A 143228-nucleotide genomic window follows, 5' to 3' on the forward strand; every position below is an offset into this window, starting at 1 on the left:
GGTGTGGTAGACAGTGAGGAAGGGTGTCGTAGTTTGCAGGAAGACTTAGACAGGTTGCAAAGTTGGGCCGAGAGGTGGCGGATGGAGTTTAATGCGGAGAAGTGTGAGGTAATTCACTTTGGTAGGAATAACAGATGTGTTGAGTATAGGGCTAACGGGAGGACTTTGAATAGTGTGGAGGAGCAGAGGGATCTAGGTGTATGTGTGCATAGATCCCTGAAAGTTGGGAATCAAGTAGATAAGGTTGTTAAGAAGGCATATGGTGTCTTGGCGTTTATTGGTAGGGGGATTGAATTTAGGAGTCGTAGCGTTATGTTGCAACTGTACACAACTCTGGTGCGGCCGCACTTGGAGTACTGTGTGCAGTTCTGGTCCCCACATTACAGGAAGGATGTGGAGGCTTTGGAGAGGGTGCAGAGGAGGTTTACCAGGATGTTGCCTGGTATGGAGGGGAGATCCTATGAGGAGAGGCTGAGGGATTTGGGATTGTTTTCGCTGGAAAGGCGGCGGCTAAGAGGGGATCTTATTGAAACATATAAGATGATTAGAGGTTTAGATAGGGTGGATAGTGATAGCCTTTTTCCTCTGATGGAGAAATCCAGCACGAGGGGGCATGGCTTTAAATTGAGGGGGGGTAGTTATAGAACCGATGTCAGGGGTAGGTTCTTTACCCAGAGGGTGGTGAGGGATTGGAATGCCCTGCCAGCATCAGTAGTAAATGCGCCTAGTTTGGGGGCGTTTAAGAGATCCGTAGATAGGTTCATGGACGAAAAGAAATTGGTTTAGGTTGGAGGGTCACAGTTTTTTTTTTTTTAACTGGTCGGTGCAACATCGTGGGCCGAAGGGCCTGTTCTGCGCTGTAATGTTCTATGTTCTATGTTCTATGGCTGATCATCAAATTCAATAACAAAGGGTCATCTGGACTCGAAACGTCAGCTCTTTTCTCTCCTTACAGATGCTACCAGACCTGCTGAGATTTTCCAGCATTTTCTATTTTGGTTTCAGATTTCAGCATCCGCAGTAATTTGCTTTTATCAAATTCAATATCCTGATCCCCCCTTCCCCCCAAAGCCCTTGATCCCTTTAGCCCCAAGAGCTATATCTAATTTCTTTGTGAAATCACACAACATTTTGGCCTCAGCTACTTTCTGTGGTAGTGAATTCCACACATTCACCACCCTCTGGGTGAAGAAATTTCTTCTCCACTCAGTTCTGAAAGGTTTACCCCTTATCCTCAAACTATGACCCTTAGTCCTGTACTCCCCCACCACTGGGAACATTCTTTCTAAATCTACCGTCTAACCCTGTTCGAGTTTATAAGTTTATTTGAGATCCCCTCTCACTCTTCTAAACTCCAGTGAATATAATCCTAACCGACTTAGTCTCTTCCCATACAACAGTCCCGCTATCCCAGGAATCAGTCTGCTGATGCTTTGCTGCACTCCCTCTAGCAAGGACATTCTTCCTCAGATAAGGACACCAAAACTACACACAATACGCCAAGTGTGGCCTCACCAATGCCCCATACAATTGCAGTAAAAAATCCTTATCCCGATACTCAAATCCTCTCGCTGTTAAGGCCAACATCCCATTTGCCTTCTTTATATGTGTCAAGAAAATACGGGCTGTCAGAACCCGTCATTTCCCAGAACAAGTTTCTTTATATTGAGAGGAAGGCAAAAATACTGTGGATGCTGGTAATTCCGAAATAAAAACCAGTAAATGCTGCAAATAATCAGCAGGTCAGGCAGCAGCTGTAGAGAGAGAACCACAGGTAATGTTTCAAGTTGTGGATTTCCATTCGAACCCGATGAGATTAGACATGGGGAGGAAAAACAGAGCCACGCGGAGGAAAGGAAAATATCCAATGTAGGAGGAACAGGATGAGTCAAGGGGTTGACCCGGGGCAGTTTTGTTTCTAGCTTTTGGGAAGGAGGTGGAAATGGGATGTTTGGGTTTAGGGGACGATGGGGTCGGAGCCTGTGGAGGGAGCATCCCCGAGGAAGTGAGGTCAGTGACAGTCCTGGAAATAATGGTTTGCTGTTCGGCAGTGGGGCCCTCTGTTCAGGGAGGAAGCAACAGTGAGTTGGCGTTGAGGCTCTGTTAGGTAGAGGTTGGTACGTCAGACAAAAATAGCGCCATTCTTTTCGGTAGATTTGATAACAAAGTCAGGGTTAAATCTGAGAGCAGGGAGTGCAGCAAGGTCAGAGGAAGACAGAGGTTAGAGGGGAGCAGCGAAATTGAGAGAGTTAATGCCCGAATGAAAAGATCTAGAGAGGGTGGAGGCCAGAGAGAGAGGCATCCAGGGAGAGGGAGAATATTGAAGGTGTAAATAGGATCCATTAAGTTGGGGTGGGGTGTGGGTGTGTCTGTATGTGTATGGGGGGGGGGGGGGGGAGGGGTGAAAGGGTGTGGAGATTCCTGGTCAAAGAATTAGACTTGAAGGAGCAGCACTCCCTCAGTACTGACCTTCTGACAGTGCGGCACTCCCTCAGTACTGACCCTCTGACAGTGCGGCACTCCCTCAGTACTGACCCTCTGACAGTGCGGCACTCCCTCAGTACTGACCCTCTGACAGTGCAGCACTCCCTCAGTACTGACCCTCTGACATTGCGGCACTCCAGTACTGACCCTCTGACAGTGCGGCACTCCTCAGTACTGACCCTCTGACAATGTGACACCCCCACAAAACTGACCCTCTGACAATGCGGCATTCCCTCAGTATTGACCCTCTGACAGTGCGGCACTCCCTCAGTACTGACCCTCTGACAGTGCAGCACTCCCTCAGTATTGACCCTCTGACAGTGCGGCACTCCCTCAGCACTGACCCTCTGACAGTGCGGCACTCCCTCAGTACTGACCCTCTGACAGTGCGGCACTCCCTCAGTACTGACGCTCTGACAGTGCGGTACTCCCTCAGTACTGACCCTCTGACAGTGCGGCACTCCCTCAGTACTGACCCTCTGACCGTGCGGCACTCCCTCAGTACTGACCCTCTGACAGTGCAGCACTCCCTCAGTACTGACCCTCTGACAGTGCGGCACTCCCTCAGTACTGACCCTCTGACAGTGCAGTACTCCCTCAGTAGTGGCCCTCTGACAGTGTAACACTCCCTCAGTACTGACCCTTTGACAGTGCGGCACTCCCTCAGTACTGACCCTCTGACAGTGCGGCACTCCCTCAGTACTGACGCTCTGACAGTGCGGTACTCCCTCAGTACTGACCCTCTGACAGTGCGGCACTCCCTCAGTACTGACCCTCTGACAGTGCGGCACTCCCTCAGTACTGACCCTCTGACAGTGCGGCACTCCCTCAGTACGGACCCTCTGACAGTGCGGCACTCCCTCAGTACTGACCCTCTGACAGTGTGGCATTCCCTCAGCACTGACCCTCTGACAGTGCGGCACTCCCTCAGTACTGGCCCTCTGACAGTGCGGCACTCCCTCAGTACTGACCCTCTGACAGTGCGGCACTCCCTCAGTACTGACCCTCTGACAGTGCGGCACTCCCTCAGTACTGACCCTCTGACAGTGCAGCACTCCCTCAGTACTGACCCTCTGACAGTGCGACACTCCCTCAGCACTGACCCTCTGACAGTGCGGCACTCCCTCAGCACTGTCCCTCTGACAGTGCGGCACTCCCTCAGCACTGACCCTCTGACAGTGCGGCACTCCCTCAGTACTGACCCTCTGACAGTGCGGCACTCCCTCAGCACTGCCCCTCTGCCAGTGCGGCACTCCCTCAGTACTGACCCTCTGACAGTGCGGCACTCCCTCAGTACTGACCCTCTGACAGTGCAGCACTCCCTCAGTACTGGCCCTCTGACAGTGCAGCACTCCCTTTATACTTTCCTCCCTCAGCAATTGATCAATATTATTGCACTCAGTATTCGTGCCCCCATTGTGATGAAAGAGAAAGGAAAAGAAAGTCTCAATTTTTACAGTGTTATTGATGGAAAAAGACTTTATCCTCTCTATAATTAGTATACAGTGGAGAGCTTGTGGCTCAGTGAGTTGTGTCCCTGCCTCGGAGCCAGTAGCTCCGGATTCAAATCCCACTTCATGTGACCAAACAGGTTGAGTGTCAATGTGTAAATCCTTCCAACACACACCAACGGCAGACGGTTAGAGCGGGAGACATTCCTGGATGGAAAGAAAGTGGAGCCTCTGCCATCAATATCCAGACGTGTAAAAGTGTGCGTGGCCTCACCAACCCAGATGCTTTGAGGGGCCGGTTAGCTTCAATTGCTGGTGTGGGCCAGATTGGTGCCGATAGCATGGGGTTTGATCCCATTCTGGCTGGGATGGATTTGGGTCCTTCCTCCTTGACCTATGGTGGAGTTTGTGGCTTCATGGGTCAAATACAGTTTTGTTTATTGAGCTGAACAACTAGGATACGTGTAGTCTGCTGGTTTAACAATGCTGATTTTCCAGCTCCTGACTGCGAACAGGAGAAACTGGTTGTATCAAGGCAACACAACTGTAATTGTACAACAAGGGGTAATTGTTGGAACAATTCACTCCCTGTCCCAGTGCAGATTTATTACTGACTGCCTCACAGTGATGTTGAGCAATGCAATGGGGAATTGGGGGGGTGGGGGGTGGTGGGATGGGGGGGGGGGGCGGGGGGGGCTAGTTGTCAGACCCAGGGCTCTCCAGATATTGAGAGTCAGACCCTGGCTCCATCAGTCAGGTGGTTTTTGGAGTTTGAAGTAAGCCCGGCCATGAAGTCTGGGGTCATGTCCAGATCAGTGATCAGATTTTGGGGCAGTTGTGAGGAACCCTTTTTAAAAAATAAATTGAAGGAAATTATTCAGCTTCCTGACTTTTGTTTAATGTCTGCCAGATTATTTTGGGATTGGGAATATGCCATTCTTCAAGAAACCACAGGTCAACAGATAGATGTCCAGCAGGAAACATCTGGAGAGGGAAGAGATATCTGGGATATCTCAGTTAACAAAAAAACTGCTGTTACAAAAGTGAAAAGGGGGTCAAGATGGAAGGCAGAGTTCGTAGTCTGAAGTTGTTGAACTCAAAGTTGAGTCCGGAAAGTTGTAAAGTGCCTAATTGGAAGATGAGGAACTGTTCCTCCAGTTTGCGTTGAGCTTCATTGGAGCTTTGCAACAGGCCAAGGACCCCCTTTTTTTGATCCCATGTTTTGTCCCAAAACCCCCTGTCCCACAAGGCCATCTGTCACTTGTTTTTAAGTTTTGCTTTCACAGAGCGCTGACCTTTGACCTGCTATCATACCAACACGCCACTGTCAGCACTTTCTTTATTCTTCCATACTGTCATTGACACTGTTTGCCTTGTGCCCATAACATTTTTGTCAATCTCTCCGAGCTCCCACCTTCTACGTTGCTCCATCCCCCTCTTAAACAAAAACCATCACATTTCTCCCTCTCTTTAGCTCGGAAGGGTCTGTTCTGGGACCCTTGCTGTTTGTTATTTTCATAAATGACCTGGATGAGGAAGTGGAGGGATGGGTTGGTAAGTTTGCCGACGACACGAAGGTTGGTGGGGTTGTGGATAGTCTGGAGGGATGTCAGAAGTTACATAGGGACATAGATAGGATGCAAGACTGGGCAGATTAGTGGCAGATGGACTTCAACCCAGATAAATGTGTAGTGGTCCATTTTGGCAGGTCAAATGGGATGAAGGAGTACAATATAAAGGGAAAGACTCTTAGTACGGTAGAGGATCAGAAGGACCTTGGGGTCCGGGTCCATAGGACTCTAAAATCAGCCCCGCAGGTGGAGGAGGTGGTTAAGAAGGCTGTGCCTTTATCAATCGAGGGATTGAGTTTAGGAGTCCGGGGATAATGATGCAGCTATATAAGACCCTCGTCAGACCCCACTTGGAGTACTGTGCTCAGTTCTGGTCGCCTCATTACAGGAAGAATGTGGAAAAGATTGAAAGGGTGCAGAGGCAATTTACAAGGATGTTGCCTGGATTGAGTGGCATGCCTTATGAGGATAGGCTGAGGGAGCTCGGTCTTTTCTCCTTGGAGAGACATAGGATGAGAGGAGACCTAATAGAGGTGTATAAGATGTTGAGAGGCATAGATCGGGTGGACTCCCAGAGGCTTTTTCCCAGGGTGGAAATGGCTGCTACGAGGTTTAAGGTGCTGGGGTGTAGGTACAGGGGAAATGTTAGGGAGAAGTTTTTCACACAGAGGGTGGAGGGCGAGTGGAAACGGCTGCCGTCAGTGGTGGTGGAGGCAAACTCAATAGGGTCTTTTAAGAGACTCCTGGATGAGTACATGGGACTTAATAGGATGGAGGGTTATAGGTAGGCCTAAAAGGTATGGATATGTTCGGCACAACTTGTGGGGCCGAAGGGCCTGTTTTGTGCTGTAGTTTTCTATGTTTCTAAGAAGAATCAAGGGTCTGTTGTTGCCGGGAGAAAGACTCTTGCTTATTGGTTAACAAACACCTGACCTGAGAGAAACATTCCTTAAACATTTTTATTCTTTGAAGCTCTGTGGAGAATGTGCCGGTGTTTTAGAAGCAGGCTGCGAGAAGATGACTCTCTCTCTCTCCACCACCTTTGTGTTTCATCAGAAATATCTCATCAGAATAACTGATTTTATTTGCAAATCTGCAAAGTAGTGATAAGTAAGAGTCATCAAGGACAGTTTCACCAAAAATCCATTTGAAAAAATGTCCAGATCTATTGTGACCAGAATTCTGTCAGGTCAGCAGTGTCGAGATCCTTTCAGGTTTTATCCTTTGAAAAGAAATATTTCCATACTCCAGCCTCTGCAGGGCAGCGTGCTTGTTTTAACCTGTATTGTGTTTGCATGGGGGTGTATGTTTTTTTAAAAAAAGATAAATCATTCCACTTCTAATCTACAACTTGTATGTTAATCAGTTTTATAACTTATTTTCAAAGAAGTTTTTTCTTAATAAATCAATTTTTTTGAAGTCACTGAAAGAAGCCTGAGAGAGTATTTTTAGACTGGGAATAAGAGTATCAAGTAAACAATTGGTCATTTTGTTGGGTGAGTTGGACAATTAAACTTTTGTTATGATCTGCAGAGAAATGGGGTTAGAATTGACTGCGCACCCTCCCATCAGGGTCCACAACACTGGGGTTGCAACCTTGGTCGGGGTGCCTGGGGTCTGACTCAGGGGTGGATCAGGGATAAACGACATCTCTTACATGAATACAAGAGTCATCATTGTGTTGTGCTTGGTTGTCTGGACTGGCCCCTTACTGGTGATTCTCCTGTTGTGTGAACTGTGCTTGGTCCTTCCTTCCAGATTCACCTCCGAGGATGATCCAAGGTATGGAAAATTTATCACCAGCATCAATGGCCTCGCCAGTGACAAAATACAATGCACATACTGGATGTTCTACAGAGGAGACGAGTTGCTCAATGTTGGTAAGGAGCTCTTCAGGCTGTGAGGGACTGTGAAACTGAAGTCACCCAAAACAGCCAGAAAATGGAAGAGAAAGAGAAAGAAAGCAAGCAAAAAGAAACAAAAAACAGGAAAGTTAGATTTAAAGAATTAAACAAGTTCAATTTCTGTAACACCTTTCACAACCTCAGTTTATTCCATTGCGTTTCGCATCCAATGTATTATTCTTGCTTTTTGCCTTGTAGATTATGCACAGGTTTGGGGAGTCAGGAGGTTAGTTACTCACTGCAGAACTCCTAGAGTCTCACTTGTTCTTGTACAGTATTTAAATGGCTGGTCCAGTTCAGTTTCTGGCCAATGGTAACCCCAAAGATGTTGATGGTAGGGGATTCAGTGATATTAACATTGTTAAACACCAAGGGAGATGATTAGATTCTCTCTCTTGTTCAAGATGGTCTTTACCTGGCACTTGGGTGGTGATTTGATCTCTATCGATTCCCAATGGTACTTGCTGTAGAAAGGAACTGACGTTTAATGTACTGATGGGAGGACAGTGCTGAGATTACAGCTCTAATGGCTGGCAGATATGTTGCACAAGGAGAAGAGAGGGAATGGAGGCACAGAGAGATATAGGGCTCCATAAACTCGCTGTCATCATAGTTTTACTGAATTCTGACTGAAAGAAGGGCAGGACTGGCCACTCAATGTTCCCAGTTATGGGGTTTTCAGATGGGACAGAGAAGAGTTTAAAAATGCATGGGGGTGTCACAATATCAGTTTACAAAACTAAAGTGGTGCAGAGGGTGATACTACTCAACAATCATCAATTGAAGCCATACGTGTCAAATTGAGGGACAGAAAATTCACAATCACACTGCTGGGAGTGTGCTTCACACCCCAAAAACAGTCAGAGAGAGATAGAGAACAAATATGTCAGCAAATTGTTCATATGTCTAGGAAAAAGGACAGTCATAGTGGGGAATTTCAACGACCTAAATATTAACGGGGATAAAATCAGTCTTAAAGGTAGGGAGAACACAGAATATTTATAGTAGAGAGAATGTTATCCAGTACATAGCAAGGCCAACAGAAGGTGCAATTCTGGATTTAGTTTTAGGGAATGAGGCTGGGCAGTTGGTTGGGACTTCAGAGGGGGAGCACTTCGGTAGTAGTGAACAGCAACAGGAAAAGATCAAGATAGATCAAGGGCACGAGATCTCAATTGAGAGGAGGCCTATTTTACTAAGCTGAAATGTGAGTTGGCCAAATTGCACTGGAAACAGCCACATGGTGGTAGATCAGTGTTAGAGCAGTGAGGGCTCAGAACAACCAGGCACCACAAAGCCAAAAGCTACGATACGGAAATCTAGAGCTCCTTGGAAGTTGAGGACTATTTCCTCGGGTGGATGGAGCTATTACAAGGGGGCATAACTATAGGGTTCGTGGTGGGAGATACAGGACGGATATCAGAGGTAGGTTCTTTACGCAGAGAGTGGTTGGGGTGTGGAATGGACTGCCTGCAGTGATAGTGGAGTCAGACACTTTAGAAACATTTAAGCGGTTATTGGATAGGCACATGGAGCACACCAGGATGATAGGGAGTGGGATAGCTTGATCTTGGTTTCAGATAAAGCTCGGCACAACATCATGGGCCGAAGGGCCTGTTCTGTGCTGTACTGTTCTATGTTCTATGTTCTATGTTCTAATGCAAAAAAGGGAAGCTTAGGTCAGATACCGAGAGCTCAAAACTGCAGAAATATGAGAGAGGAGGATCTAAGGAGCAGGGATTAAATTTAAAAAGAAATTGGGAAAGTAAAGAGAGGGCATGAAAAGTTGCCAGCAAGCAACACTGAGGAAAATATCCCAAGATATTTTACAAATGCATAAAAAGGATAACAAAGGAAAGAGTAGGGTTGATTAGTTGACCAAAAAGGGAACCTGTGTATGTGTGGAGACATGGTTCTGAATTATCACTCTACACCCAACTTTCTGAAAGAGGGAGATGACACAGATGTTGAGTTTAAGAAGCTAAGAGGCTCCCCCTGTTCCCCATGTTTCTTGATTCCGTGAGACACCAGAAATCTGTCCGTCCCAATCCTTAAATGTATTCAACAATGGAGCACCCACAAACCTCTGGGGTAGAAAATTCCAAAGATTCACAACCCTTTGAGTGAAGAAATTTCTCCTCATCTCAGTCCCTAGTCCTGAGATTGTGCAGCGCCCCCGCTCCCCCCACCCCCCCTTTTACATTCCCCGACCAGCAGGAAACAATCCCTCAGCATAAAGCCCCTTCAGATTCTTGTATATTTCAATCAGATCCCCTTTCAATGTTCAAAACTCCAGAGAATATTGACCCAATTTACCCAGCCTCAGAACCATTGCCTCATCCCAGGGATCAGTCTGGTGACCCCTCACTGCATCCCCTCCAATACCCTTTTGTCAGTGTGGAGACCAAAAGTGCAAGCACTGTTCCAGATGTGGTCTTACCAAAACTTTGTACAGCCATATCAAGACTTCTTTATTCCTGTACTCCAATGAGGGGGTCGGTAACTCTGCATGTGATTAAATCACCAAACTCAGATGGACCATATTGGATGGTGTGGGGCACAGAAATAGGGAGGAGCATAGGGGCTGGCACAGGTCACAGAGACAAGGATGGGTGAGGACATGGATTTTATAGACATTGGTGTTTGCCAGGTAGGGAGTGCGATGATCTGGAAGAATCTGGAGATCTCATCGTGGCAAAGCACAAGAAAACAACCGACTGCAACTGACACATGGGAGGTTCCCCGGGATCTTGACATGCAATCCTTTCCTCATTTGTTTCTGATGCTTTGATTGGCTCAATTACATGGCAAAGTGGCTGAGGCCACTTTCTAAAGCAAAGCCTGCATTTCTATAGCACCTTTCCTTCCAGTAGAAATGGCTTCCTTTGTGTTTGTCTTAGCGGACAGGCAGAGCCTCGCTTTGACACTTTACCAGAACTGAATGCATTTCACCCTGATCCTGAACTTCATGAGGCCCCCTCTGAGTCAGCTCTCTGAGGGAGAGAAGGAGTTACAAACAGCATTGAGTTATGACCCTGGAGCAGCCAACTTATCTCAACTGAATGCAGTTTATTTAGATGAGTGGTGCCTAGCTACAGGCTCCATCTTCTCCCGGTAATGGGGTCTGAATCAGACAGTTCATAATCTTCATAGAATCATAGAACCTTTACAGAGCAGAAGGCGGCCATTTATCCCTCCCCCTCCTCCATTCCCCTCCTCCATTACCCCAGCTCCATTACCCCTGCTCCATTACCCCTGCTCCATTACCCCTGCTCCATTCCCCCTCCTTCAATTCATTCCTGTCCCACTCATTCTTCGCGCTCCTCCCTCGCGCCACAAATTCTAAACCGCTGGTCCCTGACCCGCATTCGCAGAGCGGGAACACTCTGTTCAGGGGAGGAGGAGCAGGCGCAGAGCGAGAAAACTCTGGTCAGGGAGGAGGAGCAGGCGCAGAACGGGAACAGTCTGGTCAGGAGAGGAGGAGCAGGCGCAGAGCGGGAACAGTCTGGTCAGGAGAGGAGGAGCAGGCGCAGAGCGGGAACAGTCTGGTCAGGAGAGGAGGAGCAGGCGCAGAGCGGGAACAGTCTGGTCAGGAGAGGAGGAGCAGGCGCAGAGCAGGAACAGTCTGGTCAGGAGAGGAGGAGCAGGCGCAGAGCGGGAACAGTCTGGTCAGGAGAGGAGGAGCAGGCGCAGAGCGGGAACAGTCTGGTCAGGAGAGGAGGAGCAGGCGCAGAGCGGGAACAGTCTGGTCAGGAGAGGAGGAGCAGGCGCAGAGCGGGAACAGTCTGGTCAGGAGAGGAGGAGCAGGTGCAGAGCAATGCAGGGTGCTGGGAGTGCTGATTTGTTGAATTAGCCCTGACGAAGAGTGGAACGCGCTGAAAACTTAATATTGTAAATTAAAGTGAAACCCTGAGTAATTTCGCTCTGTCGCAGCTGTGCTCCAGGTCAGTGGGTACGCGAGCGGAATGGGCGAGGCTGTGGCAGGCGAGGCAACGGTGAGGCGGGGCTGGGCTGTGGCGGGGCGGGGCTGTGGTGGGGCGGGGGTGCGGCGGGGCTGGGCTGTGGCGGGGCGGGGCTGTGGTGGGGCGGGGGTGCGGCGGGGCTGGGCTGTGGTGGGGCGGGGGTGCGGCGGGGCTGGGCTGTGGCGGGGCGGGGGTGCGGCGGGGCAGGGCTGTGGTGGGGCGGGGCTGCGACGGGGGTGCGGCGGGGCGGGGCTGAGCCGGGGCGGGGCTACGGCGGGGCTGAGGCGGGGCGGGGCTGAGGCGGGGCTACGGCGGGGCTGAGCCGGGGCGGGGCTACGGCGGGGCTGCGACAGGGCTACGGCAGGGCGGGGCTGTGGCGGGGCTACGGCGGGGCGGGGGTGAGGCGGGGCTACGGCAGGGCGGGGGTGAGGCGGGGCGGGGCTGCGACGGGGCTGAGGCAGGGCGGGGCTGGGGCGGGGCTGGGGCGGGGCTGCAGCGGGCGAGGGCTGGGGCGGGGCTGTGGCGGGGCTGCGGCGGGGCGGGGCTGAGGCAGGGCGGGGCTGTGGCGGGGCTACGGCGGGGCGGGGCTGTGGCGGGGCGGGGCTGTGGCGGGGCGGGGCGGGGCTGTGGCGGGGCTGCGGCGTGGCTGAGGCGGGGCTGCGGCGGGGCGGGGCTGTGGCGGGGCTGCGGCGTGGCTGAGGCGGGGCTGCGGCGGGGCTACGGCGGGGCGGGGCTGTGGCGGGGCGGGGCTGTGGCGGGGCGGGGCTGTGGCGGGGCTGAGGCAGGGCGGGGGTGAGGCGGGGCTGCGTCGGGGCGAGGGTGGATAGTGGGTGAGATGGTCAATGGACAAAGAGCACTAGAGCAATAGTTAGTGGGACTCTATAGTTATGGGTGCCGATAGGCGCTTCTGTGGACGTGAAAGAGACTCCAGGTGGTCTGTTGCCTCCCTGGTGTCAGAGTCCAGGATGTCTCTGAACGGACAGAAAGCATTCTGAAGGGAGAGGGTGAACAGCCAGAGGTCGTGGTACATATTGGTACTAACGGCATGGTTTGGAAGAGTGATGAGGTTCTGCAGCAGCAGTTTAGGGAGTTAGGTAGAAAGTTAAAAAGCAGGACCTCTCGGATTATAATCTCAGGATTATTCCCTGTGGCATGTGCCAGTGAGGCCAAGAATAGGAAGATAGTGCAGTTCAACACGTGGCTAAACAGCTGGTGTAGGAGGGAGGGTTTCAGATGTCTGGACCATTGGGTCTCTTTTCGGGCAGGTGGTGCCTATAGAAGAAGGACGGGCTGCATCTAAACAGGAAAAGCATAAATATTCTGGCCGGGAGGTTTGCTCGTGTCACACGGGAGGATTTAAACTAGTTTGGCAGGGGGTGGGAACCAAAGCAAAGGTGAATTAGCTGAAGGGGAACCAGAGAGTAGGGTCAGTAAGACTCAGAGAAAGAGCAGGCAGGGTGGGATTGCAAATCAGAGGGGGTCTGGGGGACTGAAGTGCATTTGTTTCAATGCGAGAAGTGTAACAGGTAAGGCAGATGAACTTAGAGTTTGGATTAGTACTAGGAACTATGATGTTGTTGCCATTACAGAGACTTGGTTAAGGGAAGGACAGGATTGGCAGCTTAACATTCCAGGATACAGATGTTTCAGGCGGGATAGAGGGGGATGTGAAAGGGGTGAGGGAGTTGCACTACTGGTTAAGGAGAATATCACAGCTGTACTGCAGGAGGACACCTTGGAGGGCTCATACAGCGAGGCAATACGGGTAGAGCTCAGGAATAGGAAGGGTGTAGTCCTAATGTTGGGGGTTTACTATCGGCCACCCAACTGCCAGCGGGAGATAGAGGAACAGATGTGAAGGCAGATTTTGGCAAGGTGTGAAAGCAACAGGGTTGTTGTGGTGGGAGATTTTAACTTGCCCTATATTGACTAGGACTCACTTAGTGCTAGGGGCGTGGATGGGGCTGCGTTTGCAAGGAGCATCCAGGAGGGCTTCTTGAAACAGTATGTAGATAGTCCAACTAGGGAAGGGGACATACTGGACCTGGTATTGGGGAATGAGCCCGGCCAGGTGGCCGATGTTTCAGTAGGGGAGCAGTTGGGGAACAGTGACCACAACTCAGTAAGCTTTAAGGTACTGATGGATAAAGATAAGTGTAATCCTCAAGTTAAAGTGCTAAACTGGGGGAAGGCTAATTACAACAATATTAGGCAGGAACTGAAGAATGTAGATTGGGGGCAGATGTTTGAGGGTAAATCAACATCTGGCATGTGGGAGGCTTTCAAGTGTAAGTTGATAGGGATTCAGGACCAGCACATTCCTGTAAAGATGAAGGATAAGTATGGCAAGTTTTGGGAACCTTGGATAATGAGAGATATTGTGAGCTTAGTCAAAGAGAAAAAGGAAGCATTTGTCAAAGCAAGGAGGCTGGGAACACACGAAGCAAGTGTGGAATACAAGGAAAGTAGAAAGAAACTTAAGCAAGGATTAAGGAGGGCTAAAAGGGGTCACGAAAACGCTGTGGCCAGCAGGATTAAGGAAAATCCCAAGGCTTTTTATACATATAGAAAGAGCAAGAGGGTAGCCAGGGAGAGGGTTGGCCCACTCAAGGACGGAGGAGGGAATCTATGTGTGGAGCCAGAGGAAATGGGTGAGGTATTAAATGAGTACTTTGCGTCAGTATTCACCAAAGAGAAGGACTTGGTGGATGATGAGTCTGGGAAAGGGTGTGTCGATAGTTTGAGTCATGCTGAGATCAAAAAGGAGGTGGTATTGGGGTTCTTGAGAAACATTAAGTTCGACAAGTCCCTAGGGCCTAATGGGATATACCCCAGAATACTGAGAGAGGCAAGGGAGGAAATTGCTGGGGCCTTGAGAGAAATCTTTGTATCCTCACTGGCTACAGGGAAGGTACAGTAAGAAGTCTCACAACACCAGGTTAAAGTCCAACAGGTTTATTTGGTAGCAAATACCATAAGCTTTCGGAGCGCTGCCCCTTCGTCAGATGGAGTGAAAATCTGTTCTCCAACAGTGCACAGAGACACAGAAATCAAGTTACAGAATACTAATTAGAATGCAAATCTCTACAGCCAGCCAGGTCTTAAAGGTACAGATAATGTGGGTGGAGGGAACATTAAACACAGGTTAAAGAGATTAGTATTGTCTCCAGACAGAACAGGGAAGGTCCCAGAGGATTGGAGAATAGCCAATGTTGTTCCTTTGTTTAAGAAGGGTGGCAAGAATAATCCAGGTAATTACAGGCCGGTGAGCCTTACATCAGTGATTAAGAAATTATTGGAGAGGATTCTTCGAGACAGGATTTATTCCCACTTGGAAATAAGTGGACGTATTTGCGAGAGGTAATATGGTTTTGTGAAGGGGAGGTCAAGTCTCACGAACTTGATCGAGTTTTTTGAGGATGATTGATGAAGGTAGGCAGTGGATGTTGTCTACATGGACTTCAGTAAGGCCTTTGACAAGGTCCCTCGTGGCAGACTGGTGCAGAAGGTGAAGTTGCATGGGATCAGAGGTGAGCTGGCAAGGTGGATACAAAACTGGCTCGGTCACAGAAGACAGACGGTAGCAGTGGAAGGTGCGTTTCTGAATGGAGGGCTGTGACAAGTGGCATTCCTCAGGGATCAGTGCTGGGATCTTTGCTGTTTGTAATATATATAAATGATTTGGAGGAAAATGTAACTGGATTGATTAGTAAGTTTGCGGATGACACAAAGGTTGATGGATTTGCGGATAGCGATGAGGACCATCAGAGGATACAGCACGATATAGACCAGTTGGAGACTTGGGCGGAGAGATGGCAGAATTTAATCTGGACAAATGTGAGGTAATGCATTTTGGAAGGTCGAATATAGATAGGAAATATACAGTAAATGGCAGAACCCTGAAGAGTATTGATAAGCAAAGGGATCTGGGTGTACAGGTACACAGGTCACTGAAAGTGGCAATACAGGTGGAGAAGGTAGTCAAGAAGACAAATGGCATGCTTGCCTTCATCGGCCGGGGCATTGAGTTTAAAAATTGGCAAGTCACGTTGCAGCTTTATAGAACCTTAGTTAGGCTGCACTTGGAATATAGTGTTCAATTCTGGTCGCCACACTACCAGAAGGATGTGGAGGCTTTGGAGAGGGTATAGAAAAGATTTACCAGGATGTTGCCTGTTTTGGAGGGCATTAGCTATGAGGAGAGGTTGGAGAAACTTGGTTTGTTCTCACTGGAACGACGGAGATTGAGGGGCGACCTGATAGAAGTCTACAAGATTATGAGAGGCATGGACAGAGTGGATAGTCAGAAGCTTTTTCCCAGGGTGGAAAAGTCAATTACTAGGGGGCACACGTTTCAGGTGCGAGGGGCAAGGTTTAAAGGAGATGTATGAGGCAGATGTTTTACACAGAAGGTGTTGGGTGCCTGGAACTTGTTGCCGGGGGAGGTAGTGGAAGCGGATATGGTAGTGACTTTTGGGCGGCACGGTAGCACAGTGGTTAGCACTGCTGCTTCACAGCTCCAGGGTCCTGGGTTCAATTCCCGGCTCGGGTCACTGTCTGTGTGGAGTTTGCACATTCTCCTCGTGTCTGCGTGGGTTTCCTCTGGGGGCTCCGGTTTCCTCCCACAGTCCAAAGATATGCGGGTTAGGTTGATTGGCCAGGTTAAAAATTGCCCCTTAGAGTCCTGGGATGCGTTAGTTAGAGGGATTAGCGGGTAAAATATGTGGGGGTAGGGCCTGGGTGGGATTGTGGTCGGTGCAGACTCGATGGGCCGAATGGCCTCCTTCTGCACTGTAGGGTTCCTATGATTTCTATGATTTTAAGGGGCGTCTTGGCAAATACATAAATAGGATGGATTAGAGGGATATGGTCCCCAGAAGGGTAGGGGGTTTTAGTTAAGTTGGGCAGCATGGTCGGTGCAGGCTTGGAGGGCCGAAGGACCTGTTCCTGTGCTGTATTTTCTTTGTTCTTTATCCTTTGTCCTTATGTGTGAAGTGGCGGGTAGCTGAGTTGGACGGGGGGGATGGAGGGGCAGTTGGGTGAAGTAGTGTGAGGGCGGAGGTTAGGTGTGGAGCTGACAGGTGTGCGAGAGGGCAGGTGTTACAAGGTCCCAGGAAGCAGGGAAACAGGGAGAGTGGGTGGAGGGGGGGCATGGTGTGGATGTGAGAGACTGAGAATGAGCTGGACATATGCACGCACACATATGCACCTACACAATACACAAACACACACACACACACACACACACACACACACACAGCCCCACCTATGCATGAATGCACACACACAAACACACATCAACATTCTCAGATACCCATCACACACATGCACTCAAACACACTCAGACCCACACACACATTGAAATAGACTCACATACACAAACACTGAAATACACATACACAGAGACCGCCCCCCCCCACACACACACGCACACAAACATACAACACACTCTCTCACACAAACATGATAACACAGGAACACAGACACGATAACACAGGAACACACACACTCACATACAAACGCACACACAGACAAAAAACTCACACAGACGCTCACACACACTCAAACACAGAGCATACACAAACACATACACACTCAGACGCAGTGACTCACAGAAACTCAACACAAGCACATACACACTCACAGACTCTCACACACAAACCTACAAACACATTCACAGACATTCACACACTCATGAACACACTCAGATACAAAGACACACACTCACAGACACTCAGATACACACTCACTCGCAGACGCATGCTTACACACACTAACACATAAGTATATTCACAGGCACACACATACAAATACACACACACACACACACTCAGATAGACACACACACACACACACACACAGATAGACACACACACACACACACACACACACAGATAGACACACACACACACACACACACAGACCCTCACATATTCTGGTAAATTTAATTCCTATACCTGAGACCTCTTGTTCTAGATTGCCCCATAAGCGGAAGTATTTGGTTTACCTTATCAATATATCTTAGTATTTTATATACCTCGATCAGGTCCCCTCTCACCCTTCGAAACTCAAGGAGTATGTTATGGTTGAGGTCAGAAACTCCAAAGTGTTTTATAGATCATGCCTAGATCATAAGGTTTGCATCTTGAATTTGGCTCGGATCCAGGCGAGCTCCATAAAATACTTTGGCGTTTCTGACCTCAACCATAACATAAAATACTAAACCTAAACGAGCCTGCTCCCTGGTTGGTTCCATAACCTATTGCTCTTAGAAACAATCCCTCACACACTCTGTGAAATCTCCCTTGAGGCTACCCTTGCCAATTTGATTAATCCAGTCAATATGCACGTTAATATCACCCATGATTACCGCTGTGTCCTGCTCAGAGAAGTCCCCATTGTGTCTTGGTTTATATAATGCCTCACTTTGACAGTATTACTCGGGGCTGTAAGTTACTCCGACCAAGAAGTTTTTTCCTTTGTTTTTTAAATCCACCTGGTTCGATTCAACATATTGGCTCTTGGTGCCAATGTCATTTCCTAATACAGCCTTGATGTCATCTTTTAACCAATAAGGCAACTCCACCTCCTGTTCCACCCTGTCTATCCTTCCGGAATACTGAGTACCCTCGGACATTCAACTCCCAGTCCTGGTCCTCTGTAACCATATTTCAGTAAATCATACCTATTTGTCTCTGTTTGTGCCGTCAACTCATTGACCTTAATCCGAATATTGCGTGCATTTAGGGACAGGGTTTTAAATATGTCCGACTGGTTTCTCTTTCTCTTGCAGGATTTTTTTTGGGCACTACATTTTCATACATGTTGACCTCCTTTATTCATCTCTGATAGTCGTTAGACTGACCCTTCCTGCTCATCCTATTAACCTCTGTCTCCTCACTGCAAGTCACATTCATGCCACACAAATGCCAGGCAATGACCATCACCAATAAGAGACACTCTAACCACCGCCCCTTGACATGCAATGGTGTAACCATCACTGAATCCCCCACTGTCAACATCCTTGGGGTTACCATTGACCAGAAACTCAACTGGACTCACCACATAAACACAGTGGCTACAAGGGCAGGTCAGAGGCTAGGAACACTGCAGTGAGTAACTCACCGCCTGACTGCCCAGAGCCTGTCCACCATCTACAAGGCACAAGTCAAGAGTGTGATGGAATACCCCCCACTTGCCTGGATGGGTGCGGCTCCAACAACACTCTGGAAGTTTGACGCCATCCAGGACAAAACGGTTGATTGGCACCACATCTACAAACATCCACTCCCTCCACCACCGATGCTCAGTAGCAGCAGTGTGTACTATCTACAAGATGCACTGCAGCAATTCACCAAAGATCCTTAGGCAGCACCTTCCAAACCCACGACCACTTCCATCTAGAAGGAGAAGGGCAGCAGAAGGGAACACCACCACCTGCAATTTTCCCTCCAAGCCACTCACCGTCTTGACTTGGAAATATATCGGCCATTCCTTCGCAGTCACTGAGTCAAAATCCTCGAACTCCCTTCCTAATGGCATTGTGGGTCAACCCACAGCATGTGGATTGCAGCGATTCAAGACGGTGGCTCACCACCATCTCCTCAAGGACATCTAGGGCTGGGCAATAAATGCTGGCCAGCGAGCTATGCCCATGTCTCACGAAAGAATTAAAAAAGCATGTTAATCTAGGGTTTGTAGGGGCTGAAGGAGGTTACAGAGGAAGGGAGGGGTGTAGAGACTGGAGGAGGTTACAGAGATAGAGGGGGTTGGAAGGGCTTGAGTTGGTGACAGAGATGGGGTTGTAGGGGCTGGAGGAGGTTATAGAGATAGGGAGGGTTGTAGGGGCTGGAGGAGGTTACAGAGATAGGGAGGGGGTAAGGGCTGGAGGAGGTTACAGAGATAGGGAGGGTTGCAGGGGCTGGAGGAGGTTACAGAGATAGGGAGGGTTGTAGGGGCTGGAGGAGGTTACAAAGATAGGGAAGGTTAAAGAGATAGGAAGGAAATGGGGATCAAGAAGACATTTGAGGAGAAAGATGAGAATTTAAAAATCGAGGCGTTACTGAACTGGGTGCCAGTGTCGGTCAGAGGTTGATGTTTGAATGGGACTCAGTGTGAATTAGGTTCGGGAGCTGCAGATTTGGGGGTGAGATGACCCGGGGTTGTGGATGGTGCTGTGTGAGTGGAGGTTTCCTTGTCTTGTCGAATTCTCTGTGATGTATTTACAGAATACAAACCTCAGGACAAATGGACAGCCTGCTCACTTCCTTATTAACGCTGGGCTCTGCTACCTCTCCGACCAAAGGACAAAGAAAATTACAGCACAGGAACAGGTCCTTCGGCCCTCCAAGCCTGCACTGACCATGCTGCCCGACTTAACTAAAACCCCCTACCCTTCCGGGGATCATATCCCTCTATTCCCATCCTATTCATGTATTTGTCAAGACGCCCCTTAAAAGTCACGATCGTATCTGCTTCCACTACCTCCCCCGGCAGCGAGTTCCAGGCACCCACCACCCTCTGTGTAAAAAATCTGCCTCGTACATCTCCTTTAAACCTCGCACCTTAAACCTGTGCCCCCTCGTAATTGACTCTTCCACCCTGGGAAAAAGCTTCTGACTATCCACTCTGTCCATGTCTCTCATAATCTTGTAGACTTCTATCAAGTCACCCCTCAACCTCTGTCATTCCAGTGAGAACAAACCAAGTTTCTTCAACCTCTCCTCATACTAATGCCCTCCATACCAGGCAACATCCTGGTAAATCTTTTCTGTACCCTCTCCAAAGCCTCCACATCCTTCTGGTAGTGTGGCGACTAGAATTGAACACTATATTCCAAGTGCAGCCTAACTAAGGTTCTATAAAGCTGCAACATGGCTTGCCAATTTTTAAATTCAATACCCCGGCCGATGAAGGCAAGCATGCCATTTGTCTTCTTGACTACCTTCCCCACCTGCGTTGCCACTTTCAGTGACCTGTGTACCTGTACACCCAGATCCCTTTGCCTATCAATACTCTTCAGGGTTCTGCCATTTTCTGAAAATTTCCTATTTGTATTAGACCTTCTCTGCTTGAAGCTCCAGTGAAAAGATCTGCACCCTGTAAAAACAAAGCTCCAAATGGGACCCCACTGCATGTGTGGAACTGCTTCCCAAAATGAAATAAAAATTTCCAAGTCCCACACCTGCAGACTCCAACAATGCACTAACTCGAGACTGTACCCAGAGCATCTGTAACCCCAGAATTCAATGGTGAAGCTGGGAGCATTACGCAAGACAGAAATATGTGGGGAATTTTGTAAGTTTGCAGCTTGTTGGGACATTGAAACTGTCACTAAGCTGTTGGGAGTTTCACAAGGCATAAACTCGTTTGAAATTAGTTAATCAACAAGATGTGGGCACATTGCAACAGATGTGGCAAAAGGTGTTCAAATCTCTCTCAGCGCTAAGGGACCTGTTCCTGAATTTAATTCGCAATCCACAGATTCAACTCCAAAATCCAGAGCAACACTCCTGGTGCTAGTACTGAGGGACAGCGGCACTGTCAGAGGGTCAGTACTGAGGGAGTGCCGCACTGTCAGAGGGTCAGTGCTGAGGGACAGCGGCACTGTCAGAGGGTCAGTACTGAGGGAGTGCCGCACTGTCAGAGGGTCAGTGCTGAGGGAGTGCCGCACTGTCAGAGGGTCAGTGCTGAGGGACTGCCACACTGTCGGAGGGTCAGTGCTGAGGGAGTGCCGCACTGTCATAGGGTCAGTGCTGAGGGAGTGCCGCACTGTCAGAGGGTCAGTGCTGAGGGAGTGCCGCACTGTCAGAGGGTCAGTGCTGAGGGAGTGCCACACTGTCAGAGGGTCAGTACTGAGGGAGTGCTGCACTGTCAGAGGGTCAGTACTGAGGGAATGCCGCACTGTCAGAGGGTCAGTACTGAGGGAGTGCTGCACTGTCAGAGGGTCAGTACTGAGGGAGTGCCGCACTGTCAGAGGGTCAGTGCTGAGGGAGTGCCACACTGTCAGAGGGTCAGTGCTGAGGGAGTGCCACACTGTCAGAGGGTCAGTGCTGAGGGAGTGCCGCACTGTCAGAGGGTCAGTGCTGAGGGAGTGCCACACTGTCAGAGGGTCAGTACTGAGGGAGTGCCGCACTGTCAGAGGGTCAGTACTGAGGGAGTGCCGCACTGTCAGAGGGTCAGTACTGAGGGAGTGCTGCACTGTCAGAGGGTCAGTACTGAGGGAATGCCGCACTGTCAGAGGGTCAGTACTGAGGGAATGCCGCACTGTCAGAGGGTCAGTACTGAGGGAGTGCCACACTGTCAGAGGGTCAGTACTGAGGGAGTGCTGCACTGTCAGAGGGTCAGTGCTGAGGGAGTGCTCCACTGTCAGAGGGTCAGTATTGAGGGAGTGCTGCACTGTCAGAGGGTCAGTACTGAGGGAGTGCTGCACTGTCAGAGGGTCAGTACTGAGGGAGTGCTGCACTGTCAGAGGGTCAGTACTGAGGGACTGCAGCACTGTCAGAGGGTCAGTACTGAGGGAGTGCTGCACTGTCAGAGGGTCAGTACTGAGGGAGTGCTGCACTGTCAGAGGGTCAGTGCTGAGGGAGTGCCGCACTGTCAGAGGGTCAGTACTGAGGGAGTGCCGCACTGTCAGAGGGTCAGTACTGAGGGTGTGCCGCACTGTCAGAGGGTCAGTACTGAGGGAGTGCCGCACTGTCAGAGGTCAGTGCTGAGGGAGTGCTGCACTGTCAGAGGGTCAGTACTGAGGGAGTGCCGCACTGTCAGAGGGTCAGTGCTGAGGGAGTGCTGCACTGTCAGAGGGTCAGTGCTGAGGGAGAGCCGCACTGTCAGAGGGTCAGTACTGAGGGAGTGCCGCACTGTCAGAGGGTCAGTACTGAGGGAGTGCTGCACTGTCAGAGGGTCAGTACTGAGGGAGTGCTGCACTGTCAGAGGGTCAGTACTGAGGGAGTGCCGCACTGTCAGAGGGTCAGTACTGAGGGAGTGCTGCACTGTCAGAGGGTCAGTGTTGAGGGAGAGCCGCATTATCTCAAATTCTACTGCAGTCCATCTGGTGTCGATAAAGCCACGGTGTGAGTGATTTAATGCAAATGTATATTTCCGAGCGCAGTCAAGAGTGAATGCTATTGCTGCGGCTCTGGAGTCACATGTCGGCCAGACTGGGTAAGGGTGGCAGATTTCCTTCCCTCAAGACTATTATTGAACCAGATGGGTTTTTAGCAGGTCATAGCTTCCACAGTAGCCATAATGGAGGCGAGGGACAGAACCTTCTCGGCTGGCTGGGGTGGAGATCTAAGAGGATGAGGGAACATAATCTGGTGTGAGGTCAAAATTCAGATTCCTGATAGCGGGATGAACTTTAGCGATTTGGTTCTTTCGATCGATGGACAAAGTTGGGAAGCTGTCGTGGAATCATTTGCATGTCATACATGCTCAATAAAAGGTCAGCTCACCAGGGTAAACTGCTTCCTCCAAATTAAGTTTCCCATCAGCGAGAAATTAGAACATTCATGTTAACCGTGTACAAGAGGTGACACAGGGCAAGGTTGCCTGGTATGGAGGGGCTTGGTTATGAGGAGAGATTGGGTAAACTGGGGTTGTTCTCCCTGGAAAGACGGAGGATGAGGGGAGACTTAATAGAGGTGTATAAAATTGTGAAAGGCATAGATAGGGTGAACGGTGGGAAGCTTTTCCCCAGGTCGGTGGTGACGTTCACGAGGGGTCATAGGTTCAAGGTGAAGGGGGGGGAGGTTTAACACAGATATCAGAAGGACATATTTTACACAGAGGATGGTGGGGGCTTGGAATGCGCTGCCAGGCAAAGTGGTGGAGGCGGACACACTGGGAATGTTTAAGACTTATCTAGATAGCCACATGAACGGAGTGGGAATGGAGGGATACAAAAGAATGGTCTAGTTTGGGCCAGGGAGCGGCACGGGCTTGGAGGGCCGAAGGGCCTGTTCCTGTGCTGTATTGTTCTTTGTTCTTTGATTAACGGTGAGTTACTGCTGCATTATCCTGGTCAGGGGGTGTCTGGAAATGTCGGTCCCTCCTCCCATCCCTGCAGGTTGTTTTGCAGGGTAACAAATTGAGGGAGGAAAGGAGTTTGGCTTACCGGGTTGCAGTGGTGCAGGACTGGGGCCAAGGCGTGGAAGGGTAATGCCTGGGGGTGGGGGGGGGGGGGGGTGGGGGGGTAGTGTCGGGTGGGGGGAGGGGGAGTAGTGTCTTGGGGGGGAAGGGGTAGTGTCCGGGGGGGGCGGGGGGGGGGGGGAGGGGGTGGTAGGAATAGTGTCCGGGGGGCGGGGGAAAGGCAGTGTCCGGGGAGGGGTAATATCCAAGGGGAGGGGGGGGAGGGGGGGTGGTAGTATCCGGGTGGTGGGGGAGGGGTGCTGTCTGCGGGGGGGCAGGGTTCAGGGGTAGTGTCCGGGAGGGGGGGGGGGCGGATAGATAATGTCCGGTGAGGGAGATCGTGTCCGGCGAGGGGGATCGTGTCCGGCGAGGGGGATCGTGTCCGGCGAGGGGGATCGTGTCCGGCGAGGGGGATCGTGTCCGGCGAGGGAGATCGTGTCCGGTAAGAGGGATGGTGTCCGGTGGGGATAGTGTCCGGTGGGGATAGTGTCCGGTGAGGGGGATAGTGTCCGGTGGGGATAGTGTCCGGTGGGGATAGTGTCCGGTGAGGGGGATAGTGTCCGGTGGGGATAGTGTCCGGAGGGGATAGTGTCCGGTGAGAGGGATAGTGTCCGGTGAGAGGGATAGTGTCCGGTGGGGATAGTGTCCGGAGGGGATAGTGTCCGGAGGGGATAGTGTCCGGTGGGGATAGTGTCCGGTGGGGATAGTGTCCGGTGAGGGGGATAGTGTCCGGTGGGGATAGTGTCCGGAGGGGATAGTGTCCGGTAAGGGGGATAGTGTCCGGTGGGGATAGTGTCCGGTGAGGGGGATAGTGTCCGGTGGGGATAGTGTCCGGAGGGGATAGTGTCCGGTGGGGATAGTGTCCGGTGAGGGGGATAGTGTCCGGTGAGGGGGATAGTGTCCGGTGAGGGGGATAGTGTCCGGAGGGGATAGTGTCCGGTGAGGGGGATAGTGTCCGGTGGGGATAGTGTCCGGTGGGGATAGTGTCCGGTGAGGGGGATAGTGTCCGGTGGGGATAGTGTCCGGAGGGGATAGTGTCCGGTAGGGATAGTGTCCGGTGAGGGGGATAGTGTCCGGTGAGGGGGATAGTGTCCGGTGAGGGGGATAGTGTCCGGTGAGGGGGATAGTGTCCGGTGAGGGGGATAGTGTCCGGTGAGGGGGATAGTGTCCGGTGAGGGGGATAGTGTCCGGTGAGGGGGATAGTGTCCGGTGAGGGGGATAGTGTCCGGTGAGGGGGATAGTGTCCGGTGAGGGGGATAGTGTCCGGTGAGGGGGATAGTGTCCGGTGAGGGGGATAGTGTCCGGTGAGGGGGATAGTGTCCGGTGGGGATAGTGTCCGGAGGGGATAGTGTCCGGTGGGGATAGTGTCCAGTGGGGATCGTGTCCGGTGAGAGGGATCGTGTCCGGTGAGAGGGATCGTGTCCGGTGAGAGGGATAGTGTCCGGTGAGAGGGATAGTGTCCGGTGAGAGGGATAGTGTCCGGTGAGAGGGATAGTGTCCGGTGAGGGGGATAGTGTCCGGTGGGGATAGTGTCCGGAGGGGATAGTGTCCGGAGGGGATAGTGTCCGGTGGGGATAGTGTCCGGTGGGGATAGTGTCCGGTGGGGATAGTGTCCGGTGAGGGGGATAGTGTCCGGTGGGGATAGTGTCCGGTGGGGATAGTGTCCGGTGGGGATAGTGTCCGGTGAGGGGGATAGTGTCCGGTGCGGATAGTGCCCGGTGAGGGGGATAGTGTCCGGTGAGGGGGATAGTGTCCGGTGAGGGGGATAGTGTCCGGTGAGGGGGATAGTGTCCGGTGAGGGGGATAGTGTCCGGTGGGGATAGTGTCCGGTGGGGATAGTGCCCGGTGAGGGGGATAGTGTCCGGTGGGGATAGTGTCCGGTGGGGATAGTGTCCGGTGGGGATAGTGTCCGGTGGGGATAGTGTCCAGTGAGAGGGATCGTGTCCGGTGGGGATCGTGTCCGGTGGGGATCGTGTCCGGTGGGGATAGTGTCCGGTGGGGATAGTGTCCGGTGGGGATAGTGTCCGGTGAGAGGGATAGTGTCCGGTGGGGATAGTGTCCGGAGGGGATAGTGTCCGGAGGGGATAGTGTCCGGAGGGGATAGTGTCCGGAGGGGATAGTGTCCGGAGGGGATAGTGTCCGGAGGGGATAGTGTCCGGTGGGGATAGTGTCCTGTGGGGATAGTGTCCGGTGAGAGGGATAGTGTCCGGTGGGGATAGTGTCCGGAGGGGATAGTGTCCGGAGGGGATAGTGTCCGGAGGGGATAGTGTCCGGTGAGGTGGATAGTGTCCGGTGAGGTGGATAGTGTCCGGTGAGGTGGATAGTGTCCGGTGAGGTGGATAGTGTCCGGTGAGGGGGATAGTGTCCGGTGAGGGGGATAGTGTCCGGTGAGGGGGATAGTGTCCGGTGAGGGGGATAGTGTCCGGTGAGGGGGATAGTGTCCGGTGAGGGGGATAGTGTCCGGTGAGGGGGATAGTGTCCGGTGAGGGGGATAGTGTCCGGTGAGGGGGATAGTGTCCGGTGAGGGGGATAGTGTCCGGTGAGGGGGATAGTGTCCGGTGAGGGGGATAGTGTCCGGTGAGAGGGATAGTGTCCGGTGAGGGGGATAGTGTCCGGTGAGGGGGATAGTGTCCGGTGAGGGGGATAGTGTCCGGTGAGAGGGATAGTGCAGTGTTGTCCTCTCAGAGAGAAGCAGACTAAGAGGAAATCTGATTGATATGTTCAAAGCCAGGAGCAGCTGGCTGGAGTGGATCGGGAGGAACTGGTCTCACTTGTAACAGCATCAGGAACGAGATGGCACAAATTCAAAGAATTTGCAAAAGGAGCGATCGGAGAAATGAGAAGTTATTTTTTCACACAGCGAGTGGTTGGGTTCTGGAACGTTCCGCCTGGCAGTGTGGTGGAGGCTGGCTCAATCGAGTGGGCATTAGATGATTATTTGAATAGAAACAATGCGCAGGGGTTACGGGGAAAAGCAGGGGAATGACACCAAGTCCTTTGGAGAACCAGTGGACACAAGATGGGCCTAATGGCCTCCTCCTGCACTGTAATAATTCTGTGATTCGGTGTCTGAGGGACACTTCTGTTAATCTATTTCATCTATAACTGATTTCAGCATTTTCTATAACTCGTTATGAAATATTCGGCATGTATTAAATGTATTTAATCTTATTCATGGCGTCATGGTTAATGAACAAGCTCGATTTCATCTTGCGGTCCACTGAGATGAAGGAGGGTCACTCATGGGGCCCACTCGCTAGCCTAGGCTGCCCATCACTGCCCCACAGCATTAGCTGGGGGCCCCTGATTTACAAATGCATTGACGGGACCTCTCAGCCAGAATCTTCCCCTAACCACCAGGTCACCACCTCCCTCCTTTCTCCGAATCCTGAGAGATGGCCACCAGGAATATTAAAAATCCATCCTTGGCCTCTGAAGAATGATGTCTTTCTCAATGCAGACCCCTCTCTGGGCTGCCGCATGTTTCGTATGTCACAATGCTGTGGGGAGTTTTGTAAACTTACCAAGTTATTGGGAGACTGTAACAGCCCCTCAGCTATAGGGAGTTTTGTAAATCGCAGCTGCATTTGCAACACGCCAACACTTCCCAATAAATAAAGCTGCAGCCTTGTGTCGGGACACTGTACATCTGCAGGATTGTCAGTGAATGTAACACACCACAAGACAATGAGAGTGTGTGTCTTCCTGTTGCTGCTCTTTGCTGGGGGCTCCTGGGGTGAGTTTGTCACTTTAAACACAGAGTTGTGTTTTTGTTCAGAGGCTGCAATGTGGAATTACAAAGTCAGTGCTTAGGGTGAGACCTCCCCTGAACTCCTGCTTATTTTTACTGTACCTGTTGGAACTAGTGTCTGCAAAGCTTCCATCACAGGCTCTTTATCACTCAGGATCATTTATTTAGTGCCTCTCTGGTTTGCTCTCTCTCTCTCATGCTCTCCCGCTAATGGTTTCTCATTCTCTCTCAGTCCTTAATTCACTGTCACTCTCACTCTCTTCCACTCACTCTGTGTATCACACTCACTCGCTCTTATGCTCCCTCCCCAAGTCACTCTGTGAGTCTCACACACTCTCACTCACCATCATTCTCACTCTCTCCCGCTGTTTATCACATGCTCTCACTCACTTGCTCTCACTCTGTGTCTCACACACTCACTCACACTCTCTCTCTCACTCAATCTTTCATTCCCTCTCTCACTCACTTTCTCACCCGCTGTCTCTCTCTCTCACACACACACACTCTCACTCAATCTCTCTCAACTTCTCTCACTTTCTCTTTCTCTCTCTTTCACCCCTTTCTCTCTCTCTCATTCTGTCACTCATTCTCTTTCACTCTCTCTCTCTGTCTCTCACTCACTCTCTCATCTCCTCATTCATTCACTCTCTCACACAAACTCTAACATCCCTTTCTCATACTTTCTCTCACTCTCACTTTCTCATCCCCTCACTCTCTCTTACCCTTTTTCTCAGTTGCACACTCTTTCACATTCACTCACTCATACTCTCACCCATTCTCCCTCACTTTCCCTGTCTCTCTCTCTCTCTCTCTCCTGAAAGCTCTGTATATTGTCCTAACTGTAGTGTTTGCATCTAGTATATCTTCCAGTTGTTAGCCAGTTATCTAGGTGAATGTTGGGAGTAAAAGGGGTGTTAGTTATGGCCCTCTGACACCCGACAAACTCTGGCCTTCCCCCTTTTCCCAATCCTTTGCTGTTTAAAGGAACAATGATCCTATTTTTGTCTATTATGCCTAAAAACTCCGCTGGGAGGACAGATGGATGTTGGGAATCAAACCTGTCTCCTTCAGCCATTTTCCTCAACCTTGCTGTTATGTGAGGGTTACAAACTCTGGCTAGAGGTGTTCCTGGAGGTTTGAATCACACAAAGATTGTATAAACTCATAAAAGCAATCAAAACATTTGAGAAGATGAAAAATTGATTTAAAATTGCTTAAGGACTTTGAACAAAAGCTTTCACATCAACCCAGCAAGGTTTGTGGAACTCATGTCTTGTGCTGCTAACCCTAAAGGGGACAAGGGACTGGTGTTTGTCCCCCGTCACTCCCCCTTGATGCTCCCATCGTTGCTGGCTGTGTTCTACAGACAGGGGAAAGACCCCCTCAATCTCAAACACTAACGGGTAAAGTCACGGTTTGAATCGAGGGTCAGCAAGCCTCAGACTTCCCGCTGCCTGGAAAATCCGGCCCAGATTTTAAAATTCGCGGGTTGTTTTTCTCTCGTGTGTTTTTGTCCGCACATGGTCTGGAGGACAACCTCCAAGTCCTGGAGACTCTGTGGCCTGGAGTGTTGGCAACACCATATCCCATGGAATTTCCTCATCTTCCCCCCGGACCATGGGACGAGGGGGGGAGGCCATCCCTCCCCTTGAGCCTGTTCCACCATTGGATGTGATCATAGCGGATCAGCGACCTGACTCCATGTACCTGCCTTCTCCCCATTTCCCTTAATCCCCTCTGACTAAAAAAAACCTCCCAATCTCAGACAGGAAATGGGCGGCACGGCGGCACAGTGGTTAGCACTGCTGCCTCACAGCGCCAGGGACCCGGGTTCGATTCCCGGCTTGGGTCACTGTCTGTGTGGAGTTAGCACGTTCTCCCCGTGTCTGCATGGGTTTCCTCCGGGTGCTCTGGTTTCCTCCCATAGTCCGAAAGACGTGCAGGTTAGGTGCATTGGCCATGCTGAATTCTCCCTCAGTGTATCCAAACAGACGCCGGAGTGTGGCAATTTTCACAGTAACTTCATTGCAGTGTTAATGTAAGCCTACTTGTGACACTAATAAATAAACTAAACTAAGAACCCAACAATTGATACAGCATCAACTGCCATTCGTGGAAGGAGTGCCCCACCGGCTTGTACCGTCCCTTCTGTGTTTACATGGGATTACACAGGATATACGGCCCAGAAACAGGCCATTCGGCCCATCTGCTCCCTGCCGGTGCCTATGCTCCACTTGAGCCTCCTCCCATCCTGTCACATCTAAGTCTATCGCGTAATTTGCTATTTCCATCTCCCTCATCTGTAGGTCCAGTTTCCCCGAAAGTAAATCACCTCTATTTACATCCCAACTTCACCCAGAAAAACCTGGCTCTGAATCTTCGACAAGACCCCTTGGACAATATTTGTCCCAATCGTTCCCATCAGTGCTTGATATCTGGGAAACTTCAATCAATTCACGACTCCCTCCCCATCTCCCCCTCACCCCCAATGTCTAGGGAATTGGAAGGAAATATTCTTGGGATGAGAGATTGATCTTACGAAGGCAGGTGGAGTAGGTTGGGCTGATACCCCATTGGAGTGCAAAAGAATGAGGGGTCATCTTAATGGAACAGATAAGACCCTGGAGGGGCTTTGCAGGGGTCGGTGCCAGGACGATGTCTCCACTAGTGGGAGTGATGAGAATCAGGGGACAAAGTTTCAGGATATGAGGTCTACCATTTCAGCCAGAGATGAAGAGAAATTCTTTTCCCTCAGAGGGTCACCAGCCTGTGGAATTCCCCTCTCCAGATAGAGCCTGGAGGAGAGGAATCGGGGTCATTGAATCTATTCAGGGCAGAGTTAGATGGATTTTTGATGGACAAGGATTATGGGGCGGGGCGGGGGGGGGGTGGTTATTGGTAAAGTTCAGTTGAAACCACAACCACATCAGCCATGATCTTATTGAATGACGGAGCTGGTTCGAGGGGCTGAACGGCCTCCTCTGACCCATAAGTCCTGCAGAATACACGAATGTTTGAGTAATCCCCCCTCCCCCCAGGGTGATGTGTCATCCATTATCCGTACAACACCCTTCTCTATAGTGGTGAAAGATGGGCTTTACCAGGTAACCTCTCTTTCTCTCTCTCTCTGTCTCTCTCTCTCTCCTCAGCTCTCATCTGCAAGCAGATCGGGGGGCGCATGAAGCAAATCGATGCCAGCAATGGTCAGGTGTTTGCGGTGGATTTCCATGGTAACGTGTTCACCAGGATGGGTGGACATTGGGCCAGAGTGCCGGGGAAACTCGGCCATGTCACCGTGGGTGCAGCTGGAGTCTGGGGGGTCGGTAGGGACCAGAAGCTGTACAAAATGGTTGAAGGATCCTGGGCTATATTGGCAGGTAAGCTATCCAACTCCTGTAAAACCACTGAGCTCATTAATATTTGACTTGCATATCCCCAAGGTCCTCCACATCATCCCTGATTGCCGTTCAAGAGATTGATCTGCATTATTGGAAACCTGTTCAAATGTTCCCAATTCTCGTTGCTTCTCTTTGTCGGAGCTTGCTGTGCGCAAATTGGGCTACTGCCTTTCCTACATTTCAACACTGGCTTCATTTCAACAGCATTTAATTGACTGTAAAATGTTTTGGGGTGTGTAAGGTGCTGCGTTAATGTTCTTGTCTTCCTTCCTTAAGCGATAACACATCACGGCATCACAGGACTTTGCCAAGTATAATCATTGTTATAATCACCATGGCCAAAATTCACAACTATCCTCCATTCACTGCTTTTGGCTGGAGACCCATCACCCCAGTGCAATCGGGAAGCTGTAGTTTCAGTTCTATTTGCTGTGGTTCAGATAAATTCTATTTAAATAGACCGTGCTGGCATTTTGCTGCCTAATGTGCTGTTTAAATAAATTCTCAATTCTATTGGAATGTCTTTATTCGTTCATGGGAGTCGCTAGCTGGGCCAGCATTTATAGCCCATCCCGGAGGGCATTTGAGAGTCAACCACATTGCTGTGGCTCTGGAGTCACATGTAGGCCAGACCAGGTCAGGACAGCAGATTTCCTTCCCTAAAGGGACATTAGTGAACCAGATGAGTTTTTTACAACAATTGACAATGGATTCATGGTCTTCATTAGATTTTTACTTCCAGATTTCTATTGAATTCAAATTTCATCATCTGCCCTGGTGGGATTTGAACCCTGGGTTTCTGAATTACTAGTCCAGCGACAATACCACTACCTCCCCATGTTGTTATAATGCACTATTTAAATAGACTGCAGACTATTTGTTGTCATGCACTGTTGAAATAGACAGGTTACTGCAATGCACTGTTTAAGTACACTTTGTGGTCATGTTTGCTGCGGTGTGCTATTTAAATAGACTCTGTAGACTGTTTGCTGTGCGCTGCTGTTTAAATAGACTCTGTAGACTGTTTGCTATGCGCTGCTGTTTCAATAGACTCTATAGACTGTTTGCTATGCGCTGCTGTTTAAATAGACTCTGTAGACTGTTTGCTGTGCTCTGCTGTTTAAATAGACTCTGTAGACTGTTTGCTGTGCTCTGCTGTTTAAATAGACTCTATAGACTGTTTGCTGTGCGCTGCTGTTTAAATAAACCTTGTAGACAGTTTGCTGTGCTCTGTTTAAATAGACTCTGTAGACTGTTTGCTGTGCGCTGCTGATTAAATAGACTCTGTAGACTGTTTGCTATGCTCTGCTGTTTAAATGGATACTGTAGACTGTTTGCTGTGCTCTGCTGTTTAAATAGACCCTGGAGACTTTTTCCTGAATTGCATTACTTAAATTGCCTCTTTAATCATCAAATAGATTCTGCTCTCTATAAAAATGGACTGTTTTCTGTGAATTCCACCCCCACCCTTAACTCACTGATGTGACATTGCAATGTCAATGGAATGTAATCTTCTTGTCCAAATGTGTCTCCCCACCGACAGGATTGCTGAAGCAGGTTGATGCTGGTGGCGATCAGATTATAGCCGGAGTTGACCGCGGCAACAATGTCTTTTGTTCCAACAAGCAAGCCGCAGTCACAGCAGCCAGCTATTCCACCCCAGCCTACAGGAGAATTCCTGGCAAGATGAAGTATTACTCGTGCGGACCCCGGACTTGCTGGGGGGTCCATGCGGTGGGCTACATCTACTGTCGCTTGCATATCCACCCAGTGAACTGCATTGGAACGCATTGGCTGGGGGTACCTGGTCGATTCCAGATGGTGGAGGTTGGAACAGATGGGACTGTCTTTGCAATAGATCGCGCCGGGGTGGTCTATCGCAGGTACGGCACTCGGGTCACACTGACGCCAGTTACACCATTCCAAAATAAACATGTAGTAAGAAATTTATTCCACAATTCATAGAATTATGGAAATGACAGAACTTTTGCAGGTTGGCTGAAGGCCATTCAGCCCATTGCATTGCCTCCTAGCCACCCAAACGAAACCCACTTTCCAGCACTTGGTCCGTACCCTTGTAGATTACAGCACTTCAACTTCATAGCCAAGTGCTCCTTAAATGTGAGGAAGGTTTCTGGCTCCACCTGACCTTTCAAGGAGTGAGGTCCAGATCCTCCAAGTATGCAGGTGAATCAGCAACTAACTCGGAGCTGAAATCTAAGTTGCCCTGGTCAGAGGCCCCTTAAACATGGGGAATAGGGCCATCCATCCATTCGATCAGGAACTCTCAAAATTTAGATTCTTCAATCAAATCTCCCCTCAGCCTAACTAATGAGGGAGCGCCGCACGGTAAGAGAGTCAGTATTGAGGGAGTGCCGCACTGTCAGTACTGAGGGAGTGCCGCACTGACAGAGAGTCAGTACTGAGGGAGTGTCGCACTGTCAGAGAGTCAGTACTGAGGGAGTGCCGCACTGTCAGAGAGTCAGTACTGAGGGAGTGCTGCACTGTCAGAGGGTCAGTACTGAGGGAGTGCCGCACTGTCAGAGAGTCAGTACTGAGGGAGTGCCGCACTGTCAGAGAGTCAGTACTGAGGGAGTGCCGCACTGTCAGCGGGTCAGTTCTGAGGGAGTGCCGCACTGTCAGAGGGTCAGTACTGAGGGAGTGCCGCACTGTCAGAGGGTCAGTACTGAGGCAGTGCCGCACTGTCAGAGAGTCAGTACTGAGGGAGTGCTGCACTGTCAGAGGGTCAGTACTGAGGGAGTGCCGCACTGTCAGAGAGTCAGTACTGAGGGAGTGCCGCACTGTCAGAGAGTCAGTACTGAGGGAGTGCCGCACTGTCAGAGGGTCAGTACTGAGGCAGTGCCGCACTGTCAGAGGGTCAGTACTGAGGGAGTGTCGCACTGTCAGAGAGTCAGTACAGAGGGAGTGCCGGGCTGTCAGAGAGCCAGTATTGAGGGAGTGCCGCACTGTCAGAGAGCCAGTACTGAGGGAGTGCCGCACTGTCAGCGGGTCAGTTCTGAGGGAGTGCCGCACTGTCAGAGGGTCAGTACTGAGGGAGTGCCGCACTGTCAGAGGGTCAGTACTGAGGGAGTGCCGCACTGTCAGAGGGTCAGTACTGAGGGAGTGCCGCACTGTCAGCGGGTCAGTACTGAGGGAGTGCCGCACTGTCAGCGGGTCAGTACTGAGGGAGTGCCGCACTGTCAGAGGGTCAGTACTGAGGGAGTGCCGCACTGTCAGAGGGTCAGAACTGAGTGAGTGCTGCACTGTCAGAGAGTCAGTGCTGAGGGACCTCTGCACTGTCAGAGGGTCAGTACTGAAGGACCGCAGCACTGGCAGAGGGTCAGTACAGAGGCAATGCCCCACAGTCAGAGGGTCAGTACTGAGAGAGTGCCGCACTGTCAGAGGGTCAGTACTGAGGGAGTGCTGCACTGTCACAGGGTCAGTACTGAGTGAGTGCCACACTGTCAGAGGGTCAGTACTGAGGGAGTGCCGCACTGTCAGAGGGTCAGTGCTGAGGGAGTGCCGCGCTGTCAGAGGGTCTGTACCGAGGGAGTGCCGCACTGTCAGAGGGTCAGTATTGAGGGAGTGCTGCACTGTCACAGGGTCAGTACTGAGGGAGTGCCGCACTGTCAGAGGGTCAGTACTGAGTGAGTGCTGCACTGTCAGAGAGTCAGTGCTGAGGGACCTCTGCACTGTCAGAGGGCCAGTACTGAGGGAGTGCCGCACTGTCAGAGGGTCAGTACTGAGGGAGTGCCGCACTGTCAGAGGGTCAGCACTGAGGGAGTGCCGCACTGTCAGAGGGTCAGTACTGAGGGAGTGCCGCACTGTCAGAGGGTCAGTACTGAGGGAGTGCAGCACTGTCAGAGGGTCAGTACTGAGGGAGTGCCGCACTGTGAGAGAGTCAGTGCTGAGGGTGCGCTGCACTGTCAGAGAGTCAGTACTGAGGGAGTGCCGCACTGTCAGAGGGTCAGTACTGAGGGAGTGCCGCACTGTCAGAGGGTCAGTACTGAGGGAGTGCTGCACTGTCAGAGGGTCAGTACTGAGGCAGTGCCGCACTGTCAGAGAGTCAGTACTGAGGGAGTGCCGCACTGTCAGAGAGTCAGTACTGAGGGAGTGCTGCACTGTCAGAGGGTCAGTACTGAGGGAGTGCCGCACTGTCAGAGAGTCAGTACTGAGGGAGTGCCGCACTGTCAGAGGGTCAGTACTGAGGGAGTGCTGCACTGTCAGAGGGTCAGTACTGAGGGAGTGCCGCACTGTCAGCGGGTCAGTTCTGAGGGAGTGCCGCACTGTCAGAGGGTCAGTACTGAGGGAGTGCCGCACTGTCAGAGGGTCAGTACTGAGGGAGTGCTGCACTGTCAGAGGGTCAGTACTGAGGGAGTGTCGCACTGTCAGAGAGTCAGTACAGAGGGAGTGCCGGGCTGTCAGAGAGCCAGTATTGAGGGAGTGCCGCACTGTCAGAGAGCCAGTACTGAGGGAGTGCCGCACTGTCAGCGGGTCAGTTCTGAGGGAGTGCCGCACTGTCAGAGGGTCAGTACTGAGGGAGTGCCGCACTGTCAGAGGGTCAGTACTGAGGGAGTGCCGCACTGTCAGAGGGTCAGTACTGAGGGAGTGCCGCACTGTCAGCGGGTCAGTACTGAGGGAGTGCCGCACTGTCAGCGGGTCAGTACTGAGGGAGTGCCGCACTGTCAGAGGGTCAGTACTGAGGGAGTGCCGCACTGTCAGAGGGTCAGTACTGAGTGAGTGCTGCACTGTCAGAGAGTCAGTGCTGAGGGACCTCTGCACTGTCAGAGGGTCAGTACTGAAGGACCGCAGCACTGGCAGAGGGTCAGTACAGAGGCAATGCCCCACAGTCAGAGGGTCAGTACTGAGAGAGTGCCGCACTGTCAGAGGGTCAGTACTGAGGGAGTGCTGCACTGTCACAGGGTCAGTACTGAGTGAGTGCCACACTGTCAGAGGGTCAGTACTGAGGGAGTGCCGCACTGTCAGAGGGTCAGTGCTGAGGGAGTGCCGCGCTGTCAGAGGGTCTGTACCGAGGGAGTGCCGCACTGTCAGAGGGTCAGTATTGAGGGAGTGCTGCACTGTCACAGGGTCAGTACTGAGGGAGTGCCGCACTGTCAGAGGGTCAGTACTGAGTGAGTGCTGCACTGTCAGAGAGTCAGTGCTGAGGGACCTCTGCACTGTCAGAGGGCCAGTACTGAGGGAGTGCCGCACTGTCAGAGGGTCAGTACTGAGGGAGTGCCGCACTGTCAGAGGGTCAGCACTGAGGGAGTGCCGCACTGTCAGAGGGTCAGTACTGAGGGAGTGCCGCACTGTCAGAGGGTCAGTACTGAGGGAGTGCAGCACTGTCAGAGGGTCAGTACTGAGGGAGTGCCGCACTGTGAGAGAGTCAGTGCTGAGGGTGCGCTGCACTGTCAGAGAGTCAGTACTGAAGGACCTCTGCACTGTCAGAGAGTCAGTACTGAGGCAGTGCCGCACTGTTAGAGGGTCAGTACTGAGGGAGTGCTGCACTGACACAGGGTCAGTACTGAGGGAGTGCCGCACTGTCAGAGAGTCAGTGCTGAGGGACCTCTGCACTGTCAGAGAGTCAGTACTGAGGCAGTGCCGCACTGTCAGGGGGTCAGTATTGAGGGAGTGGTGCACTGTCACAGGGTCAGTACTGAGGGAGTGCCGCACTGTCAGAGGGTCAGTACTGAGGGAGTGCCGCACTGTCAGAGAGTCAGTACTGAGGGAGTGCCGCACTGTCAGAGAGTCAGGACTGAGGGAGTGCCGCACTGTCAGAGGGTCAGTATTGAGGGAGTGCCGCACTGTCAGAGGGTCAGTACTGAGGGAGTGCTGCACTGGCAGAGAGTCAGTACTGAAGGACCTCTGCCCTGTCAGAGAGTCAGTACTGAGGGAGTGTCGCACTGTCAGAGAGTCAGTACAGAGGGAGTGTCGCACTGTCAGAGGGTCAGTACTGAGGGAGTGCCGCACTGTCAGAGGGTCAGTACAGAGGGAGTGCCGCACTGTCAGAGGGTCAGTACTGAGTGAGTGCTGCACTGTCAGAGAGTCAGTGCTGAGGGAGTGCCGCACTGTCAGAGGGTCAGTACTGAGGGACCTCTGCACTGTCAGAGGGTCAGTGCTGAGGGACCGCAGCACTGGCAGAGGGTCAGTACAGAGGCAATGCCCCACAGTCAGAGGGTCAGTACTGAGGGAGTGCTGCACTGTCACAGGGTCAGTACTGAGTGAGTGCCACACTGTCAGAGGGTCAGTACTGAGGGAGTGCCGCACTGTCAGAGGGTCAGTGCTGAGGGAGTGCCGCGCTGTCAGAGGGTCAGTACTGAGGGAGTGCCGCACTGTCAGAGAGCCAGTACTGAGGGAGTGCCGCACTGTCAGCGGGTCAGTTCTGAGGGAGTGCCGCACTGTCAGAGGGTCAGTACTGAGGGAGTGCCGCACTGTCAGAGGGTCAGTACTGAGGGAGTGCCGCACTGTCAGCGGGTCAGTACTGAGGGAGTGCCGCACTGTCAGCGGGTCAGTACTGAGGGAGTGCCGCACTGTCAGAGGGTCAGTACTGAGGGAGTGCTGCACTGTCAGAGAGTCAGTGTTGAGGGACCTCTGCACTGTCAGAGGGTCAATACTGAAGGACCGCAGCACTGGCAGAGGGTCAGTACAGAGGCAATGCCCCACAGTCAGAGGGTCAGTACTGAGAGAGTGCCGCACTGTCAGAGGGTCAGTACTGAGGGAGTGCTGCACTGTCACAGGGTCAGGACTGAGTGAGTGCCACACTGTCAGAGGGTCAGGACTGAGGGAGTGCCGCACTGTCAGAGGGTCAGTACTGAGGGAGTGCCGCGCTGTCAGAGGGCCAGTACTGAGGGAGTGCCGCACTGTCAGAGGGTCAGTACTGAGGGAGTGCCGCACTGTCAGAGGGTCAGCACTGAGGGAGTGCCGCACTGTCAGAGGGTCAGTACTGAGGGAGTGCCGCACTGTCAGAGGGTCAGTACTGAGGGAGTGCTGCACTGTCAGAGGGTCAGTACTGAGGGAGTGCAGCACTGTCAGAGGGTCAGTACTGAGGGAGTGCCGCACTGTCAGAGAGTCAGTGCTGAGGGTGCGCTGCACTGTCAGAGAGTCAGTACTGAGGGAGTGCCGCACTGTCAGAGGGTCAGTACTGAGGGAGTGCCGCACTGTCAGAGGGTCAGTACTGAGGGAGTGCTGCACTGTCGGAGAGTCAGTACTGAAGGACCTCTGCACTGTCAGAGAGTCAGTACTGAGGCAGTGCCGCACTGTTAGAGGGTCAGTACTGAGGGAGTGCTGCACTGACACAGGGTCAGTACTGAGGGAGTGCCGCACTGTCAGAGAGTCAGTGCTGAGGGACCTCTGCACTGTCAGAGAGTCAGTACTGAGGCAGTGCCGCACTGTCAGAGGGTCAGTATTGAGGGAGTGCTGCACTGTCACAGGGTCAGTACTGAGGGAGTGCCGCACTGTCAGAGGGTCAGTACTGAGTGAGTGCCGCACAGTCAGAGAGTCAGTACTGAGGGAGTGCCGCACTGTCAGAGAGTCAGTACTGAGGGAGTGCTGCACTGTCAGAGAGTCAGTACTGAGGGAGTGCCGCACTGTCAGAGGGTCAGTACTGAGGGAGTGCCGCACTGTCAGAGAGTCAGGACTGAGGGAGTGCCGCACTGTCAGAGGGTCAGTATTGAGGGAGTGCCGCACTGTCAGAGGGTCAGTACTGAGGGAGTGCTGCACTGGCAGAGAGTCAGTACTGAAGGACCTCTGCCCTGTCAGAGAGTCAGTACTGAGGGAGTGTCGCACTGTCAGAGAGTCAGTACAGAGGGAGTGTCGCACTGTCAGAGGGTCAGTACTGAGGGAGTGCCGCACTGTCAGAGGGTCAGTACAGAGGGAGTGCCGCACTGTCAGAGGGTCAGTACTCAGTGAGTGCTGCACTGTCAGAGAGTCAGTGCTGAGGGAGTGCCGCACTGTCAGAGGGTCAGTACCGAGGGACCTCTGCACTGTCAGAGGGTCAGTGCTGAGGGACCGCAGCACTGGCAGAGGGTCAGTACAGAGGCAATGCCCCACAGTCAGAGGGTCAGTACTGAGGGAGTGCTGCACTGTCACAGGGTCAGTACTGAGTGAGTGCCACACTGTCAGAGGGTCAGTACTGAGGGAGTGCCGCACTGTCAGAGGGTCAGTGCTGAGGGAGTGCCGCGCTGTCAGAGGGTCAGTACTGAGGGAGTGCTGCGCTGTCAGAGGGTCAGTACTGAGGGAGTGCCGCACTGTCAGAGGGTCAGTGCTGAGGGAGTGCCGCGCTGTCAGAGGGTCTGTACCGAGGGAGTGCCGCACTGTCAGAGGGTCAGTATTGAGGGAGTGCTGCACTGTCACAGGGTCAGTACTGAGGGAGTGCCGCACTGTCAGAGGGTCAGTATTGAGGGAGTGCTGCACTGTCACAGGGTCAGTACTGAGTGAGTGCTGCACTGTCAGAGAGTCAGTGCTGAGCGACCTCTGCACTGTCACAGGGTCAGTACTGAGTGAGTGCTGCACTGTCAGAGGGTCAGTACTGAGGGACCGCAGCACTGGCAGAGGGTCAGTACTGAGGGTGTGCCGCTCTGTCAGAGGGTCAGTACTGAGGGAGTGCCGCACTGTCAGAGGGTCAGTATTGAGGGAGTGCCGCACTGTCAGAGAGTCAGTGCAGAGGTGGGTCAGTACTGAGGCAGTGCCGCACTGTCAGAGGGTCAGTACTGAGGGAGTGCTGCACTGTCAGAGGGTCAGTACTGAGGGAGTGCTGCACTGACACAGGGTCAGTACTGAGGGAGTGCCACACTGTCAGAGGGTCAGTACTGAGTGAGTGATGCACTGTCAGAAAGTCAGTACTGAGGGAGTGCCGCACTGTCAGAGGGTCAGTACTGAGGGAGTGCCGCACTGTCAGAGGGTCAGTACTGAGGGAGTGCTGCACTGTCAGAGAGTCAGTACTGAGGGACCTCTGCACTGTCAGAGGGTCAGTACTGAGGGAGTGCAGCACTGTCAGAGGGTCAGGACTGAGGGAGTGCCGCACTGTCAGAGAGTCAGTGCTGAGGGTGCGCTGCACTGTCAGAGAGTCAGTACTGAGGGAGTGCCGCACTGTCAGAGGGTCAGTACTGAGGGAGTGCCGCACTGTCAGAGGGTCAGTACTGAGGGAGTGCTGCACTGTCGGAGAGTCAGTACTGAAGGACCTCTGCACTGTCAGAGAGTCAGTACTGAGGCAGTGCCGCACTGTCAGAGGGTCAGTACTGAGGGAGTGCTGCACTGACACAGGGTCAGTACTGAGGGAATGCCGCACTGTCAGAGGGTCAGTACTGAGGGAGTGCCGCACTGTCAGAGGGTCAGTACTGAGGGAGTGCCGCACTGTCAGAGGGTCAGTACTGAGGGAGGGCCGCACTGTCAGAGAGTCAGTACTGAGGGAGTGCCGCACTGTCAGAGAGTCAGTACTGAGGGAGTGCCGCACTGTCAGAGAGTCAGTACTGAGGGAGTGCCGCACTGTCAGAGGGTCAGTACTGAGGGAGTGCCGCACTGTCAGAGAGTCAGTACTGAGGGAGTGCCGCACTGTCAGAGAGCCAGTACTGAGGGAGTGCCGCACTGTCAGCGGGTCAGTACTGAGGGAGTGCCGCACTGTCAGAGGGTCAGTACTGAGGGAGTGCCGCACTGTCAGAGGGTCAGTACTGAGGGAGTGCCGCAGTGTCAGAGGGTCAGGACTGAGGGAGTGCCGCACTGTCAGAGGGTCAGTACTGAGGGTGTGCCGCACTGTCAGAGGTCAGTACTGAGGGAGTGCTGCACTGGCAGAGAGTCAGTACTGAGGGAGTGCCGCACTGTCAGAGGGTCAGTACAGAGTGAGTGCTGCACTGTCAGAGGGTCAGTACTGAGGGAGTGCCGCGCTGTCAGAGGGTCAGTACTGAGGGAGTGCTGCACTGTCAGAGGGTCAGGACTGAGGGAGTGCCGCACTGTCAGAGGGTCAGTGCTGAGGGAGTGCCGCGCTGTCAGAGGGTCCGTACCGAGGGAGTGCCGCACTGTCAGAGGGTCAGTATTGAGGGAGTGCTGCACTGTCACAGGGTCAGTACTGAGGGAGTACCGCACTGTCAGAGGGTCAGTATTGAGGGAGTGCTGCACTGTCACAGGGTCAGTACTGAGTGAGTGCTGCACTGTCAGAGAGTCAGTGCTGAGCGACCTCTGCACTGTCAGAGGGCCAGTACTGAGGGACCGCAGCACTGGCAGAGGGTCAGTACTGAGGGAGTGCCGCACTGTCAGAGGGTCAGTACTGAGGGAGTGCCGCACTGTCAGAGGGTCAGTACTGAGGGAGTGCCGCACTGTCAGAGGGTCAGTACTTAGGGAGTGCCGCACTGTCAGAGGGTCAGTACTGAGGGAGTGCCGCACTGTCAGAGAGTCAGTGCTGAGGGTGTGCTGCACTGTCAGAGAGTCAGTACTGAGGGAGTGCCGCACTGTCAGAGGGTCAGTACTGAGGGAGTGCCGCACTGTCAGAGGGACAGTACTGAGGGAGTGCTGCACTGTCAGAGGGTCAGTCCTGAGGGAGTGCCGCACTGTCAGAGGGTCAGTACTGAGGGAGTGCTGCACTGACACAGGGTCAGTACTGAGGGAGTGCCGCTCTGTCAGAGGGTCAGTACTGAGGGAGTGCCGCACTGTCAGAGGGTCAGTATTGAGGGAGTGCCGCACTGTCAGAGAGTCAGTGCTGAGGGACCTCTGCACTGTCAGAGGGTCAGTACTGAGGCAGTGCCGCACTGTCAGAGGGTCAGTACTGAGGGAGTGCTGCACTGTCAGAGGGTCAGTACTGAGGGAGTGCTACACTGACACAGGGTCAGTACTGAGGGAGTGCCGCACTGTCAGAGGGTCAGTACTGAGTGAGTGCTGCACTGTCAGAAAGTCAGTACTGAGGGAGTGCCGCACTGTCAGAGGGTCAGTACTGAGGGAGTGCCGCACTGTCAGAGGGTCAGTACTGAGGGAGTGCAGCACTGTCAGAGAGTCAGTACTGAGGGACCTCTGCACTGTCAGAGGGTCAGTACTGAGGCAGTGCCGCACTGTCAGAGGGTCAGTACTGAGGGAGTGCTGCACTGTCAGAGGGTCAGTACTGAGGGAGTGCTGCACTGACACAGGGTCAGTACTGAGGGAGTGCCGCACTGTCAGAGAGTCAGTGCTGAGTGACCTCTGCACTGTCAGAGGGTCAGTACTGAGGCAGCGCCGCACTGTCAGAGGGTCAGTACTGAGGGAGTGCCGCACTGTCAGAGGGTCAGTACTGAGGGAGTGCTGCACTGTCAGAGGGTCAGTACTGAGGGAGTGCCGCACTGTCAGAGGGTCTGTACTGAGGGAGTGCCGCACTGTCAGAGGGTCAGTACTGAGGGAGTGCCGCACTGTCAGAGAGTCAGTGCTGAGGGACCTCTGCACTGTCAGAGGGTCAGTACTGAGGGAGTGCTGCACTGTCAGAGGGTCAGTACTGAGGGAGTGCTGCACTGACACAGGGTCAGTACTGAGGGAGTGCTGCACTGACACAGGGTCAGTACTGAGGGAGTGCCGCACTGTCAGAGGGTCAGTACTGAGGGAGTGCCGCACTGTCAGAGGGTCAGTACTGAGGGAGTGCCGCACTGTCAGAGAGTCAGTGCTGAGGGACCTCTGCACTGTCAGAGGGTCAGTATTGAGGGAGTGCTGCACTGTCACAGGGTCAGTACTGAGGGAGTGCCGCACTGTCAGAGGGTCAGTACTGAGTGAGTGCTGCACTGGCAGAGAGTCAGTGCTGAGGGACCTCTGCACTGTCAGAGGGTCAGTACTGAGGGACCGCAGCACTGGCAGAGGGTCAGTGCTGAGGGAGTGCCGCACTGTCAGAGGGTCAGTACTGAGTGAGTGCTGCACTGTCAGAGAGTCAGTGCTGAGGGACCTCTGCACTGTCAGAGGGTCAGTACTGAGGGACCGCAGCACTGTCAGAGGGTCAGTACTGAGGGAGTGCCGCACTGTCAGAGGGTCAGTACTGAGGGAGTGCTGCACTGTCAGAGGGTCAGTACTGAGGGAGTGCCGCACTGTCAGAGGGTCTGTACTGAGGGAGTGCCGCACTGTCAGAGGGTCAGTACTGAGGGAGTGCCGCACTGTCAGAGAGTCAGTGCTGAGGGACCTCTGCACTGTCAGAGGGTCAGTACTGAGGGAGTGCTGCACTGTCAGAGGGTCAGTACTGAGGGAGTGCTGCACTGACACAGGGTCAGTACTGAGGGAGTGCTGCACTGACACAGGGTCAGTACTGAGGGAGTGCCGCACTGTCAGAGATTCAGTGCTGAGGGACCTCTGCACTGTCAGAGGGTCAGTATTGAGGGAGTGCTGCACTGTCACAGGGTCAGTACTGAGGGAGTGCCGCACTGTCAGAGGGTCAGTACTGAGTGAGTGCTGCACTGTCAGAGGGTCAGTACTGAGGGAGTGCCGCACTGTCAGAGGGTCAGTACTGAGGGAGTGCCGCACTGTCAGAGAGTCAGTGCTGAGGGACCTCTGCACTGTCAGAGGGTCAGTACTGAGGGACCGCAGCACTGGCAGAGGGTCAGTGCTGAGGGAGTGCCGCACTGTCAGAGGGTCAGTACTGAGTGAGTGCTGCACTGTCAGAGAGTCAGTGCTGAGGGACCTCTGCACTGTCAGAGGGTCAGTACTGAGGGACCGCAGCACTGTCAGAGGGTCAGTACAGAGGCAATGCCCCACAGTCAGAGGGTCAGTACTGAGGGAGTGCTGCACTGTCACAGGGTCAGTACTGAGTGAGTGCCACACTGTCAGAGGGTCAGTACTGAGGGAGTGCCGCACTGTCAGAGGGTCAGTGCTGAGGGAGTGCCGCACTGTCAGAGGGTCAGTACCGAGGGAGTGCCGCACTGTCCGAGGGTCAGTATTGTGGGAGTGCTGCACTGTCACAGGGTCAGTACTGAGGGAGTGCTGCACTGTCAGAGGGTCAGTACTGAGGCAATGCCCCACAGTCAGAGGGTCAGTACTGAGGGAGTGCCGCACTGTCACAGGGTCAGTACGGAGGGTGTGCTCCACTGTCAGAAGGTCAGTACTGAGGGAGTGCTGCACTGTCAGAGGGTCAGTACTGAGTGAGTGCCACACTGTCAGAGGGTCAGTACTGAGGGAGTGCCGCACTGTCAGAGGGTCAGTGCTGAGGGAGTGCTGCACTGTCAGAGGGTCAGTACCGAGGGAGTGCCACATTGTCAGAGGGTCAGTACCGAGGGAGTGCCGCACTGTCAGAGGGTCAGTACTGAGGGAGTGCCGCACTGTCAGAGGGTCAGGACTGAGGGAGGTTGACTAAGGAACCAGTGGATTTTTGTGATTCTAAACGACTTGTGCTGTCTTTATTCTGCAGAGTTGGGATCAGTGCGCGCAGACCCCAAGGGATAACATGGGCTCGCATTCATTTCGTGGGTCGAAGGTTCCGGCACGTGACCTCTGATCTGGGAACTCTGTGGCTGGTTGAGACCAATGGCAATCTAATTCGCTGCCACTAACACGGTGAGAGAGGCAGCAACATGGAGGATCAGCAGAAAATTACAGCCTTGTAAAGAGAGTTCTCTCCATCTGTAACTGCCTCTGTATCTGCTGGATTTTCAATTAAAATTTGCTTCTGATACAGTCCCAGTGAGACTCAGCGCAGCAATGGTCAAAATTCTATGATCATTTGAATGTCCTCGGAGTGTTTGGTGAGGACAGTATAGAGGGAGCTTTACTCTGTATCTAACCCCATACTGTACGTGTCCTGTGAGTATTTGATGTGGAGATGCCGGCGTTGGACTGGGGTAAGCACAGTAAGAAGTCTCACAACACCAGGTTAAAGTCCAACAGGTTTATTTGGTAGCCAATACCATAAGCTTTCGGAGCAATGCTCCTTCGTCAGATGGAGTGGTCTCTGTTCTCAAACAGGGCCTGAGCAGAAACTGATAGCCAAGTTCCGCACACATGAGGACGGTCTAAACCGGGATGTTGGATTTATGTCACATTATCAGTAACCCCCACAGCTTGCCTCCTGGACTTGCACAATCTCACAAGCTGTACTGTCTGGAGACAATACACATCTCTTTAACCTGTGTTAACCATTGTCTGTACATTTAAGACCTGGCTGGCTGTAGAGATTTGCATTCTAATCAGTATTCTGTAATTTGATTTCTGTGTCTGTGCCCTGTTTGAGAACAGAGACCACTCCATCTGACGAAGGAGCATTGCTCCGAAAGCTTATGGTATTTGCTACCAAATAAACCTATTGGACTTTAACCTGGTGTTGTGAGACGTCTTACTGTGTTTGATGGGGACAGTGTAGAGGGAGCTTTACTCTGTATCTAACCCCGTGTTGTTCCTGTCCTGGGAGTGTTTGATGGGGACAGTGTAGAGGGAGCTTTACTCTGTATCTAACCCCGCGTTTTACCTGTCCAGGAGTGTTTGATGGGGACAGTGTAGAGGGAACTTTACTCTGTATCTAACCCCGTGTTGTTCCTGTCCTGGGAGTGTTTGATGGGGACAGTGTAGAGGGAGCTTTACTCTGTATCTAACCCCGCGTTTTACCTGTCCAGGAGTGTTTGATGGGGACAGTGTAGAGGGAGCTTTACTCTGTATCTAACCCTGTGCTGTTCCTGCCCTGGGAGAGTTTGATGGGGACAGTATTGAGGAAGCTTTACTCTGTATCTAACCCCGTGTTCTACCTGTCCTGGGAGCGTTTGATGGGGACACTATTGAGGGAGCTTTACTCTATCTAACCCGAATAGAGGATTGAGTAAAATGGGGAATGTGTCATTTTCTTGCTGTAATTCACTCTGAATAGTATGAAAATGCCAAAAAACAAGATAATGAGAGCTTCTTGCAGATGTGCATGTTCAAGATGGTTGCTCGTGTTGAGGGATTGAAGAGAATGGACCTATATTTCCTGGAGTCCAGAAGAATGAGAGGTGATCTCATTGAAACGCATCAAATTCCACTCGTGTTTCATGGGGTCAGGGCTGGGTGGTTGTTTTTCCCTCTGATGTGAGAGTCCTGAAGTCAGGGTGATGATTGGCCACAGTCTCAGGGTAAGGGGCGGCCATTTTGGACTGAGCTGAGGAGAAACATCTTCACTCAGAGGGCGGTGAATCTTTGGAACTCTCGACTCCGGAAGGCTGTGGATGCTCCGTCGCTGAGACCAGACCAGACTGAGGTCGACAAGACTGAGGGTGGCATGGTGGCACAGTGGTTAGTACTGCTGCCTCACAGTGCTAACTGAAAACACAGAGAATAGTCCAAAAGTAACACACAGGGACCCGAGTTCGATTCCCGGCTTGGGTCACTGTGTGTGCGGAGTCTGCACATTCTCCCCGTGTCTGCGTGCGTTTCCTTTGGGTCCTCCCGTTTCCTCCCACAGTCCAAAGCTGTGCAGGTTAGGTGGATTTGCCAAGCTAAATTGACCCTTAGTGCCCAGCAGATGGGAAGGGTGGTTATGGGGATAGGACCTGAGTGGGATTGTTTTCGATGCAGACTCGATGGGTCGAATGGCCTGCTTCTGCACTGGAGCTGCTCTATGATAGCTTAATGGGCTGAGAGTCGAAGGAGAGGGAGGGAGTTGAGGCAGGAGGGCCAGCATCATCCTGTTGAATGGGGATGGGGTGAGGGGCCAAATGGCCTCCTGCTTCTGTATCTGATGTTCTTTTACGAACATGCCACACCTCCCCGCCACCCCTACTTCCAACTGAGATCAGGGAACTTGGTATAAATCGAGGTGTAACACAGCAACTCCGTAGACTATTCACTTTAATCCCACACTCCAGGCAGAAGGATACTGTCACTCGCTCACAATGGGTTCTGCACCCGCAATTTAGTAGCACTCTGAGTCCCGGAGCTGCTGTCGGTGCATGCCTAGTTGGTGGCAAAGGCAGGCTACAGGCCTTCATAAGAACACACAAAATAGGAGCTATTTGGCCCATGGGGTCTGCACCTCCCATTCAATTAGATCATAGTATTATAGCATCCCTAGAGTGCAGAAGGAGGCCATTCGGCCCATCGAGTCTGCACCGACAACAATCCCACCCAGGTCCTAACCCCATAACCCCACATATTTACCCCACTAATCTCTCTTATTCACACATCCAGGGACACTAAGGGAGAATTTAGCATGGCCAATGTACCGAACCGTCACATCTTTGGACTGTAGGAGGAAACCGGAGCACCCGGAGGAAACCCACGCAGACACGGGGAGAACGTGTCGACTCTGCACAGACAGTGACCCAACCTGGAATGGAACCCAGGTCCCTGCAGCTGTGAGGCAGCAGTGCCACCCCAATAATTGTCAGCACCCTCTGAAGCAAGCCGGCCAGTTTTATATTTAGAATCATAGAATCCCTACAGAAGAGAAGGCGGCCATTCGGCGCACTGAGCCTTCGCTGACTCTCTGAAAGAGCATATTATCCAGGCCTTATCTCCATAACCCTACATATTTACCCCCACTAACCTATACATCTTGGGACACCAAGGGGCAATTTAGCATGGCCAATCTAACAAACCTGCATATCTTTGGACTGTGGGAGGAAACCAGAGCATCCGGAGGAGACCCACACAGGCAGGGGCAAATGTACAAACACCACACTGACAGTGACCCAAGGCCAGAATTGAACCCAGGTCCCTGGTGCTGTGAGGCAGCAGTACTAACCATATTCACAGTCAAGAATATGAACACAGTTATAACTCTTTAAAACATCCCGTCGGGGAATTGAACCCTGGTCCTCCATGTGACATGCAGGGATACTAACCACTATACAACGAAGAACCGATAAGATCCTGGCTGCCCTGTTTGTGTTACGAATTCCTATCTACCTTCGATTCCCTTGTCCAACAAGAATCTATCAGCCTCTGCCTTCAAAATTTCACCTTCTGAAGTAGAGAGTTCCAAAGTCGCACAACCCCCTGAGAAAAAAATCCTCCTCATCTCTGCCCTAAAAGTGACACCCCTAATCTTAAAACATTGCCCCCTCCTCTTAGTTCTGGACTCACACACAAGAGGAAACATTCTTTCCACGTCCAACTTGTCAAGACCATTCAGGATCTTAAATACTTCAATCAAGTCGCCCCTTGCTGTTCTGAACTCCAGTGGAATCGTGCCCAGTCTGTCTAACCTTTCCTCCTAAGACAACCCACTCATTCCAGGTGTCAATCCAGTCTGCGTCGTCAGGACCGCCGCTGACACAATTAAATCCTTCCTTCAATACAGAGGTTTCAATCCTGACAATGGCTACTCTTCCCATTGCTCGGTGAGCATGGATTCTTTGTTTAAGTTTCACCTCTCAATTTCTGGAGCTCTCTGGACTTCAGGACTCTATTTCCATTGTGGAGTACAGTGTTAAACACAGCTGTGGGTGCTCTGCTGTTCTCTCCCTCACATTGGGCAGGAGCTTTTCCAGCTCACAGACATAGAACATAGAACAGTACAGCACAGAACAGGCCCTTTGGCCCACCATGTTGTGCCGAGCTTTATCTGAAACCAAGATCAAGCTATCTTACTCCCTATCATCCTGGTGTACTCCATGTGCCTATCCAATAACCGCTTAAATGCTCCTAAAGTGTCTGACTCCACTATCACTGCAGGTGGTCCATTCCACACCCCAACCACTCTCTGCGTAAAGAACCTACCTCTGATATCCTTCTGATATCTCCCACCATGAACCCTATAGTCATGCCCCCTTGTAATAGCTCCATCCACCCGAGGAAATAGTCTTTGAACATTCACTCTATCTATCCCCTTCATCATTTTATAAACCTCTATTAAGTCTTCCCTCAGCCTCCTCCACTCCAGAGAGAACAGCCCTAGCTCCCTCAACCTTTCCTCATAAGACCTACCCTCCAAACCAGGCAGCACCCTGGTAAATCTCCTCTGCACTCTTTCCAGCGCTTCCACATCCTTCTTATAGTGAGGTGACCAGAACTGCACACAATATTCCAAATGTGGTCTCACCAAGGTCCATAACCCCACGGCTCTTAAACTCCAACCCCCTGTTAATAAAAGCTAACACACTATAGGCCGCCTTCACAGCTCTATCCACTTGAGTGGCAACCTTTAGAGATCTGTGGATATGGACCCCAGGATCTCTCTGTTCCTCCACAGTCTTCAGAACCCTACCTTTGACCCTGTAATCCACATTTAAATTAGTCCTACCAAAATGAATCACCTCACATTTATCAGGGTTAAACTCCATTTTTCAGCCCAGCTTTGCATCCTATCTATGTCTCTTTGCAGCCTACAACAGCCCTCCACCTCATCCACTACTCCACCAATCTTGCTGTCATCAGCAAATTTACTGATCCACCCTTCAGCCCCCTCCTCTAAGTCATTAATAAAAATCACAAACAGCAGAGGACCAAGCACCGATCCCTGTGGCACTCCGCTAGCAACCTGCCTCCAGTCCGAAAATTTTCCATCCACCACCACCCTCTGTCTTCGATCAGATAGCCAGTTACCTATCCAATCGGCCAACTTTCCCTCTATCCCACACCTCCTTAATTTCATCATAAGCCGACCATGGGGGACCTTATCAAACGCCTTACTAAAATCCATGTATATGACATCAACTGCCCTACCTTCATCAACACACTTAGTTACCTCCTCAAAAAATTCTATCAAATTTGTGAGGCACGACTTGCCCTTCACAAATCCGTGCTGACTATCCCGGATTAATCCGCATCTTTCTAAATGGTCGTAAATCCCATCCCTAAGGACCTTTTCCATCAATTTACCAACCACCGAAGTAAGACTAACCGGTCTATAATTACCAGGGTCATTTCTATTCCCTTTCTTAAACAGAGGAACAACATTCGCCATTCTCCAGTCCTCTGGACAGTGAGGACCCAAAGATCAAAGCCAAAGGCTCTGCAATCTCATCCCTTGCCTCCCAAAGAATCCTAGGATACATTTCATCAGGCCCAGGGGACTTATTGACCTTCAGTTTATTCAAAACTGCCAGGACACCCTCCCACCGAACAACTATTTCCTCCAGCCTATTAGCCTGTAACACCTTCTCTTCTTCAAAAACATGGCCCCTCTCCTTGGTGAACACTGAAGAAAAGTATTCATTCATCACCTCTCCTATCTCTACTGACTCCATACACAAGTTCCCACTACTGTCCTTGACCGGCCCTAACCTCACCCTGATCATTCTTTTATTCCTCACATAAGAGTAAAAAGCCTTGGGGTTTTCCTTGATCCGACCCGCCAAGGACTTCTCATGTCCCCTCCTAGCTCTCCTAAGCCCCTTTTTCAGCTCATTCTTTGCTAACTTGTAACCCTCAATCGAGCCATCTGAACCTTGTTTCCTCATCCCTACATAAGCTTCCCTTTTCCTTTTCACAAGACATTCCACCTCTTTCGTGAACCATGGTTCCCTCACTCGGCCATTTCCTCCCTGCCTGACAGGGACATACCTATCAAGGACACCCAGTATTTGTTCCTTGAAAAAGTTCCACTTTTCATTGGTGCCTTTCCCTGACAGTTTCTGTTTCCATCTTATGTCCCCTAATTCTTGCCTAATCGCATCATAATTACCTCTCCCTCAATTGTAAACCTTGCTCTGCCGCACGGCCCTATCCCTCTCCATTGCAATAACAAAAGACACCAAATTGTGGTCACTATCTCCAAAGTGCTCTCCCACAACCAAATCTAACACTTGGCCCGGTTCATTTCCCAGTACCAAATCCAATGTGGCCTCACCTCTTGTCGGCCTATCCACATATTGTGTCAGGAAACCCTCCTGCACACACTGCACAAAAACTGCCCAATCCGAACTATTTGACCTACAAAGGTTCCAATCAATATTTGGAAAGTTAAAGTCCCCCATGACAACTACCCTGTGACCTCCACACATATCCATAATCTGCTTAGCAATTTCTTCCTCCACATCTCTATTACTATTTGGGGGCCTATAGTAAACTCCTAACAACGTGACCGCTCCTTTCCTGTTTCTAACTTCAGCCCATATTACCTCAGTGTGCAGATCCCCCTCGAAGTGCCTTTCCGCAGCCGTTAAACTATCCTTGATTAACAATGCCATTCTTCCACCTCTTTTACCAGCTTCCCTACACTTACTGAAACATCTATACCCCGGAAGGTCCAACAACCATTCCTGTCTTTGTTCTACCCACGTCTCTGTAATGGCCACAACATCGTAGTCCCAAGTACCAATCCACGCCCCAAGTTCATCTACCTTGTTCCGGATTCTCCTTGCATTGAAGTAGACACACTTCAACCCACCTTCCTGTCTACCGGTACCCACCCTTGACCTTGATACCGTCCCCAATACCTCACCACCCTCAACACTGACTTCTGGACTACAACTCCTTTTCCCACTCCCCTGACAAATTAGTTTAAACCCCCCCTGAAGAGCCGTAGCAAATTTCCCTCCCAGGATATTGGTGCCCCTCTGGTTCAGGTACACCCCGTCCTGTTTGTACAGGTCCCACCTTCCCCAGAATGTGTTCCAATTATCCACGTATCTGAAACCCTCCCTCATACACCATCCCTGCAACCACATGTTTAACTGCACTCTCTCCCTGTTCCTCAACTCGCTATCACGTGGCACCGGTAATGTACCAGAGATGACCACATGTTTTGTCTTGGCTCTCAGCTTCCAGCCCAGCTCCCGAAATTCCTGTTTTAAATCCCCGTCCCTTCTCTTACCTATGTCGTTGGTACCAATGTGTACCACGACTTGTGACTGTTTCCCCTCTCCCTTAAGAATCCAGAAGACACAGTCCGAGACGTTACGGACCCTTCCTATCCCACTGCTGTTCCCCGCTGCTCGTGACTCCTGGTTTTTCAGTTTCAGTTATACGCTGGTTCCTGCTCTCCCATTCACTTGCCCAGGCTGAAGTGCATCTTCTCTCTCCTTATCAAAGGGGAAGGTGGCCAGTCAGCACCTTGAGCCAGTACGGCCACTCAACGAGATCATGGCTGATCTGTCACTTAACTCCATATACCCGCCTTTGCCCCATTGTTCCTGCTCTCTCTCACCAATTGCTCAGCCAACTTCCTCACCGGATCATTAACAATCTTCAAATCCAACAGAGCCAGTGTTGGTGAACATGGGGGAGATGGGCGAAAGGCAACTGTTGTGAGCTAGGATACAAGACAGCAGAGAGTTGGATGAGCTGAAGTTTAACAAAGAGTGGAAACTGGGAGGTAATCAAGTTTGGAAATAATAGAAGTATAGGTGATGGGTTCAGGGGCTGGGAAACATTCAGTGGCAAAGTGTGATCGACATTGCACATCAACCCATTCATAAAGGGCATTAGATGATTATTTGAATAAAAACAATGCAGGGTTAAGGGAAAAGACAGGAGAATAGCAGTGAAACATAATGCTCATTTGCAGAGCTGGTGTACACATAACGGGCCGAATGGCCTCATTCTGGACCGTAACAATTCTGTCACTGTAGTTCCTTATTGTAAACCACACATACACATTCACAAACCCTGAACAGACATGGCAGGGTAATCTCCCCATTCACCAGGGACTGTGAAAGACACTGAAGGAATATTAGTCATATATTCCCAACATTCTCAGAATGTGACGGCCACAAGATCATCTTCCATTGCTCTGTGAGGTGGTGGTTTTGGCCCTTGGGTCTTGAACTAGCTCCTGCCGTCCCTCCTGGTGTCTCACTAGTTACTCAGCAATAACATGCTCATGTACACTCAGTTTGGGTTCCGTTGGGGCTCCCGACTTTATTCCAGCCTTGGTTTAAACACGGACAATAAAGCTGAACTCCAGGAGTGAGGTGAGGGTGACTGCCCTTGATATCAAGGCAGCATTTGACCCAGTGTGGCATCAAGGAGCTCTGGCAAAACTGGAGTCGATGGGAATCAGGGGAAACCCGCCATTGGTTGGAGTCATACCTGGCACAAAGGAAGATGGTTGTGGTGGTTGTGGAGGGTCAGTCATCTCAGCTCCAGGACCTCTCTGCAGGAGTCCCTCAGGGTTAGTGTCCTCGGCCCAACCAACTACAGCTGCTTCATCAATGTCCTTCCCTCCATCATAAAGTCAGAAGTGGGGATGTTCGCCGATGATTGCACAATGTTCAGCACCATTCGCGACTCCTCAGATATTGAAGCAGTCCATGACCAAATTCAACAAGATCTGGACAATATTGGACTGACACAAGTGCCAAGTAATATTGGTGCCACACAAGTGCCAGTCATGACCATCTCCAAGAGAGATCTAACCATCATCCCTTGACATTCAATGGGCATTGCCATCACTGAATCCCCACTAGCAACATTCTGCAGGTTATCATTGACCAGAAACTGAACTGGACCAGCCAGATGAATACTGTGGCTACAGGAGCAGGTCAGAGGTTGGGAATCCTGCAGTGAGCAACATACTTCCTGACTCCCCAAAGCCTATCCACCATCTGTAAGTCAGGAATGTGATGGAATACTCTCCACTTGCCTGGATGGGTGCAGCTCCAACAACACTCAAGAAGCTCGACACCATCCAGGCAAAGCAGCCCCGCTTGATTCAATCCCTGATACAAATATTCAATCCCTCCGACACTGACAGTGCCATGTGTACACTATCGACAGAATGTGCAACTGCAACTCACCAAGGATCCTTGGATGGCAGATTCCAAACTCATGATCACTGCCCTGCCGTCTAGACCAGGGAGTGGGCTGCATGAGTGAGGTTGCGCACGTCCATGAACCATGACCTCCACCAATCAGATTCAATACATGCTGAATATTTTGTAACAAGTGATAAAAAATGCTTCATCATTTATATGTTAATAGAAGTGTCATCAGCTTCATATGGTAAAACTCAAAAGAAATATTTACCCTTTGATTGGACGCAGAGGGAGCACACGGGTTATCACAGTCAGTGCTTTGTACAATCAGCACACAGCTCACTTCACTTACCCTCACTTTACATACATATTACTTCAGTCACCCCGGAAGGAAAGAAAAACCACGTGAATGGAAACCAGCACAATGTGGTAAACCTGTACGGGGTCAACAGTCAATAAAATCTCTCCTGTGCTGCACTTTGAGCCCAGAAGCCTCCAGGTTGCCCCCCACCCCGGGGTTGCAGGTTGCCCCCCACCCCCTGCCCTCCCCAGGGCTCCAGGTTACCTCTTGAGGCTGCAGGTTGCCCCCCCTGGACTGCAGGTTATCTCCTAGGAGATCTACAAGATGCAGGGACGCACCAAGGCTCCAAATGAGGGGCAACTATTCAAAACATTAAAAAAAGTGCCAAATGGATCAGGATTGAGACACAGAGAGAGGAAGGGTCCTTCAGGAAGGGTTAATGACAGAGAGAGGAAGGTTCTTTGGGAAGAGTTAATGATAGAAAGGGGAAGGGTTCTTTGGGAAGGGTTCTTTGGGAAGGGTTGATGATAGAAAGGGGAAGGGTTCTTTGGGAAGGGTTGATGTTATTCTGGCTCCACGTCCCCCGGCTTTGACTCTCTAACTGCCTCAGGCGCTGCCCTGGGCTGTGTCCCTACTCGCTTGCTGTGAGGGATCGCTCTGCGCATGCGTCCTCCCCAGGCGTGACTGCCGCTCTGCGCATGCGTCCTCTCCAGGCGTGACTGCCGCTCTGCGCATGCGTCCTCCCCAGGCGTGACTGCCGCTCTGCGCATGCGGGTAGATTTGTGCCGGTTTAGAATGTGGGGCGCGAGGACGGATAATGGAGGAGGGGGAATGGAGGAGGGGGTAAATAGTGGAGGGGGTAAATGGAGGAGGTGGAGTGGAGGAAGGGGAATGGGGAGGAGGGATAAATGGAGGAGGGGGCAAATAGTGGAGGGGGTAAATGGAGGAGGTGGAGTGGAGGAGGGAGTAAATAGAGGAGGGGGTAAATGGGGGAGGGCGAATGGAGGAGGGGTAAATGGAGGAGGGGAATATAGCACTTCAACTCTGGTCGCCACACTACCAGAAGGATGTGGATGCTTTGGAGAGGGTACAGAAAAAATTTACCAGGATGTTGCCCGGTATGGAAGGCATTAGCTATGAGGAGAGGTTCGTTCTCACTGGAACCACAGAGGTTGAGGGGTGACCCTGATAGAAGTCTACAAGATTATGAGGGGCATGGACAGAGTGGATAGTCAGAAGCTTTTTCCCAGGGTGGAAGAGTCAATTACTAGGGGGCACAGGTTTAAGATGCAAGGGGCAAGGTTTAAAGGAGGTGTACGAGGCAGATTTTTTATACAGAGGGTGGTGAGTGCCTGGAACTCGCTGCCGAGGGAGGTAGTGGAAGCAGATACGATAGTGACTTTTAAGGGGCGTCTGGACAAATACATGAATAGAATGGGAATGGAGGGGTATGGTCCCCGGAAGGGTAGGGGGTTTTAGTTCAGTTGGGGAGGATGGTCAGTGCAGGCCTGGAGGGCCGAAGGACCCGTTCCTGTGCTGTAATTTTCTTTGTTCTTTGGAATGGAGGAGGGGGAATGGAGGTGGGGGTAAATGGAGATGGGGGAATGGAGGAGGTGTAAATGGAGGAGGGATAAATAGGGGAATGGAGGAAGGGGTAAATGGATGAGGGGAATGGAGGAGGGGAGGGGAATGGAGAGTGTGAGAGGGAATAGGTAAAAGGCAAATGTGGGAGGAGAGAATGGAGGCGGAATGGAGGAGGAGGTTGTGGGAAGCACACAGGAATGGGGAGGAGAACAGGAGAGGGGCAATGGAATGATTGAGAGGGAGTGGGGTAGGCAAGAGGCATGAGGAGGGGAAATGAAACGCGGATTCAGGTAGACAAATGGGGAGGAGGGATTGGAGACTGGTAAAGGGGAAGGGTAATGTAGAGGGGTTGATGGCACGGTGGTGGGGGGGAGAAAAGGGGGCAGGAAACGGGGAAGTGCAGAGGAATAACGGAGGTAAAAGAGGAAGGGCAATTGGAGAGGGGTAAAATGAGAGGGTAGCGAGCAAAGTCTAATCAGTTTGGCTACTGATAGAGGGGTAATAGGATGTAGGAATGGGAGTGGGGGAATTGGCAGAGGGGGAATACGGTGTGAAAATGGGAGTGGGGCATTGATGGAGAGTAGTGAGCGTGGGAATGGGACTGGGGAATTTGTGGAGGGGTCGTGAGTGCGGAAATGGGAGTTGACGGAGGAGAATTGTTTAACTGTTGCTCTCTCTGGCGCTGCTGAAGCACTTGTTCTCCGTTTGCTTTGAAAAGAGATTGGTGACTGGAGTTATACTGCTAAACATGCAATGAATACTCAAGAAACACCTGTCTACAGCAACACAGGACTAAATGTGAATTAAGTGGTATGAACAGGAGTCAATGAGGTCACATTTCAGACAGATAATCATGTAAGTTATTCCATAGATAGCAGATTTATTCTGAAGATTTTTAATGAACTGAAACATAACAAGCAATGGAAATCAGTACAATCCCAAACCCTGGATGGCAATTCAGGGGTTCAATCTGAATGGACCAACATTTCCAACTTCTCTGTGTCAAGAACAGCACCAATTGCCATTTATTATAGCACCTTTAATGCAGCAAACACTTCGAAGGCATTTCCCCGAGTGGAAACAGAGAATCACACTCCGCACCACATTAGGAGATAATAGCTGAAGATCCAGCCAGCTGAAGACACATCACTGCTGGCAGCGTGATAATAATTGGAAGATTCTCAAGAGACCAGAATTGGAGGAGCACAGAGCTATGGAGGAGGGTACAGAGATGGACAGGATTGCTGGGCCAAAGGAGGTTACAGAAATAGGAAAGGTTGTAGGGACTGGAGGAGGTTATAAAGATAGGGTTGAGGAGCTGAAGGAGGTTACAATATGGAGAGTTAGAGGGGCTGGAGGGGGTTACAGAGATTGGGAATGTTATTGGGGCTGGAGGAGGTTACAGAGATAGGGAGGGTTGGAGGGGCTGGAGGAGGTTACAGAGATAGGGAGGGTTGGAGGGGCTGGAGGAGGTTACAGAGATAGGGAGGGTTGTGGGGCTGGAGGAGGTTACAGAGATAGGGAGGGTTGTGGGGCTGGAGGAGGTTACAGAGATAGGGTTGTAGGTGCTGGAGGAGGTTACAGAGATAGGGAGGGTTGTAGGGGCTGGAGGAGGTTACAGAGATAGGGAGGGTTGTAGGGGCTGGAGGAGGTTACAGAGATAGGGAGGGTTGTAGGGGCTGGAGGAGGTTACAGAGATAGGGAGGGTTGTAGGGGGCTGGAGGAGGTTACAGAAATGGAAGGCTTTTAGGGGCTGGAGGAGGTTACAGAGATAGGGAGTGTTGTAGGGGCTGGAGGAGGTTACAGAGGGAGGGTTGTAGGGGCTGGAGGAGGTTACAGAGATAGGGAGGGTTGTAGGGGCTGGAGAAGGTTACAGAGATAGGGAGGGTTGTAGGGGCTGGAGAAGGTTACAGAGATAGGGAGGGTTGTAGGGGCTGGAGAAGGTTACAGAGATAGGGAGGATTGTAGGGGCTGGAGGAGATTTTAGAGATAGGGAGGGTTGTAGGGGCTGGAGGAGGTTATAGAGATAGGGAGATGTTGGAGCTTTTTGGGAGACCTAGAACAAAGGACTCATGGTGGCAGTAATTCTGGTTGAATATTTACTTTATTGCTCAGGCCTGTTTCCACTCACATAGGAGAACAATTTGAGGCAGCCCAAATTATTCCGAATTGCATTGTTATCAATATTACAATTATACATTTTTCAAAAAACATTTGCCCATCTACTCTGCTCACCCTAGCCAATCATTTTAGTATGAAAGATTTACCTTGGCCAATAACATTTTACCCTCTGGCAACATGAGAACACATAAGCTTGTAGAGTCCGAAAGTTCTTTCCAACTGTCTCCTGGCAACCATAATATGTAAGTTCGTCGAGTTCAAAAGTTTATTTTCCCACTGTCTACTTAGCAACCTCTTGTCGGGAAAATTGTATTAATCTATCCATTTTACTGCCTGGGGAGTTTGTACTGACTATAACTCATACTGATAAAAATTGTGCTCTGTGGCTGTATTGTTCTTAAAGAATGTGGTTGATCTTACTCAGCTTTATCCCATCATGTCGTGGAGCAGGTACATGTCATTAGTCAAGATGTATGCAGAAGAAATATGTTTTCAAAAAATACATGTTTAAATTCTCTAACAGTGGTTACTTGTTTCTATGCAAACTGTATCTTTTAACTTCAGGTACTTTGCACGTTTTCTATACTATATTCACTCTAAATTAGTCTATCTTGATCTATTAGTCTTTTTAGTCCCAGGTTATCCTAAACCCCGCTAACAGGAGGGTTGTAGGGGCTGGAGGAGGTTACAGGGATAGGGAGGGTTGGGGGGGCTTGAGGAGGTTACAGAAATAGGGAGAGTTGTAGGGACATCAGAAGGTGATAGAGATAGGGATAGTTGTAGGGCCTGGAGGAGGTTACAGAGATAGAGGGTTGGAGGGATTGGAGGAGGTTACAGAGATAAGGAGGTTTGTAGGGACTTCAGAAGGTTACAGAGATAGGACAAGTGTGTTTATTGAAGAATTTGAGAAAAAGGTTATTTTGAAATCAAGGCGTTGATTAACTGGGAGCCTGTGTAAGTGGTCAGTGAGCACAATATTAATGGGTAAATGGGTCTTGAGATGAATTTGAACACACAGCAGAGTTTTGAATGAGTCCACGTTTACAAACTGTAAACTGTCGGCAACAAGCCAAGAGTGTGTTGGAATAGTCGAGTCTAGAAACAGCAAAGACAGGATGAGGGATTCAGCAGTTGATGAGCTGGGACAGTGGCTGAGGTAGGTGGTGTTACAGAGGATGAAATAGCTGGTCTTTCAGCACTGGCATGGATATGTAGTTAGAATTGATCACAGGGCTCAATATAACACCAAGATGACACCTCCCATAGTCCAACGATGTGCAGGTTAGGTGGATTGGCCATGCTAAATTGTCCCTTAGTGTCAGGAGATTAGAAGGGTAAATACGTGGGTTGCGGGGATAGGGCTTGGGTGAGATTGTGGTCGGTGCAGACTCGATGGGCCGAATGGCCTTCTTCTGCATTGTAGGGATTTCTCTGATTCTATGAAGATTATGAACTGCCTGATTCAGACTCCATTACCGGGAGAAGATGGAGCCTGTAGCTAGGCACCACTCATCTAAATAAACTGCTTTCAGTTGAGATAAGTTGGCTGCTCCAGGGTCATAACTCGATGCTGTTTGTAACTCCTTCTCTCCCTCAGAGAGCTGACTCAGAGGGGGCCTCATGAAGTTCAGGATCAGGGTGAAATGCATTCAGTTCTGGTAAAGTGTCAAAGCGAGGCTCTGCCTGTCCGCTAAGACAAACACAAAGGAAGCCATTTCTACTGGAAGGAAAGGTGCTATAGAAATGCAGGTTTTGCTTTAGAAAGTGGCCTCAGCCACTTTGCCATGTAATTGAGCCAATCAGAGCATCAGAAACAAAAGAGGAAAGGATTGCATGTCAAGACCCCGGGGAACCTCCCATGTGTCAGTTGCAGTCGGTTGTTTTCTTGTGCTTTGCCACGATGAGATCTCCAGGTTCAGTACAGGATGTACTAACTCCTGTTGGTGGAAAAGAATAAAACACAGTGATTGCTTCCAGATCACCGCACTCCCCACCTGGGAAACACCAATGTCTATAAAATCCATATCCTTGTCCCTCCTTATCTCTGTGACCTGTGCCAGCCCCTCTGCCCCTCCCTCTTTCTATGCCCAATACAGTCCACCTGATCTCAGGGATTTAATCACATCCAAAGAAGCCAAACCTCTCAATGGGGTACAAAATAAAGAAGTCTTGCTCCAACTGTAGAAAGTTTTAGGTGAGGCCACATCTGGAGCGGTGCGTGCAGTTTTGGTCTCCACATTGACAGAAGGATATACTTGCATTGGAGGTGATACAATGAGGGGTCACCAAACTGGCCCCTGGGGTGAGGGAATGCTGCTGTGATGAGAGGCTGTGTAAATTGGACTGATATTCTCTGAAGTTCAGAGAGGTGATTTGATTGAAACATGCAAGAATCTGAAGGGGCTTTACGCTGAGAGGTTGTTCCTGGCTGGTCGGGGAGACTAAGACACAATCCAAGGTCAAGGGGGCCAATCATTTAGGACTGAGATGAGAAACTTCTCCACTCAAAGGGTTGTGAATCCTTGGAATTCTCTACCCAGTGAGTTGTGGATGCTCCATCATTGTTGAAGGCTGGGTGTTGTAAAGTTTTATTTACAAACGGTATTTCATCAGAGTCTTTCACAAAGACACTGATATAAAATGGCTGAAAACTGGCATCTGTGTAGCCACCTCACATTTTCTGAAGATCTGTGGGACCTACAAGGGGCCAATAGAGACAAGGACTTCCCTTGAGGTGTGAAAAACTTCCATCTTGCCTCATCAGAATGGAAGAATGGGCACTCAGGAGTTAATTGTTGGAACATTAAATGTGCGGGTTTATGGGAATAGAGTGGAAGGGTGGGCCTGGGTAAGATGCTCTTTCGGAGAGTGGATGCAGACTCGCTGGGCTGAATGGCCTGCTTCTGCACTATAGGGATTCTATAGATTCCACATGCAATGGAGCTAGCAAGGTTAATGGATGAGAGAGGAACCGTGTGTCGTCATAAACTAGTCAAGAGCTGAGTTCTGAGATGTTCTTGGGGGCTGGTGCTTCTTTAATGGCTCTCATTTTATCTTGCATTGGATATAGCCCTCGAGTATCCACCCTGTATCCAAGATAAGCCACCTCATTTGCCTAAAACGTGCACTTTTCTCTCTTCAGGCCCACTTCTGCTTCCCGGAACCTATTTAAAATTTCATCCAGGTTTGCCAAATGTTCCTCCTCAGTGAACCCTGTAATCAGTTCATCATCTAGGTAAATGATAACCTTGGGCAACCCTTGCAGTTAAACTCTCCACAGTCCACTGGAGTTTTCGAAATCCCAAAGGGTAAATGTATTTATTGGTACAGCCCTTTGTGGGAGTTTATGGTGACATAAGTTGTCAATGCTTCATCTAGTTCCAATTGTTGTAGGTGTGGCTCATTTTCAACTTCATATATGTCAGACCCACCCCACCATCCCACCAATTTTACATACAGGTCCTCTATTTTATAAATGGGGTACCTGTCCAACTTTCCATCCTGATTCACCATTAACTTATGATGTTAGCCAAGCACAACACAATGATGATTCTTGTATTCATGCAAGGGATGTCATTCATTCCTGACCCACACCTGAGTCAGACCCCAGGCACCCTGAAGAAGGATTGCAGCCCCTTTGATGGGAGGGTGCAGTCAATTCTAACCCCATTTCTCTGCAGATCATAACAAAAGTTTAAATGTCTAACTCACCCAACAAAATGGCTAATTGTTTATCTTTAATACTGTTAATCCCAGTACAAAAATACTCTCTCAGGCTTCTTTCAATAACCTCAAAAAAATTGATTTATAAACAAAGACTTACTGAAAACAAGTTGTAAAACGAATTAACATACAAGTTGTAGTTTGGAAATGGAATTATTTATGACTTTTTCTCAAAAGAACCCATACGCTCACACACAAACACAACACAGATACAAACACTATCCCCTTCAAAGGCTGGAGTACAGGAACGCTTATTTTAAAAGGATAAAACCTGAAAGGATCTCGACACTGCTGACCTGACAGAATTCTGGTCACAATAGATCTGGACGTTATTTCAAATGGAATTTTGGTGAAACTGTCCTTGATGACTCTTACTTATCACAATTTTGCAGACTTTCAAAAAAAAAGTTATTCTGATGAGATATTTCTGATGAAACACAAAGGTGGTGGAGAGAGAGAGAATCATCTTCTCGCAGCCTGCTTCTAAAACACCGGCACATTCTCCACAGAGTTTCAAAGAATAAAAATGTTCAAGGAATGTTTCTCTCAGGTCAGGTGTTTGTTAACCAATAAGCAAGAGTCTGTATCCTGGCAACAACAGACCCTTGATGCTTCTTCCGAGCTAAAGAGAGGGAGAAATGTGATGGTTTTTGTTTAAGAGGGGGATAGAGCAACGTAGAAGGTGGGAGCTCGGAGAGATTGACAAAAATGTTATGGGCACAAGACAAACAGTGTCAATGACAGTATGGAAGAATAAAGAAAGCGCTGACAGTGGCGTGTTGGTATGATAGCAGACCAAAGGTCAGCGCTCTGTGAAAGCAAAACTTAAAAACAAGTGACAGATGGCCTTGTGGGACAGGGGTTTTTGGGACAAAACATGGGATCAAAAAAAGGGGGTCCTTGGCCTGTTGCAAAGCTCCAATGAAGCTCAACGCAAACTGGAGGAACAGTTCCTCATCTTCCGATTAGGCACTTTACAACTTTCCGGACTCAACTTTGAGTTCAACGAACTCTGCCTTTCATCTTGACCCCCTTTTCACTTTTGTAACAGCAGTTTTTTTGTTAACTGATCCCAGATATCTCTTCCCTCTCCAGATATTTCCTGCTGGACATCTATCTGTTGACCTGTGGTTTCTTGAAGAATGGCATATTCCCAATGCCAAAATAATCTGGCAGACATTAAACAAAAGTCAGGAAGCTGAATAATTTCCTTCAATTTATTTTTTAAAAAAGGGTTCCTCACAACTGCCCCAAAATCTGATCACTGATCTGAACATGACCTCAAAGTTCATGCCTGGGATGTGTCCCCCAGTTTACTTCAAACCCCAACAACCAAGGCCCAATTTTGTCCCCTTTCAGTGGCAATGTTGAACCAAGGTCTGTGTCTCAATATCTGGAGAGCCCTGGGTCTGACAACTAGCCCCCCCCCGCCCCCCCCCATCCCACCACCCCCCACCCCCCCAATTCCCCATTGCATTGCTCAACATCACAGTAAGGCAGTCAGTAATAAATCTGCGCTGGGACAGGGAGTGAATTGTTCCAACAATTACCCCTTGTGCAATTACCCCTTGTGTTTCCTTGGTATAACCAGTTTCTCCTGTTCGCAGTCAGGAGCTGAAAATTCAGCATTGTTAAACCAGCAGACTACACGTATCCTAGTTGGTCAGCTCAATAAACAAAACTGTATTTGACCTAAAGCCATCCCAGCCAGAATGGGATCAAACCCCATGCTATCGGCACCAATCTGGCCCACACCGGCCATTGAAGCTAAACGGCCCCTCAAAGCGTCTGGGTTGGTGAGGCCACACACACTTTTACACGTCTGGATATTGATGGCAGAGGCTCCACTTTCTTTCCATCCAGGAATGTCTCCCGCTCTAACCGTCTGCCGTTGGTGTGTGTTGGAAGGATTTACACATTGACACTCAACCTGTTTGGTCACATGGAGTGGGACTTGAATCCGGAGCTACTGGCTCCGAGGCAGGGACACAACTCACTGAGCCACAAGCTCTCCACTGTATACTAATTATAGAGAGGATAAAGTCTTTTTCCATCAATAACACTGTAAAAATTGAGCCTTTCTTTTCCTTTCTCTTTCATTCTGGCTGGCTTTCTTGCCTGGAATGTGAATCTGATGAGTTATTTTGGGTGTAACTCGAAAATATTCGTAAGAAACTCATTGCCATCAAATCCAATTGTGTGCCAATGAGATGCATCAAAAGCAAGGCTCAGGTCTCAAATCTGAGACCATTAATTTTAACTAGTCACTCAACTGATTCTTCTCTTGAGCCTTTTCCCTGAACTGATAGAGGGTAGAGACATTTGGCTGTGACAATTCAATGTTGTAAGTGAAAGATTCATTCAGTGTCAGTGATAGTGTATTTCATGGCACCTCTGGTGTCAAAACCTCAGCACGTTGAGATTCCAGAGTGAGAAAGACACAGTTTCAATGGGCAGTGTCTATGAAGCAGTGTGGAATTCACTGGCAATGAAATTTGCAATATCAATGAGAGGTTCTAATTTCTAAAACAGTTTGTCCCAGCTTCTGATGCATTTCATTGGACCATCAGGTGGATTTCATAATAAGAAGGTTTTAATTTTGTTACGTCACCGATACCCGAGAGAGTTACACCCAAAGCAATGAATAATCAATCCCGAGAATTCGCACGTACTTCAGGCAAAAACATCCAGGCAGTCTGAAAGAGAAAGAAGCTCCAGTTTTACATTTAATCTTGCACCCAAAAGCTTTATTCCTTAATATAGCAAAGAAGTCTTGTGGCGCGGTGGGTATTGTCCCTGCCCCCAGAAAGTTAAACCAGTAAAATGGGAAAATAAGAATACAGGTCTGAACTGGTCTTGTATATTTTAAAATGGAACACCAGTAAAATAGGGAAATGAGAATATTGGTGTGAACTGGTCTTGTACACTTTAAAATGTGACAGCACGGTGGCAGAGTGGTTCTCACAGATGCCTCACAGTGCCAGGGGCCCGGGTTCAATTCCCGGATTGGGTCACTGTCCGTGCAGAGTCTGCACGTTCTCCCCGTGTCTGCATGGATTTCCTCCGGGTGCTCCAGTTTCCTCCTACAGTCCGAAAGGCGTGCTGGTTAGGTGCATTGGCCTTGGTAAATTCTCCCTCCGTGTATGCAAACGGGCGCCGGGTGTGGTGACTGGGGCATTTTCACAGCAACTTCATTGCAGTGTTAATGTAAGCCTACTTGTGACATTAATAAATAATAAACAGTAAAATTGGGAAATAAGGGGTCTTGTATAGTTTAAAATGGAATGCCAGAAAAGCAGCGAAACAGTTCAAACTGTTCTTTCCTTTGTAATGTGGAGATGCCGGCGTTGGACTGGGGTGAACACAGTAAGAGTTTTAACAACATCAGGTTAAAGTCCAACAGGTTTATTTAGTAGCAAACACCATTAGCTTTCGGAGCGTTGCCCCTTCGTCAGATGGATTGGAAATGTGCTCTCAAACAGGGCACAGAGACACAAAATCAAGTTACAGAATACTGATTAGAATGCGAATCCCTACAACCAACCAGATCTTAAAGATACAGACAATGTGGGTGGAGGGAGCATTAAGCACAGGTTCAAGAGATGTGTATTGTCTCCAGACAGGACAGCCAGCAAGTCCAGGAGGCAAGCTGTGGGGGTTACTGATAAAGTGACATAAATCCAACATCCCGGTTTAGGCCGTCCTCATGAGGACATTATCAGTAACCCCCACAGCTTGCCTCCTGGACTTGCGGGCTGTCCTGTCTGGAGACAATACACATCTCTTTAACCTGTGCTTAATGCTCCCTCCACTGCTCCTTCGTCAGATGGACTGGAAATCTGCTCTCAAACAGGGCATACAGAGACACAAAATCAAGTTACACAATTTTGTGTCTCTGTGCCCTGTTTGAGAGCAGATTTCCACTCCATCTGACAAAGGAGCAGCGCTCCGAAAGCTAATGGCATTTGCTACCAAATAAACCTGTTGGACTTTAACCTGGTGTTGTTAAAACTCTTACTGTGTTTACCCCAGTCCAACGTCGGCATCTCCACATCATGAAATATCTACCCAACCTCGCCTTGAGTACATTGAATATAATGACCAAGCCTCCTCTCAACTCTGGGAAAGAGCATTCTAGAAACTAAAGACCCTTTAAGAAAAAAAAATCTTGTTATCTCAGTTTTATACAGGAGATTTTTAATCCTAATTTTTAATTAGGTTTACCATCATCGTCCCTGGCAAATCCTATCTATGATACTCATATCGATGACTCAGAGAGGGCTGAGAAAGTCCTCTTGTGAAAGGATCACAGCTATGAAATGTTACACATTTCGTCCCGTTTCCTGAGAATTTGTTCTAGCTGTTTCGCTTGTAGTGTTGCAAAAGGAGAAGGAACGGTTACTTTCCTCCACAGAACGTAGCCATATTTGGTTCTGTAAGCTTAGAATTAAGTTCTGTAATTAGTCTTTGTAAGTGTGTGGTTCTCCTGCCTTTTCTGAGTATGAGTTGAATGTTATATTTTTAAGCTGCATCTTAGAATCATAGAATCCCTTCAGTGCAGAAGGAGGCCATTCGGCCCATCGAGTCTGCACCGACAACAATCCCACCCAGGCCCCATCCCGTGTAACCCCACGTATTTACCCTGCTAATCCCCCTGGCACTAAGGGGCAATTTATCGTGGCCAATCAGCCTAACCCGCACATCTTGGGACTGTGGGAGGAAACCGGAGCACCTGGAGGAAACCCATGCAGACACGGTGAGAATGTGTAAACTCCATAAAGGCCAAAATTGAACCCGTGTCCGTGGCGCTGTGAGGCAGCAGTGTTAACCACTGTGCCACCGTGCTGGGAATCGAACCCGGGTCCCTGGCGCTGTGAGGCAGCAGTGCTAACCACTGTGCCGCCGTGCTGGGAATCGAACCCGGGCCCCTGGCGCTGTGAGGCAGCAGTGCTAACCACTGTGCCGCCCATCTTGCTACCTCAACTTTTACACACCAATCAACAGAGTCATAGAGTCTTACAGAACAGAAAGAGACCCTGTGGACCACCGTGTCTGCACTGGCCATCAAGCCCCTATCTATTCTAATCCCATTTTCCGGCACTTGGTCCGTGGCTTTGTATTCTATGATGTTTCAAGTGCTTGTCTAAATGCTTCTTAAATGTTGTGAGGGTTCCTGCCTCTGTGACCCTTTCAGGCAGCGAATTCCAGATTCCCCACCTCCCTCTGGGTGAGAAGGCTTTTCCTCTAAATCTCCTGCTCCCGACCTTAACTCTTTGCCCCCTGGTTATTGACACCTGGAGTAAGGGGAAAAATCTCTCCCTATCTCCCCTCTCTATGGAATGCGCTGCCAAGTAGGGTGGTGGAGGCAGGCACGCTGACATCGTTTAAGACTTACCTGGATAGTCACATGAGCAGCCTGGGAATGGAGGGATACAAACGATTGGTCTAGTTGGACCAAGGAGCGGCACAGGCTTGGAGGGCCGAAGGCCTGTTTCCTGTGCTGTACTGTTCTTTGTTCTTTGTTCTTTGAAGGGGGGGAGGTTTAACACAGATGTCAGAAGGACATGTTTCGCACAGAGGGTCGTGGGGGCCTGGAGTGTGTTGCCGGGCGGGGTGGTGGAGGCGGACACGCTGGGAACGTTTGAGACTTGTCTAGACGGCTATATGACCGGAGTGGGAATGGAGGGATACAAAAGAGTGGTCTAGTTTGGACCAGGGAGCGGCGCGGGCTAATTGTTCCTTGTTTCTCGTTTCAAGGCTTCATTCTATGATCATCTTGCTGGTGCCAGTACAGAGCGAGACTGCGGATAGTTGGGAACCTGTCTCGGGGGCAGGGAATTCATATGGTGTTCATGGAAGTGGAAATGACTAGGGTTGGGAAGCATTTTCCGATCAGGGCCATTGTGATCTCCTGGACTCGTTTCGATCGCCTCAGGGGGTCGGAGAGGAATTTCCCAGATTTTTTTTTCCCCATATTGGCCCTGGGGTTTTTCACTCTGGGTTTTCGCCTCTCCCTGGGGATCACATGGTCTGGAATAGGGGGGTGGGGGTGAGTTAATAGGTTGTAATGAACAAAGCATCGTAGCTGTGAGGGACAGCTCGGTGGATAGGATATTGGTATGTAGATAGGCTGGAAAATTGGGCGGGGATCCTGGATTCAGGATTCAATCCTGGACCGGGGAGCGGCGCGGGCTTGGAGGGCCGAAGGGCCTGTTCCTGTGCTGTATTGTTCTTTGTTCTTTGTTCTATGTCCCTCAGTTTTGTACACTTCAATCAGATCCCCCCTCAGCCCTTCTCTGCTCCGAGGAAAACAACCCCCAGCCTAACCAGGCTCTCTTCAGAGCTGAAAGGCTCCAGTCCAGGCAGCATCCTAGTGAATCTAGATACTGCCAGACCTGCTGAGATTTTCCAGCATTTTCCCTTTTGGTTTCAGATTCCAGCATCCGCAGTAATTTGCTTTGCTCCTGGTGAATTTCCTCTGTGCCCTCTCTAGTTCGTTACATCTTTCCTATAACGTGGAGACCAGAACTGCACACAGTACTCTAGCTATAACTTAATGAGCATTTTATACAGCTCCATCATAATATCCCTGTTCTTATATTCTATGCCTCGGTTGATGTCAGTGAGTATCCTCCTTAACCACCTTATCTGCCTGCCCTACTGCCTTCAGGGATCTAAGGAAATGCACCCCTCTGGTACTCTGTACTTCTGAGTGTCCTACTGTTATTGTGTATTCCCCTGCCCTGTTAGTCTCTATGCAGTGATTTTATACAGACATTATATAATTTCTTCAATTTGGTCATTTGTGTAAGGACAACAAAAAATAACACATACTCTGGACTCTTGTATGATTTTTAATGATCACATACCAAATACAGGCAATGGCTACAAAAACATATAATAGTAAAGCTGTTCCTGGAGCAATGACTCCAGATGCTAATCGTTTGAGCTTGGCATCACAAAAGAGCAAACAAAGGCAATATCTTAAGACATCCCACACTCTCAGTAGCAAGTCATAAAATGTAATGAAATAACAGAAAAAGCTATAATGAGGGGCGAACATTCCCACAAGAGTTTATGTAATCTTTTGGTTTTTTATGTTTAATGCACTAGTCATAGACCCACATTTCTCACCCTCAAGCCAAATGCGAAATTCGATCCTGTTATGATCATAGCCTTAGAGAAATGACCACAAGTAGAGAACCAGTCAGGGCACAACAGGAAATGATCTCAATTGCTGGCCATCACCTGGAGAAACCATTCAGAAACTGATCATTGCCCAAGCCAATCAGAATTCAGAAACATGACTGATCATGCACATGGGGCCTGGTTTGGAAAAGAGTTATAAAGCACCAACTTGGGCTGCCAAGTGCACTGAATTTGAAAACTGAATGTAAGAGACTGCTTCCAGCTCGGTGCAGTAAAGTACAGAACTGCCGATAGAGAGAAAGTGGAAGAGAGAGAAAGAAAAAATACCATGTGTCGCCTCACACCCTAGGCTGAATTGGGAAGCAAGAATTATGTTAAGCCAGTAAAGTTGGTGTCTAGCTTGTTAAATTTGACTTTTGGTGTTTAAGAAACATTCCCTGAGTTAGGTGAATAGATTTTGTCCTATTACCTGAATGGCTAAGGTCTCAAAAGAACAAACTAATATTGAATGAGGGCAGGTACATGGATGTGGAGGTTAAAAACCTTCCCAAAAAAAACTTCCATCACAGATGGTGCTTCCTTCTGACAGAGTTTTTATTTCTCAATGGAATATGTTTATTTGCTGAGTAATGAAATATCCCCCTAAATGTCTGCCACTATTTCTCTCCTGTCCTGCCTGTCATCCTATTTCCCAGTTCACTTTAGCCAATTCTGCACTCACACCGTTGTAATTTTCTTTATCTATGTTTAAGCCACTTGTCATAGATTTCTCCCCTCAAAATATTATGATCACTATTGCCTACCTTTACTATGCGATCATTAATTAATCCTGTCTCATTACACATTGCCACATCTAAAATAGCTGTTTCTCTGGTTGGCCCTAGAATCTTACAGTGCAGAAGGAGGCCATTCAGCCCATCGAGTCTGCACTGACCACAATCCCACCCAGGCCATGTCCTCATAACCCCATGCATTTACCCTGACTAATCCCCCTGACACTAAGAGACAATTTAGCATGGCCAATCCACCTAACCCGCACATCTTTGGACTGTGGGAGGAAACCAGAGCACCCGGAGGAAACCTACCCAGACAGGGAGAATTGGAGCATACTGCTCTCTGAAATTGTCTTTAATACACTCTATTAATTCATCTTCCAGGATGACTTTGCCAATCTGATTTATCCAATCTATAGGAAGCTTAAAATCACCCAATGTTATTACAGTACCTTTCTTACTGCACTATTTATTTTCATATATTCTGTCTGACAGTGTATCTACTGTTAGGTGGTCTTTGAAATACTTCCAAAAGCGATCTCCTTCTATTACTCTTCCTTGTCTCTACCCAAAGTGATTCTATATCTTGATCTTCTGAACTACTGTACCAATGTCCTCCTTAATCAAACTCATTCCCACAGGGAGTAAGGAGAATGAAGGACTCGCTCTCATGGGGAGTGGAGAGAATGTGGGACTTGCTCCCACAGAAAGTGGGGAGAATGTGGGACTCACTTCCATGGGGAGTGGGGAGAATGTGGGACTCACTTCCATGGGGAGGGGGGAGAATGTGGGACTCACTCCCATGGGGAATGGGGAGAATGTGGGACTCACTTCCGTGGGGAGTGGGGAGAATGTGGGACTCGCTCCCTCAGGAAGTGGGGAGAATGTGGGACTCTCACAGCCCTCTTCCTATCTTATTTCACCTTAACCTATCAGCACAGCCTTCAGTTCCTTTGCTCCCATCCAGCACAAAGCAGCCCTGCGTGATTGGTACCCCATCCACAAACATTCACTCCCTCCACCACTGACGCACAGTGGCAGCCGTGTGTACCATCTACAAGATGCACTGCAGCAACTCACCAAGGCTCTTTCAAAAGCGTCTTTTAAACCTGTAGCCAGGACCAGGACAGCAGATGCCTGGAGACACCACCACCAGCAAATCCCCCATCAAGTCACCTGAGTTGGAACTCCTCTTTCACCATTGGTGGGTTAGAATCCTGGAATTCCCTACCTGACAGGACTCTAGGTGCACTTACACCACCTAGATTGCAACAGTAGAATAGAAGTACTCACTACCACCTTCCCAAGAGCAACTAGGGTTGGGGAAGAAATCACAAACTTACCAGAAAAAGCCATTTCCAAAGAGCAATTCAAAAATGCACCCAGATATAATTGGTATAAAGAGCATTACTTTACCACACTCCCCATAAGGGAATGGAATATTATTTGCCAATATATATATATATATATATATATATGTGTGTGTGTGTGTATATAATAGTGCCACGAGTTAATTTATCCATTAAAATGATTAGTCTGAAAGAGATTAATATGTGACCCATTTAATAAAAAGTCTCACCTTCAGTAACTCGAGCACAAACGATGAAAATGCCAGAGAATAACGTCATCTTGCTTTGATATTTGATGTTCCTTGTGCACTCCTCAGCACTCTGTGGCTGCTATCCATCAACCGGTAAATCTATTCCCAAGGAGGTGCAGCCAGATCCTGAATTCCCTGTTTCCTTATATCCCTGATGTGGAGACTTCTTACTGTCCTTATATCCCTGCCAAGATGGTTCCAGTTCACTGGCAGTGAACAGGAGTCAGATTGCTAATTCACCCTCCCAGAGAGGCAGAGCTGGCTATTATATACCACCATCTCACTCTTGCTGAGCCTGTCTTGACTTGATTTGATTTGATTTGATTTATTATTGTCACATGTATTGGGATACAGTGAAAACTATTGTTTCTTGCGCACTATACAGACAGAGCATACCTTTCATAGAGAAGGAAAGGAGAGAGTGCAGAATGTACAGTCATATCTAGGGTGTAGAGAAAGATCAACTTAATGCGGGGTAAGTCCATTCAAAAATCTGATGGCAGCAGGGAAGAAGCTGTTCTTGAGTCGGTCGGCATGTGACCTCAGACTTTTGTATCTTTTTCCCGACGGAAGAAGATGGAAGAGAGAATGTCTGGGGTGTGTGGGGTCCTTGATTATGCTGGCTGCTTTTCCAAGGCAGTGAGGGTCAGTGAGTGAGGGTGAGTGAGTGAGGGTCAGTATTGGGGTCAGTGAGTAATACCACCAGCCAATTGGAAAGGTATTTTGCTGACCCATGCTACTCACTTCCATATCACCTGTTGAGCAATCTGAAAGCTTGGGTCAGAGACCCATCTCGAAAATACCTGAATTTTTATAGCTTTCAAACTGGTTTTGACTTTAAATCCCAGTTTTGACATTGTAAATGTTTATAGGCACACAGTGTTCCACCAGACAAGAGTCAAGAGCCGACAGTGATGCAAGAACACAAGAAATAGAAGCAGGAGTCGCCCACCATGCCCTTCAAACCCCTCCCCCACCATTCAATGTGATTGTGGCTGATCTATGCCGGCCTCAACTCCTTTCCTGTGTCGTTTCCCCATAACTCTCTATTCCTCCATGTATCAAATATTTATCCACCTCCACTTTAAATACTTCTAATGATCCAGCCTCCACCACCCTTTGGGTCAGACAATTCCAGAGATTCACCACCCTCTGCAAGAAGTAATTCCTATGTACCTCAGTGTTAAATGACCGGTCCTTTATCTTGTAGTGATGTCCCTTTTTTTGAGACATTCCCACTTGTGAAAACATCTCACCATCTACCTTGTCAAGCTCCCTTTGGATCTTATCAGGTAAATTCTCCCAAAAAAATTGAAGCGTCGAATCCGTGTGAAAACTGGAGTAATTCATGCTGTTTTTTTCAGTGGGAGTTCACACTAGAATTGCCCACACTCTGTGCAAAGCAGACGCCACCAGCGTGAATATCATTAAAAATCAGAGGGTGGGACCTATTCCTGGTGGAGAGGCCGGCAGCACGGCGCTGAGTGGGCCACTGTGCATGCGGCGAACTGTCAGAGTGGAGTTTGTGCCTGAGCGGTGGCCCCGTACTGCCGGCCTCCCGATTGCTGGATAGTTCGATCTCTGGTCAGGCCCGGGATCCCCGCACCACCGGCCCTCTGCCCCACCACAACCCGATCGCTGGCCTCCTGACCACACCCAGACCCAGCCTTGACCCTCCCCCCTCCCAGCCTGCCCTGATCTCTCTCCAGCCTCCTCCCCCTCCCCTGATTCCCCCCTGACAGTTCAACCCCCCGCAATCCTGACCCCCATCCCTGTAGTTCCGACCCCCCCCAGCAGGCTGATACCATCCCCCTCAACACCCCCCAGGCTGACCCGCCACCTCCACCACCATCCGCCCCCCCCCCCCCCCCCCAAGGTGGCCTCCCTCCTTCCATGACCGCTGCCTATGCAGTGGCAGCAGGACACCGATCGCCTCTAGGCCCGATGGGCAGTGCCAAGGTACCCCTTGGGAATTGGCACTTTGCCCCTTGGGCAGTGCCAGGGTGCACAAGTTGGTACATTGGCTGTTTTCCAATCTTCTGCTACCTTCCTGGAATTCAGCGAGTTATGAAAAATCTTAACCAATGAATTCACTATCTCTGCAGCCCTTCCATTAAAGTGCAGTTCATTAGGTCCTGGCAACTTGTCCACCTTTAGCCCCCTGAGTTTCTCTAATACTCTATCCATTGTGATTGGGATTTTTGTCCAGATATTTGCAATGTCTTCCACGATAAAGACTGATGCAAAATATTTATTTAGCATATCCTCCATATCAGGACAGAAATATTTCAGGAATATAACATGAATGAATGTATCACACTGCAGACTAATCAGCCCATTCTGCCCATGTTAGCTCTTTGAAAGACCAATGCTGCTCCACTATTTATCCAGGAAAATTATCTGGATTTGCATTAATCATAACTTCAATAGTTTCCTGATCAGGTTATCACCAAATCACACAATTGTTACAGCACAGGAGGAGGCCATTCGCTGCACCGGCTCTTCAAACAAGCATTCCACTGCCTTTTTCCCGTATCCCTGCACATTGTTTCTATTTATCTAACGCCCTGTTGAATGCCTCGATTGAACCTGCCTCCACCACACTGCCAGGCAGTGCATTCCAGACCCCAGCCACTGGCTGTGTGTAAAAGCTTTTCCTCACATCACATTTGATTTTTTTGAAAATCACTTTCAATCTGGGTCCCTCTTGTTCTCAATCCTTTTACGGGTGGGAATAGTTTCTCTCGATGTACTCTGTCCAGACCCCCTCTATCAAATCTCCTCTCAGCCTTCTTCTCTCCAAGGAGAACAGTCTCACCCTCTCCAATCTATCCTTCCTGGAATCGTTCTTGTAAACCTCTTCTGTGCTCTCTCCAATGCGTTCACATCTTTAAATTCTTAATCAAAGCACAATCATAACTGGGTTAAGACCAATGCCATTTTGTAAAACTACATTTACAAGGATGTGCATGTCACTGGCTGCACTGACATTTATTGCCAATCCCAATTGCCCTTGAACTGAGTGGCATTTATGAGTCAACCGCATTGCTGCTTTCTACATCTTGCTATACTTTTGTAATTTGGTTATTCATTCACGGATCAGAATGTCAGCACTTATTGCCCATCCCTTAAGTGGCTGTCTTTGCTGGGTCATTGCAGAGGGCAGTTAAGAGTCGACCACATTGCTGTGGATCTGGAGTCACATGTGAGCCAGACTGGGTAAGGATGGCAGATTTCCTTCCCGAGAGGCCATTAGTGAGCCAGACATAAGAACCCATTGGCGTCACGGCCATTGTTACTTTAGTGTTGTACTGATTTAAACTGCGACCTATAAATAGTGTTTGCTTAAAGATGCCAGTTAGAATTATACCAGGACAACCCTCCGAGATCTCTGCGCTCCTCCACTTCCGACCTCTTGTGCATGCTCCGATTCCCATCGCTCCACCGTTGGCGGCTGTGCCTTCAGCTGCCTGGGGGCCCTAAGCTCTGGAATTCCCTCCTTAAATCTCTTTCTCCTCCTCGAAAGGCCCTTTAAAAGCTACTTCTTTGTCCATGCTTTTGGTCACACACCCTCGTGACTCCTTTTGTGCCTTGGGGTGTCAGTATGTGTGAACTACCTTGCAAAGTTTGACCATAATTTTACTATGAGTTCTTAGACAGCAATGGAATTAAGGGATATGGGGTTAGGGTGGAGAAGGGAGTTGAGATAGATCAGCCATGAATGAAGGAGCAGGCTCAAAGGGCTCGATGGCCTAATCTATATATTATTTCTTATATAGAGGTGCTATATCAATGCAAGTTGATGCTGCACATTATAAACTCTCACTGGGTGTGGCCCAGTGTTTATGTTTTAAGATTTTCTGTGTTAATATTAAGATGTATTGTGCCTTGTCCAGAGAAGGTCGAGTGTGTTTTACTCTGCCTGTGAATTTGGATGTTTGCAATATAAGGGTCCAGCACAGAAAGGGTTAATGTGGGGCTATGTGCAATTTTGACTACACACTGGTATAGATTTGCTGGTTATCATGACTTAAGGGCCATTTCCTATATGCCCCCCTCAATATTTAGGCTGGCAGAAGGCAATCCCATGTATGGCCAATGTTTTTAGGATGACATGGTTTCTTGTCCTGCTGGTACTGGCAGCCAATCTGATTCCTCTGGAGTGAGGGGCACTCTGCAGCCAATTACCACCCAGCAGAGAGTGAAATCTCGGCAGGGTAGTCAGTATCGACGGGATATGTTCCCCACTGACTCTTTGTAGGGTGGATGGGAAATCGCATCATCTTAAAAATCCTGCCATGGGACAGATTCAAGCTTAAATCTGTTACTCGACATGTAGTTACTACTAGTTAATAAATACTTACTGTTGAACTACCTAAGACTGGGAATAAATTAACAAAACCTACCAAAATAATACAGCATGGTGGCAGTTAATCTAACAGCCCAGAATCTCACAGCGATTGCAGAAGAAAATTAAAAACCTGGAAGATTAAAGCAGAGTTATGACCTGATAAAACAGCTATATAAGACCCTCGTCAGACCCCACTTGGAGTACTGTGCTCAGTTCTGGTTGCCTCACTATAGGAAGGATGTGGAAAAGATTGAAAGGGTGCAGAGGAGATTTACAAGGATGTTGCCTGGAGTGAGTGGCATGCCTTATGAGGATAGGCTGAGGGAGCTCGGTCTTTTCTCCTTGGAGAGACGAAGGATGAGAGGAGACCTAATAGAGGTATATAAGATGTTGAGAGGCATAGATCGGGTGGACTCTCAGAGGCTTTTTCCCAGGGTGGAAATGTCTGCTACGAGAGGACACAGGTTTAAGGTGCTGGGGGGTAGGTACAGGGGAGATATTAGGGGTAAGTTTTTCACACAGAGGGTGGTGGGCGAGTGGAATCGGCTGCCGTCAGTGGTGGTGGAGGCGAACTCAATAGGGTCTTTTAAGAGACTCCTGGATGAGTACATGGAGCGTAATAGGATGGAGGGTTATAGGTAGGTCTAGAAGGTAGGGATGTGTTCGGCACAACTTGTGGGCCGAAGGGCCTGTTTGTGCTGTAGTTTTTCTATGTTTCTAAAAAGGAGAAGCAGCAAAGGCACAGGAGGGGATTGCCAGGCAAAAGCTCCAAATAAAAGGTTGGAAGCTGAAGGCAGAAATGAAACTTCAACCTGAAGCAGAAGATTTAATGAAATCCCGAGGAAGTCGAGTGTGGAATCTCTTGGAGAGTGTGGAATCAGAGGACCTTGCAGTGTGAGCGAATACAGTTAAGTTCCTGATTGGAAGAAATTTTTAAAAAACTTCTGAGCCAGTAGTAATCAGAATTGTCATTTTAAAAAGTGACTCAAAATAGTGGAGTCAGGAGTCGGAGCAAATGGCAGCCCAACTCATTCTGATCAAAAAAGAACATTTAAATAAAACACAACTGATTCGGCAACTAAAGACCCAGCAACACCCAGGATTCAATAGTTCTGCAACACAAAAATATTTGGGCAGAGCGAAGAAGACTAACAGGTTGGTCCAGGGAGTTGCTGTTGATAATATTTTAAACTCAGAGTTCACGAGTGCCAAAGCTGAGGGAGCCGAACAAAACACTAAGCACGGGAGAATCCATTGCAAAGAAGCATATGACAACCAGTGCTCGATTTAGACTTGCTGAGGTCCTAAGCTCTATAAAGCTTGGAGACCCCTTGTTAAAAAGTTACACCAAAAGGTCTCACAAAGGTGCGTACCAAACCAGGACCTTGGGTCGCCACAAAAAAATTGAAAACGTAATTATGCCTTTGAATTATTTAATAGCAAGGTATTAACAAGTGAAAAATACAAATTATTTTCAAATGAATGCATTTACTGATTACATATTTATCATTTGGCTGGCTTGACCTCACTCATAGATTTTGGTCATTTTGGTAATTTTTTGAGTTGCTCTTCAAGCTGGTGCTTTCGTTTTCTTTTCTGGTATCCGCTCTTAAATGTTCTCTTCATTGTAAACCTTCTGAAATTTTGTGAGGCCCCTGCGGATTGTGAGGCCCGAAGCTGTAGCTTGTTTAGCTTATGCCTAAATCCGGCACTGATGACAACACCATCTTGGATTTCTAAACAGCCTTTAAAGCTATACCTGCAGGATACAGCAGGATATAGATTGGTTGGAGATTTGGGCAGAGAGACGGCAGATGGAGTTTAATTTGGACAAATGTGAGGTAACACATTTTGGAAGGTCTACTACATATGGGAAATATACAGTAAAAGGCAGAACTCTTAAGAGCATTGATAGGCAGAGGGATCTGGGAGTACAGGAATACTGTTCACTGAAAGTGACAACACAGGTGAACATAAGAACTAGGAGCAGGAGTAGGCCATCTGGCCCCTCGAGCCTGCTCCGCCATTCAATAAGATCATGGCTGATCTTTTTGTGGACTCAGCTCCACTTACCCGCCCACTCACCATAACCCTTAATTCCTTTACTATTCAAAAATTTATCTATCCTTGCCTTAAAAACATTCAACAAGATAGCCTCAACTGCTTCACTGGGCAGGGAATTCCACAGATATGCAACCCTTTGTGTGAAAAGTTCCTCCTCAACTCAGTCCTAAATCTGCTCCCCTTTATTTTGAGGCTATGCCCCCTAGTTCTAGCTTCACCTGCCAGTGGAAACAACTTCCCTGCTTCTATCTTATCTATTCCCTTCATAATCTTATAAGTTTCTATAAGATCTCCCTTCATTCTTCTGCATTCCAATGAGTATAGCCCCAGTCTACTCAGTCTCTCCTCATAAGCCCACCCTCTCAACTCCAGAATCAACCTAGTGAATCACCTCTGCACCCCCTCCAGTGCCAGTATATCCTTTCTCAAGGAAGGAGACCAAAACTGTACACAGTACAAAGAACAAAGAACAAAGAACAATACAGCACAGGAACAGGCCCTTTGGCTCTCCAAGCCCGTGCCGCTCCCTGGTCCAAACTAGACCATTCTTTTGTATCCCTCCATTCCCACTCCATTCATGTGGCTATCTAGATAAGTCTTAAACGTTCCCAGTGTGACCGCCTCCAACACATTGCCCCCACCACCTTCTGTGTAAAATATGTCCTTCTGATATCCGTGTTAAACCTCCCCCCCTTCACCTTGAACCTATGACCCCTCGTGACCGTCACCACCGACCTGGGGAAAAGCTTCCCAGCGTTCACCCTATCTATGCCTTTCATAATTTTATACACCCCTATTAGGTCACCCCTTATCCTCCGTCTTTCCAGGGAGAACAACCCCAGTTTACCCAATCTCTCCTCATAACTAAGCCCCTCCACCTCCAGGTGGAGGCCCCTCCAGTACTCCAGGTGTGGCCTCACCAGCACCTCATACAGCTGCAACATAACCTCACTGTTTTTAAACTCCATCCCTCTAGCAATAAAGGACAAAATTCCATTTGCCTTTTTAATTACCTGCTGCATCTGCAACCCGACTCCTTGAGATTCCTGCACAAGGACACCCAGGTCCCTCGGCACAGCAGCATGCTGCAATTTTTTACCATTTAAATAATAGTCCATTTTGCTGTTATTCCTACCAAAATGGATGACCTCACATTTACCAACATTGTACTCCATCTGCCAGACCTGCTCCCACTCACTTAGACTATCTCTATCCGTTTGCAGACTTTCAGCATCCTCTGCACACTTTGCTCTGCCACTCATCTTAGTGTCATCTGCAAATTTTGACACACTACACTTGGTCCCCAACTCCAAATCATCTATGTAAATCGTAAACAATTGCGGTCCCAACACCGACCCCTGAGGCACACCACTAGTCACTGATCGCCAACCAGAAAAACACCCATTTACCTCCACTCTTTGCTTTCTGTTAGTTAACCAATCCTCTATCCATGCAAATACATTACCCGTAACACCGTGCACCTTTATCTTATGTAGCAGTCTTTGGTGCGGCTCCTTGTCAAATGCCTTCTGGAAATCCAGATACACCACATCCACAGGTTCCCCATTGTCCACTGCACATGTAATGTTCTCAAAGAATTCCACCAAATTAGTCAAACATGGCCTGCCCTTCATGAACCCACCCTGCGTCTTACCAATGGGACAATTTATATCCAGATGTCTCGCTATTTCTTCCTTGATGACCGATTCAAGCATTTTCCCTACTACAGAAGTTAAGTTAATCGACCTATAGTTACCCGCCTTTTGTCTACCTCCTTTCTCAAACAGTGCGGTCACATTTGCTGTTTTCCAATCTGCGGGAACCACCCCAGAGTCCAGCGAATTTTGGTAAATTACCATTAGTGCATTTGCTATTTCCCCCGCCATCTCTTTTAGTACCCTGGGATGCATTCCATCAGGGTAGTCAAGAAGAAGGTAGTCAAGAAGGCATACAGCATGCTTGCCGTCATTGGCCGGGGCATTGAGTTAAAAATTGGCAAGTCATGTTGCAGTTTTAAAGAACCTTAGGCCGCACATGGAATATAGGCCGATATTTTACAACCTCACTCGGGCAAGGCTCGTAAACTCCCACCCAAGGCCAACGGAGAATTCTATTCTGCAAGCCTCGTCCACCCTGATTCCGGGGTGGGCATGGTGGTAAAATTCCGTATTCAATTCTGGTCGCCACACTACCAAAAGGATGTGGAGGCTTTGGAGAGGGTACAGAAAAGATTTACCAGGATGTTGCCTGGTATGGAATGCATTAGCTATGAGGAGAGGTTGGAGAAACTTGGTTCGTCCTTACTGGAATGACGGAGGTTGAGGGGGCAACCTGATAGAAGTCTACAAGATTATGAGGGGCATGGACAGAGTGGATAGTCAGAAGCTTTTTCCAATGTTGGAAGAGTGAACTACGAGGGGGCATAGGTTTAAGGTGCGAGGGGCAAGGTTTAAAGGTGATGTACAAGGCAAATTTCTTTAAACAGAAGGTGGTGGGTGCCTGAAACTCACTGCTGGGGGAAGTAGTGGAAGCAGATACGATAATGACTTTTAAGGAGCGTCTTGACAAATACATGAATAGGATGGGAATAGAGGGATCTGGTCCCCGGAAGAGGCTGCTGGGATGAGGAGGAATTTTTTTCAGCCAGAGGGTCGTGAATCTATAGAAATCACTGCCACAGAAGGTTGTGAAGGCCAAGTCATTGAGTGTATTTAAGACAGAGATAGATAGGTTCTTGGTTGGTAAAGGGATCAAGGGTTCCGGGAAAAGCCAGGAGAATGGGGTTGAGAAACTTATTAACCATGATTGAATGGCGGAGTGGACTCGATGGGCCGAATGGCCTAATTCTGCTCCTATATCTTATAGCCTTATGGGCTTAAGGTCAGTCTTGGATGAGACAGTGAAGTGTGTAAAAGCAAGGATGGAGGCAGCTTCGAGCTTCTGCATATACATGTACATAATTATAAGTAGGTAATAAACGATTACTGTTAAAACCCTGCATAACTTTGTCATACCTCCTGAACTACACACCACATCTACACACAGCTCCCTCACCCACTCACACATAACATCTTGTAACATACACCTCCTGTAAATTCAATGGATTGCACACTTAGTACAGAAGACTGAATGGTCGTTTGCTGAGTTGCAAATGACTGTATGATAACGTCTCCTTAACAAATCCACGCTGTCTGTCCATGAATAATCTGTGTCTTTCTAAATGATGATTCATGTTGTTCCTGTCATTGCTCAGTCTGTTCCTTCCTGCTGGATAAACACACGAGGGAGTAAAGAATAGAAGGATATGGTGATGGTGTGCAGTGGTGTGTGCAGCATAAACAGTGGCATGGAGAGAAAGAATAAATAGTTCAGAGCGCAGATGGACAGACATAGAAACAGAGAAAATGGAGAGAGAGAGAGAGACCAACAGGCCTTTGTTTCAAACTCAGTCTCAAAGCTGTTTAATATTTGTTTGGGAATGACAGTGAATTTAAAATTACAATCCTCACAACAAGGCCCTTGGGAGATTTGAACTCACAGCCCCTAGCTTGTGAGGCCAGGGCTTTAACCCCTGAGCTATAGCACCTTCTGATAAAGGTGATCTTTAGTCAGTGCTATGTATTTGAAGACTGGGGTGGAGCTCTGTTAAACTTTCAGATTGTGACTGAATCCGCACAAACCTGCCTCCATCTTCAATATTCACTTGTCAACAAAGACAATATAGTAATAGCGCCTTTCACATACTGAAACCTCCCAGGGTAACACACCTACTCTGTCTCTATCTCCATCAGTCTCTTCTTCTTTCTCTCTATTTCTGTTTTTCTATTCCTCTGTGTGCCACTATCGCTCTCTCGGACCCTCGTGCCCCTCTGTGTCTCTTTTTCTTCTCTCTGCCATTCACTTTCTCTCTCTCCTTCTCTCTTTAACTTTCCTTCCCTCTCTGTATCTCCGTGTTTTACTTGAGGCAAAACTGTTGCCAAATCAGCTGTGATGGACTGGACACTGTGTCTGGCGGTCAAAGCTCTCTCACCATCGGACCATAGAATCATAGAATAGATGCATAGAATCCCTACAGTACAGAAGAGGGCCATTCAGCCCATTGAGTCTACACTGACAATAATCCCACCCAGGTCCTATCCCTGTAACCCCACATATTTACCCTGTGAGTCCCCCTGACACTAAGGGACAATTTTGACTGGCCAATCCACCTAACGTGCACATCTTTGGGAGGAAACTGGAGCACCCGGAGGAAACCCATGCAGACTTTGACTTGATTTGATCTATTATTGTCACATGTATTGGGTACAGTAAAAAGTATTGTTTCTTGCACATTATACAGACAAAACATACCATTCATAGAGTACATAGTGGAGAAGGAAAGGAGAGGGTGAAGAATATAGTCATACCAAGGGCATAGAGAAAGATCTATTAATATATGGTAAGTCCATTCAAAAGTCTGATGGCAGCAGGGAAGAAGCAATTCTTGAGTCGGTTGGTATGTGACCTCAGACTCTTTCTCCCAATGGAAGAACATAGAACATAGAACATAGAACAGTACAGCACAGAACAGGCCCTTCGGCCCACGATGTTGTGCCGAGCTTTCATCTGAAACCAAGATCAAGCTATCCCACTCCCTATCATCCTGGTGTGCTCCATGTGCCTATCCAATAACCGCTTAAATGTTTCTAAAGTGTCTGACTCCACTATCACTGCAGGCAGTCCATTCCACACCCCAACCACTCTCTGCGTAAAGAACCTACCTCTGATATCCGTCCTGTATCTCCCACCACGAACCCTATAGTTATGCCCCCTTGTAATAGCTCCATCCACCCGAGGAAATAGTCTTTGAACGTTCACTCTATCTATCCCCTTCATCATTTTATACACCTCTATTAAGTCTCCCCTCAGCCTCCTCCGCTCCAGAGAGAACAGCCCTAGCTCCCTCAACCTTTCCTCATATGACCTACCCTCCAAACCAGGCAGCATCCTGGTAAATCTCCTCTGCACTCCTTCCAGCGCTTCCACATCCTTCCTATAGTGAGGTGACCAGAACTGCACACAATATTCCAAATGTGGTCTCACCAAGGTCCTGTACAGTTGCAGGTGAAGGTGGAAGAGAGAATGTCCGGGGTGCGTGGGGTCCTTGATTATGCTGGCTGCTTTTCCCGAGGCAGCAGGAAATGTCAATGGAGTCAATGGATGGGAGGCTGGTTTGTGTGATGGACTGGGCTTCGTTCACAACCCTTTGTAGTTTCATGTGGTCTTGGGCAGAGCAGGAGCCAGACCAAGCTGTGATACATCCAGAAAGAATGCTTTCAAAGGTGCATCTGTAAAAATTACACGGGGAAAACGGAGGACCCATTCTCTCAACTCTCAAACAGACCATATTCCAGGGGAGGACAAAGAAAACGCTCCAAAGACACCCAGAATCTCTCCTTCAAACTCGGCAGCATTGACTCTGATGACTGAGAGGAACTCCCAAACAATTGTTTAGAATGGCGACAACATGTCCATCAAACTGCGTCATGCTCCGAATTCCAATGTCCTAACCATGAGGCAGAACGTTGGAAAGAAGCAAAGAAAATAAAGCAAATCCTAAACTCTGGATCCCACTACCTCCTGGGCCATCCTGTTCCCCTGTGTCTAAAGATCCAGGTTGGGAATCGGCCTAATCCACCAGGTGAAAACCCCTGGCAGACACTGGTTTAGGAATGACTCTGTCTGATACTCAAATCAAAAGCAATCAGAAGAATAGAAAGTTCCTTTACCTTGTTTGGGTTAAATTAGCATGTTTCCTAAGGTGTGCGGTCATTTAATTAATTCACAGGGCGTGGATGTCACTGGCAAGGCCGGCATTTACTGATGAGGATAATGTTTTGGTGAGTCAACTGAGTGGTTAATTCAGCCATTTGAGAGGACTCACAACAAGTGGCTGTGATGGAAGATTCAATCCAGACTGGTCTTTTTGCTTCAAGCCAGTTTATTGTAAGACTCTTCCTCAGTGCCTACAAGAAGGTCTTCCCCCCAAAGTGTTCCAACTCTCTCTATTTCCAGGACAATCAATGTCACATGTTTAACTAGCAATTCCCTTCAAAGGTGTTTGCTTTACTCTATGATTAATAGTAACATTGACTGCTCTGAATCCACCGCATAGCTGAAGGTTTGGAGTTACTTGTAGGCCAGGCTGCCTAAAGATGGCCGACTTCCTCCCCTGAAGGACATGAGTGAAGCAGATGGATTTTTAACAATATTCCACTATTACTGGTTAGCAACATTTTAATCCAGACTTAATATATTAAATTTGAATTCCCAAAGCGACTTGTTGGGATTTGTTTCCATGTTCCTGGACAATGAGTCCAAATCTCCAGAGGGATAAATTAGTAATATAACCACAGCTGGAGGGTTGTGTCCAGTTTCTGTGTAATTCCTGTTGAATTTGCTTCCATTGTCAGAAAATTCTCCTCATCTCATCTGTGTGGAGTTTGCACATTCTCCCTGAGTCTGCGTGAGTTTCCTCCGGGTGCTTTGGTTTCCTCCCACAGTTCAAAGATGTGCGGGTCAGGTTGATTGGCCATGCTAAATTGCCCTTTAGTGTCAGAGGGACTAGCTTGGGTAAATGCGTGGGGTTATGGGGATAGGGCCTGGTGGGATTGTGGTTGGTGCAGACTCGATGGGACGAATGGCCTCCCTCTGCACTGTAGGATTCTATTCTATCTCTCACTCTGAACCCAGTTATTGGTAAGGGCAGGAAAGATGGGATCAGAGTGAATTACTCACTTTCTGCTAGCCCAGCCACAATGGGCTGAATGGCCTCCTGCTGCTTTGTAAATCATTACACTCAAACTTTGCCCTCTTGTCACCGTGGGTGACGGTGGGAGGGAGGAGTGGAGGCAGAGGGAGAATGGGGATGGCTAGAAAAGGGAGCAGCTGGATAGAAAGAGAAAATGGAGAGAGAGAGAAACTGCCTATGTAAAAACAACATGCTGCGAAACCCAGCAGGTCTGACGGCATCTGTGGAGAGAGAATTGATCCTGGATAACCCTGGAACAGAGTTCTGTCAGAGAGCCCTGATTTGAAACCTTGGCTCCATTCCCACCTCACAGCTGTTCTCAGACCTGCTGAGTTTCTCCAGCATTTGTGTGTGTGACAGAATCCGCCTGTTGTTGACAGAAGTGTGCATATTTGCAAATGGATGGTGAATTTAAAAAACTATACAAGGCCCCAGTGAGATTTGAACTCACGACCCCTGGTTTACAAGACCAGTGCTCTAACCCCTGAGCTATGGAGCCTCCTGTGGTACAGTTGTGGATACTCTCCAATTAGTGCTTTGTGTACTTAAAGAATGGGGTGGAGATCAACTGAACAGATGTGACTCATTCTCCACAAACCTGCCTCTGTTTCTTCAACATTCACTCATGAACGACAACAAATATTGAAATAGCGCCCCTCACATAATGAGACCTCCCGAGGGTAACTCACTCATAGCATCCTAGAATCCCTACAGAGGCCATTTGGCCCTTCGAGTCTGCAGCAACCACAATTCCATCCAGGCCCGATTCCCGTAACCCCACATTTTTACCCTGCTAATCCCCCCTGACACTAAGGGGCAATTTAGCATGGCCAATACACCGAACCCACACATCTTTGGAATGTGGGAGGAAACCGGAGCACCCGGAGAATACCCACGCAGACTCGGGGAGAAGTCCACATGGATAGTCACCCAAGGCAAGGGTCACCCAAGGGTCCCGGGCTCTGTGAGGCAGCAGCGCTAACCACTGTGCCACATGCCCCCCCCCCATTAAAATAGGCAAGGTTTTATATTATTGTTGACAATTGTTCCTGTTATATATATATGTTTAATATTACTGCGTGAATGAACTGCATCAGCTGCTGGGTGGATTGATTTATAAAAACTTGCTGAGGTCCCACTGAGATTTGAACTCAGATTGCTGGATTCAAAGTCCAGAGTGCTAACCATTACACCATGGGACCGTTGCTAGCTCACGTTGCCTCTAACTCTTATCAGTCTCTCCTTCTTTCTCTCTGTTTCTCATTTGATTACTACCTTTATCTCTGTCACTTCTTGGATAACCCTTGCCTTTTTGTCCGACGGTGCTACCCTCTTCCACTTTCATTCCTGTTTTCCCTCTCGCTCTTTCATTTCTCTGTAGATTTCTGTCTCCATCTTGTCTCTATTGGGTGTTCTTGTTTGCAGGTAAAACTCTTGAAAATGGATGGGACCGATGAAATCTGCCCTCCCACCAGACCCTCTTTTCTCGGACAGAGAATGTTCCAGGGGAGGACAGAGAGAACACTTCAAAGACACTTTGAGATGCTGCTTGAACCTCAAGGACATTGCTTGAAGGGCTGGGAGAAGCTTATATAATAGCTCAGGGGTTAGAGCATTGGCCCTGTAAATAAGGCAGAGTGAGTTCAAATCTCACTGGGGTCTTGCGTAGCTTTTGGCAGCATGATGGCACAGTGGTGAGCACTGCTACCTCACAGCGCCAGGAACCTGGGCTTAATTCCAGCCTCAGGCCAATGTCTGTGTGGAGTTTGCATGTTCTCCCTGTGTCTGGGTGGGTTTCCTCTGTAAGGAGTCTAACAACACCAGGTGAAAGTCCAACAGGTTTATTTGGTAGCAAACGCCACGAAAACTGTGGTTTCCTCCCACAGTCCAAAGATGTGTGGGTTAGGTTGATTGGCTATGCCAAATTGATACCAGTGTCAGGGGGATTAACAGGGTAAATATGTGAGGTTGCGGGAATAAGGTCTGGGTGGGACTGGAGTCGGTACAGACTCGATGGGCCGAATGGCCTCCTTCTATGAACAAATAATGTAGTTGCCACACAGGGAGTGCAGCGAAGGTTCTTCAGACTGATTCCTGAGACGTATGAGGAGAGATAGGGTTGACTGAGCCAGGAATTCAGAATAATTGAAACGTGGAATTCAGAATAATTGAAACGTAAAATTCTGACAGGGTTGGACAAATTGGATGCAGGGATGTTGTTTCCTTTGGCTGATGGGGGTTCTAGAACCAGCGGTCACAGTCTCAGGATACGGGGTCAAACATTTTGGACAGAGATGAAGAGACATGTCTTCACTCAGTGGGTTGTGAACCTGTGGAACTTTCAACCACAGAAAGCTGAATATACTTCAAAGGGAGCATTTTAATCTATATTTATTCAGCCCAGTTCAAATTCTCTCAGTGCCTTGGTGGTATGTGAGGAAGAACCTTTCTTACACAGTGACGGGCAATGATTTGGAACTTACTGCCCACGAGGGTGGTGGAAAACAGAAAGAATGAATGGTTCCAAAGAGAAACTGGGAGAGAACTTGTGTAAAATAACCTTGCAGGGATACAGGGAGGGCGGGATTGAGACTGATTGGATTGTTTCTCGGGAACATGATGGGCTAAATGGCCTCCTCCTGTGTCACAAATGATGGTATAACAACCTGCACTCCACAAATCCATGGCGATTTGGATGAGCATTTGGAACACCATAGCAGACAAGGCTAAGGGCCAAGTTCTGGAAAATGGGATGGGAATAGACAGGTGTTTGATGGCCAACACAGGCATGCTAGGCTGAAGGGCCTCTTTCTGAGCTGTGAAACTCGATGACTGCCCATGAGTAATCTGTTTCTTTCGAAATGATGATTTATGTTGTTCCTGTAATTACTCACTCTGTTCCTTCCTGCTTTGCTCAACAACAGTACACTGTTAGCAATCCTCCGGTCTCCCAGTACCATCCCTGCAGCCAGAGAGGATTGGAATGAGCCACAATCAATATAGAAAATCGAGTATTAAATCCAATAGGGAATTCAGGAAAAGCTTCTTTACCCAGAGAGTGGGGAGAATGTGGGACTCACTCCCACAGGGAGTGGGGAGAATGTGGGACTCATTCCCACAGGGAGTGGGGAGAATGTGGGACTCACTCCCACAGGGAGTGGGGAGAATGTGGGACTCACTCCCACAGGGATTGCGGAGAATGTGGGACTCACTCCCACAACGATCTAGATGACGGGACTGGGGGCATTCTGGCCAAGTTTGCCGATGATACAAAGATAGGTGGAGGGGCAGGTAGCATTGAGGAGGTGGGGAGGCTGCAGAAAGATTTAGACAGTTTAGGAGAGTGGTCCAAGAAGTGGCTGATGAAATTCAACGTGGGCAAGTGCGAGGTCTTGCACTTTGGAAAAAAGAATAGAGGCATGGACTATTTTCTAAACGGTGACAAAATTCATAATGCTAAAGTGCAAAGGGACTTGGGAGTCCTAGTCCAGGATTCTCTAAAGGTAAACTTGCAGGTTGAGTCCATAATTAAGAAAGCAAATGTAATGTTGTCATTTATCTCAAGAGGCTTGGAATACAAAAGCAGGGATGTACTTCTGAGGCTTTATAAAGCACTGGTTAGGCCCCATTTGGAGTACTGTGAGCAATTTTGGGCCCCACACCTCAGGAAGGACATACTGGCACTGGAGCGGGTCCAGCGGAGATTCACACGGATGATCCCAGGAATGGTAGGCCTGACATACGATGAACGTCTGAGGATCGTGGGATTATATTCATTGGAGTTTAGGAGGTTGAGGGGAGATCTAATAGAAACTTACAAGATAATGAACGGCTTAGATAGGATGGACGTAGGGAAGTTGTTTCCATTAGCAGGGGAGACTAGGACGCGGGGGCACAGCCTTAGAATAAAAGGGAGTCACTTTAGAACAGAGATGAGGAGAAATTTCTTCAGCCAGAGAGTGGTAGGTCTGTGGAATTCATTGCCACAGAGGGCTGTGGAGGCCGAGACGTTGAGCGTCTTCAAGACAGAAATTGATAAATTCTTGATTTCTCGAGCAATTAAGGGCTATGGGGAGAGAGCGGGTAAATGGAGTTGAAATCAACCATGATTGAATGGTGGAGTGGACTCGATGGGCCGAATGGCCTTACTTCCGCTCCTATGTCTTATGGTCTTATGGATTGCGGAGAATGTGGGCCTCTCTCCCAAGGGGCGTGGGGAAAATGTGGGACTCGCTCCCACAGGGAGTGGTCGAGATGAATCATATAGATGTATTTAAGAGGGAAACTGGATATGAAGGATATGGTGATAGGGGTGAGATGAAGCGGGTGGTGGAAGGTGGCTCATATGGAGCAGAAACACCACCATGGAGCAGAGAGGCCAAATGACCTCTTTCTGTGTAATCCTCTTGGATTGAATTTCAGCAGCCAAAATTCTCCTCATCTCCCATTCCCCCTTTCTTCTCCGATTTTAACCAGAGCAGGAAGGGGGGATGAGACCAAGTAACTCATTTTCAACTGGCATGGTCACAAATGGCTGAATAACCTCTGCTATTCCGTAAAGCTGCCCACATTTCTTCATTCAATCTCTGTCCTGTTGTTACTGAGAGAGAGGAGGGGTGGTGAGAGAGAAGGAAGCAGAGAGAGAGAGAGAGAGAGAGGGGGCCGGTGAGAGAGAAGGATGTGGAGATGCCGGCGTTGGACTGGGGTAAACACAGTCAGAAGTTTAACAACACCAGGTTAGAGTCCAACAGGTTTATTTGTAGCAAAAGCCACAGTGTGAGAGAGGAGGAAGCAGAGAGAGAGAATGTGGAGAGAAAGCAAAAATGAGAAAGAGGGTTGTGGAAGAGAGTGGATGAACGGGAAAGAAAGCGAGAGGAGAAATGTAGAGTCAGCTGTTTCAGTGTTTCACAATGTTGTTTCAGGATCAGTCTCAGAGCTGTTTCATCTACAAATTAACGATGAATTTTAAAAACAGCATAAGGCCCCAGTGAGATTTGAACTCACGACCCCTGGTTTACAAGACCAGTGCTCTAACCCCTGAGCTATGGAGCCTCATGCTGTGCCTCACAGAGAGGTAATTCTATGTGCTTGAGGAATTGGGTGGGGACTGTTACATTTTTAGATTGTGACTCATTCTGCACACACCTGCCTCCGTCTCTTCATTATTCACTTCCCAACATCAACAATATAGAAATAGCGTCCCTCACAGAATGAAACCTCCCAGGGTAACACACCTACTCTGTCTTTATTTCCATCAGTTTCTCCTTTTTTTTCTCTATTACTGTTTCTCTATTCCTCTCTGCGTCACTGTCACTCTCTCGGACCCTTCCGGCACTTTTGATTTGATTTGATTTATTATTGTCACAGGTATTAGTATGCAGTGAAAAGTATTATTTCTTGCACGCTATACAAAGCACAGAGAGGGAAAGGAGAGGGTGCAGAATATAGTGTTACAGTGATAGCCAGGGTGTAGAGAAAGATCAGCTTAGTGCGAGGTAAGTCCATTCAAGATCAGCCATGATCTTATTGAATGGCGGAGCAGGCTCGAAGGGCCAGATGGCCTATTCCTGCTCCTATTTCTTATGTTCTTAAATGTCTGACAGCAGCAGGGAAGAAGCTGTTCTTGAGTCGGTTGCTACGTGCCCTCTGATTTTTGTATCTTTTTCCCGACGGAAGAAGGTGGAAGAGAGAATGTCCGGGGTGCGTGAGGTCTGTGGGCTGCTTTTCCGAGGCAGCGGGAAGTGTGGACAGAGTCAATGGATTCTCTTTCTTCTCTCTGCCATTCACCTTTTCTCTTCCCTTCTCTCTTCAACTTTCCTTCCCTCTCTGTATCCCTGCCAGTTGTGTGTTACTTCAGGCAAAGCTGCTGCTAACTCAGCAGCGGTGGACGGAACACAGTGGGGCTGATTCTCCCCAAAAAAGTTTTAAGTGCTGAATTTGCGGGAAAACTGGTGTAAATCATGATTATTTTGTCAGTGGGAGCTCAGACTCGTATCTCCCACACTCTGTGCAATGCAGAGGTCACAATCATGAATATCATTAAAGGCTCGGGGGGGTGGGGCCTATTCCTGCCAAAGTCTGACAGTTCCGGGCCTCTGCACATGCGCTGTCAGCCTGAAGTTTGCTGGCCAGCTCGACTGCAGGCCTCCCTCCAGCCTCGATCGATCCCAATGCAGAATGGCAGCGGGACCCCCCACCCCCATCGATCACCCCGAGGCCCTGCCCCATCTGGCCCCACCCCCTAGGTCCCACCCCTTGGCACTGCCCCCATGCCTCTTGGGCAGTGCCAGGGGGCACTAGTTGGCACTACCAGGGTGCCCAGGCCCAGGGGGAACCACCCTCCCACCGCCCAAACCCCTGGGGGTCCTGATTGCCTCCCCCCCCCTGCACTCCAGCAGGGTTGGGCTGCGAGTTCCTCGAAAGTGGGGAGTTGGTCTGAACCCCACTGGAGTGAAATTGTACTGATGAGGTGGAAGATGCTAGTAGGCCCAGAGAATTCAGTCCCGGGCCCGATAATCACATTTAAATAAGGTTAGAAATAGATTTAAATGACTTACCTGCTGTTCCGCCTGTTTCCCGTGTGGTCCCGACAGCGGATATCCGGCACTGGGAGATGTGCATGTGTCGGGAACGCATGCGTGAATCCCGCAAATTGGCCGACACGCGATTCGCCTGGTCCGCCGAGCTAATTGTTTACATGGGAGAATCGCCCCCTGTGTCTGGCGACCAAAAAACCACCCCACCCACCAGGTCCCGTTCTCTGAACTCCCATACAGGCCATGCTCCAGAAGAGGACAAAGAAAACACTCCAAAGACACTCAGAATCTCCCTTTGAAACACGCCAGCATTGACACTGATGACTCGGGGAAGAACTTTGTACCAGTCATTCAGAGTGGTAAAGCAGCCCACTTGATTGGCACCCACCCACAAACATTCACTCCCTCCACCCCCGACGCACAGTGACAGCCGTGTGTACCATCTACAAGATACACTGCAGGAATTCACCAAGGCTCCTTAGGCAGCACCTTCCAAACCCACGACCGCTGCCATCTAGAAGGACAAGGGCAGCAGATTCCTGAGCTTGTTCCCCTCCGAGTCACTCACCACCCTGACTTGGAAATATATCGGCCGTTCCTTCACTGTTGCTGTGTCAAAATCCTAGAACTTCCTCCCTAACAGCACTGTGGGTGTACCTACACCACACAGACTGTGGTTGGTCAAGATGGCGGCTCACCCACCACCTTCTCAAGGGGCAATTAAGGATGGGCAATAAATGCTGGGCCTAGCCAGCGATACCCACATCCCGCAAATGAATAACAAAAAATCTTGCTTATCAAACTGCATCGCGCTTCGAATCCCAACGTCTTAACGATAATGCAGAGTGACAGCAGAGAAGGAAAGAAATTGAACCAAATCCTGAACTCCAGATCTCACTACCTCATGTGAATTCCCATCCCTGTGTCCAAAGATCTCCGGGCTGGGAATCGGACTCTTCAGTCAGACGAAGTCCCTCGGCAGCATGGCGGCACAATGGCACTGCTGCTTCACAGCGCCAGGGACCTGGGTTCGATTCCCAGCCTGGGTCACTGTCTGTGTGGAGTTTGCACACGCTCCCCGTGTCTGCATGGGTTTCCTCCGGGTGCTCCGGTTTCCTCCCACAGTCTGAAAGACGTCTGGTTAGGTGGATTGGCCATGCTAAATTGCCCCTTAGTGTCCCGGGATGCGTAGGTTAGCGGGATTGGCGGGGTAAATATGTGGGGTGGGAAGGATAGGGCCTGGGTGGGACTGTTGTCCATGCAGACTCAATGGCCTCCTTCTGCACTGCCAAAGGGATCCTATGATTCCAGATGCCTTCTTTGAATCGAGGGATGCGTGATGATATTGTTTAAGGATTGATTTGGGAGTAGCTCTGTCGAATACTCAAATCAAGCAATATGAAGAATGGAAAAACCTTCCCCCTCATTCTGGTTAAACCAGCATGTAGCGTGTGTTTATTTAATTCATTCACAGGATGTGGATGTCACTGTAAAGGCCAGCATTTATTAACAGGGAGAAAATGTTTTGTTGAATCACCTTGTTTGATACAAGCGAGTGGTTTGTTCAGCTGTTTGAGAGAAAAGTGTGGAGTTAGCCACAGAGCAGTGGGTCTGGAGTAACATGTAGGCCAGACCGGATAAAGGTGGCAGATCTCTTCTCCCTTAAATTCAGGAGTGAACCCGATGGGTTTTTGAATGACATACTACTATTTGTACACTCACCATTACTGGTGGCAGCATATTAACCCAGGTTTATTCAGTTCAATTTCAATTGCCCAATCACCAATGTGGAATTTGCAGCAATGTCTCAGGACTATGAGTCCAAATCTCCAGGTGATAAATCCAGCAACATAACCACAACAAGAATATTGTGCCCAGTTCTGGGCACCACACTTTAGGAAGGTTGTGCGGGTACCACAGAGGGCGCAGTGGGAGATTTACCAGGACGGGCCCAGGTATGAGGGGATTCTAGCTCCAAGATTCGGGTCAGAGAAGCTGGGAATTGTTCTCCTCGGAGCAAAAGGAGATTGAGGGGATATCTGAGCGAGACGGACAAGATGATGATTGACAGGTTTAGTGAACGCAGACAGGGAAGAGCTGTACCCATTGGCTGATTCTACCAGGACTAGTTGATTAAGAAAGTCAGCATGGTTTATCAGAGGCAGGTCATGCCTAACAAATTTGATTGAATTTTTTGAAAAAGTGATCAAGTGTGTGGATGAGGGAAGAGCAGTTGATGTAGTTTATACGGATTTTAGAAATGTCTTTGACAAGGTCCCATATGGAAGATGGATTGAGACAGTTAAAGCACATGGAATTCAGGGAAACTTGGCGAGATGGATCTGAAACTGGCTCAGTAATAGGACACAAGGGGCGGTGGTAGAGGTTGTTTGAGTCACTGGAGGCCCATGTCCAGTGGCGTGCCACACAGTTCAGTGTTGGGTCCCTTATTGTTTGTTATGGACATAAATGATATAGATGAAAATGTGGGGGGAATGATAAGTAAGTTTGCAGATGACACCAAGATTGGTAATGTGGTTAATAGTGAAGAAAAAGGTTGTCGGTTACAGGAAGATTTGGCAGGGTTGGTCAGATGGGCAGAGCAGTGGCAGATGGTATTTAACCCTGATAAGTGTGAGATTATGCATTTTGGAAGAAGTAACAAGATAAATGAGTATTTAATGAATGGTAGTACACTCGGAAGCTCAAAGGAACAGATAACAACGTGATGTTTCTTAAAGACTTGATTAGTTGTAAGTATTCGCATTCCAACCATTATTCATGTAAATTGAGTTTGTGTCTTTATATGCCCTGTTTGTGAACAGAATTCCCACTCACCTGAAGAAGGGGCTTGGAGCTCCGAAAGCTTGTGTGGCTTTTGCTACCAAATAAACCTGTTGGACTTTAACCTGGTGTTGTTAAACTTCTTACTGTGTTTACCCCAGTCCAACGCCGGCATCTCCACATCATGACTACCAGTGTTTGATGGGGACAGTGTAAGGGGAACTTTACTCTGTATCTAACCCCGTGCTGTACCTGTCCTGGGAGTGTTTGATGGGGACAGTGTAGAGGGAACTTTACTCTGTATCTAACCCCGTGCTGTACCTGTCCTGGGAGTGTTTGATGGGGGACAGTGTAGAGGGAGCTTTACTCTGTATCTAACCCCGTGCTGTACCTGTCCTGGGAGTGTTTGATGGGGGACAGTGTAGAGGGAGCTTTACTCTGTATCTAACTAATGCCTACCTACTGCTCCACCTCTATTGCCTTTCTCCCATCATCCATCACAGCTTCCCTTTATTGCCCCTACACTTCTATCACCCCTGTCCCTCTGTTGCCCAGCCGCTTCTCTGAACATTCCTGCTTTAGTTACACCTCCCCATTCTCACACTTCCAGCTTCCTCACCCTTTCCCTCTATCAATCCACCCCTTCTACCTCCCTCTGATTCCCATCTGATGCCGACTCTCCATTGGCTCAGCACTGGGTCGGAGATTGAATGTAAATATTTGGGCCTCAATCATGATTCCTGTTTCCTCCTCGCCATTTCCTTCCCCCGTTACCCATCTCCTTCATTACCTCCCTCCCTCAAAATCCAACATGAAAAAATATAACTTGGCGTGAGTGAGAGACTGACATACTGAAGCTCCTCAGCCAAATGGTTTTGGGGAAATTGATGGGATTGAATATGGATAAATCTCCAGGTCCTGATAATCTTCATCCCAGAGTACTTAAGGAAGTGGCCCTGGAAATCATAGATCCATTGGTGGGTATTTTCCAAAATTCTTTGGACTCTGGATTGGTTCTTACAGATTGGCGGATAGCCAATGTAAGCCCACTATTCAAAAACAGAGGTAGCGAGAAAACAGGGAACTATAGACCAGTGAGCCTAACACTCCCAGGACAGGTACAGCATGGTGTTAGATACAGAGTAAAGCTCCCTCGACACTGTCCCCCATCAAGCACTCCCAGGACAGGTACAGCATGGTGTTAGATACAGAGTAAAGCTCCCTCGACACTGTCCCCCATCAAACACTCCCAGGACAGGTACAGCATGGTGTTAGATACAGAGTAAAGCTCCCTCTACACTGTCCCCATCAAACACTCCCAGGACAGGTATAGCATGGTGTTAGGTACAGTGTAAAGCTCCCTCGACCCTGTCCCCATCAAACACTCCCAGGACAGGTACAGCACGGGGTTAGATACAGAGTAAAGCTCCCTCTACACAGTCCCCATCAAACACTCCCAGGACAGGTACAGCATGGTGTTAGATACAGAGTAAAGCTCCCTCTACACTGTCCCCATCAAACATTCCCAGGACAGGTACAGCACGGGGTTAGATACAGAGTAAAGCTCCCTCTACACTGTCCCTCAAGGATTTTATAACTCAGCATTTGGAAAGCAGTGGTATAATCAGACAAAGTCAGCATGGACTTGCAAAAGGGAAATCATGCTTGATGACTCTATTGGAATTCTTTGAGGATGTAACTAGTAGAGTTGACCGAGGAGAACCAGTGGATGTGGTTTATTTAGACTTTCAGAAGGCTTTCAACAAGGTCTCACACAGCAGACTACTATGTAAAATAAAAGCAGAGATTGCAGGTAATGTTTTGAGATCGATAGAAAGCTGGTTAGCAGATAGGAAGCAAAGAGTTGGCATTAATGTGTCTTTTTCTGATTGGCAGTCAGTGACTAATGGGGTTCTGTGGGGTTCTGTGCAAGGACACATTGTACATTAATGCTTTGGAAGAGGGAACTGAATGTATTATCTCCAAATTTGCAGATGGTACAAAGTTGGGGAGGGAGGGTGAGCTGTGAGGAGGATGCAGAGATGGTTCACTGTGATTTGGATAGGCTGAGTGAGTGGACGTATGCATGGCAGAAGCAGTATAATGTGGATAAACGTGAGGTTATCCACTTTGGTAGCAATAATAGGAAGACAGATTATTACTTGAATGGGTGTAAATTGAGAGAGGTGGGATACTCAACTAGGCCTTGGAGTCCTTGTGCATCAGTCACTGAAAGTTACCACGCAGGTACAGCAGGTAGTTAAGAAGGCAAATGGTATGTTGGCCTTCATAGCGAGAGGATTTGAGTATAGGGATAGGGATGTTTTGCTGCAATTGTATAGGGCATTTGGGAGGCCACACCTGGAATATTGTGTGCAGTTTTGGTCTCCTTATCTGAGGAAGGATGTCCTTGCTGTAGAAGGAGTACAGTGAAGGTTTACCAGGCTGATTCCTGGGATGGCAGGTCTGTCAGATGAGGAGGGACTAAGTCAGTTAGGATTATATTCACTGGAGTTTAGAAGAGTGAAACTTATAAAATTCTAACAGGGTTAGACAGGGTGGATTCGGAAAGAATGTTCCCGATGGTGGGGGAGTCCAGAACTAGAGGTCATAGTTTAAGGATAAGGGGTAAACCTTTAAGAACTGAGCTGAGGAGAAATTTCTTTTCACCCAGAGGCTGGTGAATGTGTGGAATTCACTCCCACAGGAAGTAGCTGAGGCCAAAACGTTGTGTGATTTCACAAAGAAATTAGATATAGCTCTTGGTGCTAAAGAGATCAAGGAATATGGAGGGGAAGGGGGGGATCAGGATATTGAATTTGATGACCAGCCATGGTCAAGATGAATGGCGGAGCAGGCTCACAGGGTTGAATGGCCTCCTTCTGCTTCTAGTTTCCATGTTAAAGCAACCTCTAACTAATTGGACAATGAGTTTGAACGGGTATTTCAATGCGTTCTTCAGTTCCTCCCTGAATTTTGTCTGGGTCACTGCATAAATACACGTGTTGGTGCAGCTACTGAGAGCCTGGAGCATTCTTGATGCCTGATCTGTGATATAGCGAGGGTCAGTGAACGAGTAGTAAAACCGAATAGCTGCAACACGAGCATAAATATTATACATGACATACGTCACCCAGAGCAGTATAAAACTGCCAGAAATACTGAAGAGCAAAATGATGGATTTCCTTCGATTTGCCATCTCGGGATCTTTGTGATTCTCCCCATTACTTTGGCCCCGGAGTCCCCTGCGGACCTGACTGGTGACTAAGATATGCTTGACTGTCAGGGTGTTGAGCAGCAGTATCAGACAGAACGGGACACAAGGGGTTAACATGCGGTGAAGGATGTCATAGGCTATCCATATGGGGGAATTAAGAAAGTTTTGTTTCGCACGGCAACCCCAGGAAACATCATTAATTACAATGTGAGGTTCATATAGAAAGTACCAGGGGATGGACTCCAAACAGCCCAGTCCGCTCACTGTCGCCAGAACCACCGTCGCTGTTTGCTGGGTGCAATACTTTGTCTTCAGACTTTCGCAACAGATGGCCACATATCGATCAAAGGTAAAAGCCACGGTTAACCAGACTGAAACGCTAGTGGTTGCGAAAAAGAGGAAGTAGCTGAGGCGGCAAACGGCGGTCATGCGCAGGAATACAAATCGGTCATAGAGTGGAACGGTCCACCTCAAAATAGGATCTGTGACCACGACCAGGAGATCAACTATTGCCATTCCAACCAGATAGCGAGTGATGCACTTGGAGAGGCCACACTTCCCCCGGGCCAGGATAACAATGGCCCCAAAGTTAACTGGAAAAGAGAGAAATTACTGAATAAACTCAGAGCCAAAGTTGTGGTTTTGCAGGATCTTGGAGTTAAATTTCCACCTTTATTGCTGCGTTGAATCGTGCAGCTGAGCCTGACAGTGCTTGGCAGAATCATTGTTGTCAGGCACAAAAGGAAGCTAGTTTTCCCCGCTGTGTTCATGGCAGCTTTCTGCTAAAGCAACTACCCTGATCCCATTTCCCCAAAACTTTCCCCATTGCCTTTCAGATTGTCTCTCTTAGAACCATAGAAAATTGCAGCTCAGAAACAGGCCTTTTGGCCCTTCTTGTCTGTGCCGAACCATTTTTTGCCTAGTCCCACTGACCTGCACTTGGACCATATCCCTCCACACCCCTCTCATCCATGAACCCGTCCAAGTTTTTCTTAAATATAGAAAAATATATATTTCTTAAATATAGTAAAAACTCTTAGAGTGCTTACCTAATTCTTTTTTTGAATGTGGGTGGCACAGTGGTTAGCACTGCTGCCTCACAGTGCCAGACACCCAGGTTTGATTCCCGGCTTGGGTCACTGTCTGTATGGAGTTTGCACGTTCTCCCCGTGTCTGCGTGGGTTTCCACCGGGTACTCCGGTTTCCTCCCACAGTCCAAAGATGTGCAGTTCAGGTTGATTGGCCGTGCTAAATTGCCCCTTAGTGTCAGGGGGACTAGCTAGGGTAAATGCATGGGGTTATGGGGATAGGCCCTGGGTGAGGTTGTGGTCGGTGCAGACTTGATGGGCCGATTGGCCTCCTTCTGCACTGTAGGATTCTATGATTCTATCACCCAAAGAGTGGCGAGGCTGTGGAAATCATTACCACAGGAAGTAGTTGATGCCAAAACATTGAATGTATTCAAAAGGTGGCTGGATATAGCACTTGGGGCAAATGCGATCAAAGGCTATGGGGAGAAAGCAGGATTAGGCTATTGAGTTGGATGGATGAGCCATGATCGTAATGAATGGCGGAGCAGGCTCGTAGGGCCAAATAGCCTCCTCCAACTCCTATCTTCTATGTATCTATGAACTGAATCTGCCTCCACTGCACTCTTAAGCAGTGAATTTCAGATCCTAACCACTCTCTGTATGAAAATAACTTTCCTCAAGTTGCCATTCCTTATTTTGCCCGTCGCCTTTAATCGGATGTCTCTGGTTCCTGCACCATCTGCGGGTGAGAACAATCACTGGTGCTACTCTCAGACTCAGTGTGTTTAATGTTTAAGGAGATCACTGAAGTCTCCCACCGTTCAACCAGACTGTCCCGTTATCCATAGCACGTGGGGTGGAATTTTCCCATCCAGGCCGGCGTGGGAACCATAACGGGTGGGACACGGACCATGCTAACCTCGGGTGGGATTTTCCGGCATTGGGGCGAGCGGGTCTGGAAAATCCCGGTGGAGTAAACAGAACTGGGTAAAATGGGGAAAGGCTGAATAGAGAGCGAAAATGGTTCAATGGACTGAAGGACAACAAAATGCTCTGTGACTGTTTAGGGTTCAAATCAAAAGCCTCATGAAAGACCTCAGACTAATTGAACTTGTTCTCCTGGAATTATAGAGAATTAGTGGGACTGTTTAATTAACACTATATCAACATCATCTTCTAATCCAGAATGTGGGCCAAACACGGGCAACTGGACTAGCTTAGAGGTAAAAACTGGGCAGCATGGACAAGTTGGGCCGAAGGGCCTGTTTCCATGCTGTAAACCTCTATGACTCTATGAATAGTAGGGATCATCAATTGAACAGCAAGTGTAAACTGATACACTGTCTCTGTCAATACTCCTCATTTTACAATATAGCCCAGTGATAGTGAACTCATTAAAACAGAAGGAAATGTAAAAGATGGAACAGTAAAGTTAGTTGAGTAGCCAGACCTGTGAAAGAGTATCGAATACACCTGTAACAAGATAACATTTCACACCTGAGACCAATACAGTGAAATCCCAGTGAAACTGAACTCTGTTATTGAGGAGGAAGGATATTACGTCTTCCCCTTGCGACTCTGAGATCTTGTTATCAATCATTTAAAGTAAAGCTTAAGTTTATTTATTAGTCACAAGTAGCCTTACATAACACTGCAATGAAGTTACTGTGTAAATCCCCCAGTCGCCACACTCCGGCGCTTGTTCGGCTACACTAAGGGAGAATCTAGCGCGGTCAATGCACCTAATCAGCTCGTCTTTCTGACTGTGGGTGGAAACCGGAGCACCCGGAGGAAACCCACGCAGACACGGGGAGAACATGCAAACTCCACACAGTCAGTGACTCCAGCTGGGAATCAAACCTGGGTCTCTGGCGCTGTGAGACAGCAATGCTAACCACTGTACCACCGTGCCACGATGTACCACCATGCCACCCAGAGCTGATGAAAATTAAAGGGTCATCTAGACTCGAAACGTTGGCTCTATTCTCTCCCCACAGATGCTGTCAGACCTGCTGAAATTATTTTGGTGGGTGACTCCAGAACTCCTTCATATTGGGGCGAGATAAGTCAAGGATTGACTTCAGGAAGCACTTCATCTCACAGAGGGCAGGGGAAGTCTGGAGTTTGCCCCACCGTGCCGCCCCATTGAAAACGCATCCATAAAAATATTCCAGGACATGTTTGCCCTACAACAAGAAACTGTTAATCACTTGCTATCAAAACGGAAACTATTGGAAACACTCAGCGGATTGGACAGCATCCATGGAGAGGGAAACAGAGAATCACATCCCTGACCTTGTCTCAGAACCTCCTCCCGGCAGTCTCACTTATTGTTTTAGCTCAGACTTCAATGGAACTCCAACGCATGCAGTGTTGAGAGGAATCCGGAAATGTTACCAGAGTGGGGACAAGAAAAGATAATTTTGGATCTAATGAAGCTCCCGCGAGACAGAAAGTGAAGTTATTCTGCTGTTGGACCTCTGGCGCAGGACAGACAGCTGTGTAAAACGCAGAGTGAGTTATAATGCCGATTAAAGTAGCACAACTAACACCGAATGACACCATTGGCAGCTGAGATGGCAGCTTACCAGGAACTCCGATGGCTCCAAGGACTGGGTAGTAAATGCGTTTGATCTGAAAGACGACTGGAGGTCTCATTTCTGTGCGAAGCAGTTGCCAATGTTGGGGCAGCAACAGTGAACTGAACCACTTCAAGAGCTCCTGATTTATACAGGGAGGCAGAGTCTCCACTGACACTGTTAAATCCCTGATCATTGCAATTAGTTACACCAGTTAAACAAACACATTACATCAACAGACATCTTGACTCCGATGTAAATAACTGGAATGGTGTTACGTATCAGGAGCAGACTTAAACAGACATTGGCCTGCAACAAAGCGGAAAGTTATATTCACACAGTACTGAATCAATAGATATTTTTAAAGTACATATTTGTTCAAGTCTCTGGTGAGGGCAGCATTTGTTGCCCATCCGTAATTGCCGTTGGGAAGTGCGGTTCAGCCAATGACCTTCAGCCCATGTGGTGTAAGTAAAGCCTCAATGCTGTTAGGAAGGCAGACCGATGCTGATATCTGTCCTGGGAGTGTTTGATGGGGGACAGTGTAGAGGGAGCTTTACTCTGTATCTAACCCCGTGCTGTACCTGTCCTGGGAGTGTTTGATGGGGACAGTGTAGAGGGAGCTTTACTCTGTATCTAACCCCGTGCTGTACCTGTCCTGGGAGTGTTTGATGAGGACAGTGTAGAGGGAGCTTTACTCTGTATCTAACCCCGTGCTGTACCTGTCCTGGGAGTGTTTGATGAGGACAGTGTAGAGGGAGCTTTACTCTGTATCTAACCCCGTGCTGTCCCTGTCCTGGGAGTGTTTGATGATAGTGTAGATGGAGCTTTACTCTGTATCTAACCCCGTGCTGTACCTGTCCTGGGAGTGTTTGATGGGGACAGTGTAGAGGGAGCTTTACTCTGTATCTAACCCCGTGCTGTACCTGTCCTGGGAGTGTTTGATGGGGGACAGTGTAGAGGGGGCTTTACTCTGTATCTAACCCCGTGCTGTACCTGTCCTGGGAGTGTTTGATGGGGACAGTGCAGAGGGAGCTTTACTCTGTATCTAACCCCGTGCTGTACCTGTCCTGGAAGTGTTTGATGGGGACAGTGTAGAGGGGGCTTTACTCTGTATCTAACCCCGTGCTGTACCTGTCCTGGGAGTGTTTGATGGGGACAGTGTAGAGGGAGCTTTACTCTGTATCTAACCCCGTGCTGTACCTGTCCTGGGAGTGTTTGATGGGAGTGTTTGACTACACACTTCAACCAGACAAAATCGAAGTTCTCAGACGAGGGCTTAATTTTTGCCCCACCACCAATAGACCCCATCAGTCTCGCAGCAGACACAGAGGAATTCATCAGGCGAATGAGGCTGCGGGAGTTCTTCCACAAACCCCAAGAGGCCAATAGCAAACACAATGAGACAGCCAATGAACCGGAACAGCCGACAGATGTGAGTGGAGAGAGGGTTAAGCACAGGTTAAAGAGATGCGTATTGTCTCCAGACAGGACAGTTAGTGAGATTTTGCAAGCCCAGGCAAGTCATAGGGATTACAGATAGTGTGACATGAACCCAAGATCCCAGTTGAGGTCGTCCTCATGTGTGCAGAACTTGGCTATCTGTCTCTGCTCAGCGAGTCTGCGTTGTGTGTCGTGAAGGCCGCCTTGGAGAACACTTACCCGAAGATCAGAGGCCGAATGCCCGTGACCGCTGAAGTGTTCCCCAACAGGAAGAGAACACTCTTGCCTGGTGATTGTCGAGCGGTGTTCATTCATCCGTTGTTGTAGCGTCTGCATGGTCTCCCCAATGTACCATGCCTTGGGACATCCTTTCCTGCAGCGTATCAGGTAGACAACGTTGGCCGAGTTGCAAGAGTATGTACCGTGTACCTGGTGGCCACTGAAGTTCTCAGCCGAGGGCTCAATTTCTGCCCCACCACCAAAATAGACCCCATCAGTCTTGCAGCAGACACAGAGGAATTCATCAGGCGAATGAAGCTGCGGGAGTTCTTCCACAAACCCCAGGAGGCCAACAGCAAACACAATGAAACCGCACTGACCTCCTCAGAAGACAAACACGGGACACGGTGGACAGAGTACCCTTCGTCGTCCAGTACTTCCCCGGAGCAGAGAAGCTACGACATCTTCTCCGGAGCCTTCAACATGTCATTGATGAAGACGAACATCTCGCCAAGGCCATCCCCACACTCCCACCTTTTGCCTTCAAACAACCGCACAACCTCAAACAGACCATTGTCCGCAGCAAACTACCCAGCCTTCAGGAGAACAGTGACCACGGCACCACACAACCCTGCCACAGCAACCTCTGCAAGACGTGCTGGATCATCAACACGGATGCCATCATCTCACGTGAGAACACCATCCACCAGGTACACGGTACATACTCTTGCAACCCGGCCAATGTTGTCGCCCTGATACGCTGCAGGAAAGGATGTCCTGAGGCATGGTACATTGGGGAAACCATGCAGACGCTGCGACAACGGGTGAATGAACACCGCTCGACAATCACCAGGCAGGACTGTTCTCTTCCTGTTGGGGAGCACTTCAGCAGTCACGGGCATTCGGCCTCTGATATTCGGGTAAGCGTTCTCCAAGGCGGCCTTCATGACACACAATGGCGCAGAGTCGCTGAGCAGAGACTGATAGCCAAGTTCCGCACACATGAGGACGGCCTCAACCGGGATATTGGGTTCATGTCACACTATCTGTAATCCCCACAGCTTGCCTGGACCTGCAGAGTCTCACTGGCTGTCCTGTCTGGAGACAATACACATCTCTTTAACCTGTCTTAATGCTCTCTCCACTCACATTGTTTGTACCTTTAAGACTTGATTAGCTGTAAGTATTCGCATTCCAACCATTATTCTGTAAATTGAGTCTCTGTCTTTATATGCCCTGTTTGTGAATTCCCACTCACTTGAAGAAGGAGCTTAAGGCTCCGAAAGCTAGTGGCTTTTGCTACCAAATAAACCTGTTTGACTTTAACCTGGTGTTGTTAAACTCCTTACAGTGTTTGATGGGGACAGTGTAGAGGGAGCTTCACTCCATGTCGAACCTCTGCTGTATTAATCCGTGTAAATTGCCTTAGTGGATGTTTAGCAAATGGAAGATGATTTCTGCTGCGTGTTTGTGTGGAATCTGACTGCAAATGGGTTGCTGCTGGATCCCTTTAAAAGCAGCAATTTTGCCTGAGCTGGTGGGAGATATGAGTGGTAAAATTCAGTGCGATTGCGGTGTATATAATGCCTGATGTATTACTTAGTCTGAAGTCACCTGTCTGATGAAATGAGCTGTTTCCTGGTGTATTTTGAATTGATTATATTTCTGATTTTGATGTTGAAAGGTGTGTGTAATATTTCCACTCTCTGTTTATGGGCCACGTCCACAAGTGAAGATTGTGAAATTTTGAGGTTGTTTCATGCTCTGCTCTTGCTCCCTCTCTGAATCCCTTTCTGTACCTTTGGTTGCTGTGCCCCTTCTGCCCTTGCCCCTTGAACACCCGTCATGTGATAGTCCACTGCAGTGTGCGTCGTTGTCTGGGCTCCACTTTGTGCCTCCATACATGACCATTGTACACATTGAACATTCATGCCACACAAGGGGCAGGCAATGACCATCTGTTGAATAGCAGAGCAAGTTTGAACGGGCATGGTAGTGGAATTGTGATGTGGAGATGCTGGCGTTGGACTGGGCTGGGCACAGTAAGAAGTCCCACAACACCAGGTTAAAGTCCAACAGGTTTATTTGATATCACGAGCTTTCGGAGCACTGCTCCTTCATCAGGTGAATGGAAAGGTGGGTTCATAAACACCACACATATATATATATAGACACAGACTCAATTGCAATATAATGGTTGCAATGTGAGTCTTTACAGGTTATCAAGTCTCTACAGATATGGATAATGCGAGTGGAGACGGGGATGATGGCAGGTTGACGAGATATGAAATGTCTCAAGCCAGGACAGTGAGTAGAATTTTGCAAGCCAAGGCCAAATGGTGGGGATTACACGTAGTGTGACGTGAACCCAAGATCCCCGTTGAGGCCATCCTCATGCGTGCAAAACTTGACTATTTTGGTTCTGCAGGATTCCCTGGAGAGTGAGCTGGGAGATTCCCTGGGGAGTGGGCTGTGAGATTCCCTGGGAAATGGGCTGGGAGATTCCCTGGGAAGTGGGCTGGGAGATTCCCTGGAGAATGTGCTGGGGGGGGGATTCTCTGGGGTGTGGGCTGGGGGGTGGTGGTGGTTCTTTGGGGAGTGGGCTGAGGGGGCGGTTCTCTAGGGAGTGGGCTAGGAGGGGGGATTCCCTAGGGAGTGGTCTGCGGGCTTTCCCTGGCGAGTGGGCTGGGGGATTCCGTGGGGAGTGGGCTGGGGAGATTCTCTGGGGAAATGAGGAACCAGAGACTGAAGGGATTTTCTGGGGGAGTGGGGGGATTCCCTGGGGAGTGGAATGGGGGTATTTTCTGGTGAGTGGGCTGGGGGAGTTCCCTGGGGAATGGGTGGCGGGGATTTTCTGGGGAGTGAGCTGGCGGAGGGGATTCCCTGGGGAGTGAGCTGGGGAGGAGATTCCCTGGGGAGTGAGCTGGGGGGATTCACTGGGGAGTGAGCTGGGGGGGGGATTCCCTGGGGAGTGAGCTGGGGGGGATTCCCTGGGGAGTGGGCTGAGGGGATTCCCTGGGGAGTGGGCTGAGGGGATTCCCTGGGGAGTAAGCTGGGGGGATTCCCTGGGGAGTGGGCTGAGGGGATTCCCTGGGGAGTGGGCTGGGGGGGATTCCCTGGGGAGTAAGCTGGGGGGATTCCCTGGGGAGTGGGCTGAGGGGATTCCCTGGGCAGTGAGCTGGGGGGATTCCCTGGGGAGTGGGCTGGGGGGATTCCCTGGGGAGTGAGCTGGGGGAGGGGATTCCCTGGGGAGTGAGCTGGGGGAGGGGATTCCCTGGGGAGTGGGCTGGGGGGATTCCCTGGGGAGTGAGCTGGGGGAGGGGATTCCCTGGGGAGTGGGCTGGGGGGGATTCCTAGGGAAATGAAGACCCAGTGACTGGTCTACATCTCCCAGAGGGCAATGCGTTGGCCGACTGGTTTGACGCCTGCGCAGATTGAGCGATCAGACAGCTGAGCGGTCAGTCCGCGCTTCAGCTTGCCGGCCGCCGGCACGGAAAGAGACGGGGCCCATCTTGGCGCAGGCGCAGTGAGAACGGACGGTGCCTGGGCTGGTGCCGTGTGCGGCTGCGCGGATAAAGTGCCATCTCCTTCAGGTCGGGTGCGGAATGGCGGCGGTGCTGAGGCGGAAAGCGGCACTGAGCTCCTGGAGGATCCTGATCTCCGGCTGCAGAGCGTCCGGCACCGGGACAGCACAGCCGGATCCGGGGGTGCGGGTTCATCTCCATAGCAACTGGGAGATCAGGGGGTTAATCTGCAGAGTAGCTGAAGGTGTAAAGGGTTAATCTCCATAGCAACTGGGAGGTGAGGGGTTGAGGGTCCCACCCTGGGGCAAGACATTGCTCAGACTTGGGGCTAGCTGTCAACTTTATTTGATTCATTATTGTCACATGTATTGGGATACAGTGAAAAGTATTGTTTCCTGCGCGCTATGCAAAGCATACCGTTCATAGAGGAGGAAAGGAGAGAGTGCAGAATGTAGGGTTTTTAAAAATTCATTTACGGGATGTGGGCATCGCTGGATGGTATTTATTACCTGTCCCTAACTGCCCTCCATTTCAGAGGGCAGTTGAAAGTCAACCACATTGCTGTGGCTCTGGCGTCACATGTAGGCCAGACCGGGTAAGGACGGCAGGCAGATTGTCTTCCCTAAAGGACATTAGTGACCCAGATGGGTTTTTAATGACAATCGACAATGGTTTCATGGTCATCCTTAGACTTTTAATTCCAGATTTTTATTGAATTCAAATCCCACCATCTGCCATGGTGGGATTCGAACGCAGGTCCCCAGAATATTACCCTGGGTCTCTGGATTACTGGTCCGGTGATAATACCATTATGTCACTGCCTTCCCTCAATCAGTAAGAGTTTTAACAACACCAGGTTAAAGTCCAACAGGTTTATTTGGTAGCAAATACCATAAGCTTTCGGAGCGCTGCTCCTTCGTCAGATGAAGTGGAAATCGCTAATGGTATTTGCTACCAAATAAAACTGTTGGACTTTAACCTGGTGTTGTTAAAACTCTTACTGTGTTCACCCCAGTCCAACGCCGGCATCTCCACATCATGACTTCCCTCAATCATACAGTCATAAAGTTTTAGAAGCAGAGAACAAGAGTAAAAGATAGAATTGGAAGGTATGCTGGGCACAACTTGAAAGAAGTCGCCTTGCTCCGGCGCCATCTTTAGCAACAATCTGTCTGATATTTGTCGGTCTGATTTTGGTGGGGTGCCATTTTCTAATTTGGACCTATCCCTCTCTTTATCCGCAGGACTCCCTGGCCAGACCCCCTGCTCGGAGCCGGAAATACCAGCCCCCTGTTCAGCTGGAAGAGAGGGTCCGGGCAGCACTGGAGCGGGTGACAGGTTCACCTGCTGCCCCAGGCTGGCAGGAGAGCCAGCTGGGCGAGGGCGAGAGGTTTCACCTCCTCTGTGAGCTGGCCCATGAGCTCAGCCACCCGGTGCCCAACTCCCGGCTCCACCAGATGAGGAGACCGGCTGACCTTCTGAACTTTTACCAGCAGCCAGCCAACTCAGACCCCTTCGCCTTCCAGGAGCTGGCACACTCGGAGCTGCCCCAGAATCTCCGGATCAACTGGGCGTACAAGGAGAGTGGAGGAGGTGATGGAATGTATCCGGGCTGAACAGTGAGCGAGGCGCCTATGGTCTCAGTGGAGGGCAGTCGATGTCCTTACTTCACAGATCAGGAAATTACATCCCTTGGTTTCTGTCACCCTGGGATGATGGACATTTTTTTCCCAGAGGAGCTTGCATGGAATTCTATTTGCTGAACTTAAAAGAGGTGAATAAATCTCATGTTGAAGGCATCAAAGTGTTAAGTTTATTTATTGCAGGTCTGGCAGCATCTGTAAGGAGAGAAAAGAGCCGATGTTTCGAGTCCAGGTGACCTTTTGAGTGTGTGTGAATGCACATTTACAAAGTTTCGCTCGCTGACTTGTCGGGTTGTTTGTAAAATGTCTCCCATTCTCTTGTGGATGTTGCTGGAAAGGTCAGCATTTGTTGTTCAACCCTAACTGCCCTTGAACTGAGTGGCAGATAAGGCCACGTGGATCTGGAGTCACATGTAGGCCAGACCAAGTGAGGATGGCAGATTTCCTCCCCAGGTGGGTTTTTACAACAACAGACAGTAGTTTTACAGTCTGTAGACTGTTAATTCCAATTTTTAAAATAAATTCTACTTTCACTATCTGCCTGTGTGGGATTGAAACCCAGGCTTCCCGAAGCATTACGAGTCCAGTGACAATACTGCCCCTCCTATGTCAACATTTCTAACTGTCTCTGGTAATTGATTCCTCTGCCTGGGGGCCAACGTACATTCTTGGCTATCTAGGCCCCTCATAATTTTGGACACCTCAATTAGGTCACCCCTTAGCCTGTGAGGAAAACAACACGCCTATCGAATCTCTCCTGAATTTTTAAGCCCTGGCAACATTCTTGCAAATCTCTGCACTCCAGGGCAATTCTGTCTTTCCTGTAATGTGACAAACATTTAAATAGAACCATAGAAAATTACAGCTCAGAAACAGGCCTTTTGGCCCTTCTTGTCTGTGCCGAACCATTTTATGCCTAGTCCCACTGACCTGCACTTGGACCATATCCCTCCACACCCCTCTCATCCATGAACCCGTCCAAGTTTTTCTTAAAAGTTAAAAGCATTTACCACTTTATCCGGCAGCGTATTCCACACTCCCACCACTCTCTGCGTGAAGAAGCCCCCCCCCTAATATTCCCTTTAAACTTTTCTCCTTTCACCCTTCACCCATGCCCTCTGGTTTTTTTCTCCCCTTGCCTCAGCGGAAAAAGCCTGCTTGCATTCACTCTATCTATACCCATCAAAATCTTATACACCTCTATCAAATCTCCCCTCAATCTTCTACGCTCCAGGGAATAAAGTCCCAACCTATTCAATCTCTCTCTGTAACTCAGCTTCTCAAGTCCCGGCAACATCCTTGTGAACCTTCTCTGCACTCTTTCAACCTTATTTACATCCTTCCTGTAACTAGGTGACCAAAACTGTACACAATACTCCAAATTCGGCCTCACCAATGCCCTATATAACCTTACCATAACACTCCAACTTTTATACTCGATACTCCGATTTATAAAGGCCAATGTACCAAAGGCACTCTTTACGACCCTATCCACCTGTGACGTCACTTTTAGGGAATTCTGTACCTGTATTCCCAGATCCCTCTGTTCTTCAGAGTCCTACCATTTACCCTGTACGTTCTACTTTGGTTTGTCCTTCCAATGTGCAATATGTCACACTTGTCTGCGTTAAATTCCATTTGCCATTTTTTAGCCCATTTTTCTAGTTGGTCCAAATCCCTCTGCAAGCTTTGAAAACCTTCCTCACTGTCCACTACACCTCCAATTTTTGTATCATCAGCAAACTTGCTGATCCAATTTACCACATTATCATCCAGATCATTGATATAGATGACAAACAACAATGGACCCAACACCGATCCCTGCGGCACACCACTAGTCACAGGCCTCCACTCAGAGAAGCAATCCTCCACAGCCACTCTCTGGCTTCTTCCATTGAGCCAGTGTCTAATCCAATTTACTACCTCCCCATGTATACCTAGCGACTGAACCTTCCTAACTAACCTCCCATGAGGGACCTTGTCAAAGGCCTTGCTGAAATCCAGGTAGACAACATCCACTGCCTTTCCTTCATCCACTTCCCTGGTAACCTCCTCGAAAAACTCTAATAGATTGGTCAAACATGACCTACCACGCACAAAGCCATGCTGACTCTCCCTAATAAGTCCCTGTCTATCCAAATATTTGTAGATCCTATCCCTTATCACACCTTCCAATAACTTGCCCACCACCGACGTCAAACTTACTGGCCTATAATTTCCCGGATTTCTTTTGGAACCTTTTTTAAACAACGGAACAACATGAGCCACCCTCCAATCATCCGGCACCTCCCCCGTGAATACTGACATTTTAAATATGTCTGCCAGGGCCCCTGCAAGTTCAACACTAGCTTCCCTCAAGGTCCGTGGGAATACCCTGTCTGGTCCTGGGGATTTATCCACTCTGATTTGCCTCAAGACAGCGAGCACCTCCTCCCCTTTAATCTGTAAAGGTTCCATGACCTCCCTACCTGTTTGCCCTATTTCTGTAGACTCCATGCCCGGTTCCTCAGTAAATACGGATGCAAAAAAACCATTTAGTATCTCCCCCATCTCTTTGGTTCCATACACAGTCTACCACTCTGGTCTTCGAGAGGACCAATTTTATCCCTCACTATCCTTTTGCTCCTAACATACCTATGGAAGCTCTTTGGATTTTCCTTCACTCTGTCTGCCAAAGCAACCTCATGTCTTCTTTTAGCCCTCCTGATTTCCCTCTTAAGTAGCTTCTTGCACTTTTTATACTCCTCGAGCATCTGATGTGTTCCTTGCCTCCTGTACATTTCATACAACTCTCTCTTCCTCTTAATCAGTGTTACAATCTCCCTTGAGATCCAAGGTTCCTTATTCCTATTTACTTTGCCTTTAATCCTTACAGGAACATACAAACTCTGCACTCTCAAAATTTCTCCTTTGAAGGCCTCCCACTTTCCATTTACATCCTTACCAGAGAACAGCCTGTGCCAATCCACACTTCCCAGATCCCTTCTCATTTCATCAAATTTGGCCTTTTTCCAGTTCAGAACTTCAACCCGAGGACCAGATCTATCCTTATCCATGATCAGGTTGAAACTAATGGCATTATGATCACTGGATCCAAAGTTTTCCCTCACTCTCCCATCCATCACCTGCGCTAACTCATTTCCCAATAGGAGATCCAATATCGCATCCTCTCTAGTTGGCACCTCTATATACTGATGTAGAAAATTCTCCTGAACACATTTTACAAACTCTACCCCGTCTAAACCTTTAACAGTATGCGAGTCCCAATCTATATGTGGAAAATTAAAATCCCCTACTATCACAACTTTGTGTTTCTTGCAGTCGTCAGCTATCTCTCCGCTGATTTGCTCCTCCAATTCTCGCTGACTATTGGCTGGTTGATAATACAACCCCATTAATGTGGTCATACCTTTCCTGTTTCTCAGCTCCACCCATAGGGCCTCTGTAGACAGGCTCCCTAATCTATCCCTGCCTGAGTACCGCTGTAACATTTTCCCTGACCAACAATGCCACCCCCCCACCTTTCATCCCTCTGCCTCTATCCCACCTGAAACATTGGAACCCTGGAACATTGAGCTGCCAGTCCTGCCCCTCTTGTAGCCAAGTTTCACTAATGGCTATAATGTCATATTTCCATGTGTCTATCCACGCCTTCAGCTCATCTGCCTTCCCCACAATACTCCTGGCATTGAAATAGACACACCTCAAAAGATTATTTCCACCACACTCAACCCTTCCATTTGTGATTTTGTTTGAACTAACCTGTCTTTTTACCCCTGCTCCACTATCTGCTCTGGCACTCTGGTTCCCATCCCCCTGCAAATCTAGTTTAAACGCTCCCCAATAACACTAGCAAATCTCCCTGCAAGTATATTGGTCCCCTTGTCCCCTTCCCCTTATAAATAATAGTGATTAAAGTGAAAGACCATTTTCGAGGAGCTGTTAAAATGACAATTTGATTTGATTTATTATTGTCACACGTATGATGAGCCAGCTGACATTGATTTTCCATGTTCCTTGTGCCATCCTGTTCTGAGAGTTTGATTGTTTCCCTGACATGATGCCCAGAAGGTGGGAGCACAATTGCTACAGCAAGAGATTAAGCACAACCCAAACACAAATAAAATCAGCAAAACTAGAAATATTCCACAATTCAGACAGCATCTGTGGAGAGAGAAAAACGAGAGTTAATGTTTCAGGTTGGGACGATCTCTCAGCGAAAGGCTGCCTCAACTCGAAACGTTAACTCTGTTTCTCTCTCCACAGATGCTGCCAGACCTGCTGAGTATTTCCAGCAATTTTCTGTTTTAATTTTGGATTCCTAACACCGGCTGTGTTTTGCTTCTGCACAAATCTAATTATTAATTCATTGAATTCTTTCATGATTCTCTGATCCATTCTCACTGTGAGACAGAAATTGTGCCTGGGTGTGTGTGTGTGTGTGTGTGTGTGTGTGTGTGCATGTGTGTGTGTTGCTGTCTGTGTGTGTGTGTGTGTGTGTGTTGCTGTCTGTGTGTGTGTGTGTGTGTTGCTGTGTGCGTGCGCGCGTGTGTGTGTGTTGCTGTGTGTGTGTGCACGTGTGTGTGTTGCTGTGTGTGTGTGCACGTGTGTGTGTGTTGCTGTCTGTGTGTGTGTTGCTGTGTGCGTGTTGCTGTGTGTGTGTGTGTGTGTGTGCATGTGTGTGTGTTTTGCTGTCTGTGTGGGTGTGTGTGTGTTGCTCTGTGTGTGTGTGTTGCTGTCTGTGTGGGTGTGCCACCGTTTGTATGTGTGTGCCCTCAGGCTGGGAGTTTCTGATCTTGTATGCTCTGCTACCACTGCCAGCAAGAATGGGTAATTTGATACTCAGCCAAATCTTTGATTTGGTTTATTATTGTCACGTATTAGTATACAGCGAAAAGTACTGTTTCTTGTGCGCTATACAGACAAAGCATACCATACATAGGGAAGGAAAGGAGAGGGTGCAGAATGTAGTGTTACAGTCATAGCTAGGGTGTAGAGAAAGATCAGCTTAATGTGAGGGAGGTCCGTTCAAAAGTCTGATGGCTGCAGGGAAGAAGCCGTTCTTGAGTCGGTTAGTACGTGTCCTCAGACTTTTGTATCTTTTTCCCGATGGAAGAAGGTGGAAGAGAGAATGTCCGGGATGCGTGGGGTCCTTGATTATGCTGCTGCTTTTCCGAGGCAGCGAGAAGTGTAGACAGAGTCAATGAATGGGAGACTGGTTTGAGTGACGGACTGGGCTTCATTCATGATCCTTTGTAGTTTCTTGCGGTCTTGGGCAGAGCAGGAGCCATACCAAGCTGTGATACATCCAGAAAGGATGCTTTCTATGGTGAAGAAGTTGGTGAGAGTTGTTCTGGACATGCCAAATTTTCTTGAGAAAGTAGAGGCTTTGAGGGTTTTCTTAACTATAGCATCTGCATGAAGGGACCAGGACAGGTTGTTCGTTTTCTGAGCACCAAAAAACTTGAAGCTCTCGACCATTTCTACTTTGTCCACATTATTGTAAGAAGTCTCACAACACCAGGTTAAAGTCCAACAGGTTTATTTGGTAGCAAATACCATAAGCTTTCGGAGCGCTGCTCCTTCGTCAGATGGAGTGGAAATGTGCTCTCAAACAGTGCAGAGACACAAAATCAAGTTACAGAATACTGATTAGAATGCGAATCCCTACAGCCAGCCAGGTCTTAAAGATACAGACAATGTGGGTGGAGGGAGCATTAAACACAGGTTAACGAGATGTGTATTGTCTCCAGACAGAACAGCTAGTGAGATCCTGCAAGTCCAGGGGGCAAGCTGTGGGGGTTACTGATAATGTGACATAAATCCAACATCCCGTCTAAAGATGTGCGGGTTAGGTTGATTGGCCAGGTTAAAAATTGCCCCTTAGAGTCCTGGGATGCGTAGGTTAGAGGGATTAGTGGGTAAATATGTGGGGGGCAGGGCCTGGGTGGGACTGTGGTCGGTGCAGACTCGATGGGCCGAATGGCCTCCTTCTGCACTGTAGGGTTTCTATGATTTCTATGATCCCGGTTTAGGCCGTCCTCATGTGTGCAGAACCTGGCTATCAGTGATAGAAACTGGATTTATGTCACATTATCAGTCATGAGTGGTGGCTGACAATACAATTATGTTCCAGATAGATTGATAAAAGGAGAGGTATCAAGAGGAGATATTCATGGAACATGTCCTCTTGTGTCAAGTTAATTTATGAAGTGACATAGTAAATGGAATTGTTACCGTGGGAATTGTTCCTGGGTTATCTATGGAAGGAGTGGATTTTTTACTGGGTAATGATTTGGGTAGTAGAGACAGTAACACAGCAACATGCTGAACTCACCAAGTTTCCAAAACATTACTGTGGCCAGTCAGGAGAAGCTTAGAATCATAGAATCCCTACAGTGCATAAGGAGGTCATTCGGTCCATCGAGTCTGCACCGACCACAATCCCACCCAGGCCCGATTCCCGTCACCCCACATATTTACCCTGCCAATCCCCTGACTGTAGGGTCAATTTAGCATGGCCAATCAACCTAACCTGCACATCTTTGGACTGTGGGAGGAAACCGGAGCACCCGCAGGAAACTCACGCAGACACGGGGAGAATGTGCAGACTCCACACAGACAGTGACCCGAGGCCAGAATTGAACCCGGGTCCCTGGTGCTGTGAGGCAGCAGTGCCAACCACCGTGTCAACGTGCCGCCGAAGCTTAGTGCTGATAAGAAGCAACTGACAGAGAGGCAGATCAGTGCAGAGAACCAATTGTCCCACGCAAAAGTTGAGTTTGCAAACGAAAAGCAAGAACCGGTGAGAACACGTGAGTGCCAGTTACAGGAAAAAAGAATTGGTGATGAATCGGAACAGTTGATTGAATGTCGAATTAAAAATCAACTGTTAAAACTTTATCATGAAAAGAGCAATGTGTTTGGAGGTGGAATCTTGCCCACAGCTAACAAAAAGGCAGGCTGTAAAATTAAGCTTCACTTTTATTTTTGCTGAGTTAAAGTCTGAGAATAAGAGGGAGAAGATGTTGAGTTATAGTAGAACCATAGAAAAGTGGAGAAACCAGCCAGTCATTTTACTCCCACCTTCTAGCACCCAATCCAGGACCTTGCAGGTTGAAACACTTTTAAGACGCAGGTCCAGGTACCTTTTAAATAAGTTGCACATTTCAGCCTTAACCACCAACTTAGGCAGCAAATTCCAGATACCAATCACCCTTCAGGAGAAAACATTTTCCTCACGTGCCCTCGAATCCTTCTACCAATCATTTATAAATCTATACTCACTGGTAATTGACCCCACAGCTAGGGAGAAAACAAGTGTTTCCTGTTTATCCATCTAGGCCCCTCGGAATTGTGTACACCTCCACCAGGTCACCCCTTTGCCCTCTCTGTTCTAAGGAATGATGTGGAGATGCCGGCGTTGGACTGGGGTGGACACAGTAAGAAGTTTCACAACACCAGGTTAAAGTCCAACAGGTTTATATGGAATCACGAGCTTTCGGAACACTACTTCTTTATCGGGGATTCACCTGATGAAGGGGCAGCGCTCTGAAAGCTCATGATTCCAAATAAACCTGTTGGACTTTAACCTGGTGTTATGAGACTTCTTACTGTTCTAAGGAAGACAACCCGAGACTATCCAATTTCTCGTCAGAGCCGCAATTCTCCAGCCCCTGGCAACATTTGTATAAATCTCCTCTGCCCTCTCTCCAGAACAATTCTGTCCTTTCTGTCCTTCCTGTAATGTGGGAACCAGAACTGTACACAATACTCCAGTTGTGGCCTAATCAGCATTTTATACAGTTCCATCATTACACCCCTGCTTTTGTATTCAATACCTCGTCCAATAAAGGAAAACATTCCAAATTCCCAAATCATCCTGATCAATTCTCCCACATTTAAATCCCAATGATATATATATGTAACAAACATTGTCCTGCTAATCTTGTTACATGTATTTGCTCTTGTTGTGGTTATATCTTTATGATACATGTAGAAACATCGAAAACAGGAGCGGCCTCAAACATCAACTTAGGCAGCAAATTCCAGATACCAACCACCCTTCAGGAGAAAACTTTTTCCTCACGTGCCCTCGAATCCTTCTACCGATCACCTATAAATCTATATCTACTGGTAACTGACCCCTCAGCTAGGGCGGCACGGTGGTACAGTGGTTAGCACTGCTGCCTCACAGCGCCAGGGACCTGGGTTCAATTCCAGCCTCAGGTCGAGCCAACTTGTGACTCCAGATACAGAGCAATATGGCTGTCTCTTAAATGATTGTTCCGGGCACAGTGGATTAGTGTCTCTGTCTCACAGCTGGAAGCTCTGGATTCAAGTCCCACCCCAGGGATGGCCAAGGAAGGTGCATTTAGAACACGGTTCCAGAACGCAGCATTTGACAGAGTGTGGCATCAAGGAACTCTGGAAAAACTGGAGTCACTGGGAATCAGGGGGAACAACCCCAGCTGGTTGGAGTCACACCTGTCCAAAGGAAGATGGTCCATCATATCAGTTCACTGTAGGAGTCCCTCAGGGTAGTGACCTCGGCCCAATCATCTTCAGATTCTGAAGCAGTCCATGTCCAAATGCAGCAAGACCTGGACAATATCCAGGCTTGGGCTGACAAATGGCAAGTAACATTCATGCCACACAAATGCCCGGCAATGACCATCTCCAACAGGAGAGGATCAAACGATCGCCCCTTGACATCACCATTGCTGAATCCCCCACGATCAACATCCTGGTGGTTATCATTGACCAGAAACAAATTTGGACTGGCCATATAAATACTGTGGCTACCAGAGCAGATCAGAGGCTTGGAATCCTGCAGTGAGTAACTCGCCCGACTCCCAAAGCCTGTCCACCATCTACTAGACACAGTCTATCGTCGTCGTTTTGAATGGCTGTTGAGACATCGATGTAGTCTTGAAAACACTTTAACCAATGGTCGAAAGTGTTCGACGTTCCTGCCGCACGTGGGTCTAGTGTAAACCGATCGGGTTTCAACATTTGCTCCATGGTTTTCAAAATTTTGTCAGTAATAAAATTGATGCGCGATTAAATCACTCGGGAGGCTAGATTGTACCCGGGAAATAAAGGCTTTTATTACTGACAAGAATGGAGCACACTATATACAATACAATCCCAGACTAAAGGGTCTCCAGGCAGTGCAGTAACCTTTATACTTCCCCTGGTAGGCGGAGCCAACTGGAGTGTACCACAGAACAATATCAACAGGTAGAACAGCCCAACCCTAACCCCAACAGTGACAACAGTAACATATCTACAAACCCCATAGTGCTAACCATCCATGGCTCAGCACTCATAGTGGTAACCAACTATGGTTCACCACATTCACCCCTCCTTTAAAAACAAAGGCCGGTGGGGCAAAAAAAACCAGAACAACTGTTCATATAATCACAAGTTCAGTCGTATTGGAGGACCGCACCGTCTCTGCGACCTCCTCAACACTGGCGGTAACGCCGGTTCTGGTGACCGTGGTGGCCTTCTCTCCAAGGCGGTGTCCAGTGACTCCTCCAGTTCCTCACGGACAGGTGGACCACGAGGTGGCGACAATCTGCTGGACTCGAGCACGCCTCGAGGTGGTGACAATCTGCTGGACTCGAGCACGCCTCGAGATGGTGACAATCTCCTGGACTCAGGCAAGCTGTACACGAGAGTAAGAGGATTAAGTGGTGGTCCCGATACTGCCCGTGCCGTGTCAGGAGGGGAGATAAGGGTCGGGGGGTCCCTAACTAGGGGTGTGGGAGCGACTGGGGTGTCCAAGTCCCCTGCTGGCGCCAGATCTCTAATAGAGACCGTGTCCTCTCGCCCGTCAGGATATGCCACATAGGCATATTGAGGGTTGGCGTGGAGGAGATGGACCTGTTCAACCAAAGGGTCGGACTTGCGGGTCCTAACATGCCGCCGCAGGAGGACAGGTCCTGATTGCGTCAACCAAGACGGTAATGAGGTCCCAGAGGAAGACTTCCTAGGGAAGGAAAACATCCTCTCATGTGGAGTAGCGTTGGTTGCCGTACACAGGAGTGAGCGGATAGAATGGAGTGCATCAGAGAGTACCTCTTGCCAACGGGAGACTGGAAGACCTTTAGACCTCAATGCCAGTAAGACAGCCTTCCAGACTGTAGCATTTTCTCGTTCAACCTGTCCGTTACCCCTAGGGTTGTAACTCGTAGTTCTACTTGAGGCAATCCCTTTTGAGAGCAGGTATTGCCTCAAGTCGTCACTCATGAATGACGAGCCCCTATCACTGTGGATATAGCTGGGGTAACCGAACAGGGTGAAAGGATCCCGTAATGCTTTAATGACCGTGGCAGTGGTTGTATCAGAACAGGGAATGACAAAAGGGAACCGTGAGTACTCGTCAATCACATTGAGGAAGTACACGTTCCGATCTGTCGAAGGAAGGGGGCCCTTAAAGTCCACACTCAGTCTTTCAAAAGGGCGAGTGGCTTTAATGAGGTGTGCTCTGTCAGGTTGGTAGAAGTGCGGTTTGCATTCAGCACATACCTGGCAGCTTCGGGTTATGGACCTGACATCCACTGAGTATGGTAGATTCCGGGCCTTTACGAAATGGAAGAGCCGAGTGACCCCCGGATGGCAGAGATCATTGTGGAGGGCCTGTAATCGATTCTCCTGCACACTTGCACATGTTCCATGCGACAGGGCGTCCGAGGGCTCGTTGAGCTTCCCTGGACGGTACATGATATCATAATTGTAGGTGGAGAGTTCGATTCTCCACCTCAAGATTTTATCATTCTTGATCTTACCCCGGAACGTGTTGTTGAACATGAACGCCACGGACCGCTGGTCCGTGAGCAGAGTGAACCGTTTTCCAGCCAAGTAATGGCGCCAATGCCGAACGGCCTCCACAATGGCCTGGGCCTCCTTTTCCACCGCAGAGTGTTGAATTTCGGGGCCTTGGAGGGTGTGAGAGAAAAAGGCGACGGGCCTGCCCGCCTGGTTAAGTGTGGCGGCCAGGGCGAAATCAGATGCATCGCTCTCCACCTGGAAGGGGGTGGACTCATCAACAGCGTGCATCGTGGCTTTCGCGATGTCGGCTTTTATCCCTTCAAAGGCTAAGCGAGCCTCTGTTGTTAGGGGAAAGGAGGTAGACTTGATGAGCGGACGGGCTTTGTCAGCATAATTGGGAACCCACTGTGCATAGTATGAGAAAAAGCCTAAGCACCTTCTCAGTGCTTTGATGCTAGTGGGCAGGGGAAGTTCCAGAGGGGACGCATACAGTCTGGATCAGGGCCAAGGACCCCGTTTTCCACCACGTATCCGAGAATTGCTAAACGGCGCTTGCGAAATACGCACTTCTCCCTGTTGTAGGTCAGATTCAGGCGAGACGCAATGCGTAAAAATCTAAGGAAGTTGGCATCGTGGTCCTGCTGGTCATGGTCGCAGATAGTGATGTTATCCAGGTACGGGAAGGTAGCCCGCAGCCCGTTTTGGTCCACCATTCGGTCCATTGCACGCTGGAAGACCGAGACCCCATTCGTGACGCCAAAGGGAACCCTTAAAAAGTGATAAAGACGACCATCCGCCTCAAAGGCCGTGTATTTTCGGTCCTCTGGGCGAATGGGGAGCTGGTGGTAAGCTGACTTCAAGTCAACGGTGGAGAACACCCGGTACTGCGCAATCTGGTTGACCATGTCAGATATGCGCGGGAGAGGATACGCATCTAGCTGCGTGTATCTGTTAATGGTCTGACTATAGTCTATGACCATCCGGGGTTTGTTTCCAGTTTTAACCACCACTACTTGCGCTCTCCATGGACTAGATCTAGGTTGGATGATCCCTTCCCTGAGGAGCCGCTGAACTTCAGATCGAATAAAGATCCGATCCTCAGCGCTGTAACGCCTGCTCTTGGTTGCGATGGGCTTGCAGCCTGGCACTAGATTCTCGAATAAGATGGTGGGGTGATTCTGAGTGTCGAGGGGCTACACGTGGAGTGCGCTGGGCAATTTGGAGGCTGCTGTGCTCCCACTGAAAGTGGAGGGAGTGGCCCATCATACTGCAGGGTTACACTCCTCAGGTGGACCATAAAGTCTCGTCCCAGGAGCATCGGAGCGCAAAGGTGCGGTAACACAAGGAGCCTGAAGTTCTCGTAAACTGTGCCCCGCACCGTCAGGTTGACCACGCAGCTCCCTAGCACGGTAACAGACCGGGACCTCGACGCCATCGAAATTGTCTGTCTGACAGTCCGTACTCAGAGACCGCACCGTTTCACGGTGTCAGGGTGAATGAAGCTCTCCGTGCTCCCGCTGTCAAACAAACAATGAATTTGGCGTCTGTTTACCTCTATGTCCATCATGGACTTGTCGAGTCTGTGAGGCTTGGCCTGGTCCAGGATGACTGACGCCACCGTTGGGTCGTGGGTGCCGCTGCAGGCAGCTGAGATGGTTGATGATGATGACCCCTGCTGGTCGTCCGCGGTCGGTGCCGACCAAAATGGCTGCGCCCATGGATCGCACGTGGTTGGTGTCGCTAAAAGAGGCGGCCCCTGCAGGTCGCACATGTCTTGCGTCTCCGTTGTCAGGAATGGCAGCGGTCTGGAATCGCACGCGGTGGAAGACCTCGAAGACACTGGAGACAAGGAGACAGGCTCAGGAGAATCACACGCCGCGCTGCTATGTTTGGAGGGTGGTTTGGTCCTGCAGACTTTGGCATAATGCCCTTTCTTTCCGCACGCGGAGAACAATACAGTTCTAGCTGGACATCGTTGCCGAGGGTGTTTTGCCAATCCACAGAAGTAACACCGCGGGCCTCCTGGAGCTGCCGCTGTCGTCAGGTCCGAGGTTGGGAACACAATGGCGCAGTTTTTCGGAGCCGCTGAATAAAATAGAGTCGGTGGCTGTACTTGCCACGATGTTCCCACATGGTCGGTGGGGTACGTTTCTAGGCTTCTGGAGGCCGTCTCCATAGCGTCAGCCAATTCTACTGTCTTAGCGAGGTCTAGGTTACCTTGCTCTAGCAGCTGAAGGCGAATGTACGACGAGCCGATTCCCGCCACGAACGCATCGCGGATCAAGTCGCTCGTATACTGGGCCGCCGACACTGACTTGCAGTTGCAGGCTCTGGCTAGCTGCTGGAGTTCACCCAGGTACTGTTCTGTCGTTTCGCCGGGCTGCCGCCGTCGAGTGGCTAGAAGGTGTCGAGCATGGATCTCGTTTGGTGGTTTGTTGTACCGCTTCTTAAGTAGTTCGATGGCCCCTTTGTAGTCTTGGGCATCGCGGATTGCTAAGTATACGGTGTCGCTTACCCTTGCGTGGAGGACCCGCAGTCTATCGTCGTCGTTTTGAACGGCTGTTGAGACATCGATGTAGTCTTGAAAACACTTTAACCAATGGTCGAAAGTGTTCGACGCTCCTGCCGCACGTGGGTCTAGTGTAAACCGATCGGGTTTCAACATTTGCTCCATGGTTTTCAAAATTTTGTCAGTAATAAAATTGATGCGCGATTAAATCACTCGGGAGGCTAGATTGTACCCGGGAAATAAAGGCTTTTATTACTGACAAGAATGGAGCACACTATATACAATACAATCCCAGACTAAAGGGTCTCCAGGCAGTGCAGTGACCTTTATACTTCCCCCAGTAGGCGGAGCCAACTGGAGTGTACCACAGAACAATATCAACAGGTAGGACAGCCCAACCCTAACCCCAACAGTGACAACAGTAACATATCTACAAACCCCATAGTGCTAACCATCCATGGCTCAGCACTCATAGTGGTAACCAACTATGGTTCACCACAGTGGGGTTAATGTGGGACTCGCTCCCATGGGGAGTGAGGAGAATGTGGGACTTGCTCCCATGGGGAGTGGGGAGAATGTGGGACTCGCTCCCATGGGGAGTGGGGAGAATGTGGGACTCTCTCTCACGGGGAGTGGTTGACGTGAATAGTATCGATGTTTTTAAAAAGTTAGATAAACACATGAGGGTGAAAGATATAGAGAAAGTTGAGATGGCATGATGGAGACAGAAAGATAGAGTGTGTGAGCGAGAAAGAGAGAGCGAGGGTGAGAGAGGGAGAGAATGTGTGAGCGAAATGGAGAGCGAGAGTGTGTGTGGGAGGGAGAGAGAGAGTGTGTGTGTGTGAGAGAGAGAGAGGACCTATCTGAGGCAGAGTGTGTGTGAGAGGGAGTGTGAGAGAGAGAGTGTGTGAGAGAGTGTGTGAGGGAGAGAGTGTGTGTGAGGGAGAGAGTGTGAGGGAGAGAAGGAGAGAGAGTGTGTGTGAGAGAGTGTGTGAGAGGGAGAGAGTGTGAAGGAGAGAGTGTGTGAGAGGGAGAGAGAGTGGGCGTGATTTTATGGCCTCGCTCATCCCAAAACTGTAATATCCCACCCGAGGCCAATGGATCTTCTCGTGCTCCGCCCCTTGCCCGCTCCGATTTCCGTGTCAGGCAAGGCGATAAAATTCCAGCCAGTGGGTGGGAACCTCTGGCCGTGTTCGCCCCGAAACCGGGAAATCCCACCCAAGGTCAATGGACCTTCCCCTGGTCCGCCCCTCGCCCGCTTTGATAGCCTTGGTTGGCAGAACGGGAAAGTTCACCCCAGTGTGTGAGAGAGAGGGGGAGTGCGTGAGAGTGTATGTGAGATGGAGGGAGAGAGTGTGAGAGACAGACAGTGTGTGTGTGTGAGAGTGTGGGAGGGAGTGTGTGTGTGTGAGGGAGTGTGTGTGTTAAGGGAGGGAGTGTGTGAGGGAGGGAGTGTGTGAGGGAGGGACTGTGTGAGGGAGGGAGTGTGAGAGACACAGAGAGTGTGAGAGAGGGAGTTTCAGAAACAGGGAGTGTGAGAGGCAGAGGGAGTGTGAGAGACAGGGGGAGTGTGAGAGGCAGAGGGAGTGTGAGAGACAAGGGGAGTGTGAGAGGCAGGGGGAGTGTGAGAGACAGGGGGAGTGTGAGAGACAGGGAGTGTGAGAGACAGAGGGAGTGTGAGAGACAGAGGGAGTGTGAGAGACAGGGGGAGTGTGAGAGACAGGGGGAGTGTGAGAGACAGGGGGAGTGTGAGAGACAGAGGGAGTGTGAGAGACAGAGGGAGTGTGAGAGACAGGGGGAGTGTGAGAGGCAGAGGGAGTGTGAGAGGCAGAGGGAGTGTGAGAGACAGGGGGAGTGTGAGAGACAGAGGGAGTGTGAGAGGCAGAGGGTGTGTGAGAGACAGAGGGAGTGTGAGAGACAGGGGGAGTGTGAGAGACAGGGGGAGTGTGAGAGACAGAGGGAGTGTGAGAGACAGGGAGTGTGAGAGACAGAGGGAGTGTGAGAGACAGAGGGAGTGTGAGAGACAGGGGGAGTGTGAGAGACAGAGGGAGTGTGAGAGACAGGGGGAGTGAGAGACAGAGGGAGTGTGAGAGACAGAGGGAGTGTGAGAGACAGGGGGAGTGTGAGAGACAGAGGGAGTGTGAGAGACAGGGAGTGTGAGAGACAGGGAGTGTGAGAGACAGAGGGAGTGTGAGAGACAGAGGGAGTGTGAGAGACAGAGGGAGTGTGAGAGACAGAGGGAGTGTGAGAGACAGGGGGAGTGTGAGAGACAGGGAGTGTGAGAGACAGGGAGTGTGAGAGACAGAGGGAGTGTGAGAGACAGAGGGAGTGTGAGAGACAGGGGGAGTGTGAGAGACAGGGGGAGTGTGAGAGACAGAGGGAGTGTGAGAGACAGGGAGTGTGAGAGACAGAGGGAGTGTGAGAGACAGAGGGAGTGTGAGAGACAGGGGGAGTGTGAGAGACAGGGGGAGTGTGAGAGACAGGGGGAGTGTGAGAGACAGAGGGAGTGTGAGAGACAGAGGGAGTGTGAGAGACAGGGGGAGTGTGAGAGACAGAGGGAGTGTGAGAGACAGGGAGTGTGAGAGACAGAGGGAGTGTGAGAGACAGGGGGAGTGTGAGAGACAGAGGGAGTGAGAGACAGAGGGAGTGTGTGAGGGAGGGATTGTGTGAGGGAGGGTGTGTAAGAGGCAGAGAGAGTTTGAAACAGGGAGGGTGAGAGAGAGGGAGTGTGAGACACAGAGTGTGAGAGGCAGAGAGAGTGTAAGAGAGGGAGTATGAGGGACAGAGTGTGTGTGTGAGAGAGAGAGAGAGTATGAGAGACAGAGTGTGTGTGAGAGAGTGAGACAGTATGTGTGTGTATGTGTGTGTGAGAGAGAGAGAGTATGAGAGACAGAGTGTGTGTGAGAGAGTGAGAGAGAGTATGAGAGACAGAGTGTGTGTGAGAGAGAGAGAGTATGAGAGACAGAGTGTGTGTGAGAGAGAGTATGAGAGACAGAGTGTGTGTGTGAGAGAGAGAGTATGAGAGACAGAGTGTGTGTGAGAGAGTGAGAGACAGTATGTGTGTGTATGTGTGTGTGAGAGAGAGGGAGAGTATGAGAGACAGAGTGTGTGTGAGAGAGAGAGAGTATGAGAGACAGAGTGTGTGTGAGAGAGAGTATGAGAGACAGAGTGTGTGTGTGAGAGAGAGAGTATGAGAGACAGAGTGTGTGTGAGAGCGAGAGAGTATGTGTGTGTATGTGTGTGTGTGAGAGAGAGTATGAGAGACAGTGTGTGTGAGAGAGAGAGAGTATGTGTGTGTATGTGTGTGTGTGAGAGAGAGTATGAGAGACAGTGTGTGTGTGAGAGAGAGAGAGTATGTGTGTGTATGTGTGTGTGTGAGAGAGAGTATGAGAGACAGTGTGTGTGAGAGAGAGAGTATGAGAGACAGAGTGTGTGAGAGAGAGAGAGAGTATGAGAGACAGAGTGTGTGAGAGAGAGAGAGAGATGTGAGACAATAAGTGTGATGTGTGATTGCTAGCTGCTATCCAGAGTTGTAATCGGGTTTGCTCACCAGCTGATTTAGTTCCCTCACACTTACTGACCCAGCCTGCCCAAAACTGACACTGCTCTCTGAGGTTCAGTTCCCACTTCCTGTTTTCCCTTTCCTGTGCAGCATCTGTTCAAGTGTTCTAGTGTGAACAGGGCTGGGTGAGGGGCAAGCTCTTCAAATCCAATGCCTCTTTCTGTCTCTCTCCCTCTCTCTCTCTCTATCTCTCTCTCCCTCTTTCTGCCGCCCCTCTCTCTCTCTGTCTCTCTCTCTCTCTATGCCTCTCTGTCTCTCTCTCTGCCTCTCTCTCTGCCTCTCTCTCTCTATGCCTCTCTGTCTCTCGCTCTCTGCCTCTCTCTCTCTCTCTATGCCTCTCTCTCTCTCTCTATGCCTCTCTCTCTCTTCCTCTCTCTCTCTGTCTCTCCCTGTCTCTATCTCTCTCTCCCTGTCTCTCTTCGTCTGATATTTCTCTCTGAGAAATGGTCAAGAGCTTCAAGTTTTTAGGTGTCCAGATCACCAACAACCTATCCTGGTCCCCCCATGCTGACACTATAGTTAAGAAAGCCCCTACTTTCTCAGAAGACTAAGGAAATTTGGCATGTCAGCTATGAATCTCACTAACCTTTACAGATACATCATAGAAAGCATTCTTTCTGGTTGTATCACAGCTTGGTATGGCTCCTGCTCTGCCCAAGACTGCAAGAAACTACAAAGGCCGTGAATGAAGCCCAGTCCATCACGCAAACCAGCCTCCCATCCATTGACTCTGTCTACACTTCCCACTGCCTCGAAAAAGATACTCTCTTCCACCTTTTCCCGTCAGGAAAAAGACACAAAAGTCTGAGGTCATGTACCAACTGACTTTTTAAAATTCATTTGTGGGACATGGGCATCGCTGGCTGGCCAGCATTTATTGCCCATCCCTAGTTGCCCTTGAGAAGTTGGTGGTGAGCTGCCTTCTTGAATCGCTGCAGTCGACGTGCTGTGGGTTGACCCACAAACCGTTAGGGAGGGAATTCCAGGATTTTGACTCAGCGATAGCGAAGGAACGGCGATATATTTCCAAGTCAGGTTGATGAGTGGCTTGGAGGGGAACTTGCAGGTGGGGGTGTTCCCAGGTATCTGCTGCCCTTGTCCTTCTAGATGGAAGTGGTCGTGGGTTTGGAAGGTGCTGTCTAAGGATCTTTGGTGAATTGCTGCAGTGCATCTTGTAGATAGTACACACTGCTGCTACTGAGCGTCGGTGGTGGAGGGAGTGGGTGTTTGTGGATGTGGTGCCAATCAAGCGGGGCTGCTTTGTCCTGGATGGTGTCAAGCTTCTTGAGTGTTGTTGGAGCTGCACCCATCCAGGCGAGTGGAGAGTATTCCATCACACTCCTGACTTGTGCCTTGTAGATGGTAGACAGGCTTTGGGGAGTCAGGAGATGAGTTACTCGCCGCAGTGTTCCTAACCTCTGTCCTGCTCTTGTAGCCACTGTGTTTATGTGGTGAGTCCAGTTGAGTTTCTGGTCAATGGTAACCCCAAGGATATTGACAGTGGTGGATTCAGTGATGGTAACACCATTGAATGTCAAAGGGCGGTGGTTAGAGTGTCTCTTATTGGTGATGGGTATTGCCTGGCATTTGTGTGGCATGAATGTTATTTGCCACTTGTCAGCCCAAGCCTGGATATTGTCCAGATCTTGATGCATTTGAACATGGACTGTTTCAGTATGTGAGGAGTTGCGAATGGTGCTGAACATTGTGCAATCATCGGCGAACATCCCCACTTCTGACCTTATGATGGAGGGAAGGTCATTGATGAAGCAGCTGAAGATGGTTGGGTCGAGGACACTAACCCTGAGGGACCCCTGCAGAGATGTCCTGGAGCTGAGATGACTGACCCTCCACAACCGCAACCATCTTCCTATGTACCAGGTATGATTCCAACCAGCAGAGAGTTTGCCCCCTGATACCCGTTGATTCCAGGGGATCAACCCTAGTTCAATGGAGAGTGCAGGAGGACATGCCAGGAGCAGCACCAGGCAGACCTAAAAATGAAGTGTCAACCTGGTGAAGCTACCAAACAGTTTTGCTGGGGCTCCTTGATGCCACACTCGGTCGAATGCAGCCTTGATGTCAATGGCAGTCACTCTCACCTCACCTCTGGAATTCAGCTCTTTAGTTCATGTTTGAACCAAGGCTGTAATGAGGTCAGGAGCTGAGCGAAACCCAAACTGGGCGTCACTGAGCAGGTTCTTGAGGAGCAAGTGCTGCTTGATAGAATTGTTGGTGACCCCTTCCATCACTGATCGAGAGTGGACTGATTGGGCGGTAATTGGCCGGGTTGGATTTGTCCTGCTTTTTGTGTACAGGACATACCTGGGCAATTTTCCACACTGTTGGGTAGATGCCAGTGTTGTAACTGCACTGGAAGAGCTTGGCGAGGGGAGCGGCAAGTTCTGGAGCACGAGTCTTCAGTCCTATTGCTGGAATGTTGTCAGAGTCCATTGCCTTTTCAGTATCCAGCGCCTCCAACGTTTCTTGATATCATGGGGAGTGAATCGAATTGGCTGGAGACTGGCATGAGATGCTGGGGACCACTGGAGGAGGCTGAGATGGATCGCCCACTCGGCTCTTCTGGCTGAAGATTGCTGTGAATACTTCAGTCTTATCTTTTGCGCTGATGTGCTGGGTTCCTCCATCATTGAGGATGGGGATATTTGTGGAGCCTCCTCCCCCAGTGAGTTGTTTAATTGTCCATCACCATTCTTGACTAGTTGTGGAAGGACTGCAGATCTTAGATCTGATCCGTTGGCTGTGGGATGCTTAGCTCTGTCTATCACTTGTTGTTTTTGCCATTCGGCATGTAAGTAGTCCTGTTTGGTAGCTTCACCAGGTTGACACTTCATTTTTAGGTCTGCCTGGTGCTGCTCCTGGCATGTCCTCCTGCACTCTCCATTGAACCAGGATTGATCCCCTGGCCTGACGGTAATGGTTGAGTGGGGGATATGCCGGGCCATGAGGTTGCAGATTGTGCTGGAGTTCAATTCCGTTGCTGTTGATGGTCCACAGCGCCTCATTGATGCCCAGTCTTGAGCTGCTAGATCGGTTTGAAGTCTGTCCCATTTAGCACGGTGATAGTGCCACACAACACGATGGAGGTTATTCTCAATGTGAAGATGGGACTTCAGCTCCACAAGGACTGTGCGGTGGTCACTCTTACCGATACTGTCATGGACAGATACATCTGCAGCTGGCAAATTGGTAAGGATGAGTATGTTTTCCCTCTTGTTGGTTCCTTCGCCACCTGCTGCAGACCCAGTCTAGCAGTTTGATCCTTTAGGACCCGACCAGCTCGATCAGTAATGCTGCTGCTGAGCCACTCTTGGTGGTGGACATTGAAATCTCCCACCCAGAGTACATTTTGCACCCTTGCCACCCTCAGTGCTTCCTCCAAGTGTTGTTCAACATGGAGGAATACTGATTCATCAGCCAAAGGAGGTCGGTACGTGGCAACCAGCAAGAGGTTTCCATGTTTAACCTGAAACCATGAGATTTCATGGGGTCCGGAGTCTGTTAAGGACTCCCAGGGCAACTCCCTCCCGACTGTATACCACTGTGCTGCCACCTCTGCTGGGTCTGTCCTGCCGGTGGGACAGGACATATCCAGGGATGGTCTGGGGTGTTATCTGTGAGGTATGATTCTGTGAGAATGCCTATGCGTATGGCTCTTGCTTGACTAGTCTGCGAGACAGCTCTCCCAATTTTGGCACTAGCCCCCAGATGGACTAAGGAGGACTTGGCAGGGTCGACAGGGCTGTTTGTTTTGCTGTTGTCTTTTCCGGTGCCAAGAGGTCCGTCCAGTTTCATTTCTTTGTTGAGACTTTGTAGCAATTGTTACAACTGAGTGGTTTGCGAGGCCATTTCAGAGGGCAGTTAAGAGTCAACCACATTGCTGGGGCTCACATGTCGGCCAGACCAGGTGAGGACAGCAGATTCCCTTTCTTAAAGGACATAAGTGAATCGGATGGGTTTTTCTGACAATGGTTTCATGGTCATCAGTAGATTCTTAATTCCAGATTTTAAAAATTGAATTCAAATTCCACCATCTGCCATGGCGGGATTCGAACCCAGGTCCCCAGAACCTGGGTTTCTGGATAAATAGTCAAGCGATAATACCACTAGGCCATTGCCTCCCCAACTTCTAGAGATGCACCATCGAAAGTGTCCTTTCTGGTTGTCTCACAGCTTAGTCTGGCTCCTGCTCTGCCCAAAATTACAAGAAACTAAAAAGGTTTGTGAATGTAGCCCAGTCCATCACACAAACCAGCCTCCCATCCACTGACTCTGTCTACACTTCCCGCTGCCTCGGCAAAGCAGCAGCATAATTAAGGACCCCACACACCCCGGACATTCTCTCTTCCACCTTCTTCCGTTGGAAAAAGGATACAAAAGTCCGAGGTCACGTACCAACCGACTCAATAACACTTCTTCCCTGCTGTTGTCAGATTTTTGAATGGACCTACCACGCACTAAGTTGATCTTTCTCTACACCCTAACTATGAATGTAACACTGAATTCTGCACCCTCTCCTTCCCTTCTCTATGAACGGTATACTTTGTCTCTATAGCGCGCAAGGAACAATACTTTTCATTGTATGTTAATACATGTGACAATAATAAATCAAATCAAATCAAACCAAAATCTGTCTCTCTGCCTCCCTCTCTTTCTCTCTCTCTCCTCATGGTGGGAGAGTGGTTCGATGTCCCAGACATGGCCCCACCCCAGTCACAACCTGGGGGAGATTTTACGTGCCGTTCTGCGATGTGTATCTCGGTGGCGGGAGCTGGTGGTATCTTCTGGTCCCGTTGCTGCCAATGGGATTTCCCATTCACTGGAAAAGCAGAGACAGGGTGTCTCCTTTGGCAGAAAATCCCACCGCTGTGAATAGCCAGGAAATCACCCTCGTGCATGAGCTTATGGCCCACAGTTCCTATCAGTTGAAGCGATTTTTGACTGGAGGCTGGTGAGCTCTCCAAAGGGACAGTCACTCTGTTGATGGCATGACTCATCAATGCAAATCTCCCCTAATTTCTGCCAATTAAACTGAAGCCTCCTCCTGCTCCCTCAAGTCACTATTTGGAACAAGAGCAGTGGGGGTGAGGGTGTGGGGGGAGCGGGGGGAGTTCTCCCCGGTGTCCTTGGGCAACGATTTATCCCTCAACCAACATCACTGGAATAGAAACTGAAATCAGGTTCAATGAGAGGTTGTGGCTGTTTTCTGTAGAAAAGCGAAGACTGAAGGGTAAAATTGTGAAAGGGGTTTAGAAAGAGTTAAAAGAGAGAAGTTGATTCCAACTATGTGCAGGGGAAAGACCAGAACTCGGGACCATCAACACATCACTAATAAATCCAATGCGAAATTCAGGGGGAACTTCTTTACCCGGAGACTGAGGAGAATGTGGGACTCGCTCCCACAGGGAGTGGGATGAATGTGGGACTTGCTCCCACAGGGAGTGGGGAGAATGTGGGACTCGCTCCCACGGGGAGTGGGGAGAATGTGGGACTCGCTCCCACAGGGAGTGGGGAGAATGTGGGACTCGCTTCCACAGGGAGTGGGGAGAATGTGGGACTCGCTCCCACAGGGAGTGGGGAGAATGTGGGACTCGCTCCGACAGGGAGTGGGGAGAATGTGGGACTCACTCCCACAGGGAGTGGGGAGAATGTGGGACTCGGTCCCATGGGGAGTGGGGAGAATGTGGGACTCGCTCTCACGGGGAGTGGGGAGAGTGTGGAACTCGCTCTCATGGGGAGTGGTTGAGGTGAATCAGATCGATGTATTTAAGAGGGGAGGGAACCGGATAAGCCAGAGGACTGTTTCTGTGCTGTCCGTTCGAGGTAGAATGATTCACAGTGTTGCATAAATGAAGACACAGGAAGCGCAAAATGCTGAGTGGGATTGTGTAGATGGTGTTGAGGGACTTGGTAAATCATATTAAGAAACAGTTAAGAAGTAAAGACATTGGTGTGGGTCAGGAGTTAAATGTAGATCTGGACCAGTAAAAACATCTGATTCCAATCCCAAAAGCACAGGATGTAACTGCATGGATATTTAGGACATTCTGACTTCATTATTTGTACTGAGGAAGAATTATGATTGACACATTTTTCTAATTAAGGGACACAGATTTCAGGTTTTTGGCCACAGACGCAAGGGACATCTGAGGATGAACATTTTTACCCAATGGGAGGTTGTGACCTGGAACTTGCTGCAGTATCAGAGGGTCAGTACTGAGGGAGTGCCGCACTGTCAGAGGGTCAGTACTGAGGGAGTGCCGCACTGTCAGAGGATCAGTACTGAGGGAGTGCTGCACTGTCAGAGGGTCAGTACTGAGGGAGCGCCGCACTGTCAGAGGGTCAGTACTGAGGGAGCGCCGCACTGTCAGAGGGTCAGTACTGAGGGAGCGCCGCACTGTCAGAGGGTCAGTACTGAGGGAGTGCCGCACTGTCAGAGGGTCAGTACTGAGGGAGTGCCGCACTGTCAGAGGGTCAGTACTGAGGGAGTGCCGCACTGTCAGAGGGTCAGTACTGAGGAAGTGCTGCACTGTCAGAGGGTCAGTACTGAGGGAATGCTGCACTGTCAGAGGGTCAGTACTGAGGGAATGCTGCACTGTCAGAGGGTCAGTACTGAGGAAGTGCTGCACTGTCAGAGGGTCAGTACTGAGGGAGTGCTGCACTGTTTGAGTGGTGTCGGGTTTGCCCTGGTTAGTCGATGTTGTAGTGATGGATGTTATTGGTATTTTTAAGGAGTTACTGGTTTTGGGGAGCTGCTGGAATGACAGTTGTTGAAGTGAGTCTATTATGTGGGAGGAATACTGCACAGAGACAGATTCGAGGACAGGGACAGGGATAGAGGCAACATTGAGAGTGTACAAGATTATGAAGGGTATAGATAGGGTGAACAGTGGCAAGCTTTTTTCCAGGTCGGAGGTGACGATCACGAGGGGTCACGGGCTCAAGGTGAGAGGGGCGAGGTATAACTCAGATATCAGAGGGATGTTTTTTACACAGAGGGTGGTGGGGGCCTGGAATGCGCTGCCAAGTAGGGTGGTGGAGGCAGGCACGCTGACATCGTTTAAGACTTACCTGGATAGTCACATGAGCAGCCTGGGAATGGAGGGATACAAACGATTGGTCTAGTTGGACCAAGGAGCGGCACAGGCTTGGAGGGCCGAAGGGCCTGTTTCCTGTGCTGTACTGTTCTTTGTTCTTTGACCCTGCCACAGCTCAGAGTGGAATATAAACTCACAGCAAGATCCCAGAAATGTGATTTCTTTAAAAAATCATTTATGTTTTGTGTGTGTCACAGGCTGGGCCCAGCATTTATTGCCCATCCCTAACTGCCCTTTGAGAAGGTGGTGGTGAACTGTGTTTTGAACCTGCTTGGGTCCCCGAAGCATAGGTACACCCACTGTGCTGTTAGGGAGGGAGTTCCAGGATTTTGACCCAGCGACAGTGAAGGAACGGCCGATATATTTCCAAGTCGGGATGGTGAGTGACTCGGAGGGGAACCTCCAGTTGGGGGTGTTCCCAGGTATCTGCTGCCCTTGTCCTTCTAGATGGTAGCGGTCGTGGGTTTGGAAGGTGCTGCCTAAGGAGCCTTGGTGAGATGCTGCAGTGCATCTTGTAGATGGTACACACGGCTGTCACTGTGTGTCGGGGGTGGAGGGAGTGAATGTTTGTGGTTAGTGTGTCGATCAAGAGGGGCTGCTTTGTCCTGGATGATGTCAAGCTTCTTGCCTGTTGTTGGAGCTCCACTCATCCAGGCAAGTGGGGAGTATTCCATCGCACTCCTGACTTGTGTCTTTGTAGATGGTGGACAGGCTTTGGGGAGTCAGGAGGTGAGTTACTCTCCACAGGATTCTCAACCTCTGACCTGCTCTGGTAGCCACTATGTTTATATGGCTGGGTCCAGTTCAGTTTCTGGTCAATGATAACCCCCATGGTGTCGATCAGTGAAGAATTTAGCCATGACGATGCCAGCGAATGTCGAAAGGGGTGATGGTTAGATTCTTGCTTGTTGGAGATGGTCATTGCTTGGCACTTGTGTGGCGTGAATGTTACTTGCCATTTGTGAGGAGGAATGTGGGAATAAAGGTTTAATATGATTCATGTGTTTTATAGAGTGAGTTATATTCATCAAATTTGCTTCTTTCGCTCTATGTTTCCACCACAACCACTGGCTCCACATCTGCTATTGTTTCTCTATCGGACGCAGAGATGAAGTTACTGTAGCTGATAAGCCGAAGCTGTTTTCTGTTTTTCCGGCCTGTTTATCAGTGAGAAGATGATAGTGCCAAGACGAACAGAGGCATGTGAAGGTCATGAGTAGAGAAAACACACTCTGACATCTGACTGGCTGAACCTGTGAACATACAAACAAATGATGTAAGATCAGGAGTTGGCCACTTTGTCCCTCAAGCCTGCTCCGCCATTCAATAAGATCATGGCTGATCCGATAACCTTTCACCCCCTTGTTAATCACAGGTCTGTTAGGTCTGCCTTAAAAATATTCTGCGACTCTGCTTCCACTGCCTTTTGAGGAAGAGAGTTCTGCAAACTCACCCCCTCCTCTGAGAGAAAACATTTCTCCTCATCTCCGTTGAGACAGTAACTCCTGGTTCTAGATTCTCCCACAAGAGGAAACATCCTCTCCACATCCACCCTGTCAACACCCCTCAAGATCTTAAAGGTTTCGATCAAGTCGTCTCTTACTCTTCTAAACTCCGTTGGATACCAATCTAACCTCTCCAACCTTTCCTTGTAAGACAACCAGCCCCTTCCTGGTATTAGTCTGGTAAACCTTCTCTCAACTGCTTCTAACACATTTACACCTTTCCTTAAATGAGGAGACTAATACTGTACACAATACTCCAGATGTGGTCTCACTAATGCCTGTACAACTGAAGCATAACCTCCCTACTCTTGTAATCAATTCCCATCACAATGAATGATAACATTCAATTAGCTTTCCGAATTACTTGCTGTATCTGTATCCCAGTCTTTTGTGATTCATGCACTCGGACACCCAGATCCCTCTGCACCTCAAAGCTCTTCAATCTCTCACCATTTAGATAATAAACTTCTTTTGTATTCTTCCTGCCAAAATGGACAATTTTACATTGCCCACGTTATTCTCCATTTGCCAGATCTTTGTCCACTCACTTAACCTACCGATGCCCCTTTGTAGCCTCCTTGAGTCCACTTCACAATTTACTTTCTTGCCTGTCTTTGTGTCATCCGCAAATTTTGCAACCATACTTTGAGTCCCTTCATCTGAGTCATTTATATAAGTTGTAAAAAGTTGAGGCCCCTGGCACACCATTCATCACATAAGAACATAAGAACATGAGAACTAGGAGCAGGAGTAGGCCATCTGGCCCCTCGAGTCTGTTCCGCCATTCAATAAGATCATGGCTGATCTTTTCGTGGACTCAGCTCCACTTACCCACCCGCTCACCATAACCCTTAATTCCTTTCCTGTTCAAATATTTATCTATCCTTGCCTTAAAAACATTCAATGAGGTAGCCTCAACTGGGCAGGGAATTCCACAGATTCACAACCCTTTGTGTGAAGAAGTTCCTCCTCAACTCAGTCCTAAATCAGCTTCCCTTATTTTGAGGCTATGCCCCCTAGTTCTAGTTTCACCCGCCAGTGGAAACAACTTCCCTGCTTCGATCATAACTATTCCCTTCATAATCTTATATGTTTCCATAAGGTCTCCCCTCATTCTTCTCAATTCAATGAGTATAGCCCCAGTCTACTCAGTCTTTCCTTATAAGTCAACCTCTCAACTCTGGCATCAACCTAGTGAACCTCCTCTGCACTCCCTCCAGTGCCAGTATATCCTTTCTCAAGTAAGGAGACCAAAACTGTACACAGTACTCCAGGTGTGGCCTCACCAGCACCTTATACAGCCGCAACATAACCTCGCTGTTTTTAAACTCCATCCCTCTAGCAATGAAGGACAAAATTCCATTTGCCTTCTTAATTACCTGCTGCACCTGCAAACCAACTTTTTGTGATTCATGCACGAGGACACCCAGGTCCCTCTGCACAGCAGCATGCTGCAATTTTTTACTATTTAAATATTGGTCCATTTTGCTGTTGTTCCTACCAAAATGGATGACCTCACATTTACCAACATTGTACTCCATCTGCCAGACCCGCTCCCACTCACTTAGACTATCTATATCCCTTTGCAGACTTTCAGCATCCTCTGCACACTTTGCTCTGCCACTCATCTTAGTATCATCTGCGAATTTTGACACACTACACTTGGTCCCCAACTCCAAATCATCTATGTAAATCGTAAACAACACTGATCCCTGATGCACACCACTAATCACTGATCGCCAACCAGCAAAACACCCATTCACCCCCACTCTTTGCTTTCTGTTAGTTAACCAATCCTCTATTCATGCTAATACATTACCCGTAACACCGTGCACTTTTATCTTATGCAGCAGTCTTTGGTGCGGCTCCTTGTCAAATGCCTTCTGGAAATCCAGATACACCACATCCACAGGTTCCCCATTGTCCACTGCGCATGTAATGTTCTCAAAGAATTCCACCAAATTAGTCAAACATGACCTGCCCTTCATGAACCCATGCTGCGTCTTACCAATGGGACAATTTATATCCAGATGTCTCGCTATTTCTTCCTTGATGGTAAATTCAAGCATTTTCCCTACTACAGAAGTTAAGCTAACCGGCCTATAGTTACCCGCCTTTTGTCTACCTCCTTTTTTAAACAATCACATTCTGCCAACCAAAAAAAGACCCATTTATGCCAACTCTCTGTTTCCTGTTAGCTAACCAATCTTCAATCTATGCCAATATGCTACTCTCTATAACATGAACTTTGATTTTATTCAATAACCTTTGATTTGGCACCTGACTAAATGTCTTCTTGAAATCTAAGTACAGTATATCGACAGGTCCCCTTTACCCACAGCATGTGGTACTTCTTCAGAGAAGACGATTTCCCTTTCACAAAACCATGTTGATTCTGCCTGATTGCCTTGAATTTTTCCAAGTGCTTTGCTGTAACATCATTAATACTGACTTCCAACATTTTCCCTTTGACAGATGTTAGACTAACTGGCATATAGTTTCCTGCTTCCTGGATTGTTGAATGAAGGAGTTCCACTTGTGATCTTCCAATCTAATGTAACCTTCCGTGAATCGAGGGAACTTTGGAATTCTTTGAAGGCCTTAGGGTGAAGTCTATCTGAACCAGAGTGTTTGTCAGCTGTTTGACCCAACAATTTGCTCAGTACTACTTCCCTGGTGATTGCGATTTTCCTGAGTTCATCCCATCCTGATTTGCACTGTCTTAAAGAAGTTTCACAACACCAGGTTAAAGTCCAACAGGTTTATTTGGTAGCACAAGCTTTCAGAACACTGCCCCTTCATCAGGTGAGTGGGAGTTGTGTTCACAACCAGGGCACATATAGACACAAACTCAATTTACAGGTAATCAAGTCTGAAAGGTACAGAGAGTGTGAGTGGAGAGAGGGCCAAGCACAAGTTAAAGAGATGTGTATTGTCTCCAACCAGGACAGTTAGTGAGATTTTGCAAGCCCAAGCAAGTCGTGGGGGTTACAGGTAGTGTGACATGAACCCAAGATCCTGGTTGAGGTCGCCCTCATGTGTGCGGAACTTGGCTATCAGTTTCTGCTCAGCGACCCTGCGCTGTCGTGTGTCGTGTGTCGTGAAGGCCGCCTTGGAGAACACTTATCCAAAGATCAGAGGCTGAATGCCCATGACTGCTGAAGTGTTCCCCGACTGGAAGGGAACACTCCTACATTGGGGAGACCATGCAGACACTATGACAATGGATGAATGGACACTGCTTGACAATCACCAGGCTAAACTCCAATGAATATAATCCTAACCGATTTAGTCTCTCCTCATATAACAGACCTGCCATCCCAGGAATCAGCCTGGTAAACCTTCGCTGTACTCCCTCTATAGCAAGGACATCCTTCCTCAGATCAGGACACGAAGACTGCACACAATACTCCAGGTGTGGCCTCACCAACACCCTGTACAATTGCAACAAAACATCCTTATCCCGATACTCAAATCCTCTCACAATGAAGGCTAACATACCATTTGCCTTCTCTACTGCCTGCTGTACCAGCGCACTTACTTTCAATGGTTAATTCACGGGGACTCCAAGGTCTCACTGAGTATCCACCTCTCTCAATTTACACCCATTCAATAACAATCTGCCTTCCTATTATTGCTACCAAAGTGGATAGCCTCACATTTGTCCACATTATATTGCATCTGCTATGCATATGCCCACACACTCAGCCTGTCCAAATCACGCTGAACCATCTCTGCATCCTCCTCACAGCTCACCCTTCCACCCAACTTTGTATCATCTGCAAATTTGGAGATAATACATGGAGTTCCCTCTTCCAAATCATTAACATATAATATGAACAGTTGGGGTCCTAGCACAGATCCCATTAGTCACTGACTGCCAATCAGAAGAAGACCCATTTATGCCAACTCTTTGCTTGCTATCTGCTGACCAGCTTTCTATCCATTTCAAGACATTGCCTGCAATCCCATGTGCTTTTATTTTACACAGTAGTCTGCTGTGTGAGACCTTGTCGAAAGCCTTCTGAAAGTCTAAATAAGCCACATCCACTGGTTCTCCTTGGTCAACTCTACTAGTTACATCCTCAAAAAATTACAATAGATTCATCAAGCCTGATTTCGCTTTTGTAAATCCACACAGACTTTGTCTGATTATACCAATGCGTTCCAAATGCTGAGTTATGAGATCCTTGATAATAGATTCTAGCAACTTCCCAGTACCGATGTTAGGCTCACTGGTCTACAGTTCCCTGTTTTCTCTCTACCTCCCATTTTGAATAGCGGGCTTTCATTAGCTACCCTCCAATCTGTAGGAACTATTCCAGAGTCCAAAGAATTTTGGAAAGTATCTACCTATGGATCTACTATTTCCAGGGCCACTTCATAGAATCATAGAATCCTACAGTGCTGAAGGAGGTCATTCAGCCCATCAAGTCTGTACCGACCACAATCGCATCCAAGCCCTATCCTCACAACTCCATGCATTTACCCTAGCTAGTCCCCCTGACACTAAGGGGCAATTTAGCATGGCCAATCAACCTAACCTGCACATCTTTGGACTGTGGGAGGAAACCGGAGGAAACCCACACAGACACAGGGAGAATGCGCAGACTCCGCACAGACAGTGACCCAAACCGGCAATTGAGCCTGGGTCCCTGGTGCTGTGAGTCAGCAGTGCCAACCACTGTGCCACCCATACTTCCTTGAGCTACTTTGGGACGACGATTATCAGGACCTGGAGATTTATCCACCTTCAATCCCGACCAGTCCGGGTAGTTTCCTCGGTATTAGAAATAAGGTTTATTTTGGGAAGAAATAACTTGGAAAGCTGACAAAGCCATCAACACTCCTGCTATCGGAATTTGGGATAATTTTAAAGTCAGAAAGGTCAGGCACCATCTAGTGGGCTATTCTGAGAAAATAACATTGTTGATGGGGAAGAACAAACAAGTGAAACGGGCCTGGAGTCAAACAGATACGTCTGATTCCTGCTTCCAAACATATCATGGGAAATGTGTAATTGGATTATAATGTCCCTCCAGGGACAGTGAACGAAATAAGCTGGTTGCTATAGCGGGGGTAAAATGGCACCAGGAAATGATTACAGTCAGGACGTACAGGAAGGAAGGACACAACAGCAAATGGAAATTGGAACAACTCACCTTGGGTGGTGTCCAATGGAATTGTCTATCTGACACTGATGGACATCCCAGTGAGGAAGGAGAGTGTAGCAGGGACAAATGAGGTGACAACTTTCCCTTGGAGAACATTTTAAAGACAACTGAGTTTGATAATCTGGTCCCCACCTGAGAATCAGGGCCATATGCGGGGGAGATACAATTGAGACAGAGACCCCCCCCTTTGAGCTTTTGAGACGATTACCTGAAAGTCAGGAAGAATTGTTGAGTGGCTCATCCCTTCTAAGGCAATGGAATCCTGGATAATGAAATCATAGAATCCCTACAATGCGGAAGGAGGCCATTCGACCCATCGAGCCTACACCGACACCAATCCCACCCAGGCGCTATCCCCTAAACCCCACCTATTTACTCCCCAGTCACCCTGAAACTAATGGTCAATTTAACATGGCCAATCAACCTAGCCTGCTCATCTTTGGACTGTGGGAGGAAACCGGAGCACCCGGAGGAAACCCACGCAAATATGGGGAGAATGTGCAAACTCCACACAGACAATCACCCAAGGCTGGAATTGAAACCGGGTCCCTGGTGCTGTGAGGCAGCAGTGCTAACCACTGTACCACTGTGCTGTCGCTCTCCCCTGTCCTGTCTCGTAACCCCACCTATTTACCCCACTAATCCCCCAAATCTACACATCTTTGGACACTAAGGGGCAATTTAGCAAAGTCAATCCACCCAATCTACTCATTTTTGGATACTAAGGGGCAATTTAGCATGGCCAATCCGCCTAACCTACACATCTTTCTTCACTAAGGGGCAATTTACCATGGCCAATCCACCTAACCTGCACATCTTTAGACACTAAGGAGCAATTTAGCTTGGCCAATCCACCTAACCTGCACATCTGTAGACACTAAGGGGCAATTTAGCATGGCCAATCCACCGAACCTGCACAACTTTAGACACTAAGGGGCAATTTAGCATGGCCAATCCACCTAACCTGCACATCTTTGGACACTAAGGGGCAATTTAGCATGGCCAATCCATCTAACCTACACATCTTTAGACACTAAGGGGCAATTTAGCATGGCCAATCCATCTCTGGACTGTGTGAGGAAACCAGAGCATCTGAGGAAACCCACGCATAATCTCAGAGTCAGGACGTCACACATTGAAGATAGAGATGAGGTGGAATTTCTTCTCTCAGAGGGGAGTGAGTCTGTGGAATTCTTTACTGCAGGGGGCTGCAAAGGCTGGTTCTTCAATGTTCAAAGCTGAGATAGACTTTTAATCAGTAAAGGAATTAAGGGGTTTTGGGGATAAGGCGGGAAAGTGGAGCCAAGGATTATCACATCAGATCAGTCATAATCTCATTGAAGGGTAGGTCAGACTCGATGAGCTGACTGGCCGACCTATACTCCTTCATCTCATGGGATGTGGGTGTTGCTGTCGAGGCCCAGTACTTATTGCCCATCCCTAGCTGCCCCTTGAACCTCTGCATCCCGCGTGACGTAGGTGGACCCACAGTGCTGTTAGTGAGGGAGCGCCAGTGCGAGATGAAATGATTGATGTAGCCTGAGGAATGAGAAAACCTTCTGAAATGATCGAGGCGCTGAATCATCGAAAATGAATGACTTGAAGTGAAACCTAAGATTGCAAAATTCAGAGGAGTAATGTTCCGTTAAAAGGAATTTTGGAGGAAAAATAATTCTAAATAAGAATTATTGACACAGGAGAGTTGGAGAATATCTTAAATTCTTGCATGGCCTTTTGCTTTAAACACACGCATGTTTAAAATAGCCCAGAAATTGCCAACAAGGCAGAGAGAGATTGATGTCTACAGGTGGGGAGTTTCCCCTGTGAGTGGATTATAACCAAAGAACCTATTTTGCAGGCAGCTCACAGCAACGAGGAGCAGAAGTGAAACAGTGGCTAAAATCTGCTGACAAATGGAAACACAGGCTTTGGGGCCGAAGTTTTCCTGTCCTGCTGTGGTGGGATTTGCCTGTGGGGTGATGCAGCGGACTGGCCACTGACGTCTGACAGGATTGAGTGAGCTCCAGCGTGGCGGAGGAGGGGGATTTGGGGGGGCCAACATAGATTGGAAAATCTCGCCCCAGGATGGACATCCTGGGGGCGATTCTCCCAAAAGTGCTGAATTGGTGGGAAAACTGTTCCAGATCATGACTGTTTTCTCAGTGCAGCTTCAAGCCTGAATCTCCGCACTCTGTGCAATGCAGAGGTCACAATTGTGAATCTCATTAAAAACCCAGGGGCCTGTTCGCGCTGGAGTCTGACAGTTCAGGAACTCTGCGCATGCGCAGTGACCTCGATCTGTCAGACTCCCCGTTTTGCCGGCCAGCTGGCCAGCCCGGGACCCCCGCAGTGCTGCCCGTCCAGCCTCCCCATGGCCCGATCGTGGCCCCCACAACAATTCCCGGGCCAGCCTTCGGCCCCCCCCCTCTCCCGGAGCGCCCCGATGTCCAGCCCACCCCTCCCCCCTAGCAGTCCCCCCACCTCCTCACCCTGGCAGACCCTCCCCCCTGCCCCCCGCTGACCCCCCCCAGGGTCAGACCCCCCCCCCCCAGAAGGCAGGCCCCCCCCCCTCCCCGCAGACCACCTCCACCCCAGCCTGTCCCAATCACTGGCCTCCCTCCAGACCAGACTGATCCCCATGCAGAGTGCCAGCGGGACCCCCCAACCCCGAGGCCCCGCTCACAATATGTCCCGGCTCCTTGGCGCTGCCCGATGCCTGGTGGGCAGTGCCAAGGTGACCCCTGGACATGGGCACTTTGCCCCTTGGGCAGTGCCATGGGGCACAGGCTGGCACTGCCAGGGTACCCATGCCCAGGGGGCAGCAGCCCGACCCCGTGGGGGGCCCCCGATAGCTCCCCCTTCACTCCGGCAGGGTCCCCCGCTAGTGGGGAGCTATTCTAAACTCCGCTGGAATGAAGTACTCCTGGCAGGGTGGGAAATGCTACTGGGCCCAGTAAGTTCCGTGCCGGGCCCGATAATCGCTTTTAAAATACATTTAAAATATATGTTAAACATATTCAAAGGACTTACCTCACTTCCCGCTGGACTATTGCGCATTCCCGGTGGTGGCATTTTCTTCTGGTTGGGAGATGCGTGCGAATCGTAAAAGCTCACATGGAACCCGCAAAATGGCCGAAATGGCGCATCTCCCGACCCGACCTGCCAGGAAAGTTGCGGGTCGCAATGGGAGAATCGGGCCCCCTGTTGAGTGGAGCTTGTTCAAGGAACAAATACTGGGTGTCCTTGATAGGTATGTCCCTGTCAGGCAGGGAGGAAATGGCCGAGTGAGGGAACCATGGTTCACAAAAGAGGTTGAATGTCTTGTCAAGAGGAAGAAGGAAGCGTATGTAAGGATGAGAAAACAAGGTTCAGTTGGGTCGCTTGAGGGGTACAAGTTAGCAAGGAATGAGCTGAAAAAAAGGCTTAGGAGAGCTAGGAGGGGGCATGAGAAGTCCTTGGCGGGTCGGATCAAGGAAAACCCCAAGGCTTTTTACTCTTAGGTGAGGAATAAAAGAATGACCAGGGTGAGGTTAGGGCCAGTCAAGGACAGTATTGGGAACTTGTGCAAGGAGTCAGAAGAGATAGGAGAGGCGATGAATGAATACTTTTCTTCAGTGTTCACCAAGGGGAGGGGCCGTGTTTTTGAGGATGAGAGTGTGATACAGGCTGATAGGCTGGAGGAGGTAGATGTTCTGGGGGAAGGTGTATTAGCAATTTTGAAAAACCTGAAAGTCGATAAGTCCCCTGGGCTAGATGAGATATATCCTAGGATTCTTTGGGAGGCAAGGGATGAGATTGCAGAGCCTTTGGCTTTGATCTTTGGGTCCTCACTGTCCACGGGGATAGTCATGATGTGGAGATGCCGGCGTTGGACTGGGGTAAACACAGTAAGAAGTTTAACAACACCAGGTTAAAGTCCAACAGGTTTATTTGGTAGCAAAAGCCACACAAGCTTTCGGAGCTCTTAGCCCCTTCTTCAGGTGAGTGGGAATTCTGTTCACAAACAGAGCTTATAAAGACACAGACTCAATTTACATGAATAATGGTTGGAATGCAAATACTTACAACTAATCAAGTCTTTAAGAAACGAAACAATGTGAGTGGAGAGAGCATCAAGACAGGCTAAAAAGATGTGTATTGTCTCCAGACAAGACAGCCAGTGAAACTCTGCAGGTCCACGCAACTGTGGGAGTTACAAATAGTGTGACATGAACCCAATATCCCGGTTGAGGCCGTCCTCGTGTGTGCGGAACTTGGCTATCAGTTTCTGCTCAGCGACTCTGCGCTGTCGTGTGTCGCGAAGGCCGCCTTGGAGAACGCTTACCCGAATATCAGAGGCCGAACCTAACCTCACCCTGGTCATATCATTCGGCCTCTGATATTTGGGTAAGCGTTCTCCAAGGCGGCCTTCGCGACACACGACAGCGCAGAGTCGCTGAGCAGAAACTGATAGCCAAGTTCCGCACACACGAGGACGGCCTCAACCGGGATATTGGGTTCATGTCACACTATTTGTAACTCCCACAGTTGCGTGGACATGCAGAGTTTCACTGGCTGTCTTGTCTGGAGACAATACACATCTTTTTAGCCTGTCTTGATGCTCTCTCCACTCACATTGTTTCGTTTCTTAAAGACTTGATTAGTTGTAAGTATTTGCATTCCAACCATTATTCATGTAAATTGAGTCTGTGTCTTTATAAGCTCTGTTTGTGAACAGAATTCCCACTCACCTGAAGAAGGGGCTAAGAGCTCCGAAAGCTTGTGTGGCTTTTGCTACCAAATAAACCTGTTGGACTTTAACCTGGTGTTGTTAAACTTCTTACACGGGGGTAGTGCCAGAGGACTGGAGAGTGGCGAATGTTGTTCCTCTTTTCAAGAAAGGAAATAGGAATGACCCTGGTAATTATAGGCCAGTTAGTCTTACTTCGGTGGTCGGTAAGTTAATGGAAAAGGTCCTGAAGGATGGGATTTACGACCATTGAGAAAGATGCAGCTTAATCCGTGATAGTCAACACGGATTCGTGAAGGGTAAGTCTTGCCTCACAAATTTGATTGAATTTTTTGAGGAGGTAACAAAGTGTGTTGATGAAGGTAGAGCAGTTGATGTCATATACATGGATTTTAGTAAGGTGTTTGATAAGGTCCCCCATGGTCGGCTCATGAAGAAAGTAAGGAGGTGTGGGATAGAGGGAAATTTGGCCGATTGGATAAGTAACTGGCTATCTCATAGAAGACAGAGGGTGGTGGTGGATGGAAAATTTTCTGACTGGAAGCCAGTTACCAGTGGTGTACCACAAGGATCAGTGCTGGGTCCTCTGCTATTTGTGATTTTTATAAATGACTTGGAGGAGGGGGCTGAAGAGTGGATCAGTAAATTTGCGGATGACACCAAGATTAGTGGAGTAGTGGATGAGGTGGAGGGCTGTTGTAGGCTGCAAAGAGACATTGATAGGATGCAGAGCTGGGCCGAAAAATGGCAGATGGAGTTTAACCCTGATAAGTGCGAGGTGATTCATTTTGGTAGGACAAATTTGAATGTGGATTACATGGTCAAAGGTAGGATTCTGAGGAATGTGGAGGAACAGAGAGATCTTGGAGTTCATATCCACAGATCTCTGAAGGTTGCCACCGTGAAGAAGGCCTATAGTGTGTTAGCGTTTATTAACAGGGGGTTGGATTTTAAGAGCCGTGGGGTTATGCTGCAACTGTACAGGACATTGGTGAGACCACATTTGGAATATTGTGTGCAGTTCTGGTCACTTCACTATAAGAAGGATGTGGAAGCACTGGAAAGAGTGCAGAGGAGATTTACCAGGATGCTGCCTGGTTTGGAGGGTAGGTCTTATGAGGAAAGGTTGAGGAAGCTAGGGCTTTTCCCTTTAGAGCGGAGGAGGTTGAGAGGTGACTTAATAGAGGTTTATAAGATGATGAGGGGGATAGATAGAGTGGACATTCAGAGACTATTTCCTC

The 143228-nt window shown here is 49.2% G+C and overlaps 3 protein-coding genes and 3 non-coding genes across 6 annotated transcripts; 2 read left to right on the forward strand and 4 right to left on the reverse strand.

The window, feature by feature from the left end:
* The first annotated feature begins 27145 nt into the window (after nucleotides 1–27145).
* On the forward strand, nucleotides 27146–44252 carry LOC144508197 (fish-egg lectin-like). Its single transcript, XM_078236012.1, has 4 exons — nucleotides 27146–27237; nucleotides 30402–30629; nucleotides 32194–32533; nucleotides 43984–44252. Exons 1-4 carry the CDS (start codon nucleotides 27189–27191, stop codon nucleotides 44123–44125), a joined length of 759 nt encoding a protein of 252 aa, XP_078092138.1. The 5' UTR covers nucleotides 27146–27188; the 3' UTR covers nucleotides 44126–44252.
* A 14796-nt stretch (nucleotides 44253–59048) lies between these two features.
* On the reverse strand, nucleotides 59049–99861 carry LOC144508723 (putative G-protein coupled receptor 139). The gene is made up of 3 exons (XM_078237031.1): nucleotides 99792–99861; nucleotides 95866–96765; nucleotides 59049–59122 (listed from the first exon to the last, which is right to left on the reverse strand). The coding sequence occupies exons 1-3, from the start codon at nucleotides 99859–99861 to the stop codon at nucleotides 59049–59051; spliced, it is 1044 nt and encodes a 347-aa protein (XP_078093157.1).
* On the reverse strand, nucleotides 84062–84134 carry trnat-ugu (transfer RNA threonine (anticodon UGU)). The gene has a single exon. It is a non-coding gene; the product is annotated as a tRNA-Thr (tRNA).
* trnaq-uug (transfer RNA glutamine (anticodon UUG)) lies at nucleotides 84766–84837 on the reverse strand. Its single transcript has one exon. It is a non-coding gene; the product is annotated as a tRNA-Gln (tRNA).
* On the reverse strand, nucleotides 88615–88687 carry trnat-ugu (transfer RNA threonine (anticodon UGU)). The gene has a single exon. It is a non-coding gene; the product is annotated as a tRNA-Thr (tRNA).
* Nucleotides 99862–104998: 5137 nt separating the features above from the next.
* Nucleotides 104999–106772, forward strand: LOC144508198 (large ribosomal subunit protein mL50-like). Its single transcript, XM_078236014.1, has 2 exons — nucleotides 104999–105151; nucleotides 106213–106772. The coding sequence occupies exons 1-2, from the start codon at nucleotides 105050–105052 to the stop codon at nucleotides 106582–106584; spliced, it is 474 nt and encodes a 157-aa protein (XP_078092140.1). The 5' UTR covers nucleotides 104999–105049; the 3' UTR covers nucleotides 106585–106772.
* The last annotated feature ends 36456 nt before the right edge of the window (nucleotides 106773–143228 follow it).

The sequence above is a fragment of the Mustelus asterias genome, chromosome 20 (assembly GCF_964213995.1).
Source record: "Mustelus asterias chromosome 20, sMusAst1.hap1.1, whole genome shotgun sequence".
In the NCBI taxonomy this organism is placed as follows: domain Eukaryota; kingdom Metazoa; phylum Chordata; class Chondrichthyes; order Carcharhiniformes; family Triakidae; genus Mustelus; species Mustelus asterias.

What these genes read in the sequence shown, in the direction of transcription:
- LOC144508197 (XM_078236012.1), top strand. Translation starts at nt 27,189, where the DNA reads ATGAGAGTGTGTGTCTTCCTGTTGCTGCTCTTTGCTGGGGGCTCCTGG. An exon ending in ATCCTGGGCTATATTGGCAG is followed by an intron (nt 30,630 to 32,193) that starts GTAAGCTATCCA and finishes CCCCACCGACAG; the next exon opens with GATTGCTGAAGCAGGTTGAT. An exon ending in GCCGGGGTGGTCTATCGCAG is followed by an intron (nt 32,534 to 43,983) that starts GTACGGCACTCG and finishes TTTATTCTGCAG; the next exon opens with AGTTGGGATCAGTGCGCGCA.
- LOC144508723 (XM_078237031.1), bottom strand. Translation starts at nt 99,861, where the DNA reads ATGAGACCTCCAGTCGTCTTTCAGATCAAACGCATTTACTACCCAGTC. An exon ending in TGGAGCCATCGGAGTTCCTG is followed by an intron (nt 96,766 to 99,791) that starts GTAAGCTGCCAT and finishes TCTCTTTTCCAG; the next exon opens with TTAACTTTGGGGCCATTGTT. An exon ending in CATTGTCCAATTAGTTAGAG is followed by an intron (nt 59,123 to 95,865) that starts GTTGCTTTAACA and finishes TTCCACCAACAG; the next exon opens with GAGTTAGTACATCCTGTACT.
- LOC144508198 (XM_078236014.1), top strand. Translation starts at nt 105,050, where the DNA reads ATGGCGGCGGTGCTGAGGCGGAAAGCGGCACTGAGCTCCTGGAGGATC. An exon ending in CAGCACAGCCGGATCCGGGG is followed by an intron (nt 105,152 to 106,212) that starts GTGCGGGTTCAT and finishes CTTTATCCGCAG; the next exon opens with GACTCCCTGGCCAGACCCCC.